The sequence below is a fragment of the Oncorhynchus clarkii genome, chromosome 4 (assembly GCF_045791955.1).
Source record: "Oncorhynchus clarkii lewisi isolate Uvic-CL-2024 chromosome 4, UVic_Ocla_1.0, whole genome shotgun sequence".
Lineage (NCBI taxonomy): Eukaryota > Metazoa > Chordata > Actinopteri > Salmoniformes > Salmonidae > Oncorhynchus > Oncorhynchus clarkii.
The window spans coordinates 65989567-66110010 of NC_092150.1; the positions used below are offsets into that span (position 1 = coordinate 65989567).

The 120444-nt window shown below is 42.3% G+C and overlaps 6 protein-coding genes across 15 annotated transcripts; 3 read left to right on the forward strand and 3 right to left on the reverse strand.

Annotated features, from left to right (window-relative positions):
- Positions 1–3260: 3260 nt before the first annotated feature.
- LOC139407120 (lymphokine-activated killer T-cell-originated protein kinase homolog) lies at positions 3261–12761 on the forward strand. 4 transcript variants are annotated; one of them, XM_071150521.1, is made up of 6 exons: positions 3261–3372; positions 3572–3762; positions 3909–4218; positions 4820–4949; positions 11868–12038; positions 12166–12761. In XM_071150521.1, exons 2-6 carry the CDS (start codon positions 3584–3586, stop codon positions 12396–12398), a joined length of 1023 nt encoding a protein of 340 aa, XP_071006622.1. In that variant the 5' UTR covers positions 3261–3372; positions 3572–3583; the 3' UTR covers positions 12399–12761. The 4 variants fall into 4 exon arrangements, with proteins under 4 accessions (XP_071006622.1, XP_071006621.1, XP_071006620.1 ...); XM_071150520.1 differs by having other exon boundaries at positions 12151–12476; XM_071150519.1 differs by lacking the exon at positions 3261–3372 and having other exon boundaries at positions 3560–3762.
- Positions 12762–17211, reverse strand: LOC139407118 (N-acetyltransferase ESCO2-like). Its single transcript, XM_071150517.1, has 11 exons — positions 17111–17211; positions 16520–16582; positions 15524–16415; positions 15335–15422; positions 15201–15240; positions 14876–15026; positions 14624–14755; positions 14334–14423; positions 14029–14172; positions 13428–13612; positions 12762–13253 (listed from the first exon to the last, which is right to left on the reverse strand). The coding sequence occupies exons 2-11, from the start codon at positions 16567–16569 to the stop codon at positions 13121–13123; spliced, it is 1905 nt and encodes a 634-aa protein (XP_071006618.1). The 5' UTR covers positions 16570–16582; positions 17111–17211; the 3' UTR covers positions 12762–13120.
- Positions 17212–17232: 21 nt separating this feature from the next.
- Positions 17233–22428, forward strand: LOC139407121 (coiled-coil domain containing 25). 2 transcript variants are annotated; one of them, XM_071150523.1, is made up of 8 exons: positions 17233–17461; positions 17848–17895; positions 18007–18046; positions 19786–19913; positions 20032–20135; positions 21259–21461; positions 21569–21614; positions 21765–22428. In XM_071150523.1, exons 1-8 carry the CDS (start codon positions 17437–17439, stop codon positions 21792–21794), a joined length of 624 nt encoding a protein of 207 aa, XP_071006624.1. In that variant the 5' UTR covers positions 17233–17436; the 3' UTR covers positions 21795–22428. The 2 variants fall into 2 exon arrangements, with proteins under 2 accessions (XP_071006624.1, XP_071006625.1); XM_071150524.1 differs by lacking the exon at positions 17848–17895 and having other exon boundaries at positions 17278–17461.
- A 31329-nt stretch (positions 22429–53757) lies between these two features.
- Positions 53758–65262, reverse strand: LOC139407786 (scavenger receptor class A member 3-like). Of its 2 annotated transcripts, XM_071151652.1 has the most exons (8): positions 64981–65262; positions 64756–64857; positions 59918–59953; positions 59629–59673; positions 58644–58763; positions 57001–57081; positions 55523–56566; positions 53758–55350 (listed from the first exon to the last, which is right to left on the reverse strand). In XM_071151652.1, exons 2-8 carry the CDS (start codon positions 64760–64762, stop codon positions 54914–54916), a joined length of 1770 nt encoding a protein of 589 aa, XP_071007753.1. In that variant the 5' UTR covers positions 64763–64857; positions 64981–65262; the 3' UTR covers positions 53758–54913. The 2 variants fall into 2 exon arrangements, with proteins under 2 accessions (XP_071007753.1, XP_071007754.1); XM_071151653.1 differs by lacking the exons at positions 64756–64857; positions 64981–65262 and adding an exon at positions 64270–64497.
- A 12713-nt stretch (positions 65263–77975) lies between these two features.
- LOC139407122 (clusterin-like) lies at positions 77976–94500 on the forward strand. Its single transcript, XM_071150525.1, has 9 exons — positions 77976–78213; positions 83240–83370; positions 83486–83634; positions 83793–83963; positions 84161–84608; positions 84692–84823; positions 93525–93751; positions 93837–94012; positions 94151–94500. Exons 2-9 carry the CDS (start codon positions 83283–83285, stop codon positions 94161–94163), a joined length of 1404 nt encoding a protein of 467 aa, XP_071006626.1. The 5' UTR covers positions 77976–78213; positions 83240–83282; the 3' UTR covers positions 94164–94500.
- Positions 94501–94678: 178 nt separating this feature from the next.
- On the reverse strand, positions 94679–117488 carry LOC139407123 (ralBP1-associated Eps domain-containing protein 1-like). Of its 5 annotated transcripts, none has more exons than XM_071150530.1 (19): positions 116780–117488; positions 115078–115201; positions 110116–110309; positions 109783–109939; positions 109406–109470; positions 107436–107601; positions 106899–106962; positions 106491–106645; positions 106231–106352; positions 105761–105841; positions 103986–104073; positions 103700–103798; positions 103471–103543; positions 103175–103373; positions 100010–100183; positions 99811–99897; positions 96519–96658; positions 96287–96392; positions 94679–96120 (listed from the first exon to the last, which is right to left on the reverse strand). In XM_071150530.1, the coding sequence occupies exons 1-19, from the start codon at positions 116930–116932 to the stop codon at positions 96052–96054; spliced, it is 2316 nt and encodes a 771-aa protein (XP_071006631.1). In that variant the 5' UTR covers positions 116933–117488; the 3' UTR covers positions 94679–96051. The 5 variants fall into 5 exon arrangements, with proteins under 5 accessions (XP_071006631.1, XP_071006630.1, XP_071006627.1 ...); XM_071150529.1 differs by having other exon boundaries at positions 109783–109945; positions 116780–117482; XM_071150526.1 differs by having other exon boundaries at positions 109337–109470; positions 109783–109945; positions 116780–117480.
- Positions 117489–120444: the final 2956 nt, after the last annotated feature.

Sequence of the window (120444 nt, forward strand, 5' to 3'; positions counted from 1 at the left end):
AGGGGTAGTGGGCTCAATAACTATACCTCTTCAGTCCATTTATAGAAAGAAACTACATTGTTCAGAGCAGTTTAGGGTCACGTCACAGAACTCAGCGAGAGAAAGAGCAGTTCCAGTAATCAGCACTGCTAGAAGTGTAAGCTTCCCCAGAGCCTTCCTGAACTCCCCCATGTGTCCATGTGTATTCTGGACAGGATAAGTTCTATAAGAAAGAGTCCTCCCTTGAGATTTGACAAAGGCTGTTTGCTATTGTAAACTAGAGAGAGTTATCAGTGGCTGTTGGCCTGGATTTCCTGAACAATCTTCCGTCTCCTGTGTCTGGGAGGAGGAATGATTGAATGTTCAGATGAAGATGCTGCTGAGAGCTGTGTTGGAACACACATTCTGTCAACATGTCCATATAGCTACAGAATGTATTAATATACAGTACCAGTCAAACGTTTGGACACACCTACTCATTCAAGGGTTTTACTTTATTTTTTACTATTTTCTACATTGTAGAATGATAAGACATCAAACTATGAAATAACACATGGAATCATGTAGTAACCAAAAAATATTTTAGATTCTTCAAAGTAGCCACCCTTTGCCTTGATGACAGCTTTGCACACTCTTGGCATTCTCTCAACCAGCTTCATGAGGAATGCTTTTCCAACAGTCTTGAAGGAGTTCCCACACATGTTGAGCACTTGTTGGCTGCTTTTCCTTCACTCTGCCGTCCAACTCATCCCAAACCATCTCAATTGGGTTGAGGTCGGGTGATTTTGGAGGTTCAAGTCATCTGATGCAGCACTCCATCTTGGTAAAATAGCCATTACACAGCCTGGAGGTGTGTTGGGTCATTGTCCTGTTGAAAAACAAATGATCATCCCACTAAGCGCAAACCAGATGGATGGCGTATCACTGCAGAATGCTGTGGCAGCCATGCTGGTTAAGTGTGCCTTGAGTTCTAAATAAATCACTGACAGTGTCACCAGCAAAGCACCATCACACCTCCTCCTCCATGCTTCACGGTGGGAATCACACATGCAGAGATTATCCAATCACCTACTCTGTGTTTCACAAAGACACAGCGGTTGGAACCGTAAATCTCAAATTTGGACTCATCAGACCAAAGGACAGATTTCCACCGGTCTAATGTCCATTGTTCGTGTTTCTTGGTCAATGCAAGTCTCTCTTCTTGTTGGTATCCTTTAGTAGTGGTTTCTTTGCAGCAATCTGACCATGAAGGCCTGATTCACGCAGTCTCTTCTGAACAGTTGATGTTGAGATGTGTCTGTTACTTGAACTGCAATTTCTGAGGCTGGTAACTCTAATGAACTTATCCTCTGCAGCAGAGGTAACTCTGGGTCTTCTTTTCCTGTGGTTGTCCTCATGAGAGCCAGTTTCATCATAGCGCTTGATGGTTTTTGCGACTGCACTTGAAGAAACTTTCAAAGTTCTTGAAATGTTCCGTAGTGACTGACCTTCATGTCTTAAAAGTAATGATGGACTGTTTTTTCTCTTTGCTTATTTGAGCAGTTCTTGTCATAATATGGACTTGGTCTTTTACCAAAAAGGGCTATCTTCTGTATACCACCCCTACCTTGTCACAACACAACTGATTGGCTCAGACGCATTAAGAAGGAAAGAAATTCCACAAATGAATTTTTGACAAGGCACACCTGTAAATTTAAAAGCATTCCAGGTGACTGGGAGTACCTCATGAAGCTGGTTGAGAGAATGCCATGAATGTGCAAGCTGTCATCACGGCAAACGGTGGCTATTTTGAAGAATCTCAAACATGTTTTGATTTGTTTAACACTTTTTTGTTTACTACATGATTCCATGTGTTATTTCATAGTTTTGATGTATTCACTGTTATTCTACAATGTAGACAATAGTACAAATAATGAAAAACCCTTGAATGAGTAGATGTGTCCAAACTTTTGACTGGTACTGTGTATACACTGGACATGATCCAAAATACTGTAAAGCTAAACAATAAGACGGTGGTCAAAATGCAGTTGATTATTCAAGTAAAATAATGGACAAATAAACCATGTCTACAGAACAATGTTTGACATTGAAAACATGCATGAAATGATTCAATTGTGGATTCCCCCGAATCTACCCAATTTGAGCAGAGCCAGGGACAGCTCCTTCTCCCCAACCAGAGCCCATGCTGAGGTTTGACCAAGGAACACACTCTACTTTTCTATAAAACCAACCACAACATGTAGCAAGCACAGAAAAATTTGCTCATTTCCCTCTGAGGTTTAGTTGAACATTTGTTTTCTAACCAAGGTACTGTGTTCTTCATATTATACTATGTTTCTGCTATATCAGGTTGAAGGAAAGAGAGGAAACTACATGTAGCCTGGCGGGTAGGAGTGTTGTGCCAGTAACAGAAAGGTTGCTGGATCGAATCCCTGAGCTGACAAGATAAAAATCTGTTGCTCTGAGCAAGGCAGTGAACCCACTGTTCCCTGGGCGCTGATGATGTAGATGCTGATTAAGGCACCACTCTGAAATGTAGAAGAGCCATTTCAATTGAATGCATTCAGTTGTACAATTGATTAGGTATGTCCCTATTGAAATCAGTTTTTACCAAGGATTAAACAGGATGCAGTACCGCCTGGAAGTGCAATATGGCTTGGGCATGGTCTGCCCATGGCTATGTGGAGAAATGTGGCGAGACACTATCAATGAGCCCCAACTGTGCTTGGGATGATTGTAGACACACATGCAGGCTGCAGCAGACATCTGCTCAAATGTGGCTGGATAAATAACAAATGAAACACGGAATTTGTTCCTGGATCTGCAGAATATCTGAAATGATGGATATCTGTAAACTACTGGAATCCAGGATTCGGGCCCAAAGATAAAAATGTAAGAAAAAGGAAGTTTCATTATAGTGCTTGATGGTTTTTGCGACTGCACTTGAAGAAACTTTCAAAGTTCTTGAAATGTTCCGTAGTGAAGGTGTTCTTAATGTTTTGTACACTCAGTATAGATGTGCCCACAGTCCACACACAACTTTCCTCTCTATTTAGCGCCTAAGTCTGCTCTCTGGTGGTGTAATCAATGTATTTTACATTACAAATATTTTCTACAAGCATAAACAGAGTTTTAATCAAACCAGAAACACCATTAGCTACATCAGTACTTTATATTATACACAAAACAATGTGTTAATGCCCCTGACCTGTATTTCAGATAGTTGGGAGGCTACATATTTTAGAAACGCTTTTTTCAATAATTTTGACAGATTGCAGTTTGTCCTTCTAGGGTGCCTGTATTTGACCTACGAAAACATTTTGGATTTTTAAACGTTGGGCGCCTATTCTACTGCATCTTTTGTGATCAAGACAATACAGGACAGAAACATTGGTAAGAATAATCACTGAATTTGTTCATAAACCTTTATCACATTATGCTGTAACGTTAGTTACGTAAAAATATAATATTCGCACTTGAGTAAATTGATCGCTAATTTTGGGTCCTTGCGATAGATTATGATTGTTATTGAAGTTAGCTAGCCAGCTTTGCTAGCATTGAGGTACTTTGACTCTGTCTTATGTGTTCACAGATCGGTGAAAGAATGGACTCTTCTATTGCCAGTGATGTGAATGCATTTAAGACGCCCTGCAAACCAGACAAGATTAAAAGCCCTCTATCTGATGGCGCACCCAGTCCTAGAACCCCTATAATCATCCCTGCCTCCCCTTTCATGAAGAAACTGGGATGTGGAACTGGGGTGAATGTTTATCTCATGAACAGGTTTGTTTTGTGGGATAACTCCATATGTTAAATACACATCATTGGTATATCTTTCCTATACATCTCTTTACAGTATATGCTGTCATTTAGCTTCTCAATATTACCTATGGAGTTGGTATGTCATGTTCCTATGTGCTCTTTTGCAGACTTGGTACATTTAACCAGTCTCCATGGGCTGTCAAAAAGATCAACAGCAAATGTGCCTCAAAACAGGTGGGTGTATTCCAGAGAAGACTCAGTGACGAGGCAAAGATCCTGAAAGGCCTGCACCACCCAAACATTGTTGGATTCCGTGCCTTCACCACTGCCAAGGATGGCTCCAAGTGCCTGGCCATGGAGTATGGTGGGGAGCAGTCCCTGAACGACCTGATAGAGAGGAGGAGAGAGGAGGGCCTGAAGGCTTTTCCAGCTGCCACCATTGACAAAGTGGCCTTACATGTGGCACGTGGCCTACAGGTAACATCCTGCTCATCTTTTGAATCTAGTTTTCACCTGGTATTGATCTGGAATGGGTTACAGGGGGAGGAATGGAGATATTGCTTGTAACATAAAGCAGTAATACCAGGAGTACTGTAAGGGTCGATATGGATTGGCTCTATTCTCATGCTTTGGGGCAGAGAGGTCATGTAAGCAAATGTAATTCAAGATTACTGTTATACATTTCCCCTCAATCAACGTGAATAATACGTGGTGATGAAGGGTATTTGAGTTTCTCCTCCATTAGTGTCATTACGTCAACAATTTCAGGTTTAGGATTTCAAATGTTCTGTAATCCCCTGAAGGGGTGTTGCTTTATGCAGCAGTTCTTAAACAGCACCATTACTGAGTATAGGAATCTTTGATTCATGGCCTAGCTATGACCAAATTAACTGAAAAACCACCATGAAACACCCCTCTTAAATGGAAATGATTTTCCTGTTTTCTCATTCACTGTCAGTTACCAGATGCTTCATGTTATTCCATATTTTAATGGGAATCAAACGCATATGGCTGTGTACAATTGGTATAGAAAATATATTAAGGAAATGCTTGAAATGTATATTTGTTTCACCTTCAGTACCTTCACAACGCGAAGAAGCTACTACATGGCGACATGAAGTCTTGCAATGTTGTCATCAAGGGAAACTTTGAGACTGTCAAAATCTGTGATGTGGGAGTCTCCTTGCAGTTGGATGAGAATATGAAAGGTAGATATCACCATCTGAGCTCAATACATACACTCAAACACTGGTAAAATAGGCAGGACTTGGTATTTTGGTCTGTTGCTGTTGTTAGACAACCTGTCTTTGTCTCTGTTTAGAAAGTGTGAACCTGAGAAATTAGCCGGATGTAGGACCTGAACAAAAGGCATTCCTAACCCTCTTTAGTTTAGGTCTTGGGGTGTAATGCCAAACATCTGTTGTTCTTGCAACATAGCTGTTGATGATTTTCACAGTGTTGCGCGCACTCATGTCCTGGGCCTAATGGGACACATGCCCAGTGGTTACATCATGCTCATGCTTTCTGGGAAACACAGCGTTTCTATTCATAGTAGGGATGCTGTAGGGAAGGGTATAGAGTAACAAACAATATGCAGGTGGTTTGCTATGTAAACAATATTTTATTCATCAAATTGTATTTGTCACATGCACCGAATACAACAGCTGCAGACCTTACCGTGAAATGTTTACTTACAAGCCCTTAACCAACAATGCAGTTCAAGAAATATAGTTAAGGAAATATTTACAAAATAATCTAAAGTTAAAAAAAATCAATCAAAAGTAAAACAATAAAATAACGAGACTATATACCGGGGGTACCTGTACAGAGTCAATGTGCAGGGGTACCGGTTAGTCGAGGTCATTAGTACATGTGCAGTAGGTAGGGGTAAAGTGACTATGCATAGATAATAAACTACGAGTAGCAGCCGTGTTAAAAGAAAGGAGAGGGGGTGTCAATGTAAATAGTCCGGGTGGCCATTTTATTAATTGTTCAGCAGTCTTAGGACTTTGGGGTAGCAAGCCTTTTGGACCTAGGCTTGCCATGCGGTAGCAGAGAGAACAGTCTGACTTGGGTGACTGGAGTCTGATTTTTTGGGGGGCCTTCCTCTGACACCACCTGGTATATACAGTGCATTCGGAGAGTATTCAGACTCCTTGACTTTTTCCACATTTTGTTACGTTACAGCCTTATTCTAAAATTAATTACTTTTCTTCCTCATCAATCGACATACAATACCCCATAATGACAACCAGAAAACAGGTTTTTAGAAATGTTTGCAAATGTATTAAACATAAACTGAAATGCCTTACTTACATAAGTATTCAGACCCTTTGCTATGAGTCTCGAAATTGAGCTCAGGTGCATCCTGTTTCCATTGATCGTCCTTGAGATCTTTCTACAACTTGATTGGAGTCCACCTGTGGTAAATTCAAATGATTGGACATAATTTGGAAAGGCACACAACTGTCTATACAAGGTCCCACAGTTGACAGTGCATGTCAGAGCAAAAACCAAGCCATGAGGTCGAAGGAATTGTCCTTAGACTGAGCAATCAGGAGGGGGCCTTGGTCAGGGAGGTGACAGAGAACCCGATGGTCACTCTGAAAGAGCTCCAGAGTTCCTCGGTGGAGACGGAAGAACCTCCCAGAAGGACAACCAGCTCTGCAGCACTCCACCAATCAAGCCTTTATGGTAGAGTGGCCAGACGGAAACTACTCCTCAGTAAAAGGCACATGACAGCCCACTTAGAGTTTGCCAAAAGGCACCTAAAGACTCTGACCATGAGAAACAAAATTATCTGGTCTGATGAAACCACAATTGAACTCTTTGGCCTGAATGCCAAGTCTCACATCTGGAGGAAACCTGGCACCATCCCTACGGTGAAGCGTGGTGGTGGCAGCATGCTGTGGTGATGTTTTTCAGCTGCAGGATCAAGGGAAAGATGAACGGAGCAAAGTACAGAGAGATCCTTGATGAAACCTGCTCCAGAGCGCTCAGGACCGAATGGGGCGAGGTTCACCTTCCAACAGGACAACGATCCTAAGCACACAGCAAAGACAACGCCGGAGTGGCTTCGGGACAAGTCTTTGAATGTCCTTGAGTGGCCCAGCCAGGGCCCGGACTTGAACCTGATCGAACATCTCTGGACAGACCAGAAAATAGCTGTGCAGCAATGCTCCCCATCCAACCTGGCAGAGTTTGAGAGGATCTGCAGAGAAGAATGGGAGAAACTCTTCAAATACTGGTGTGCCAAGCTTGTAGCATCATACCCAAGAAGACTCAAGGTTATAATTGCTGCCAAAGGTGCTTCAACAAAGTACTGAGTAAAGGGTCTGAATACATATGTAAATGTGATAGTTTAAAAAAAAATATATATATATATGAAAATATTTCTAAAATCCTGTTTTTGCTTTGTCATTATGGGGTATTTTGTGTAGATTGATGAGGGGAAAAAAACAATGTAATCTATTTTAGAATAAGGAAAGGGGGATACCTAGTCAGTTGTACAACTGAATGCCTTCAACTGAAATGTCTCCTGCATTTAACCAAACCGCGCTGAATCAGAGGCTATAATGTAACAAAATGTAGAAAAAGTAAAGGGTTCGGAATACTTTCTGAATCCGCTGTAGGTCCTGGATGGCAGGAAGCTTGGCCCCAGTGATGTACTGGGCCGTACGCACTACCCTCTGTAGTGCCTTAGTCAGATGCCGAGCAGTTGCTGTAACAGGCGGTGATGGAACAGGTCAGGATGCTCTCGATGATGCAGATGTAGAACTTTTTGAGAATCCGGGGACCCATGCCAAATCTTTTCAGTCTCCTGTGGGAGAAAAGGTGTTGTCATGCTCTCTTCTTGACTGTCTTGGTGTGTTCGTTTGTTGGTGATGTGGACACCAAGGAACGGGGGCGTGTTCGGCCCTCATTTTCCTGTAATCCACAATCAGCTCCTTTGTCTTGCTCACGTTGAGGGAGAGGTTGTTGTCCTGGCACCACAATGCCAGGTCTCTGACCTCCTCCCTATAGGCAGTCTCATATTTGTCTTTGATCAGGCCTACTACCGTTGTCTTCAGCAAAATTAATAATGGTGTTGTAGTCATGCTTGGCCACACAGTCGTGGGTGAACAGGGAATACTGGAGAGGACTAAGCGCGCACCCCTGAGGGGCCCCAGTGTTGAGGATCAGCGTAGCAGATGTGTTGTTGCCTACCCTTACCATCTGGGGGCGGCCTGTCAGGAAGTCCAAGATCCAGTTGCAGAGGGAGGTGTTTAGTCCCAGGGTCCTTAGCTTAGTGATAAGCTTTGTGGGCACCATCGTGTTGAACACTGAGCTGTAGTCCATGAACAGCATTCTCGGTGTTCCTCTTGTCCATGAGGTTGTCGAACCTCTCAAAGAAAAAGGCAGGACAATACAAGTCTATATATTATTGTATTTCAGAAATAGGCTGTAGGCCTATACATATGTCAAGACACAATAGTGAATCATTTGAACTGTCAAGTGAAATGCAATAAGAGTTTTGTTAACCTCAAACCAACTGCAGAAAAGCTTTGTTTGCATATCGATATTTGTATTTAGAGTAAAATCCTATCCTAAGAGCCTATCATGGTAACTTGAATGCTTCTTTTGGTAAATATTTTGAGCAATGTGTGTGTGTAATTAATTATAGTTATAGACATTAACATGGGTATGAACAAAAAGGGTCTAAAAAAGTTTACAATACCTCAATGTATTATATAATTGGGCTTTTAGGCACATCAATTCCTCATCCTCATCTCATTTCTCCTTCACCCAAATCCAGATAGGTGATGTTCAGAAAGAGCTGCAAAATCTGGACCCCTACAAATCAGCTGGGCTAGACAATCTGGACCCTCTCTTTTAGAGGTTGACCGATTATGATTTTTTTTAACACCGATACCGATTATTGGAGGACCAAAAAAGCCGATACCGATTAATCTGCCAATTTTTTTTGTTGTTGTTGTAATAATGACAATTACAACAATACTGAATGAACACTTATTTTAACTTAATATAATACCTCAATAAAATCAATTTAGCCTCAAATAAATAATGAAACGTTCAATTTGGTTTAAATAATGCAAAAACAAAGTGTTGGAGAAGAAAGTAAAAGTGCATTATGTGCCATGTAAAAAAGTTAACGTTTAAGTTCCTTGCTCAGAACATGAGAACATATGAAAGCTGGTGGTTCCTTTTAACATGAGTCTTCAATATTCCCAGGTAAGAAGTTTTAGGTTGTAGTTATTATAGGTATTATAGGACTATTTCCCTCTATACCATTTGTATTTCATTAACCTTTGACTATTGGATGTTTTTATAGGCACTTTAGTATTGCCAGTGTAACAGTATAGCTTCCGTCCCTCTGCTCGCTCCTCCCTGGGCTCGAACCAGGAACACAACGACAACAGCCAACCTCGTAGCAGCGTTACCCATGCAGAGCAAGGGGAACAACCACTCCAAGTCTCAGAGCGAGTGACGTTTGAAACGCTATTAGCGCGCACCCCGCTAACTAACTAGCCATTTAACATCGGTTACACCAGCCTCATCTCGGGAGTTGATAGGCTTGAAGTCATAAACTGCGCAATGCTTGACGCACAACGAAGAGCTGCTAGCAAAACGCACAAAAGTGCTGTTTGAATGAATGCTTACGAGCCTGCTGCTGCCTACCACCGCTCAGTCAGATACTTGAATGCTCAGTCAGATTATATGCAACGCAGGACACGCTAGATAAACTAGTAATATCATTAACCATGTGTAGTTAACTAGTGATTATGATTGATTGAGTTTTTTATAAGTTAAGTTTAATGCTAGCTAGCAACTTAACTTGGCTTACTGCATTCACGTAACAGGCAGTCTCCTTGTGGAGTGCAGCTAGAGGCAGGTGGTTATAGCGTTGGACTAGTTAACTGTAAGTTTGCAAGATTGTATCCCCGAGCTGACAAGGTGAAAATATGTCGTTCTGCCCCTGAACGAGGCAGTTAACCCACGGTTCCTAGGCCGTAATTGAAAATAAGAATGTGTTCTTAACTGACTTGCCTAGTTAAATAATGATTAAATAAAGGTGTAAAAAAAAACGGCCAAATCGGTGTCCAAAAATACCGACTTTGTTATGAAAACTTGAAATCGGCCCTAATTAATCGGTCGACCTCTACTCTCTTTCTAAAATGATCTGCCGAAATAGTTGCAACCCCTATTACTAGCCTGTTCAACCTCTCTTTTGTATCTCCGGATATTCTCAAAGATTGGAATGCTGCCACAGTCATCCCCCTCTTCAAAGGGGAGACACTCTAGACCCAAACTGCTACAGACCTATATCTATCCTACCCTGCCTTTCTAAGGTCTTCGAAAGCCAAGTCAACAAACAGATTACCGACCATTTCGAATCCCACCGTACCTTCTCCGCTATGCAATCTGGTTTGAGCTGGTCATGGGTGCACCTCAGCCACGCTCAAGGTCCTAAACTATATCATAACCGCCATCGATAAGAGACATTACTGTGCAGCTGTATTCATCGACCTGGCCAAGGCTTTCGACTCTGTTGATCACTACATTCTTATCAGCCTTGGTTTCTCAAATGATTACCTCGCCTGGTTCACCAACTACTTCTCTGATATAGTTCAGTATGTCAAATCGGAGGGCCTGTTGTCCGGACCTCTGGCAGTCTATGGGGGTGCCACAGGGTTCAATTCTCGGGCCGACTCTCTTCTCTGTATACATCAATGTCGCGCTTGCTGCTGGTGATTCTCTGATCTACCTCTACGCAGACGACACCATTCTGTATACCTCTGGCCCTTCTTTGGACACTGTTAACTAACCTCCAGACGAGCTTCAATGCCATACAACTCTCCTTCTGTGGCCTCCAACTGCTTTTAAATTAAATGCAAGTAAAACTAAATGCATGCTCTTCAACCGATCCCTGCCAGCACGTCCAGCATCACTACTCTGGACGGTTCTGACTTAGAATATGTGAACAACTACAAATACCTAGGTGTCTGGTTAGACTGTAAACTCTCCTTCCAGACTCACATCAAACATCTCCAATCCAAAGTTAAATCTAGAATTGGCTTCCTATTTCGCAACAAAGCATCCTTCACTCATGCTGCCAAACATACCCTCATAAAACTGACCATCCTACCAATCCTCGACTTCGGCAATGTCATTTACAAAATAGCCTCCAACACTTTACTCAACAAATTGGATGCAATCTATCACAGTGCCATCTGTTTTGTCACCAAAGCCCCATATACTACCCACCACTGCGACCTGTACGCTCTCGTTGGCTGGCCCTTGCTTCATACTCGTCGCCAAACCCACTGGCTTCAGGTCATCTACAAGTCTTTGCTAGGTAAAGCCCAGCCTTATCTCAGCTCACTGGTCACCATAGCAGCACCCACCCGTAGCACGCGCTCCAGCAGGTATATCTCACTGGTCACCCCCAAGCCAATTCCTCCTTTGGCCGCCTTTCCTTACAGTTCTCTGCTGCCAATGACTGGAACGAACTGCAAAAATCACTGAAGCTGGAGACTCATATCTCCCTCACTAGCTTTAAGCACCAGCTGTCAGATCACTGCACCTGTACATAGCCCATTCAACTACCTCATCCCCATACTGCATTTATTTATCTTGCTCCTTTGCACCCCAGTATCTCTACTTGCACATTCATCTTCTGCACATCTACCATTCCAGTGTTTTAATTGCTATATTGTAATTGCTTCGCCACCATGGCCTATTTATTGCCTTACCTCCCTCGCACACACTGTATATACTTTTTCTACTGTATTATTGACTGTATGTTTGTCTATTCCATGTGTAACTCTGTGTGTCAAACTGCTTTGCTTGATCATGGCCAGGTTGCAGTTGTAAATGAGAACTTGTTCTCAACTAGCCTACCTGGTTAAATAAATAATACATAAAAAATAATCTTTATTCTTAGCGTTTCTCAGATATGTTCCCAACTTTGATCTTTAAATTCTACTTTTGGATTTTCTGAGAACCACCAATACTCACAAATAAACTGTTGGTCAAATATACCAATGCCCAGTAAGCCTAAAAACCAATGCTTTAATCACTGTATGACATGTTTAAACCTCTTCCTGTTTCTGCTCCTCTCTCAGTGAGTAACCCCAAAGCAGAGTATGTTGGCACTGAGCCGTGGACGCCCAAGGAAGCTCTGGAGGGAGGAGTGATCACTGACAAGGCAGACATCTTTGCCTACGGACTGACCCTTTGGGAGATGATGACTCTGGCCATGCCTCACATGGAGATTTTGGACAGTGAGGAGGGGGGTAAGGAGAGTTCTATATGTCTAGAGCTCATATTTAAAAAGGCAATTTCACTTGTTTTGGATTTATGTAAGACTTCTGTTCCAAACAAGAATGGTTTAAAATAATTCTATAGACGTTATATTCTCAGATGATTCATTGGAGGACGGCTTTGATGAGGATGCCTACTATGAGAAGTTGGGCACCAGGCCAGTGCTGGACTCTGACAGTCTCGGGGGAGCCTACCAGAGAATGGTGGAGCTGTTCTGGCTCTGCACGGAGGAGAATCCACAGAAACGCCCCTCAGCTACCCAAATAGTTCAGGTTCTGGAGTCCAACATGCAGGTGGACAGCAAAAATAGTGAGGTCATTGTCATAGACTGACCAGTCCCATCAAGCCATACTGTCATGACTAGACCGGTGTCCAGAAACCTTGACTTTTGTAATATCATTGTATTATTCTGTCCTGTACTCTTCTCTATGCCTGTACTCCTTTTTCAGGTGAAACTTGTAAATAAAATGATTTACATTTCAGTATACTGCTATGAGAAGGAATTCAAAGAAGTAGGTTTTTCCTCCAGTTGTTTAAACTAGAGTTGACTAATACTTGAGCATTTTAGTAGTGTCCTGTGGGCATACATGGTTTGTGCTGCATAATCTAAAATGGAATGTGTAGTGTAGATTCATTATATGCTGTAAAGTGTCATGAATGTCAATCATGTGATTAAATAAATTGCTCAGATGCTCTGCCATACTCTTTATTTAGCTCCCACAGCATTTCTGTGAATAGCAGTGGCACAACTGTCATATTACAGACAAACTAGTGAAATGGGTGTATTTTGGGGAGAAAAAAAACCCATTTAGTGTTGATGGAGCATGATGTATTTTGTCAAGAAGTTGGGCTTTGAAGTGTGAAATTTTATTAAAACTATATAAGCTTTAGAAGAGAATATACTTGAGTTCAACACTAATGGAATTTGACTGCAACAGCCATAACTTGCATGTTCAACAAACCAACTCTGATTTAAATTAAACTCCTCAAAAAGGGGCAAACATTGATCAAACTCAAAGCATTAAAAAAAAAAAGTCTGAACTTGTGCTTTAAGTTAACCAATGAAATTGTAGACCATAAATGCAGGCTTCTCGCAGTACTTTGTGGCGAACAGTTTGCCATCTGGGGTGGGGTCAGAGAAGGCTATTTCCTCCTTGGTCAGGTGGCCCCCATACACGAAGGAGTTTCTGAAAATGACATACATTCAGATTAAAAAAAAAGCCATTCATACATCTTCCATTTAGCTATACGTCCCTGAAATTGGCCCTCAAACCAGTATTGGCCGATTTTAATTGTTGTACTTCTCGGTTTAACAAATCAAAAGTAAGTTTGCACTACCTAACCTGTAATAATTTCCTAACCTGACTGTGTCGAGCATGCGTGTGGCAATGCCTTTCCTCCGGGCCAGGCTGAACACCCAGATGCGGCTGACCCCACAGATGGCCTTTTCTGGCGTGGTAGAGCAGCACCAGGCTCTGTGGTGCTCCATGAAGTCCTCCCTGGTCATGTCCTTGGTCTGCACTGGCTGCTCCAGCACTCTGAAGCCCTGGAAACAAAGGGCAAGATAGACTAATCACTTAGTCACTCCGCTAAATACCCCTGTAAGATAGCGAGTGAATTGTTATCACCTCCAGCGTGCTACCTTTCTATCTCTGAAGGAGACCCTTGGTCCCTTACAAGCTCTGCAATGAGCCAGGTAATGACCACCCCTTTACTGTCCGCAAAAGCTAACGTCCGATTAATCGTATTTGACTGAGCGTATATTTGTTAATTTCTTGATCAAGCAGACAATCTTTCACGTGCACACCACACACAAAAAAAAGTACATTATCACAGGCCATTACATCATATTGTGGTAAAAAGACTCCTGATCCATTCCTGAAAAACCCACCATTTGTTTGGCGCGTTACACATCGGAGCAGAGTGCAAAAGTTTAGCAGCACAGGAGGAGAGAGAAGTTACCTGTCGTATGTGCTCGGCAATGAGGCATCCGACCACCATCCTGTCACTGTTCACATACAGGTAGGTTTTAGCCTGGCTGGGGCAGCGGAGGGACACTTGCTGGAAGCCCAACTCGTTGTCAGCAAGTCGCCTCACATCTTCTGCCTAATAAAAAATAAAAAATAAAGAAATCATTAAGCATGAGCAAGTGCGTTCACGATACCATTCACACCAAGTGCATAAGCTCACCCTATGGGCCTAAAGCAGTGCACTATGAAGGGAATAGGGTGCTGTTTCAGACCCAGGCACTGATATGATTGATAAACCTTTTTGACAGCGTATTTTGGATCATCAGGTAGAACCAGAATGATTTTTCCATCCCAGAACTCGGCTACCACCCGCTCTTTCTTCCAGCCCTGGGGACGAGAAGGAAACGCTGATTAAGCAACCGTCAGAAATCAAGAGAGTGGTCAGTTTCACTTTATTCGCTAAACCACGTCAACGGTTTTGGCTAAGCTTTTGTGGGGGGGAAAATTAAGGAGCCACTCTAAAAGCAACATGCTTAGGGCAACTTGTACGCGTCGATGAAAGGGAGGAAATGCATAGTCATACGTACCACAAACTTAATTCCGTCCAGAAAACTCTGGTGGAACTGTGTGTGCTGGAAGTTGTCTTCCAGGCTGTCTGCACTGTAGATCATGCCACAGGACCCACACACAGTGGCACCAAACTGCTTCTGGCCAGCATCCTGAGGTAAACACAGAACAGAACAAAGAGCATTAGCAAAGCTCACAGATGACAGTGTGAGAGGCAGTCAACGGTCATCATCAATGTTTCCATCCATCATCTTTCCAGAGGATTTACTTACGATGATGAGTTGATCATCAGCCTCAGCCTGTTTGTTAGTCTCCCTCTTCTTCCTGGCACTCCTCTCCTTGGCAGCAGAGGGAAGGGGGTGACTAAGGGTCGAGGGGGTGCTGCAGTTCACTGGAGAGTCCAGAGCTGCCTTCCTCTGGGGCCTAAAGGCAGAAAATAGAACGTGATAATGCATATATACATCGATACACATGTTGACAGTGTGTGGAGTTACTACTATTTGTCCATGTGCAAGACCGAAAATAATACCATCCCTGGAGGGCAGTAAACCATTCTAGCTATAAAAAAAAAGATTAAACGGAAGTGTTTTTGCCTACCTCGTTGATGCAGATCCAAAGATTGGATACACAGCATCGGCTGAGGATTCCATAAAGGGGAGAGAAACCATGAATTAAAATTAAGACATTAAGTAAAAACATGAATGCTAATTGACCAACGATAAACAACCAACCTTTGACTGGACTGATGATGCCGTTTAATGGGCTAATGTCACTGAGATCAAACACGGCATCAGAACCTGTATTTGTGATCAATTCCTCCTACAAACAGAAAGAACAATATCCTAAATGTAATACAGATACAATATGCTTACAGACAGTGAGACCTATGCTAAACACTAGTCAAGTGATATACAGCTCACCTGAGTGTTTATTTCTGGGGATGCTGGACGTGTGGGAGACGGAGATCGGCTTAACACAATCCTGACTTCCTTGTTCATGCCGTATTTCTCTGCTATAGCTCTGGGTGACTGGGCCTTGAGTGACTCTGGACTCTTTGGTACATCCTGCACACCGGGCAGAGACTCTGGCTCTTCCTGCAGTATCTTCACTACAACAGCATGTCGCTGTGGAAAGGGGGCTTGTTGTACTTTTTCTTGCTTTCCCTCTAAGGCAGGAGCCATGGCCTTCATTTTCTCAAATCTCAAAGCTGGCTTGGTAGATTTCGAGGCAGACTTTTTGTACATGGAGGAAGTTTTTTTTCCTGTGCTGAAAAAGGCAGCCCCAATGAAGATTTTAGGCTTAGGCTTTAAACCGCCAAAGTTCAAGGTGATGCCTTTTTTCAGCTCCACTTGCTCTGTGCTGGCGGGTGCTTTAGGCTTTGAGGAATTGATTAGGCTTGATTTGGAGTTTCCCGTTACGCCAGTCTTCATTCCGTGTACAGTGGCCACCTTTTTGGCCTTGGTACTTTTAATCTTCATCCTTTTCTTTACAGCAGCCGTCGGCATTCCATAAGGATCCACACTGGTCAGCCTTGGAGGTGATTTGGTCTCATTCAGCATCTTCCTCTCCAGGGGTGTCAGGTACAAAGGTTTGCGTTTACCATAGAAGGACCCTGTTACCACAGCAGCCTTGAACGGAGAGCCTCTCTTCAGAGCAATCTTTAGGGGAGATGGAGCTGGGGATCTCTGGGGAGAAGGGCAGTTCTCTTTCTCCTGGTGTTTTACGGACATCTTTAGTGGAGACTGGGGCAACCGAGATGACTTCCTTTTTAGGGGAGATTCTCCATCTGTAACAGGCCTTTTGGCTGAGTTACTAAAAATGTTGGAGAATTACAAGGATGTTAGGCCCTACTCAATGTTATATGCATGAATTATTGATTTAACACATGACTTACTAATAGACATCATGTCACTCACCTGTCAGAATCAACTGAAGAGTGCTTCCTCTTCCTTGTAGTATTGGGCATGTTTGTAACTTCACTGGAAGAATAAGTAAAAGTATTAATGTTAGCTAGCTAGGTCCCGCATTGGATAATCAATAGATAGATAAATTAACCACGCAGAATCAGCTAGCATATCTAGCAATAATAATAGATAATTGCAATACAAAACGTAATGGTGTATTATGTATAGACAGCGCAGCCGTTGCCAGCTGGCTAACGTTAGTTCAGTGTCTGAGTGAATAATTATTGGCGGGATGGATCTGACACAAATATTACACTGTGTGGCATATAGTTACAAAGTTAACGAAATGTTTGTGGGAATGTCCTTTGTATGATAAAACTTGACGGCGAATTTTCACTAAAAAGTTACTAATATAAAAACTAACTTTAGCTAAGTTGTTATTATTGTGGTTGAAATGATTATTGGCTTGTTAGCGAGCTAACTATTTTAGCTAGCAACGTTTTGGTGCAAACAAACAGCTGACAGGCAAGACAAAATGTAAAATGCCATCTAAAGAGTTAGCTAACTTTGACCAAATAAATTGTTTTTTTTTTAAATGCATACCAAATCCAAAGTGATCCAATACGTAGCAAAGTTCTGGAGTGTGGCTTGTTTTCCCCGCGGTTCCCGTGCAGACTGTTTTTGAACAGCGCGCCCAATGACCATATGAGCGCGTCCCACTTTGAAAAAAAAGTGGAGCAGCATGACCTAAGCGGAAATAGTTGGTTTGTGACCGCCGCCAACTTCCGGGTCAACTTTCCATGCGAAATTGACTGTCAGCACAGTTATCATCTCGTTATGAGGCACATTTAGTTATTTGGAAAGTGTGTAAAGTACTCCATTCCTATTTTGTTTCTAAAGTTTAAAACAGTTTCTTCGATTTATGCAAGATGGTGTTTTACTTCACAAGTGCCGGTGAGTAAGTGAGCTTTTCTTTAGCTGGCTATCCCGCCCATAGTTAGCACTGAACTAGCTAGCCTAGAGAATATTCTTGAATCATTTTGTTAGATAGCTACGTTTGATTTCTAGCTAGAAAGCTTTCTTGACAAATATAATCATGAGTTGTCATTCGTCATGGATGTTTGTTGACATATTCAGGTCAGCAGATGAAGCTAGGCATTTAATTAGGAATAATAATCATGTGGAGTGGATGATGGCAGAGTTATTGTCCTGTTCTGAGAATGGACAGGAATGTGTAGCTAGGCAAATAGTCATATTATTCGTGTTTTATTAGCCCCAAAGCCTTGTTGATATAGCTAACTAAAACTAACATTTGCTTTTTTAAATTTTTTATTGTACAGTTGTTACACCTCCCTACACTATCTACATGGGGAAAGACAAATATGAAAGTAGGTAGCTGGTCATTTTAAAGTGTTGTTTTCTAACAAACCATGATTCATGTTGTCAGCGGCATTAAAGATGCCTACTCAGCTAACTGTCTGCTTCTTTCTCACAATTAGATGAAGATCTCATCAAATATGGATGGCCTGAAGACATTTGGTGAGAAACTCATATATCTCTCTGCTTATAACTGAAACCATGAGCCTCTTATTGGGATTTGACCATTGAGTCTGAACATTTGTCTGATACATTACTCTATGCAGTGTTGAAAAATATCCACATGGTGGCACCTAGAGCTAAGCAAAGGTACAGTAGTCCTATATCAGCTAATAGGGCTGTGGTAGTATGTACAGTACCAGTGAAACGTTTGGACCCATCTACTCATTCTATTAAAATATATATATATATATATATTTTAAACTATTTTCTACATTGTAGAAGAATAGTGAAGACAAACTATGAAATAACACACATGGAATCATGTAGTAACCAAAAAAGTAGCCACCCTTTCCCTTGATGACTACTTTGGACACTCTTGGCATTCTCTCAACCAGCTTCACCTGGAATGCTTTTCCATCCAAAAGTCTTGAAGGAGTTCCCACATGCTGAGCACTTGTTGGCTGCTTTCCTTCACGCTGTGGTCCAACTCACCCCAAACCATCTCAATTGGGTTGAGGTTGGGTGATTGTGGAGGCCAGGTCATCTGATGCAGCACTCCAACACTCTCCTACTTGGTCAAATAGCCCTTACACAGCCTGGAGGTGTGTTGGGCCATTTTCCATTCTGCTCCAGAATGCTGTGGTAGCCATGCTGGTTAAGTGTGCCTTGAATTCTAAATAAATCATTGACAGTTTCACCAGCAAAGCACCACCTCCTCCTCCATGCTCCATGTGGAGATCTTCCGTTCATCTAGTCTGCTTCTCACAAAGACACGGCAGTTGGAACCAAAAATCTCAAATTTGGACTCATCAGACCAAAATACAAGTTTCCACAGGTCTAATGTCCATTGCTCGTTTCTTGGCTCAAGCAAGTCTCTTCTTATTATTGGTGTCCTTTAGTAGTGGTTTCTTGGCAGCAATTTGACCACGAAGGCCTGATTCACACAGTCCCCTCTGAACAGTTGATGTTGAGATGTGCTGTTACTTGAACTCTGTGAAGCATTTATTTGGGCTGCAATGACTGAGGCTGGTAACTCGAATGAACGTATCCTCTGCAGCAGAGGTAACTTTGGGTCTGCCTTTCCTGTGGCGGTCCTCATGAGGGCCAGTTTCATCATAGCACTTGATGGTTTTTGCAACTACACTTGAAGAAACTTTCAAAGTTCTTGAAATGTTCCGTATTGACTAACCTTCATGTCTTAAAGTAATGATGTACCGTCGTTTCTCTTTGCTTATTTGAGCAGTTCTTGCCATGATATGGACTTGGTCTTTTACCAAATAGGGCTATCTTCTGTATACCTCCCCTACCTTGTCACAACACAACTGATTGGCTCAGACGCATTAAGAAAGAATTAAATTCCACATATTAACTTTCAACAAGGCACACTTGTTAAGTCAAATGCATTCCAGATGACTACCTCATGAAGCTGGTTAAGAGAATGCCAAGAGTGTGCAAAGCTGTCATCAAGGCAAAGGGTGGCTACTTTGAAGAATTTCAAATTGAACAATTCTTTTGATTTGTTTCACACTTTTTTGGTTACTACATGATTCCATATGTGTTATTTCATAGTTTTGATGTCTTCACTATTATTCTACAATGTAGAAAAAAGTTTAAAAAATAAAGAAACTCTTGAATGAGTAGGTGTGTCCAAACTTTTGACTGGTACTGTATGGCATTGATTATTTTAGTATGTGTGCCTTAAGGCTGTTATAATAATTCTATCATAATTGTGTCCACAGGTTTCATGTGGATAAACTCTCCTCTGCCCATGTGTACCTGCGAATGCCTAAGGGACTGACAATAGAGGATATTCCCAAGGAAGTCTTGATTGACTGTGCACAGCTTGTGAAAAACAACAGCATCCAAGGTAATACATTGAGTTTCCTGGTGAGTTTGATACAAATAACAGAGTAGTTAATACAATATCACAAGCATTTCCAGGAAACTTGGTGATAGCCTTTTAACTCTTAATTACTCTTTAACAGGTTGTAAAATGAACAACATCAATGTTGTCTACACACCATGGGCTAACCTAAAGAAAACAGGAGACATGGATGTAGGCCAAATAGGTTTCCATCGACACAAGGAGGTCAGTGATCTTTCTGGCAAAATGAATCTGTGTTACTTTCAGATCTGTCACTTTTATATGTGTCTCATCTTGTATTGTTCATATGTTCTTTGTTTCTATAGGTTGTTATCAATAAAACGTCACAATAAGGTGCAGAGCGTTGGATTTGCCTGCTGGGTTGCAAGGAGACCCTCAGCTCTGCTAACACCATTGATAACTGCGTGTCGTTTTCAAGGGATTGTTAAATAAATGTGAACTATTTGGTTTTAATATCATCACCTCTTGAAGAGCATTGTCAGACCTACAAATGTCCAATTATTCCACATTTAGCTCTGTCATCAGAGTTATACAGCAAGTAACTGCATGATTTCATGATCAGTAAACATCAATTGATCATGTAATTTCAGATACCTGAGGGTAGACTCACGATATCTCTCAATGTTGTCCTCCATTAATTGGATTAAAGTGAACTATACCTGACAAGTATGTGTGGTTTAGGTTAATTTGTGTGCTCTGCCTGTCAAGCGGCAGGACACATACAAATTATTCTCTTCAACATTGTTTTAAAGAGGGTTAAATCACAATTGCTGCTGACAGACATGATTGGCTACATCGATTGATGGACCATGTCAAATTGGCTTGCTAGCTAATAACAGATCACGTCAATATGGCTAGTTAACAAGCTAACTTTCAGTGGTGATGACAGTAGTCCGACATAACTTTACCAGGACGAGGATTTGCCGATGTCAAGCTCTTTCCAAAATCCTAATCTCTGAAGCAAGCTAAATGACACATGCTGTCGCTAGCTACATGCCAAATGGATAGACTACCCTCGCATATCTAAAAAATATATTGTCAATTTATGTTTACTGATCATGAAAGGGATGCAGTTACATGCTTTATACGTCTAATTATAAAGCTAAATGTGGAATAATTGGACATGTGTAGTTCTGACTATGCTCTTCAAGAGGTGATGACATTAAAACCAAATGGTTATAACATTTATTTAACAATCCTTTGAAAACGGCATGTAGTTGTCAATGGTTTTAGCAGAGCAGCCAAATCCAACACTGCACCGTATTGTGAGGTTTTGGTCATTTCTATAAAACGATCATTTAGACCTGTTTTGTCAACTGTTTTGTAGGTGAAGGTCGTGGCAGTAGAGAAAAAGGTCAATGAGATAGTGAACAGGGTGGAGAAAACAAAGGACGAGCGATACCCTGATTTAGCAGCAGAGAAAGAGTCTCGAGACAGGGAGGAGAGAAACGAGAAGAAGGCCCAGATACAAGATCTGAAAAAGAAAGAGAAAGATGACATAAAAAAGAAAAGAGAGCTGGAGGAGCTCAAGTAAGTTATCTCCCTAGCTACATCATCTATGTTCGACTGGCATCCCAAAACACCACGTGTCACTTCTGTGAATGATATGAACTTACACTGTAATTGTTCCTAAACAGAAGTTATTCTTCGCTGATGACGAGTGACAATATGACAACAAATGAGGTGAGTTGATTAACAAAATCCGAACATCCGAGTTATAATCTGAGTTATCTGTTTCTTTCAGAAATAGACTGGCCTGTTAATCGTTTATATGACTGTTGTTGCAATACGACCATTCAGTATGTCAGAAATGGATAATGGAGTCTTTTTCAGGATGGAAATGATTCGGATGACTTCATGTAAAAAGAGAATCTGGGACATCGGAGAGACACCATCCCCTGAAATTTAACATTGTTGGATTGCACTGTTATACACACTGTTATACCGGACAGTGCTTTGACATTGTGTGTATAGATCGATAAACTTGCTACTGTATTTTTGGAACAGTACTCGTGCCAATTATGCACAATTTCAGGACCATAGTGAACTGCTTGTTTTCCCTACGCTTCTTGAATTTCAAAGGAAAAATTCAAACATCATTGGTATCTTGTACTTTTACATCCTCTGCTTGACTGACGAGGGTAACGGCAATTCCAGATTCCTCAGACAAGTGCTGTCAAGGATTTAGTCTTGGGACTGCTATTCCTTACACGCTCTATGATCTAATTCAGTATTGGTGCATGTTGACCTAATGATATGAATGAATATATGATCTCCTGACCAGTATGTCTAGCTATGGGTGAAATGAATATGTACTTTACATCTATTATAATTTACCTGGCCGATGGTGCAGACTTTGTCCTGTCCAGAGACTGGAGTCTAGTAAATGTGTCCCCATGAGGCCATGCAAAATAAGTTTTTATCTTGAATGTTTCTTTGTAATAGCCGAAAGAGCGCTGACGTTATTAATAAAATTCCCCTTGTTTATCCATGCAAAGTTCCGTTTTTGTTTTAAATTGAACTGCCCAGAAGGTAGAGTAATTGCTCAGGTCATTATTTCGAAAACATGTTGAAGTAGCTTTGCTAATGAAGAGTGAGACATTTGAATGGTTTGAGCTACTTGGTCCTTTATTAGTCATATGGGTACCAGTCTCTCCCCTACCTATTCCAAGTGCTTTTTGTCAGGGTAACGGATCAGGTTTCTCTTTCCTGGGTCATGATCAGAGCTAGGATTTAACATGCTGGATTTTCAGTATAAAGCACGACATCTCTTCATTTCTCAATGCTGTGTATGTATGAATGGAAAGCAGCTGTGGCTGACCTCTGGTCCACATCACACAGACTGAAACGCGTGGAGCAGGTTAAGGTATGAGGAGCGCGTCCAAATGAATTCTCCAAGAAGACTTACATTTCATTTCACATCTGCATAAACATTTTCTCTCCAAACAACTGAAAAGCAGAAGAAAAGGCCTTTGTTTCACTCTGCATGTGATTTGCTTCCCACTACATGAATACAAGTGGGTTATTCTCAGTGACAGGATGGCATACAGTTGAAGTCGGAAGTTTACATACACTTAGGCTGGAGTCATTAAAACTCGTTTTTCAACCACTCTACAAATTTCTTGTTAACAAACTATGGTTTTGGCAAGTCGGTTAGGACATCTACTTTGTGCATGACACAATTAATTTTTCCAACAATTGTTTACAGACAGATTATTTCACTTATAATTCACTGTATCACAATTCCAGTGGGTCAGAAGTTTACATACAATAAATTGACTGCCTTTAACAGCTTGGAATATTCCAGAAAATTATGTAATGGCTTTAGAAGCTTCTGATAGGCTAATTGACATCATTTCAAATCAAATCAAATCAAATTTTATTTGTCACATACACATGGTTAGCAGATGTTAATGCGAGTGTAGCGAAATGCTTGTGCTTCTAGTTCCGACAATGCAGTAATAACAAGTAATCTAACTAACAATTCCAAAACTACTGTCTTGTACACAGTGTAAGGGGATAAAGAATATGTACATAAGGATATATGAATGAGTGATGGTACAGAGCAGCATAGGCAAGATACAGTAGATGGTATCGGGTACAGTATGTACAAATGAGATGAGTATGTAAACAAAGTGGCATAGTATAGTATAAAGTGGCTAGTGATACATGTATTACATAAGGATACCGTCGATGATATAGAGTACAGTATATACGTATGCGTATGAGATGAATAATGTAGGGTAAGTAACATTTATATAAGGTAGCATTGTTTAAAGTGGCTAGTGATATATTTACATCATTTCCCATCAATTCCCATTATTAAAGTGGCTGGAGTTGAGTCAGTGTCAGTGTGTTGGCAGCAGCCACTCAGTGTTAGTGGTGGCTGTTTAACAGTCTGATGGCCTTGAGATAGAAGCTGTTTTTCAGTCTCTCGGTCCCAGCTTTGATGCACCTGTACTGACCTCGCCTTCTGGATGATAGCGGGGTGAACAGGCAGTGGCTCGGGTGGTTGATGTCCTTGATGATCTTTATGGCCTTCCTGTGACATCGGGTGGTGTAGGTGTCCTGGAGGGCAGGTAGTTTGCCCCCGGTGATGCGTTGTGCAGACCTCACTACCCTCTGGAGAACCTTACGGTTGAGGGCGGTGCAGTTGCCATACCAGGCGGTGATACAGCCCGCCAGGATGCTCTCGATTGTGCATCTGTAGAAGTTTGTGAGTGCTTTTGGTGACAAGCCGAATTTCTTCAGCCTCCTGAGGTTGAAGAGGCGCTGCTGCGCCTTCTTCACGATGCTGTCTGTGTGAGTGGACCAATTCAGTTTGTCTGTGATGTGTATGCCGAGGAACTTAAAACTTGCTACCCTCTCCACTACTGTTCCATCGATGTGGATAGGGGGGTGTTCCCTCTGCTGTTTCCTGAAGTCCACAATCATCTCCTTAGTTTTGTTGACGTTGAGTGTGAGGTTGTTTTCCTGACACCACACTCCGAGGGCCCTCACCTCCTCCCTGTAGGCCGTCTCATCGTTGTTGGTAATCAAGCCTACCACTGTTGTGTCGTCCGCAAACTTGATGATTGAGTTGGAGGCGTGCGTGGCCACGCAGTCATGGGTGAACAGGGAGTACAGGAGAGGGCTCAGAACGCAACCTTGTGGGGCCCCAGTGTTGAGGATCAGCGGGGAGGAGATGTTGTTGCCTACCCTCACCACCTGGGGGCGGCCCGTCAGGAAGTCCAGTACCCAGTTGCACAGGGCGGGGTCGAGACCCAGGGTCTCGAGCTTGATGACGAGCTTGGAGGGTACTATGGTGTTGAATGCCGAGCTGTAGTCGATGAACAGCATTCTCACATAGGTATTCCTCTTGTCCAGATGGGTTAGGGCAGTGTGCAGTGTGGTTGAGATTGCATCGTCTGTGGACCTATTTGGGCGGTAAGCAAATTGGAGTGGGTCTAGGGTGTCAGGTAGGGTGGAGGTGATATGGTCCTTGACTAGTCTCTCAAAGCACTTCATGATGACGGATGTGAGTGCTACGGGGCGGTAGTCATTTAGCTCAGTTACCTTAGCTTTCTTGGGAACAGGAACAATGGTGGCCCTCTTGAAGCATGTGGGAACAGCAGACTGGTATAGGGATTGATTGAATATGTCCGTAAACACACCGGCCAGCTGGTCTGCGCATGCTCTGAGGGCGCGGCTGGGGATGCCATCTGGGCCTGCAGCCTTGCGAGGGTTAACACGTTTAAATGTCTTACTCACCTCGGCTGCAGTGAAGGAGAGACCGCATGTTTTCGTTGCAGGCCGTGTCAGTGGCACTGTATTGTCCTCAAAGCGGGCAAAAAAGTTATTTAGTCTGCCTGGGAGCAAGACATCCTGGTCCGTGACTGGGCTGGGTTTCTTCCTGTAGTCCGTGATTGACTGTAGACCCTGCCACATGCCTCTTGTGTCTGAGCCGTTGAATTGAGATTCTACTTTGTCTCTGTACTGGCGCTTAGCTTGTTTGATAGCCTTGCGGAGGGAATAGCTGCACTGTTTGTATTCAGTCATGTTACCAGACACCTTGCCCTGATTAAAAGCAGTGGTTCGCGCTTTCAGTTTCACACGAATGCTGCCATCAATCCACGGTTTCTGGTTAGGGAATGTTTTAATCGTTGCTATGGGAACGACATCTTCAACGCACGTTCTAATGAACTCGCACACCGAATCAGCGTATTCGTCAATGTTGTTATCTGACGCAATACGAAACATCTCCCAGTCCACGTGATGGAAGCAGTCTTGGAGTGTGGAGTCAGCTTGGTCGGACCAGCGTTGGACAGACCTCAGCGTGGGAGCCTCTTGTTTTAGTTTCTGTCTGTAGGCAGGGATCAACAAAATGGAGTCGTGGTCAGCTTTTCCGAAAGGGGGGCGGGGCAGGGCCTTATATGCGTCGCGGAAGTTAGAGTAACAATGGTCCAAGGTCTTTCCTCCCCTGGTTGCGCAATCGATATGCTGATAAAATTTGGGGAGTCTTGTTTTCAGATTAGCCTTGTTAAAATCCCCAGCTACAATGAATGCAGCCTCCGGATAAATTGTTTCCAGTTTGCAGAGAGTTAAATAAAGTTCGTTCAGAGCCATCGATGTGTCTGCTTGGGGGGGGATATATACGGCTGTGATTATAATCGAAGAGAATTCTCTTGGTAGATAATGTGGTCTACATTTGATTGTGAGGAATTCTAAATCAGGTGAACAGAAGGATTTGAGTTCCTGTATGTTTCTTTCATCGCACCATGTCACGTTAGTCATAAGGCATACGCCCCCGCCCCTCTTTTTACCAGAAAGATGTTTTTTCCTGTCTGCGCGATGCGTGGAGAAACCTGTTGGCTGCACCGCTTCGGATTGCGTCTCTCCAGTAAGCCACGTTTCCGTGAAGCAAAGAACGTTACAGTCTCTGATGTCCCTCTGGAATGCTACCCTTGCTCGGATTTCATCAACCTTGTTGTCAAGAGACTGGACATTGGCAAGAAGAATGCTAGGGAGTGGTGCGCGCTGTGCCCGTCTCCGGAGTCTGACCAGAAGACCGCCTCGTTTCCCTCTCTTTCGGAGTCGTTTTTTTGGGTCGCTGCATGGAATCCACTCCGTTGTCCTGTTTGTAAGGCAGAACACAGGATCCGCGTCGCGAAAAACATATTCTTGGTCGTACTGATGGTGAGTTGATGCTGATCTTATATTCAGTAGTTCTTCTCGACTGTATGTAATGAAACCTAAGATGACCTGGGGTACTAATGTAAGAAATAACACGTAAAAAAACAAAAAACTGCATAGTTTCCTAGGAACGCGAAGCGAGGCGGCCATCTCTGTCGGCGCCGGAAGTACAGTCAATTGGAGGTATCTGTGGATGTATTTCAAGGCCTACCTTCAAACCCTGTGCCTCTTTGCTTGACATCATGGGAAAATCAAAAGAAATCAGCCAAGACCTCAGAAAAATAATTGTAGACCACAAGTCTGGTTCATCCATGGGAGCAATCTCCAAACGCCTGAAGGTACCACATTCATCTGTACAAACAATAGTACGCAAGTATAAACACCATGGGACCACGCAGCCATCATACCGCTCAGGAAGGAGACACGTTCTGTCTCCTAGAGATGAACATACTTTGGTGCGAAAAGTGCAAATCAATCTCAGAACAACAGAAAAGGACCTTGTGAAGATGCTGGAGGAAACAGGCACAAAAGTATCTATATCCAGAGTAAAACGAGTCCTATATCGACATAACCAGAAAGGCCGCTCAGCAAGGAAGAAACCACTGCTCCAAAACCGCCAATAAAAAGCCAGACTAAGGTTTGCAACTGCACATGGGGACGAAGATCATACTTTTTGGAGAAATGTCCTCTGGTCTGATGAAACAAAAATAGAATTGTTTGGCCATAATGATCATTGTTTTGTTTGGAGGAAAAAGGGGGAGGCTTGCAAGCCGAAGAACATCCCAACCGTGAAGCACGGGGGTGGCAGCATCATATTGTGGGGGTGCATTGCTGCAGGAGCGACTAGTGCACTTCACAGAATAGATGGCACCATGAGAAGGAAAATGATGTGGATACATTGAAGCAACATCTCAAGACATCAGTCAGGAAGTTAAAACTTGGTCGCAAATGGATCTTCCAAATGGACAATGACCCCAAGCATACTTCCAAAGTTCTGGCAAAATGGCTTATGGACAACAAAGTCAAGGTATTGGAGTGGCCATCACAAGCCCTGACATCAGTCCTATAGAACATTTGTTGGCAGAACTGAAAAAGCGTGTGCGAGCAAGGAAGCCTTCAAACCTGACTCAGTTACACCAGCTCTGTCAGGAGGAATGGGCCAAAATTCACCCAACTTATTGTGAGAAGCTTGTGGAAGGCTACCCGAAATGTTTTACCCAAGTTAACAATTTAAAGGCAATGCTACCAAATCTAATTGAATGTATGTAAACTTCTGACCCACTGGGAATGTGATGAAAGAAATAAAAGACGAAATTCATTGTTCTCACTAATATTATTCTGACATTTTCACATTCTTAAAATAAAGTGGTGATCCTAACTGACCTAAGACAGGGAATTTTTTACTCTGGTTAAATGTCAGGAATTGTGAAAAACTGAGTTTAAATGTATTTGGCTAAGGTGTGTGTTCATCAACTAACTGTGAATATGCATATTTGTCACATGCAAGTATAATTTCAATATTGGTAACACCTTCAATCCATTTTTTAATGAAAGTTATTTCATGGTTGAGGCATTTATTTAAAATATTTTCAAGACATGAACTGTTGGAGAAAGGCATGATATTGAAGTTATAGCTGACCTAACAGTTGGATGTGTGTTTAAATTGCTCTTATCACAACAGGCCTACATGGGAATCAAATCCAATTTTATTTGTCACATACACATGTTTAGCAGATGTTAATGCGAGTGTAGCGAAATGCTTGTGCTTCTAGTTCCGACCATGCAGTAATATCTAACAATTAATCTAACAATTTCACATAAAAAATATATGGATGAGCGATGGCCGAACGGCATAGGCAAGATGCGGTAGATGGTATAGAGTACAGTATATTCATATGAGATGTGTAATGTAGGGTATGTAAACATTAAATAAAGTGCCATTGTTTAAAGTGGCTAGTGATACATTTATTACATCCAATTATTAAGGTGGCTAGAGATTTCCTTTGAATCTGTCGTGTTTCAGTGCTGATTAGAAGTAGCCTGCATTGTATTGTTCTAAAGAGATGTACTTCTTGAGAGGTACCGCTGTGGCAGTTCAGTTGTTCCTTTGCAAGGGAGTCATTAAGAGTTCAGCCAGAATTTGTCATTCTTGTCTCGTTTTATTAGTCTTGTTGTATGAGTCAGTTCCAGAACTGAGAAGACGTCCCAGTTCTTTTTATAATGAGATCTACATAGATTTACAGCTATGAGTTCAGAGTCAAGAACTTATGCTACACCCATTGTAACAACATGTACTTTGTACTAAGTCTGAAAAATAGTTGCTGTTGCTTTATTTCACATTTTGAGATTCCATTTTCTTTAAGACCACTAGATGGCAGGTTATTGCTTTATTTCCGGAGGTTCACATTTACTAAATATCACACTAGAGTTGGTCACTCTGACATGGTAAATGGTATAATTTGTCATTCATTGATTGATTTGATCTATAATCAAACTTGATGTCGACTACAGATTTGTTTCTTTCGAAGTGTTTCTTCAATATGATCTCACAGAGACAAAGCTATATGCCTATGTTTTCAGCGTCACAATTTTTACACCTTTGTCTTGTTTTGCCATAAATTAATATGTACATTTTTTAAAATATATTTGTAACTTTAAAATGTTTTTTGGGGGGGGGGGACAAAAGCAGGAATTTTGGTGGCTAATTAGCTGGTGTCAGGAGCCTGTATATTGTGGAAAATAAAATGTTTTTTGGTGGGCTGTATGTAATTTGCAGCGGGAGGCAACGGTTACCCAAATCACACAAAATAATAGTTTGGCAGTGACATTCTAAAAGTAAAGCACTGAACCAGGACAAATACGGACAGGCCTCTACTAGGGATCATTTCCTGCTCTGTCACAATAGTTTAATTTCATATTTACAAGTGAATATCCTGCCAAAAAGCCCTATGTTTCCCATAACTTTGAACTCGGTGCTCAGTACCTTTGCTTCAGAAACCTGAAGGTAGCCCCGTTTAATCTCTTACAAAGCTTTTACAGCTCTGAATTGACTGTTTCTCCCACAGTAGATTTAAGAGGGTACATTTCAGAAGAGCTGGCCTACACAACATAGAGATGGCACACGCAGTAATGGAAGCCTGAGAAAGGAGTTATTCTGCAGAGGAGGGCGTCAGCCATGCTGGCAGGACGTAAGGTCCTGTGGAAAGAATGACCTCTTAATGCTGCCACCTCTGATGGTCCTCTTCTCTCCACGTGGAGAAGGCATGTTTATGTGTTTATTGGAAATATGCAATCATCTCCTCCAGTAGCCCATGACCCTGCCAGAGCTTCAGCTTCAGCTTCATTCCAGCCCAATTCTCACAGAACCCAAGCACAGTGCAGCAGTGGGGTGGAGAGTGGAAATGACTAGAGAGAGCGTGGGAGCAAATTGTTGTTAATTTGCTTCGGTGCAGTACACTATTGAGCCAGATGCTTATGTGCTTTATGGCTGAGATTTAGGGCTGGTGGTTTCCCGGACCCAGATTAACCGTGTTCATGGACAGAAATAGCATTTTCAATGGTGATTCTCTTATTCTGGGTCCAGGAAACCAGCCCATTCAGGGTGGCAGGTAGCCTAGTGGTTAAGAGTGTTGGGCCAGTAACCAAAAGATGGTTGGAATCCCAGAGACGGCTAGGTGGAAAAAATCTGTCGTTCTGCCCTTGAGCAAGGCAGTTACGACTAGGTATCTCCCTTTCCCTGCAGTACAACATGTATCAGACATGTATACTGCTTTACCACAGTGGGGTACCACCTAGTCTAACGATGGTGCCCCCAACTTGTGGCCCATTGTAACTCCTACTCTAAAAATGTCTGCTTTATGGATGTATTGTCATCTATAGCTAGACAGTCCTGTAATTTCCTGTTTAGAGAGAGAGGAGGAAAGTTTCCCTAACTGTGGCTTCTTTCAGCTATGCTTTACCTCTGTGCTGGTTATAATAACATCTGCCTGTGGCTGACAGAGGCAGGGGGACCACACACTCTGGAGGGCAGACTAAGATGTACTGCCGACCCTCCGACCAACAGACCCACCTGCTCTGCTGTGGTCCCCGTGTCCAGCCTGACCAGCTGAAGCCTCCAACAAAAGCAAACAAGGCCGTAAAATGCAGAGTCGGGGTGCTGTCTTTGGAAAGGCCTCCTTCTGATGTAAGGAAATATGGCTTGCACATGGGGTTGATAGAGAGCACTCCCCTACAACAACATGGACTGTGCTTCTCTTTTTAGATATATATATCATTTCTTTCTTTATTCAGATGAGACAAAATTAAACAAACAAGATACACACACAGACATGCAGTCTAACATCAACAAGACTATTTCCATTCCCACCCACCGCATCCCCTCCAGAGGTAGGCAGACCTACAATTAATAGTCCGTTCATAATCTGGCCTAAAGTATTTTATGAAACTGCCAATAGGTCTACTGAATGATGAAGGTGCATACATCAGCAACACAACGGGGGGGGAAAACAATATTTAAAAAAACAATGGATGGGAGATGTGCCTGGAATTTTTACAGGTCATTCTTTCAAAATAAATGTTAAGATGGGCATCAGATACATGTGGACCACCATCCTCTGCCCCAAGTAAATAAATAAATAATAATCACATATTCATTATTATACATTGGACAATATACACTACCGTTCAAAAGTTTGGAGTCACTTAGAAATGTCCTTGTTTTTTAAAGAAAAGCTCATTTTCTGTCCATTAAAATAACATAAAATTGATCAGAAATAGAGTGTAGACATGGCTAATGTTGTAAATGACTATTGTAGCTGGAAATGGCATATTTTTAATTGAATATCTACATAGGTGTACAGAGGCCCATTATCATCAACCATCACTCCTGTGTTCCAATGGCACGTTGTGTTAGCTAATCCAAGTGTATAATTTGAAAAGGCTAATTGATCATTAGAAAACTTTTAAAATTATGTTAGCACAGCTGAAAACTGTTGTTCTGATTAAAGAAGCAATAAAACTAGCCTTCTTTAGACTAGTTGAGTATCTGGAACATCAGCATTTGTGGGTTTGTTTACAGGCTCAAAATGTCCAGAAACAAAGAACTTCTTCTGAAACTCGTTGTATTTCTAAGTGACCCCAAACTTTTGAACGGTAGTGTATATACAATTAAGGGAGACAATTTCATTAATCGTCAGTCATAATCTGTTACGGTTACACATTGATGGGAGAATGTCATTAATGCTATAGAAATATTGTCATATCTAAGAACATGAATAATGAGTTACTAGCTCCACCTGCTGATCACTGCAGGAACGGAGCCCGTACTAGGTGATAGTCAGTGAGGGTCGATCCTGCTTCCAATGTCCCTTGTAGATCGCTTGGCAAGAGCACGGTGCTTGCAACACCATGGTTGTGGGTTCTTATACCTCCTGAAATCTGCTCCTGCATTCATCACAGTCATCAGCAACAGAGAATTGGGGTATGTGTATGCCTGACATCAATTTGTGCGCAATTAAAATGATAAATTAATGGAATGTTTTCCCTTGTGTGGTAGGTTGTGTGGGTTTTGACATTCTTATGTAGGTGTCATAACCAGCCATAAAATATCTACCATCCGTGGTAGGTTTTGTGGGTTTTGACACTCTTATGTAGGTGTCATAACCAGCCATAACATAATGCAATATATGTCACAACAGGTCTAAATATACAGTGTCTTGCAAAAGTATTCACCCCCCTTGACATTTTTCTTATTTTGTTGTCTTACAACCTGGAATTAAAATAGATTTTTTGGGGGGTTTGTATCATTTGATTTACACAACATGCCTACCACTTTGAAGATGCAAAATCGTTTTTCATGTGAAACAAACAAGAAATAAGACAAAAAAAACGGAAAACTTGAGAGTGCATAACTATTCACCCCCCAAAGTCATTACGTTGTTACCTTTTGCAGCAATTACAGCTGTAAGTCTCTTGGGGTATGTCTCTATAAGCCTGGCACATCTAGTCACTGGGATTTTTGTCCATTCTTCAAGGCAAAACTGCTCTAGCGCCTTCAAGTTGGATGGGTTCCCCTGGTGTACAGCGATCTTTAAGTCATACCACAGATTCTGAACTGGAATGAGGTCTGGGCTTTTACTAGGCCATTCCAAGACATTTAAATGTTTCTCCTTAAATCACTCAAGTGTTGCTTTAGCAGTATGCTTAGCGTCATTGTCCTGCTGGACGGTCCACCTCCGTCCCAGTCTCAAATCTCTGGAAGACTGAAACAGGTTTCCCTCAAGAATTTCCCTATATTTAACGCCATCCATCATTCCGTTAATTCTGACCAGTTTCCCAGTCCCTGAAAAACATCCCCACAACATGATGCTGCCACCACCATGCTTCACTGTGGTGATGGGGTTCTGAGAGGTGATGAGAGGTGTTAGGTTTGCGCCAGACATAGCATTTTCCTCGATGGCCAAAAATCTCCATTTTAGTCTCATCTGACCAGAGGACCTTCTTCCATAGAGTACCTTCTTCTTCTTCCAGTCTCCCATATGCCTTTTGGCAATCACTAAACGTTTTTGCTTATTTTTTTCTCTTAAGCAATGGCTTTTTTCTGGACACTCTTCTGTAAAGCCCAGCTCTGTGGAGTGTACGGCTCAAAGTGGTTCTATGGACAGATTCTCCAATCTCCGCTGTGGAGCTTTGCAGCTCCTTCAGGGTTATCTTTGGTCTCTTTGTTGCCTCTCTGATTAATGCCCTCCTTGCCATGAGTTTTGCTGGGCGGCCATCTCTTGACAGGTACTTTTATGGTGCCATATTCTTTCAATTTTTTAATAATGGATTTAAAGGTGCTCTGTGGGATGTTCAAAGTTTCTGATATTTTTTTACAACTCAACCCTGATCTGTACTTCTCCACAACTTTGTCCCTGATCTGTTTGGAGAGCTCCTTGGTCTTCATGGTGCTGCTTGCTTGGTGGTGCCCCTTGCTTAGTGGTGTTGCACACTATGGGGCCTATCAGAACAGGTATATATACTGAGATCATGTGACACATAGATTGCACACAGGTGGACTTTATTTAACTAATTATGTGACTTCTGAAGGTAATTGGTTGCACCAAATCTTATGTAGGGGCTTCATAGCAAAGGGGGTGAATACATGCAGTGGGGCAAAAAAGTATTTAGTCAGCCACCAATTGTGCAAGTTCTCCCACTTAAAAGATGAGAGAGGCCTGTAATTTTCATCATAGGTACACTTCAACTATGACAGACAAAATGAAAAAAAAAATCCAGAAAATCACATTGTAGGAATTTTAATGAATTTATTTGCAAATTATGGTGGAAAATAAGTATTTGGTCACCTACGAACGAGCAAGATTTCTGGCTCTCACAGACCTGTAACTTCTTCTTTAAGAGGCTCCTCTGTCCTCCACTCGTTACCTGTATTAATGGCACCTGTTTGAACTTGTTATCAGTATAAAAAACACAACCTGTCCACAACCTCAAACAGTCACACTCCAAACTCCACTATGGCCAATACCAAAGAGCTATCAAAGGACACCAGAAACAAAATTGTAGACCTGCACCAGGCTGGGAAGACTGAATCTGCAATAGGTAAGCAGCTTGGTTTGAAGAAATCAACTGTGGGAGCAATTATTAAGAAATGGAAGACATACAAGACCACTGATAATCTCCCTCGATCTGGGGCTCCACGCAAGATCTCACCCCGTGGGGTCAAAATGATCACAAGAACGGTGAGCAAAAATCCCAGAACCACTCGGGGGGACCTAGAGAATGACCTGCAGAGAGCTGGGACCAAAGTAACAAAGCCTATCATCAGTAACACACTACGCCGCCAGGGACTCAAATCCTGCAGTGCCAGACGTGTCCCCCTGCTTAAGCCAGTACATGTCCAGGCCCATCTGAAGTTTGCTAGAGAGCATTTGGATGATCCAGAAGAAGATTGGCGGAATGTCATATGGTCAGATGAAACCAAAATATAACTTTTTGCTAAAAACTCAACTCGTCGTGTTTGGAGGACAAAGAATGCTGAGTTGCATCCAAAGAACACCATACCTACTGTGAAGCATGGGGGTGGAAACATCATGCTTTGGGGCTGTTTTTCTGCAAAGGGACCAGGACGACTGATCCATGTAAAGGAAAGAATGAATGGGGCCATGTATCGTGAGATTTTGAGTGAAAACCTCCTTCCATCAGCAAGGGCATTGAAGATGAAACGTGGCTGGGTCTTTCAGCATGACAATGATCCCAAACACACCGCCCGGGCAACGAAGGAGTGGCTTTGTAAGAAGCATTTCAAGGACCTGGAGTGGCCTAGCCAGTCTCCAGATCTCAACCCCATAGAAAATCTTTGGAGGGAGTTGAAAGTCCGTGTTGCCCAGCAACAGCCTCAAAACATCACTGCTCTAGAGGAGATCTGCATGGAGGAATGGGCCAAAATACCAGCAACAATGTGTGAAAACATTGTGAAGACTTACAGAAAATGTTTGACCTCTGTCATTGCCAACAAAGGGTATATAACAAAGTATTGAGATAAACTTTTGTTATTGACCAAATACTTATTTTCCACCATAATTTGCAAACAAATTCATTAAAAATCCTACAATGTGATTTTCTGGATTTGTTTTTCTCATTTTGACTGTCATAGTTGAAGTGTACCCATGATGAAAATTACAGGCCTCTCTCATCTTTTTAAGTGGGAGAACTTGCACAATTGGTGGCTGACTAAATACTTTTTTTGCCCCACTGTATGCAGTTACCACTGTTCTGTTTTTCATTTTTTAGATTTCTTTTTAAACAAGCTAGTTTTTCAATTTCACTTCACCAATTTGGACTATTTTGTGTATGTACATTACATGAAATCCAAATAAAAATCCATTTAAATTACAGATTGTAATGCAACAAAATAGGAAAAACGCCAAGGGGATGAATACTTTTGCAAGGCACTGTATGTATCATGTCAGCTTCTATGACATATTATGACATAGTTATGACTGTGTTTTGACCGTGTTATGACGCTGGGTGTCAAGTAAAGTGTTACTGTTTTTTCAGTAGTTAACAACTTTTTTTGCCATGTAATGGGTGTAGCTAACTACTGAAACTACACGCTGCTTTTTTTGCCATGTAATGGGTGTAGCTAACTACTGAAACTAAACACTACTTTTTTTGCCATGTAATGGGTGTAGCTAACTACTGAAACTACACACTGCTTTTTTTGCCATGTAATGGGTGTAGCTAACTACTGAAACTAAACACTACTTTTTTTGCCATGTAATGGGTGTAGCTAACTACTGAAACTACACACTACTTTTTTTGCAAAAAGAAAAGATAATATGGGTAAAGTAGGCAAAACATTTAATTTATTGTTCGGCATCAGACCTGCTTAATGTTTAATAGGTTAAATGACACATTCTGTTAACATCTGACTCCAGAGTGATCTTCTTCTTGCAATTTGTAGTCCATGAAATTTCAGGTTTTACAAAGCAGTTTGGATGTAGTAAACAATTTTCTAAAAATAACTTTAGTTAAGTTGAGTTTAGATTTAGTGTAACGTAACTTCTTCCAGTGTGAAGTAATTGGTAGCATGGTAAACTATATTTGCAGAGTAGCTTGCCCGACACTGGGTATAGTACACAACTGGAGCTGTCATAATGTTTATACAATTCATCTTTCCACACATTGATAAATACATTTTATACATCTTTGGAAATAACTTTTCATAGAGTACTGTAAAGATCTCATGTTAGTCTCTACCATGTCTTTAGATAAGGGTGTGGCTAGAATAACCAAGTATTTAATACACTTACATGCTGACCAGACCGGACACGTCGCATGCGTGAGCATCGGAAAATACATTTAGAAATCCATGTTATTCAGCTATTGCACCCACACTGCTTGTGCGCGCCAATGGGAGCTGCAAGTCCAGCCTCTCCCATCTCCTCATTGTTTTATAGAAGCAGGTACCCACGTGCCATCCCCTCATTGGTTATGCCCACGTGGGTGATTGAAAGATGAAATGTTTTGCCGGTTGTTGTGGTAATACTATGAAAGTGTAGATGCCAATCACCATATAAGTTCAAAGATGAAAAAGCCTGGCAGGAGGAGAGATGACTAGAAACGATTCGGTTGGCCGTTTTATGTATGGATTAATTGTCGGTGTAGAGGACCTTGTGCATTTCAGGTAAAATAACAACTCAATGTTTATATCTTAGGACAAATTAGCTAGCAACAGCAAGCTAGCTAAATAGGACAAATTAGCTAGCAAGTGGAAGCTAACTAGTTAAATTGCCATACATGTTTAATGTTTTTCGACCTGTCCACAAATTAATGTCATTGGTTCAGAGTTTGTTTTGATATTTTAACCTGCGTGTCGTGATCGCGTTTGGTGCATTGGGACAAAATTAATTTATGCACGATAGCGCACGATGGCGCACGCACACAGCCAGTTTGGGTTCCGTGTTAGAGTAGAGTTTCCAAAACTTGGTCCTGGGGCCCCCCTGGGTGCAGGTTTTGTTTTTTGCCCTAGCACTACACAGGTGATTCAAATAATCTAAGTTTGATGATGACAGTGGCAATTTTAGCATGTAAATCTTGGTGGGGCAAACCATTTTTTTAATGCATGTCAGCAAAGCCACTACACAACACAACACTAAACAATACATTCATTGCACTATAACGGTGAAAAACAGTGCCCACAAACTGTTAGGGCCTACATAAAGCTGTCCCAACAGCAGAGCTTTCTTTTCAGCACCATGGAGTGAATTCTTACCACCACTACACCTGGCTATCAGAGCCTTGTCTGGCAGTCAAACAGTTCATTTAGCCTCATTTACTGCCTTTTTTAAAAACACAGTTGATATGGCTACTTGCTTATACAAATGTGGTTTCTACTGACAATTGAGATGTACAAACTATGGGATAAGGGAACAACGAGCAGATAAGAGGCAATCTGTAAGCTCGATTAAGCCATTAATGAGCTAGCTAGGATGCATGTAGTCAATATAACTATTTGTTCAGCACTTTGAAATGTACAGCTACAGAATTCAGAACATGGACGGTTCTTACAGTATTCTCCCTGTACACCAAGTCAGAACTGCAGGATAAATAAAGCCGGGGCATATAACCAGACAAGGAAAGCTCTTACAATATTCAATAATTACATTTCTCTAAAAGAGGCTACAGGCTACATGTGCACTACGAAGTCGGCTAAGTTCTGAGGGGGAAAGGGACCAAATTATTAGGGTGAGGCACATGTGCTACAGACAGCTTACTGCACTACACTTACTCGGCTTTATTAACTAAAAGATTATATATATATATATTTTTTTACATCGCTTGCAAACTGATATGTGACATGTATTAATGCCAAAATAACATGCAAAATTGGCAATGAAAACAAACAAATATATATACAGTACCAGTCAAAAGTTTGGACACACCTACTCATTCAAGGGTTTTTCTTATTTTTCTATTTTATACATTGTAGAATAATAGTGAAGACATCAAAATGAACTGTTTCACTGCCAGACGAGGCTCCGCTGATAGCCAGTTGTAGCGGTGGTATTCACTATATGGCGCTGAAAAGAAAGCTCTGCTGTTGGGACAGCTTTATGTAGGCCCTAACAGTTTGTGGGGTAAACTTTTTTTTTTTGGGGGGGGGGGGGGGGGGGGTAAACAATACATGAACTGCACGGTGACAAACGGTGCCCACAAAGATTTACATACTATTACCGTCACTGAACACCTATCAACTTTCCCCTCACTACAATGACTCTGCTCCCGGGGTCACATATCACCTTGGTGTCAGTGAAGTTAGGAGATTTATTGACCAGGATCACTAAACCTCTGCTCTTAGATGTGCCAGCACTTGAGTATATTTTACCAACCCATGATTATTTTTGGTTTATCTGCCTTATAGGACTTTAGATATGATAGGACTTTTTAAAATCTTAATTATGGGTTCACAGCTGAGCTTCTCATGAACCATATGACCAAATGACACCACATTTGGAATGTAGGCCCATGGTGCCTGTTTTTACTTAATTTGAGAAAAGCTAAGGGCTGAGTAAAAAAAATAAACTATTAAATATGTAACGCTAATGCTCAAAATCATCTGCAATCATCTTCTAATGAACCATACATCAGATCCAGATTTTGTACTTACATCAGTTTTTAATGGTTTTGAGATAAAAAAAAGACTGCATTCAAATATGGCTGTTAGCACATATGCTAATGCTAAAAATACTTAATATCTTCTCATGAACCATAAGTCAGATTGACTCCAGATTTGGTGTGTAGACACAACAAATTAGCCTCTAATTAATTCAAAGATAACCAACCTACAGCACTAGACTAAACTTCTCTTGCGTCATCCTTGTGGTATTGACAGATAAACATGGTAATGCTTTCACTTACTGCACATAAAGATAGTTCCTACATGATATTGCGTTTGACTTGTTATCCATACATTGCAAAACATTTTGCCTGCACAGCTGCTATCAAACATAACCCATTTCACAATTGAACACCCATGATTCTCTCAAAGGGTTACATCTCATTGTACTCTATCTAGGCATCAGGTTTCATAACTTTAGAGTCATCCCTGAAAGGGCCCAGAGTTCCCTGTGGATTTACCGTCAGCATATTTCACCCAGGCTGAGTCACCCAGACCCAGCAGGAGAACACAGACGTCCCTAATCTGTGCACCAGCAGGACGGGCCTCTGTCCAACCTGCTCAACTCACAGGACAACAACAAGGATTCCTCCAGCTCCTTTGACCCATCCAATAGGCTTTCCTGAGCCAAGAGTGAAATTATCCTCAGTAAAACACAATTATGGCACTGGAGACAAAGGCATTCATGTTTTCCATCCTCCTTCAATAAATACTTGGATCTGCCTGGCTTCTTACGAGACACTCTGTTAGTGTCATCTCTCAGACTTTGTCTGGAACGCATGTCAACGCATGGTTCGTGTCAACGCATGGTTCGTAAGTGGATGCATTCATTCACACATTTGCACATTTTGGGACAATAGTAATCGCTCTCCCACCGGGCCAGAATAATGAGATTTGATGCTGTGCAACAACCCACAGGATCCTGTCTGATTATGCATGAGTGCATATTGGAATAATGACTGTTTAGTTTGGACGGCAGGGGTGCTCATCTGGGTTAGGAGTGAGTCCCGGCCACAGGAATCCACAATAGATTCCAGCCATGTGATGCCCTTCTTCTGTCCAAGATCACTTGGCTCATCCACAATCTCCTGCCTTTCACCCTGACATCCTTTTGGCATGGCTGCTCTGCATCTGTGGATTGGTGTGGAGCCAGAGGGAATAGTTGGAAACAACCGGACTGTTTTACAAGTTATAAAACACTTTTTTTTTTGCACAACCGAATGCTCGTTTACCACATGGAGCATGTGAAATTGTGAAAATGAGGATAATGCCCTTGTAGTGTAAGAGCTGTTTGAAAAGACCACATGAAATTCCAGCCTGTTTTGGTGGGATGGAGTTTTTGCCTCCGGTAAATTAGTTAATTGACCAATAAGAAGGTGAGTTCCAAATCTCTCTGTCAATAGCGGATATTTTTTGGTTTTCCCCTCCCCACTTAGACCACTCCCAGACAGTCGTAGCAAAATTGTGGCTTGAGAAATTGCTCTTGGAAGAAGCATATTTTTCTTTATTTTAGACCATTTTGATTGAAAACAATCACAGTAAGGCACTTTACCCAGAACTAATTTGACATTAAGATAAAAATGCCTGCATTGGGCCTTTAAGTTAATGAGTTGGGACCCACATACTGCATACTAAAGATCATCTCCATGCCAAAGGAAAGCAAACTCTAAACTGGCTGTGTTTGCATGTTTTACTCAATGACATTATAAATAAATCACAATTAAGTGAAATGCCTGGGGACCCTAGACTCCAACAAAGTCACAGCTGCGCAGCTATCAATGTGGTGAAACCGTCTGTCATATTTAGAGGCGCTTCGTTATAATCGTTTCTCCCTGGAAACAATTATCTTTGTGGAAGAGAGCTTATTTATTTGTAACTATTATCTGTCATAACTTTTCTTGGTGGCCTGAAGTTGAAATACTTTTACACTAAATGGTCTAGGGATTTGTGTTCTGGCATCATTCTCGGGTTAATGTCATGGTTTTCACTCTTGATCCTCCCCCTATTTCCTCGCTATTACGGTGTTAAAAATGCTGCGCAAGGTACAGTATATACTGTAGTTATATTTCTGTGTTGTGCTTGTTAAATAACAACATATTTATTCATCTTCTTGTTGATGATGTAGTTATGATTTTATTTAATAGGAGAATTTAATTTTAGAAGAATTTAACACGTTAGATCTGGTAAAAGATAATACAAATGAAACAACATGCATTTTCTATTTTTTTTAAATGCAATAGAAAGGCCAAAATATAATTTGCGCTTTTAGGTGCAATTTAGTGTGTAAAGGTTCAAATTGATCTAGTGAAGCATTGCAATACAGTTGTATCAATTCGGCACATTAGGGCAGACTTGATACAAAATATTGTCCAGTACTGCAATATGTGTATCTTATCAAACAAAACTATGCTACATTTTATCTCTGGGACCCTCAGGATGACAAATCAGTAAGATTACTGATTGTAAGTACATGATTTACATTCAGAGGTGAATGTATCAAACCAGTTGCTGTGATACGTTTTTGTTGTTGTTGTTCACTCTCCTCAAACAATAGCATGGTCTTTTTTCACTGTAATAGCTACTGTAAATTGGACAGTGCCGTTAGATTAACAAGAATTGAAGCTTTCTGCCCATATAAGACATGTCTATGTCCTGGAAAGTTTGCTGTTACTAACAACTGTCATGCTAATCACATTAGCGCACGTTAGCTCAACCGTTCAGGTATAGGGACACCGATCCCATAGAGGTTAAAATGTTTTGCAACAACTTTACAAGTGGAGTCCTAAGTGCTTAGTCTAGAGCAGGCTGGTGAGGGGAGCAATAGGAGGACGGGCTCATTGTAAAGGCTGGATTGGAAACAATGGAATGGATTGGATTGGAATCAATGGAACACATGGAAACAAAATGTTTCACTCTGTTCCATTGATTCCATCCCAGGCCATTACAATGAGCCCGTCCTCCTATAACTCCTCCCACCAGCCTCCTCTGGCCCAGTCCTTCCCCCTTTGTCTCTGCTGACTGGCTCTTATGATAATATGGTGTTTCCACCATCCATAATAGTCCAGAGAAACAGGCAGCTGTCTTAACAACTCCTGACCCCCTTCCCGCTGCTGTGGCTCCATCTGGATGGCGTTAGCCTGCCTTGCCAGTCATGTCCTGGCCCTCCCCGAAGGCTCTAAACAGGCAACCGCAGATGATGAATTTAGCAGAAAATGCCCGGGAGGAGGGGGGAGAGGCCCATACCCCAAAGCTCCATCCCACACTTCCATTCTTCCTAAATTGCTGTGAGGAGGAGGCCTCACAGATTAGGGTTCCTATAGTTGTAGTGTGTACAGTAATGAAAATCTACCAACCAAATCTCGAGGATCAGGAATGGCACAAAGACAAGTAGATATCACAAAGCACTAACTGCTATTTAACATCAGATTACCACTTCCTCTGTGGTGGTGGTGTTATGTTCATCTCATTGTCTGATTCTTGTTACATAACCTGCAGAGGTTGTTTATATATTTGCTAACATCCCCCTTTGATTGAGTTGCCATATTGAATCAAGGTGCCACTGCTTCACTGTAAAACAGGGAGTTTTTACAGGGAGTGTCTCTGAAGCTGAGCTGGACTTTGTAAGGTTTGAAGGAAAGACATTGTTATTCTTAAAACAAGAAAATAATGAAAAAGCAATTTACAGTACTCCTCCCACGAACTCTGGTTGGTTTTGGTGGATTCAGAACCATTTTGAGAGCTGGGGGAAAATGTGAATCATTCTTTGTTTAACTTTAACTGTCCTCACATGATACTTTGATATTGTTTCGCAATATACCACATTGTTGGACAGTAATGCATATTATGGTTCCACATCTCACTCTCATTTTCCCCCCTTCTATTGTGGAATTCTGTGCATCCTTTGTGAATACATTTGTTATTGAAATGAAGGGAACTTGGAAACTATAGCATTTAAGAATGGGTAAGGTTAGAATGGTCCAAAGTCAATGTTTTGCAGCTGAATTGTGGAGTATGGTCATTAATATGACCTGACCAAGGGAAGACACTTCCAAGATGTCTCCCAGATTGCAGAGCACCTGTGAGCCATGTGGGTCCAGATCAAAGCAGAAAATTAGAGACCCCTAAGGATCACCTGTTTAGCTGAAAACATGTTTCTGCAAAATTACAATGAAAATAGGTTCATTCCGAGTTTCTGAGTTTCTTGTTAAGGATGAGTGGGTGCCTTAGTACACAGATCATAACAATGTACACTACCGTTCAAGAGTTTGGGGTCACTTAGAAATGTCCTTGTTTTTTAAAGAAAATGCATTTTTTTTGTCAATTAAAATACAATCAAACTGATCAGAAATACAGTGTAGACATTGTTCATTTTGGAAACGACTATTGTAGCTGGAAATGGCAGATTTTTTATGGAATATCTACATAGGCGTACAGAGGCCCATTATCAGCAACCATCCCTCCTGTGTTCTAATGGCATATTGTGTTAGCTAATCCAAGTTTATCATTTTAAAAGGCTAATTGATCATTAGAAAACCCTTTTCTAATTATGTTAGCACAGCTGAAAACTGTTGTTCTGATTAAAGAAGCAATAAAACTGGCCTTCTTTAGACTAGTTGAGTATTTGTATCATCAGCATTTGTGGGTTCGATTACAGGTTCAAAATGGCCAGAAACAAAGCTAACATAATTGCAAAAGTTTTCTAATAATCAATTAGCCTTTTAAAATGATAAACTTGGATTAGCTAACACAACGTGCCATTGGAAAGCAGGAGTGATGGTTGCTGATAATGGGCCTCTGTACGCAGGCCTATGAAGATATTCCATTAAAAAATCTGCAGGTTCCAGCTATAATAGTCATTTACAACATTAACAATGTCTACACTGTATATCTGATCAATTTGATGTTATTTTAATAAAAAACAAGGACATTTCTAAGAGACCCCAAACTTTTGAAGGGTAGTGTAAATTAAACAGTCTTTCAAAGCATGAAATTACAGGTCTATTCTCCTGCAGCTTACAAAAAGAAAAGAAAATGTGCTTATTTTTCATTAATTCAATCCAACATTTATTTTACAGAGCATTAATCTCCATTACATCCTAATTAATAATGTTTGACACATTGCTTATTAGAATTTACTTCATTAAAATGAGTGTTGAAATTGAAACGCTATATAAATCCCTGGTGCCAAATTGGAATATTGAAAAAATTTCCCAAAAATACACAGGGAGAAATAAAATTGTCAGCATACGTACAGTATAGCACTGCCAAAGACTAAATGGATCAGCCTTATTTGGCCTATAGACATCTCTCCAAACACATTGTTTTAATAACTAGGGACCTATATTGTTCTCTCTGTCATGGAAAGCAAATAAATAGATAATACTTGAATTTAGTTCTCCATTGATATATTTCATTACAGATTGAAATAACAAGACTGTAAAAGCAGATTAGAATCTCAGTGGACCTTCTGCGGCCATAGCTTTTTCTACAGCTTGGAGAAATAGTATTGGACACTGCAATCAGGGTCGACCGCCGTGAAATTTCTTGAGGGATTGTTTCCCTCTCCCATGAAGTTACTTCCAATAAGAACATCTAAACCATATATTATAGACTACAATAGTGGTCCCATTGCACTTACAAAAACTCACCATGCAATAGAATTATGTTCTCAACCTCTGTAATGTACAGACTTTCTAAAAGTGTTGACTCACTCACTATACACTACATAAAAAGGCAGGTGCAAGTGCAACCACTGTTTACATAGCTGAAGATACAATAATAATAATTTGGTCACCTTTAATGCAGGTCTCAGAACAGTCCATTTATACAGCTGCAACTGTAATGGGTTTCCATTGGTGTGGACAGATTCCAAGTTATGTAATGTCTCCTGATGTCTCTGTCACCTACCTCAATGGTCAGACTGGATATGACATTATGGAGGGAATCAATCCCTGGAGTCTCTATGACAAAATACCCGTGAAAACAATAACAGCAGCAGGTGTGAATTTTATGTACTGTAAGAGAGAGAGAAAAATACAAAGAGCGAGAGAGAGAGAGAAATAGAGAGAGAGATGAGAAGGCATGGACAGAGTACAAAAATAAGCTCCCCATGGACAATCAAGGGACACCTTTTGCTAACTGTTACAAAAATGGGAACTTAATCAACTTAATCTTCCACACAGACCATCCCCTGTCAGGGCACAGTGCTATATTAACACACTTATATTAACACAGTGCTATATTAACACACTTAAAGTTGGCAACACTCAAAATGTTCAATATTATCTTCAGCTCTGGCATATTCCCTAATGTTTGGAACTAAGGTCTAAACACCCCAATACACAAAAGTGGAGATAAATTTGACCCCAGTAATTACTTTGGAATCTGTGTTAACAGTTACCTCTGGAAAATCCTCTGCAGTGTCATAAACAGCAGACTCCAACATTTCCTTAGTGAAAACAATGTCCTGAGCAAATGTCAAATTGGCTTCTTACCAAAATACAGTATGACAGACCACATATACACCCTGCACACAGGACCACGGACATGAATTATATATTGACACCCTTGCCCTAGCACACACAAAGAATTACACATACCTCGGCATAAACTTCAGCACCGCAGGTAACTTCTATAAAGCTGTGAACGATCTGAGAGCCTTCTACGCCATCAAAAGAATATACAATTTCACATCCCAATTAGGATCTGGCTAAAAATACTCCAATCAGATTGTGAAATCTGGAGTCCTCTCACCAACCAAGAATTCAGAAAAAGGGGCAAACACCCAATTGATACTGCATGCAGAATTCTGCAAAAATATCCTCAGAGTACAACACAAAACCTCTGACACGCCTAGTATATAGGTCCTGGATGGCAGGAAGCTTGGCCCCAGTGATGTACTGGGCAGTTGCATACCAGGCGGTGATGAAACTGGTCAGGATGCTCTCGATGGTGCAGCTGTAGAACTTTTTAGGGATCTGGGGACCCATGCCAAATCTTTTCAGTCTCCTGAGTGGGAAAATATGTTGTCATGCCCTCTTCATGACCGTCTTGGTGTGTTTGGACAATGATAGTTTGTTGGTGATGTGGACACCAAGGAACTTGAAACTCTCGACCCGCTCCACTACAGCCCCGTCAATGTTAATTGGGGCATGTTTGGCCCCCCTTTTTCTGTAGTCCACGATCAGCTTCTTTGTCTTGCTCATGTTGAGGGAGAGGTTGTTGTTCTGGCACCACACTGCCAGGTCTCTGACTTCCTCCCTATAGGCTGTCTCATCGTTGTCGGTGATCAGGCTTACCACTGTTGTGTCGTCAGCAAACTTAATGATGGTGTTGGAGTCTGAGGGGCCCCTGTGTTGAGGATCAGTATTGCAGATGTGTTGTTGCTACCCTTACCACCTGGGGGTGGCCCGTCAGGAAGTCCAGGATCCAGTTGCATAGGGAGGTGTTTCGTATCAGCGTCCTTAGCTTAGTGATGAACTTTGTGGGCACTATGTAGTTGAACTCTGAGCTGTAGTCAATGAACAGCATTCTCACATAGGTGTTCCTTTTGTCCAGGTGGGAAAGGGCAGTGTGGGGTGTGATTGAGATTGCTTCATCTGTGGATCTGTTGGGGGGGTATGTGAATTGGAGAGGGTCTAGGGTTTCCGGGATGATGGTGTTGATGTGAGTCATGACCGGCCTTTCAAAGCACTTCATGGCTACCGACGAGAGTGCTACAGGGCGGTAGTCATTTAGGCAGATTACCTTCACTTTCTTGGGCACAGGGGCTATGGTGGTCTGCTTGAAACATGTAGGTATTACAGACCCGGCAAGGAGAGGTTGACAATATCAGTGAAGACACTTGCCAGTTGGTCCACGCATGCTCTGAGTACATGTCCTGGTAATCAGTCTGGCCCCGCGCCCTTGTGAATATTGACCTGTTGAAAGGTCTTACTCACATCGGCTACAGACAGCGTGATCACACCATTGTCCGGAAGAGCTGGTGCGCTCATGCATGCTTCAGTGTTGCTTGCCTTAAAGTGAGCATAAAAGGCATTTTGCTCGTCTGGTTGGCTTGTGTCACTGGTCAGCTCGCGGCTGGGTTTTCCTTTATAGTCCGTAATAGTTTGCAAGCCCTGCCACATCCAACAAGCGTCAGAACTGGTTTAGTAGGATTCAATCTTAGTTCTGTATTGACGCTTTGCATGTTTGATGGTTCGTCTAAGGGCATAGCGGGATTTCTTATAAATGTCTGGATTAGAGTCCCACTCCTTGAAAGCGGCAGCTCTAGCCATTAGCTCGCTGTGGTTGTTGCCTGTCATCCATGGCTTCTGGTTGGGATATGTACGCATGGACACTGTGAGGACGACGTCGTCAATGTACTTATTGATGAAGCCGGTGACTGAGGTGGTCTACTCCTCAATGCCATTGGATGAATCCAGGAACATATTCTAATCTGTGCTAGCAAAAAAGTCCTGTAGCATAGCATCTGCATCATCTGACCACATCCGTATTGAGTGAGTCACTGGTACTTCCTGCTTTAGTTTTTGCTTGTAAGCAGGAATCAGGAGGATAGAATGATGGTCAGATTTGCCAAATGGAGGGCGTAAGAGTTTTTATTTCTGTGGTTGCACATATGACATGCTAGTAGAAATGAGGTAAAATGGATTTAAGTTTGCCTGCGTTAAAGTCTCCAGCCATGAGGAGGCTGCTTCTGGATGAGAATTTTCTTGTTTGCTTATCATGAAATCAAATGAATATTTAAAGCACTTCTTACTTCAGCTGATATCTCAAAGTGCTGTACAGAAACCCAGCCTAAAACCAAAAAACGGCAAGCAATGCAGGTGTAGAAGCACGGTAGCTAGGAAAAACTCCCTAGAAAGGCCAGAACCTAGGAAGAACCTAGAGAGGAACCAGGCTATGAGGGGTGGCCAGTCCTCTTCTGGCTGTGCCAGGTGGAGATTATAACAGAACATGGCCAAGATGTTCAAAAGTTCATAGATGACCAGCAGGGTCAAATAATAATAATCACAGTGGTTGTCGAGGGTGCAACAGGTCAGCACCTCAGGAGTAAATGTCAGTTGGCTTTTCATAGTCGATCATGCAGAGTATCTTTACCGCTCCTGCTGTCTCTAGAGAGTTGAAAACAGCAGGTCTGGGACAGGTAGCACGTCCGGTGAACAGGTCAGGGTTCCATAGCCGCAGGCAGAACAGTTGAAACTGGAGCAGCAGCACGGCCAGGTGGACTTGAGACAGAAAGGAGTCATTAGGCCAGGTAGTCCTGAGGCATGGTCCTAGGGCTCAGGTCCTCTGAGAGAAAGAAAGAACGAAAGAGAGAAAGAAAGAGAGATTTAGAGAGAGCATAGCCTTATACAGCTCGTTGAGTGCCGTCTTAGTGCCAGCATTGATTTGTGGTGGTAAATAGACGGCTACGAATACTATAGATGAAAACTCTCTTGGTAGGTAGTGTGGTCTACAGCTTATCATGAGGTACTCTACCTCAGGCGAGTACTACCTTGAGAGTACTACCTTGAGACTTATATAATATTAGACATCGCGCATCCCCTCTTTCATTAATGAGGTGGAAACCAGTGGCGGTCAGTGCCGTTTTTCGTGAGCATGGCCTTTTTTCTATTACAGCATATTGCATGACTCTCATTCATATTCCATTTGCCAAGTTCAACGTAACAGCGATAGGTTTAGGCTACTACATGATACTCAAATTTTCCCTATACCCATCATGATGTTGCAACATCCTAGCCTATGAATGAAAGTTTACAACATAGGTGCACACAGGTCGAGAGACAAATTTGAGGTGACAGACAGTGACACATGGACAGACAGTGACATTCAATACTGCCTTGCATACTCTTGCCTGCATCTAGCTGACAGTTGCAAACAAGAGTTTCTATTGGACAAATTCAGGTATGTTTATCAACCGTTTTGTTCAATTTGCTTCCGTTTAAGAAACGTTTTTCAACAGAATCGGCGGGAATGAATACACCCCTGGTCACATGGAAACAGAGTTCACTCTCATAATAACAACTTTGTTCTCTTCCCTTCGCTTGTGGACTTCAATGCACAACACGTGTATTTGACTTAGCCAAAAAAACGTTTTCAAGCCAAACCATGTCATAACCGCTACACACAGCCTACATCGTTGTCCCCATATTAGCTAAAGTAACTTCATAGTCAGCATAGCTAATAGAACTAATGCATTAGTAAACCTGCTACAATCATGCAGTAACGTTACAGTGTTTAGTCAGTAAGCAGTTACACAAGCAGGCCCCGGTGACAATAAATGAATCAAACCAAAAGCTCACCTTGATTTGGAAGAGCTCCAGTGTTGTGTTGGATAGTCATAGCCAGCTAGCTAACATAGCATCCCTTTATTTGAGCCAGGTGTTTGAGTAACTAAACGAGCCAGCTGCATTTGCTAGCTAAGTAAGTGAAACTGAAAGTAACAAAGATAATGACGAAATCTCAAATCTCAACTTTCCAAGTGGTACTGTATATTGTATGGTCCTCCCGTACGATTTGGGAAGAATTGCAGTTTATTAGGCTACAGATTAATTAAGTTATGATGAACTTCACTGGGTGGTGAAAGTGCAAGTGGTGATTGATGGTCCTTTTCAATAAATATCGAGGGTCTGATTCTTAAGACATGATGATCGATACTTGGCTTCCTTTTGACAAATAAAAATAATATCGCCCTTTTGTCCATAATAATCTCATTATGTAGGATATCTTACCCACACTGTATCTACAAGCTGAGGGCTAGATCGCACATGCCAAAACCAGAGTGGGCACATTTGCAATACAACGCAATACATTGTTTTACAAAACCATCATTAGAGTCTAAAATGCAATGGAAACCCATTTAACTTGTATTCTTTATTGGGTACATGGGAATTTACCGCAAAAGCTGTTTTATTTGCACTACTTCATCAGGCACAGCCTTTTATCCGCAATAGTTCATTTTGATGGCAACACATCACTGGTGAGAAAATGCGCATATTGTTTGTATGCAGATTTGAGAATATTCACATGAAAATCTGCCTCCAATTGAATGGAAACCTGCTATTGTCTCTCAGGATCAATGGATGATTCACTTTTTAACCAATAAAATGTAAGTATATTTCAAATTTTGGTGTACTGCCCCTTTAATAAATGGCAGTCGTTATTTCCACATAAATATGACAAAATTCATACTTACTTACAAATTCGAAAAAACTAAATAATACCACAATCAAATGATTGTTTGTACTAATTGTACTAATTTTTTACTAATGTGGATTGTACTTTGGAAAATAAGTAAAAGACTGCAGTGATGAAATTTAGCTAAAATAACAGTGTTCTGGTAAAACCAAAATTCTGATAACATTATTTCAAAATCAAAAAATCTAATCAAATGTATTTGTCACATACACATGGTTAGCAGATGTTAATGCGAGTGTAGTGAAATGCTTGTGCTTCTAGTTCCGACAATGCACTAATAACCAACGAGTAATCTATCTAACAATTCCAAAACTACTACCTTATACACACAAGTGTAAAGGGATAAAGAAAATGTACACAAAGATATATGAATGAGTGAGGGTACAGAGCGGCATAGGCAAGATGCAGTAGATGGTATCGAGTACAGTATATACATATGAGATGAGTATGTAAACAAAGTGGCATAGTTTAAAGTGGCTAGTGATACATGTATTACATAAAGATGCAGTAGATGATATAGAGTACAGTATATACGTATACATATGAGATGAATAATGTAGGGTATGTAAACATTAGATTAAGTAGCATTGTTTAAAGTGGCTAGTGATATATTTTACATCAATTCCCATCAATTCCCATTATTAAAGTGGCTGGAGTTGAGTCAGTGTGTTGGCAGCAGCCACTCAATGTTAGTGGTGGCTGTTTAACAGTCTGATGGCCTTGAGATAGAAGCTGTTTTTCAGTCTCTCGGTCCCAGCTTTGATGCACCTGTACTGACCTCGCCTTCTGGATGATAGCGGGGTGAACAGGCAGTGGCTCGGGTGGTTGTTGTCCTTGATGATCTTTATGGCCTTCCTGTGACATCGGGTGGTGTAGGTGTCCTGGAGGGCAGGTAGTTTGCTCCCGGTGATGCGTTGTGCAGACCGCACTACCCTCTGGACAGCCTTACGGTTGTGGGCGGAGCAGTTGCCATACCAGGCGGTGATACAGCCCGACAGGATGCTCTCGATTGTGCATCTGTAGAAGTTTGTGAGTGCTTTAGGTGACAAGCCAAATTTCTTCAGCCTACTGAGGTTGAAGAGGCGCTGCTGCGCCTTCTTCACAATGCTGTCTGTGTGGGTGGACCAATTCAGTTTGTCTGTGATGTGTACGCCGAGGAACTTAACACTTACTACCCTGTCCACTACTGTCCCATCGATGTGGATAGGGGGGTGTTCCCTCTGCTGTTTCCTGAAGTCCACAATCATCTCCTTAGTTTTGTTGACGTTGAGTGTGAGATTATTTTCCTGACACCACACTCACCTCCTCCCTGTAGGCCGTCTCATCGTTGTTGGTAATCAAGCCTACCACTGTTGTGTCGTCCGCAAACTTGATGATTGAGTTGGAGGCGTGCGTGGCCACGCAGTCGTGGGTGAACAGGGAGTACAGGAGAGGGCTCAGAACGCACCCTTGTGGGGCCCCAGTGTTGAGGATCAGCGGGGTGGAGATGTTATTACCTACCCTCACCACCTGGGGGCGGCCCGTCAGGAAGTCCAGTACCCAGTTGCACAGGGCGGGGTCGAGACCCAGGGTCTCGAGTTTGATGACGAGTTTGGAGGGTACTATGGTGTTAAATGCTGAGCTGTAGTCGATGAACAGCATTCTCACATAGGTATTCCTCTTGTCCAGATGGGTTAGGGCAGTGTGCAGTGTGGTTGAGATTGCATATATACATGTCTAAGCATTAAAATCCAGCTCTTGTTTTAGTCAACAATCACCAGGCAGCTGACAGCTCAGACCAACACATGTCTGTGGTGCATCACAGGAGCTCCATGCTTACATTTATAGACAAACACTTTATGTAATCTTCCATCACTCATTCTAGTCCTTTTCCTCACAAACTTTTCATAGTGGACTTTTACTTTTGACTCCATGTGGGCTCAGAGTGTTTTGCATGGCTGGTGGTCGTATCCATGGAGCGTCATGTGTCTGTATGTCTGGGTTTGGAGAGGGAGTCCGGTCTAGTTGTCAGCCAGGCCAGCAGCATGACATGGTGTGTTGGTGGTGATGGCGGTGGTGGCGTGGACCTGCTGCAGGCTACAGGCCTGTCTGCCAGCTGTAGACACCCAGACCAGGGGCCTTTTTTTCACCATGCAGTTAGCACACACTGAAGGTAAAGGAGGGCAACAGCCATGAGCTCATAGAGAGGCCAAACAATCCCCACGCCTGTTTTCCCAGCCAACAGCGGCCACATAACGAGACCCAGACAACCAAACAAGTTTCACTCAGTCATTACTCATTAGTGAATGCAGTCGTGTATTTTGGTGAAAAATAAGGCAATAGATGATGATAATTGAGGTGACTTGAGTACAAAGGTGTAGAATCTTTTTTTCCATCATTTGAATCTGCGGGTTTAGAGTTATGTACATTCAATGGAGCAAAATAGCAGTTTTGTGCAAATCTTACAGTACAAGGGAAACTGAAACCAGGGATATTGGGCTCAAAAGACATGTTGACCACTGGCCACTAATCTTCCCTCGTATATTTTGGGGTATTCATGAGGGTGTATTCTTGAGGAACAGAGTGCATCTGGTGTTCAGTGGTATAGATGTGTCTTTGCTGTGAAATATGAGTGCGTCAGCAACAGACAGCATCTGTGACCCAAACAATGTGCCTGGCGCCAATACAATAGATATAATATGGAGCAGGTATTCTCTGCAGACTTCATCATTTACTGTGCTTCACATTAAAAAGGACCTACATTTTATGTCATTGAGAATACAGTACACTCAGAGTAACCATCTAATAAACAAGTGTCATTAAATGTTTTGAGTGTATGTTTGCTCAACGCGCAATGTGTTTAATTTACAGTAGCAGTTAGTTATTGCTGCAATAACAATGGAAAACGTCATTTTTTGCTATTGCAAAACTACAACGATAATACTGGCTCCACATTGACTGTCAATAACACTGTTTCTGCCTAAATGTGACATTTGTAATGATGCATCAGGCCAAAATATCTCCCTACACACTAGCTGTGAGTGATTTATGGTTGCACATGTGGTAATGGTTTTTTGAAAAGCTGCTGGAGGTCAGATGTCTTGCGGCGGCTTGCACACCAGATGTGAAGGAGAAGCTCAGGCTATTTTAACTGAGTATCTTTACACAGCCAGCCACTGAAATCAGACACACCTTCTCAAATTTCATCACTGCAGTCTTTTCCTTCTTTTGAAGAAATATTTGATAGTGTATCTTCAGTCTTAAAGCCATTTAATTTCACCATCTGTTTTCCTCTGTAATATTGCTTCGGTGAAAATATAAAGTGGTCGAATCCCTCCACACATTGCAAATCCATATGACCAAAAAAATATGGGATTTGAGTGGATTTTAGGGGACGTTTTTGTTAGAGTTCGTGTCCCTCAGATCTCACGAGACTGCATGATATCAGCACGTAATTTGAAGCCATAATATCCACAGCTAATATTCTATGTGGAATATAGCTTAAACATCTAAGGCATGCGTTGTATTAAAAAACAATTGAGTAACACAGGAAATTAAAGACTGTTTTAGTCACTAAATCCTTAGATACTTTATTGGAGGGAGAAAACTGCATGTTCTTAATTAATCAGCAAAACCACTCCTTTTTCCGTTCAGGGTTTTGGACTGAGTAGAACTCAGTGAGTAGAACTCTCCCGGCAGCTACATCCGAGCATTCTACCAGACACAAATGGGAGTTCAAAATAGATTTGAATATGTGAAGAATAGCAGAACTTGTGAATGTGGTATGTCGATACACTTTGGTGAAGTAGAATGGTAGCATTTATTGAACATCTATTCAAGCCAGTCAAATGTTTATAAGAATGACACAGGTTTACAAAAATACCCACTGGGCACAGACGTCAATTCAACGTCTATACATCGCTGATTCAACTAGTGTGTGCCCAGTACGTAGCGTCTGTCTCTCATCATTTCACCTTTTTTTTAACATGTTCTATTTACTGTTAAAATATACATATCATCACACAACTCTGATTATGTGCAGAGATTCATATGAATAGTCACAATGGAAACAAGAACACACAACAAACATGATGTATATTATATACACTTTAAAATCTGGAAACACTCTGAATGTAACATAGCAAAATATTGGTATAAAACCCCAAATATGTCTCGTAAAAATATATTTTTTCCAAAACCATACATTTGAAATATTTCAGGAAATGTTCAATTGCTGACTAAAACCCAATACTTCCAAAGTTGCGTACCCAAGCAGATTCCTTTGGTTCTTCAGCAATTTCATTCATCCCTTACCATTATGACCACGACCTGTTGAATCATCTCAACTTCAGTCAGTATTCAGGAGAACCTGCTCCGAAGCATAAAAGATGCAAAAGCAAACACATAAAAACAGACTGTAGTTTCTACACTTTATAAAACCAGTAAAGTGCAATCAAACAGAATTTCACGTGTCAATGTTCCAAAAATGTGTGCACAAAATAATCCTTATTTAAGTGTACCTTCATGTAACTGCATGGCAATGTAAACCTAGATCTTTATGAAGCCCCCATGAGGGTTTTGTGGTTCCTTCAAACACACATTCAGCTGTATGTGATACTGAAAACTTACAATGCATTTTTTTTTTAAACTTGTACTTTTGCAGTCTTTATGTTATCTTCAATTTTGCAGTCTCCTTCCTCTACATCCCTTCATACCTGAACATGCATTTAGGGCTATGTGTACTGTACAGTATATGCTCAAGAGCATGGGTTGTCCATTGAGTGTCCAATGAAAACAATGGACTAACATGAAGCGGAAAGCTTGAAAATTAGCTTTCCCATGCTCCATCCATCCATTCCAACCTCTTCAATTACACTCCACCCCTTTGTCAGGCTGCCAGTACATCCCTACAGTACATCTAATCCTGCCTTTGTAGTGATCAGACCTTATGGGCCCCTCAAGACACTGTGGCTGGATAAGCTGGTAGGCCTGGTGGGCCAGGGGTTCCGTGTGGACCAACAGGCCCAGGCTTTCCTCTTGGACCGGGTAGCCCGTGCACCCCTGGGAGCCCTGCTTGGCCCTGTATTCCCATTGGCCCTTTGGGGCCTGGCAGTCCATCCTTACCAACAGTACCTATATCTCCCTTCTCTCCTCTTTCTCCACGGGGGCCAGGCTGGCCCACAGAACCATTCGCCCCTTTGATTCCCACTCCGCCTCTGGCTCCTATTGGTCCTGGCTCCCCCTGAGCTCCCTCCGGCCCGATGAAGCCCTTCTCTCCCAGAGGGCCACGGTTCCCTGCTAGGCCTTTGTCTCCTTTGTTTCCTGTCAGGCCAACTGGACCTTTGGCCCCTCCTTCCCCTCTGTTGCCTTTTGGACCTGGTGGGCCAGGTGCACCTGTGAGGTGATAGCAGCAATATTAGCAAGTTTAAACAATAATAGAAGTGCATTTGGGGAAGAGAAGAGTCAGGTGAGCACTAATGAAACCAGCCAACAGCAACACAGCTAAATGAAGATCTCGTAAACAAAAGTGCCTTTGGCGAAAACATCAAGAACATCTCTGCTGTACCTTTCAGAATGGTGAAGTTCTGGATGACATGGGTGTGGTGAGTGTCCACTAGCTTCATCTCCTCCATGACCATGGACAGGTTCCTGACGTCCACGTCTAGACGGACGCTCAGCAGCATGTACTGCTGCCTCAGGGTGTCAGCCAGGTGCATCAGCAGTAGCACCGTTGTGTTCAGGTTGTGCAGGTCCTCCGTGTGGCCACCAAGCCGCATCTGGCACGAAGTGCTCTCAATGTTGATGTACTTGTACATGCTCTGCACGTGGCTCACTGTGGCATTGATGCTGGACGAGATGGTGTCAATCTCCATCTCGATGGAGTTCATGCGGGCATCCATGGTGATGAACCTCTCGCCCGTCCGGTTCTCATAGTACTTGGAGTGGTAGTGGAGGTCGTGCATGTTCTCCTCGTGCTCGTCCATGAAGGAGGTGACGTTGTCCAGCTGCATCTGCAGGTTCATCACCTGCAGGGTAAGGTCGTGCACTATCTCCGAGCTCATGCTGATCCTCTGGTGTGTGGCCGAGATTCCGCTCTGGATGCTCCTCACCATCTGAGTGGTGGTGCTAGAGTTAGACTTCAGACCGCTCAACACCCGGCTATAGTTCTGCCAGTCAGCGGTCATCTTCTGCAGGACCAGCGTCTCCTCATCGGTCTTCCTCTGCAGGGCGTCCATCCACAAGGAGCTGAGGGCCACCGTGGTGTTGACCTGATTCACCGTGGCCTTGAGGTCATACTGATCCTGAGACAGAGTCTTCATGCTCTCGTCCGTCTCGGTGATGACCGCCTTCCATCCAGCCACCTGGTGTACGTAACGCTCCAGGGACTGGTTGATGAGCCTGATGGACAGGGAGTAGTTCTGCATGTCTCGGGTCATCCTGCTGCTGGCTGACTTCAGGGTCTGCTGGGTCTGGGAGGCCTGATCCAGGACCTGCTCCTGACCCAGGATCATCTTCTGGAGGTCCTCAAACTCCCCCTTCAGCCTACTGATCTCCTCGCTGAAGTGGGCCACATTGAAGCAGTCCGAGCAGTTATTGGCAGTGCTAAGATCTGGGAAGGAACAGACAACAACATTATGGTGATCTGTTTATGTATCATTTAATCATGATCAGAGTTCCCATTTGTAAATTCTAGTCGACGACTGACGGATGCGGTGCTTCCATGAATGAGCCAAGGGAGGCAGTTGTCGTAGCCTCTGCAAATGATGTCTCTTCAGGGAGTTGACACCCCAGAAGAGGCAGGCCATAAAGCTTGAAGAGCGGATCCTCACTGGACCGGACTTCATACTCAGTCACCCATACAGTTACACTCAATGGGTGACCTATTTTAAACAGAGGGGTCCTCTTTCGACAAAATACATTTGGGAAATCTGCAGAAATGTTCAGTATGCTCTACTAGTCATTGTTTACTTCTTGACTTCTCTGTCAGCAGCCACATTGGGAGACTCTGCACATTTTGTCACGTGATTAATCATACTCTCTCACCTTGTATACTTTCCTGGACCTTGGTAATCTTCTTATGATAAAAGGATTCCTTTTCTGATAAGCTGTCGACCTTCCTAAATACTGAGGAGACAAAGATAATTATGTAAATTAGACTTTCAGAATAACGGGAATGGAGGTTCCTCTATAGACATTGAAACAAACATAACACATGTGTTGAGAAACTAGGACGCAAGTGAAGTTACACAGTGACTACAACACTTCTTTGACAATAGACATCAGTGAATGGAATTAAGATGCCGCCTTGAACCTTCTTGTACGATAACAACAAGACAGTTTCTTTCTATTACAAAGTACTGAACAAATAATGGTATTGGTTTGTTCAGCTGGTTACTTCCCAGTTGATTATTTTCCCCAGAAGAAGAACAGTGCTTAAAGCACACTTTTAAGGACTTATACTTGCATATCATTTCCTAATCCTTGACTTTGGGGATTAATAACTGGTTCACCATAGTGTGTTTGCGCTCACTAACGATGTCATTTATACATACCACCAGTTATGCTGCATTTGGTCTCAGGGATGTTGATTCTACACAGCCTCTCAAACATTCATTTACATTATCATGGTGTACTGGTGGACTTGAACTTCTGATATTGTTCTAATCATGTCCGCTAGCTACACAGAGGTTGGTTAGGTTCTAATGTGATGTTTTTCCCCCACCGGAATGCCTGTTATATAACACTAATTATTGGGGACTTTCAACAATGTAAAACAGATGTGCCGCATGATGTGGACATTATTATATTTATGAGTTCATGTTTAAGTTCTCGCTCGATGTTTGGGGAGTTTAAGCCAAACAACATTTCAGACATTTCATGACATAAGGTTTACAGTGCTTTGTTCTTATTTCGCCTCATTATTGCCGTGCTCTGCGTTGACATAAACTCAAGCAGACCCTGCCAATAAAATACAGTGCCACTGCAGTGTTGGAATCCCAACCCTCTGTATCTTGGAATTACTCAATGGCCCTCAGGGAGCTCTGAGCTGCTGTGAAAATGAGATTTATCTTTTTGAGTCGCAATAATATTTTTGCCGAAATGCAAGTAACATCTGCAAGCACTGAAAAAGTTGTCAGTCAGGTAAGACCTGGCAAATCGGTTTGAAGTCGTATGTTCACTCAATCCTTAAAGGGCCCTTATTTTTTTACAACAGAAACCCTGTAGGCTTGAAGCAGATCTCCCTCTCATCTGTTATTGTACAGTGTGGAGCACATTGTCAAGTCAAGCATGACAAAAGAGAACAGGTTCTGATTGGGGAGGAATGCCTGCTGATGAGAAGCTTGAGGTCTGTGCACACATAATACCTGCAGAAACACCAAGTCCCAGACTTCAATCTACTCATACAATAATCTGGATTTAATACGGCTTTATTAGCTTAGTTATTATATCTCATCAAACCCAACCAAAGTGGTGTAAAAAAAACTAACAGCTCAAAATCCCAGAGACACCAACAGAGAGAGGGGTCACAGCCAGGGTCAGACATTGAGCCTTGCTCAAGAGCACATTGACAGATTTTCCACCTCGTCGGTTCGGGGATTGACTTTTCAGTTACTGGCTCAACACTCTAACCGCTAGGCTACCTGCTGCCTGCTGCCAGATTTGGTATAATATCGTAGTCTACTCACCAAGTGATGCCAGCACTGCCACTGCTATGATGAGGAAGGCAAAGAAACTGTACAGCACTTTAACGGCCAGCTGCAGAGAACGTGTCTGCTGGCATTTCACACAGCCACCTCTGGTTCTTCCTGCAATCAGAAGCATGGGGCTTTCGTCTCTCTACCATAACATCAGGTGGTTAGAGAACAGAGAGGAGGGGAAATGCATGTCTTAACCCTGACACTGTGTGGACTTTGCATGACTAACTACCAGACTAGTGGCTGGCTTTGGTCAGCAGAGGCTGTTTGGAGTGAGCATGGTGGTCAGACGGGGGAAAGAGAAGGATTAAGGAGGGATATCTGAAACAGATGTACAATGCACGCACACAAACAAAACAGTGATGGCAGATGTATGCAGACACACGCAGGCCCTCACACACACAAACACTGTACACACACCGTAGCCCAATGTGGACACAGTGCGCCCTTGGTGGATATTCTGATGCTATTTTTCAAAGGGTTATTGTTTTGTTGGGTTCTTCGCCTGAGAGATTCGTGACCGACATATCAAAACAATATCAAAACAAAGGACACTTCATAGAGCCTGCTTGTCTATCCACATAACAAGCAAAATAAACAAAGGACACTTCATAGAGCCTGCTTGCCTATCCACATAACAAGCAAAATAAACAAAGGACACTTCATAGAACCTGCTTGCCTATCCACATAACAAGCAAAATTAACAAAGGACACTTCATAGAACCTGCTTGCCTATCCACATAACAAGCAAAATAAACAAAGGACACTTCATAGAGCCTGCTTGTCTATCCACATAACAAGCAAAATAAACAAAGGACACTTCATAGAGCCTGCTTGTCTATCCACATAACAAGCAAAATAAACAAAGGACACTTCATAGAGCCTGCTTGTCTATCCACATAACAAGCAAAATAAACAAAGGTGGACAGCAAGAAAGAAAGCCTGTGGGTTGTAGATTTGGAGCCATGTTCCTCACCTCTAAAGGAAGTCATCTCTTCCTCCTCCCCAGTAAGATCCTCCTCTGAAAGGCAGCAAAGAAAAACATGTGTCACTGTTATGGAAACATCTGATAGCACACAGAAGTTCAGCTCATGTCAGCATGCATTAACTTTTGACTTAAATCTGACTACTCCCACCATGCAAGCATGCAATACTAGGCCTAATAGATTTGCCAAAGCCAGGACAGCAACAAACAGATTTGTCACACCATTCTGTCCAAGAACCAGAGGATAATTTAGAAAACCAACATGCATGTTTGTCCTCACCTTTAAAGAGCTGGTTCTCGTATCCGCAATAGATTTCTGAAAAACAGACGGAAAGACTTGAAATGCGTGTTCACAGATGAAGGTCAAGAGTATGAAACTTGAAGGAACAACTCACACATTTTATTAAAGTGGTCATAAATCACAAAGTACGAGGTGAAATGCAATAAGCCCCCTCAGCCACTTCTACCATCCAAGACACAAAGCATTCAACTTGGAGCTCTCAATACGAATGTGAGGTCATACTTGGCTGACAACTTATAGAAACACAATTACGCAAATTGGAAACGGGATTGTTTTCCTAGTGTTTAATCTGTGTCTCTGACCAATATATCATTCACTTCTCTAAGTATGGTGGGCTGCAATGAAAATGTATGCGCTGTCAGATAAAGGGCCCCATTGCAGCCTAATATGAAACACTATAGTAAGGCTGATTGTGTGTGATGCTAGCTGGGCTGGCTGTGGTGTCACCCCCCTGGTTCCAGCTCAATGTGGTAGAGGGGCCAGGGGGACATGGTACACTGATGCTAAAGAGAAGCAGCTTCAAGCCAAGACCTGAATTTGGATTCAACTTGGGTTTAAATGGCTTATTGCTGGGCACAAATGAAAGGGAAAGGGGAATACCTAGTCAGTTGTAGAACTGAATGCATTCAACTGAAATGTGTCTTCCGCATTTAAACTCTGAAACAGAGAGGTACGTGGGCTGCCTTAAATCGACATCCATGTCTTTGGCGCCCGGGGAACAGTGGGTTAACTGCCTTGCTCAGGGGCAGACCGACAGATTTTTACCTTGTCAGCTCGGGGATTCGATCCAGCAACCTTTTGTTTACTGGCCCAACGCTCTAACCACTAAATTAACTAGCAATGCTTACCTAATTGAGCTATAACCTAAAATAAATGTGATTTAATCAAACCAAATCGACTATATTTTCCCCAATATGCTGAATACAACAGGTGTAGACATTACCGTGAAAAGCTTACTTTACTGTACCGTTGTGATGCGATAGAGATGTACACGGGCCTTTCAATTGATTAATGGCATATGCAATTTTAGGCTACAAACCTCAGTATTTCTTGTGAGGTAATCCTTCAGAATCTCCTCTGAGTTATGTCAACAATTCTCTTACTAAGGTACAACATCCACAAAAGTAAAGAACATCACTCAGTTGAGTCTCTGTTGTCTTTTCCTTCACCGTCTTTTCCCCTTTATATTACATTCAGGCAGCCCTGGTGTTTTCACCTCTGCTGGGCTGTGCTGTGCTTTTTGTGCACGTGGAGAGGAATACGGAACTCTGAGGTGAGGGTGTTTATGTGAAGTCAGCCTGTTGGAGCAGCTGAAGTCAGACTGCTGAAGGCCAAGGCTCTGACTGAAATGCTGAGATGTGCGGACCAGTGGAAGAGAGAGAGAGAGAGGGAGGAAGGGGGCTGGAATGGGCCCAGCTGCCCGCTGCAGCTCTTAGACTTTACATTATCCAGTCAGCCATACCGGTGGCTGTCAGCTAAACCCCGGGCCTGCCCTCCACTGCTCTCCTGGCTCTGTCAACGGAGGAAAGAAGTGGTCTGCCCTGCCTTCCCTGTATAAAACATGCCTCTTACGCCAATCAGGAACTTTATCAGCACCTCACATCAATCAGGGGCACTTCACCAGCATAATCACCAGACATGTTTTTAAGATAGAATCAGGCACTCAGGTGAGGGCTCTATTGGTCAGTGGTCTTTAGAATGTAAGATATTTAAATGTGGTGGGTGTTTGTAGTAGAGCCAGTGTTCCATTGCAAATATGAGCACAGGTGCATTTGAAGGAAACCGCTGAAAAAAACCTCTGCAAATTCTAAAGGACAAAACTAACATTTATATTTCATCAAACACTTCATGAATGGAATGTCCACTCCAAAAACCTTTCAATATTTAGATAACTTTGTAATCCAATAACGTATATGCCAGCAGAAAGGCGACATGTCTGTATGGTATGTCCAGCAGGTACTGTAGGTCCAGCAGATTTCCTTGGTTAGAGGGTGTGTCATTCTTGCATTGCTAAAGAGTCTAATGTGCCTGGTAAAAACATAAATGTTAATGCACTGAAAACAGAATAACCCCTACCTATCACTAGTTTTTATAATAGATAATTTGGAATGTGAATTTGATTATATGTTCTCTGTTTTAACAGTGTATAAGGCAGTGACCCTGTATCCCTCGGGCCACTATAGAACTTGCCAAAAATACCTCTCAGGTCTAATGCTATAGTCCTTGAACAGTCATAATGTGTTACAACATTTCATTACCTGAAAGTCATGAAAATAATCTTTGTTAGGTTTAAATATTCATCCAAATACTTCCGCCATGACTCGGCTAAAGCTACGGAGACGATTGCATTTCAACAGTTGACAAGCGTGTAAGTGGTGAGAAGAGATTGGTACTGATAAAGAATAAAGATGAAAAACATTGACAATGTTTCAGTTCTAGGGCATGAAAGAAGAGCTTTGACTCTCCGAAAGCAATACAGTTCATTTGTCTCTTGGTCCAGATGTCTTACAGTACACAGCCACATATGAAAACACACCTTGAGCACTGTTCAAACATCCCAGCAAGGACATTAGAGGTAGCAACTGCGTTACATAGTCATCTTTGGTGCCACTCTAAACATAGTTGATTATTTGTAACCACATCCATATGAATACCTACATAGGTATGAGGGTAAGTTTGACAAGTTGGCTAATTATCTAGCTATCACACATTAGGCTAAAGAGTCAAGTGATTTAATCATGTAACCTATTACATAGGAAAAGGACATCAATGGGCTGGAAGAAAGGTCCATACAGAACTGCAGATAGGGCAAGGACAATGTTGACTGCCAATAGTGGCCAAATGATGACACCCTAGGGAGAGAAACTGGAGTCAGTAAATAAAAAGGTTCTGTTCTGTTTCCACAATAGGACAGACACCTAGTAATTGGACCCATTTCTAATGATGGCACTGCTGTGTAATGCCCTGGACATGAAGCCTTCCCTTAGGAGACTAATCTAGGAGACAACTCTAGGAGACTACTCTGGGAGACTACTCTCACCTAACACCTACATCAACAACCCAGTGTTTCTACTCACAATGCATTTGTTTCAAGTATCAAATAATTGCCAATATCCGTGTACAACACACAGGGACCAAAGAGAATGTTAGTGGTCTCTCATTGGCAACATGAAGTCTAAGTCCTCCCACCCTCATTGTTATTGTGAACTTTGGGCCACACTGAGCAGGAACATGACACCAGTCAACTCCCTTCACGTCCACAAACCTCATGATTTGTCAATGCTTGTGGTTACCCTATTGTGTTCCTTCTTGATTTACACTTCGCAGTGGATTTTCAAATGTTACACTCAATCTCTCCCGATCAACCTAGAAAAGCTGAGGAATATGTAAACCACTGTTTGTATTTCACACGCATTCAAATGTGGAGCAGGGAAAATCTAGTTATGTTTGACTATTAAACTATAGTATAAGCTTTGGGTCAAGAGTGTTATGTTTTCTTGTCTTATAACAGAAGCAACTGGCAATCCATTCTCCAAACAAACAAATACCAAGTCTGACAACCAACTATACTGTACTGTTTGAAATGTCCACCTGATTGGTGTTGACTTACAGCTTTTAACATGGATACCTGAATCTCCAATTTGAAAACAGAGACACAAGAATTCACCAACACCAAAGAGCCCCAACTGCAACTGATAAAGACTAGTGTCTCCCCAAGCCCCTGTTGACAACCAACTGTTTTAGATGCACTTCAAAGGGAATGTGTAGTTGCTTTCAAAGCAATGAAATGCCTGGAATGTGTTGATTCAAATGGTCTTGCTCTGAAGGATCTCAAGCAGCCCTTCATGGTGGTGAGAGAGTCCAGACTTGAAATCAAATGATACATGCCCTCGTTTTCTCCATGAAAACGCTTTGGACATCTCGTGATAGAAATAGCCAGGCAGTACTAGCAATAGTAGCAAGGGTCTTGTTCTGCAATTTCACAAACTTCTCTCTTGCAATCCTAGCAGTTCTGTATAATTAGAACCTTTCAATTTCATCTGATAACTGTCACGTGCCAACGATTTATGATTTAATGCCTGCCGAAGGAATGCATTTGTCTTTCCAAAGAAGAGAGCTGTGTTGAGCAGTGTTATTCAAGTTTTTGTAAGGCAGTCTGTGTCTCCAGTCATAGTTCTCTCTACTGTACTCTATGTGCCAACCACACACCTGCTGCTTCCCCTACCGAGGTGCCTCTTTCCTGTTTCACATTAGGAATGTGTTAGTCTATATGTTTAGTAGCCCGGCTTCAATGGAGCACGCTACAAACAAGAGATGAGGAGACCACCTACCTGTGTGTTCCCCTGTAAATACCACAACACTCTATAACACCTTCCAAAGCTAAAGCCACATGTCGCTACTCAATTCCTCCTCCGAGAGGACCCCTTCAGAATTCGAAAGCCTCTTCAGAGTCTCTGAAGAGTCTTATATCATGCAACATTGACAAAAGTTGGTCTTTAAATGTTATCCTTTTAAAAGGGCTCATATAAGATCCTTAAAGGAAGCCCAAAAGCCAATGTGTGGCTTCTGGAAACAGCAAGCTTTTGAAATACAGAGCTTTCAAAGCAAAAGGGGTGGATGTCCCACATCCAAGATCAACAAACCAACGTTTTCTCTGGATGCTGTGAGGTACTGGTCTTAAAAGCGAGCTGTCTGCACATTTGTGTGCCACCGGTGCACTTTCACGTCTCCTACATAATATATTATATTCCTCCACAGTGAGCAGTAGTCTGAATTTGAATACAGCATCAACAAAGAGTCATCAACAGTCGTCTAACCTTTCATGGTGATTCTTCAAGGCAGCTCAGGTGACGATGTGAAGAACTTGTCCGGACAAAAGCCTCTGACTGTCCCAGCCCTCTTCTCTGCAGTACAGTCTCCTACAGCAGAAGTGACAGAAAAACAGTGTCTAATTTACAGTGTATACACTCATCCATAGGCAACAGGTCCCTCTTGTAAATGGTTCAGGGTGTCCAGAGCACTGAGCAGGAGACAGGACTTACTTATTAATTTACGACTGCTGTATATCCAGCCAGACTTTTCTCCCAACAACTACAGTAGGAATTCTTCAGGTAGCCCATGGGCTCTCTCTCGCTCACCAGCAACTTCTCACTTGAACTGCAGCTCACATACATAAAACAGTCTAGGTCTATTAGTGTGTGAAGAACAAATTCCTGGCTACATGCTGCAGTCAGTCTGCGAAAGGCTGCTGCTCCTCTCCCTCAGAGCCAGAGGAAACTTATACCTTGGACAATAACCATGTGCAGCTTGGGGAAACATGACTGGGCGAGAGGGAGAGAGGGAGAGGGAGGGAGGGAGGGAGGGAGAGAGGGAGAGAGGGAGAGAGGGGGGAGGGAGGGAGGGAGGGAGGGAGGGAGGGAGGGAGGGAGGGAGGGAGGGAGGGAGGGAGGGAGGGAGGGAGGGAGAGGGAGAGAGAGAGAGAGAGAGAGGGAGAGGGAGGGAGAGAGGGAGAGAGGGAGAGAGGGAGAGAGAGAGAGAGAGAGAGAGAGAGAGGGAGGGAGGGAGAGAAGGAGAAAGAGGGAGAGAGGGAGGGAGGGAGAGAGGGAGAGAGGGAGAGAGAGAGAGAGAGAGAGAGAGAGAGAGAGCGAGAGAGAGGAAGGGGACTAAGAGATGGAAAGAAGAGGGAGGGATGGAGGGTGCATATGTTGTAGAATGTCCGGTCTGCGGCTTGGGCTAATTGCTAACAAATGTTTGAACATGGATCAAATGGGCACCTTTACTATCTATGGCCTTCCTCCACTGTTCAAAAGGAAATACTTTCCTCCATGTCTGACATATCAGGGCTAATTCAATAGGCATACCTCAAGTCATTTCAGAAAACATGTAGTTAGATGGTTATAGACCACTTTAAAAGACAAACATCAGCTTAATTAACTTATAACACAATTTATCACAATCAATTTGCAACACGATCTCAGGGCAATTCGGATTATTCTGTTCATAAATCTGTGACAATTTTAGTATATACTACGTTATGTTAGGTTACATTATGAATGGAATATTGGTCGTACAATATCATATGAATTATAGGACGCATAGTATCATACGTCTATACATCTTGGAGGACGTATGGTATTATACATCTTTCTCTGAGACCAGGTTGCTTGTTGCACCATAACAACAAAGGAGAATTACGAGGATAATTTATGTTGGCGCTTAGGGGAACTAACAAAAAAGGTTAGGATAATTTAAGTAAAAGGTTAGGAGAACTCAAATGACAAAGGTTAGGAAAATTTATGTAGCAGGTTAGGTGAATTGGGTTATGTGTAGAATATGGGTTAGGGGAAGGGTTAGCTAAAATGCTATAGTTGTCCCCAACCTGACTTGAACACACAACTGGTAAATGGTAGAGTGTCGCGGATTATGCCCACATGTAGTTTCCTAATTAAAAAGAAAAATTAACAGTTGTACAGAAAGACTCATGTGAAGGCCAAATTACAGAAGAGGAACTTTTTTTTTTTTTACCCCTTTTTTCTCCCCAATTTCATGGTATCCAATTGTTGTAGTAGCTACTATCTTGTCTCATCGCTACAACTCCCGTACGGGCTCGGGAGAGACGAAGGTTGAATGTCATGCGTCCTCCGATACACAACCCAACCAGCCGCACTGCTTCTTAACACAGCGCACATCCAACCCGGAAGCCAGCCGCACCAATGTGTCGGAGGCTACACCGTGCACCTGGCAACCTTGGTTAGCGCGCACTGCACCCGGCCCGCCACAGGAGTCGCTGGTGCGCGATGAGACAAGGACATCCCTCCCTAACCCGGACGACGCTAGGCCAATTGTGCGTCGCCCCACGGACCTCCCGGTCGCGGCCGGTTACGACAGAGCCTGGGCTCGAACCCAGGGACTCTGATGGCACAGCTGGCGCTGCAGTACTGCGCCCTTAACCACTGCGCCACCTGGGAGGCCAAGGAGGAACTTATTGATGCAATTAAAGCATTTTAACCTAAATCTCCAGGGCTGAATGACATACCAGTGGAGGTATACCAAATCTTTTTTGATATACTCAGAGGACAGTTATTAGCATGTTTTAACCACTCCTATAAAAATGGTAGATGATCAGATACTCAACAAGAAGGTCTGATTTCATTATTATTGAAACAGGATCCAAGAGGAAAATGTAAAGATCCAGTCCATTTAATATAATTGTCACGCCATGACCTTAGTTATCTATGTTTTATGTATTATTTTGGTCAGGGTGTGACGAGGGTGGGTATGTGTGTTTTCGTCCTGTCTAGGGGTTTTGTATATCTATGGGGTTTTTGTATATCTAGGTAATATAGGTCTATGGTGGCCTGAATTGGTTCCCAATCAGAGGCAGCTGTTTATCGTTGTCTCTGATTGGGGATCCTATTTAGGTTGCCATTTTCCATTTTGGTTTTGTGTGTTATTGTCTATGTGTAGTTGCATGTCAGCACTCGGTCTATATAGCGGCACATTTGTTTTAGTGTTCTTTCTTTATTAAAAGAAGAATGTATTCATATCACACTGCGCCTTGGTCTCCTCTATACGACGAACGTGACACCCCCCCATGTTTAAGAATGGCCTTTTCCCCTTTATTCAGATTACAACCTCTCACTAGCGGTTATTTTAAAATCTCCAAAATATCGCTATTTTTAAAACAAGCCATAGAAAGTTGGTTGCGATTTCAGTTTAATCCACCAGAAAAGACAGAACAAATAATACAACAAATATTGCGGTTAAACTCAATTACACTAATTGATTAAAAAAATATATATTTTACAACAACAAAAAATTTAAAACGGTATGTTTGTAAATGATATCATAAATAGGACTGGGAATTGTGTCACACATGCAGCTAACAAAAGTATGTGCTCTCCCAAAATTACAACCAACTAATTACAGCATTACTGCAAAAATGGAAGAAGCAAGTGGAAGGGGGGAAAAAGGAACTTTTCTGTCAGCCCTGCATTATACACACACATGTACAGTGCATGACTAGTCTTCATATCCCTGCCACTGAAAAACGTCCCCACAGCATGATGCTGCCACCACCATGAGTCACCGCAGGGGTGGTGCAAGACGTGACTCTTGGCATTCAGGCCAAAGAGTTCAATCTTGGTTTATTCAGACCAGCGAATCTTGTTTCTCATGGTCTGTGAGTCCTTTAATTACCGTTAGACAAACTTCAAGCGGGAGTGGCTTCCGTCTGGCCACTTTACCATAAAGGCCTGATTGGTGGAGTGCTGCATAAATGGTTGTCCTTCTGGAAGGTTCACTCATCTCCATAGAGGAACTCTGGAGCTCTGTCAGAGTGACCATTGGGTTCTTGGTCAACTCCCTGACCAAGACCCTTCTCCCCCGATTGATCAGTTTGGCCGGGTGACCAGCTCTAGGAAAAGTTTTAGTGGTTCCAAACTTCTTCCATTTAAGAATGATGGAGGCCACTGTGTTCCTGGGGACCTTCAATGCTGCAGACATTTTTTGGTACCCTTCCCCAGATCTGTGCCTCGACACAATCCTGTCTCGGAGCTCTACGGACAATTCCTTTAACCTCATGGCTTGGTTTTTGCTCTGATATGCACTGTCAACTGTGGGACCTTATATAGACAGCTGTGTGCCTTTCCAAATCATGTCCAATCAATTGAATTTACCAAAAGTTGAAACCAATCAAGTTGTAGAAACATCTCAAGGATGATCAATGAAAACAGGGTGCACCTGAGCTAAATATTCGAGTCTCATCGCAAAGGGTCTGAATCTGCAAAAATATCTAAAATCCTGTTTTCGCTTAGTCATTATGGGGGTATTGTGTGTAGATTGATGAGTTAAATTGTTATTTTTCCTCAAGGATCCGTCCCTTTTATTCAATTTTCACCTAAAATGACATACCCAAATCTAACTGCCTGTAGCTCAGGCTCCGAAGCAAGGATATGCATATTCTTGGTATCATTTGAAAGGAAACACTTTGAAGTATATGGAAATGGGAAATGAATGTAGGAGAATATAACACAGATCTGGTAAAAGATAATAATTATTCCAGCCCATCTGCAATTTAGATGTTGGCCATTAGATGGCAGAAGAGTATGTGAAAAGTTTTAGACTGATCCAATGAACCATTAAAAAAAATTTTTTTACCCCATTTTCTCCCCAATTTCGTGGTATCCAATTGTTTTAGTAGCTACTATCTTGTCTCATCACTACAACTCCCGTAAGGGCTCGGGAGAGACGAAGGTGGAAAGTCATGCGTCCAAGCTGCACTGCTTCTTAACACAGTGCGCATCCAACCCGGAAGCCAGCCGCACCAATGTGTCGGAGGAAACACCGTGCACCTGGCACTGCGCCCGGCCCGCCACGCCACAGGAGTCGCTGGTGCACGATGAGACAAGGACATCCCTACCGGCCAACCCCTCCGGGCGACACTAGGCCAATTGTGAGTCGCCCCACAGACCTCCCGGTCGCGGCCGGTTACGACAGAGCCTGGGCACGAACCCAGAGTCTCTGATAGCACAGCTGGCGTTTCAGTACAGCGCCCTTAACCACTGCGCCAACCGGGAGGCTAACCGTTGCATTTCTGTTTAAAATGTTGTATCAAGACTACCCAAATGTGCCTAATTTGTTAATTAATTACTTTTCATGTTCAAAATTGTGCACTCTCCTCAAACAATAGCATGGTATTCTTTCACTGTAATAGCTACTGTAATATAGACAGTGCAGTTAGATGAACAATAATGTAAGCTTTCTGTCAATATCAGATATGTCTATGTCCTGGGAAATTGTTTCTTGTTATTCACAACCTCATGCTAATCGTATTAGCCTACGTTAGCTCAACCATCCCATGGAAGGGACACTGATCCCGAAGAAGTAGAATAAGGCTGTAAAGTAACAAAATATGTAAAAAGTAAAGGGTTCTGAATACTTTCCGAATAGACTGTATATGTATTTTATATATATGTATGTATGTCTGTATGCACAGTACTAGTCAAAAGTTTGGACACACCCACTCATTCATGTTTTTTTTCTTCATTTCTACTATTTACTGTATGATAGAATTGTAGTGAATACATCAAAACAACAAAAATAACACTTACGGAATTATTTAGTAACCAAAAAAGTGTAAACAAATCAAAATAAAAAAAAATTCACACCCTTGCCTTGATGACAGCTTTGCACACTCTTAGCATTATCTCAACCAGCTTCATGAGGTACTCACCTGGAATGCATTTAAATTAACAGGTGTGTCTAAAAGTTAATTTGTGGAATGTCTTTCCTACTTAATCCTTTTGAGCCAATCAGTTGTGTTGTGACAAGGTATGCTATACAGAAGACAGCCCTATTTGGTAAAAGACCAAGTCCATATTATGGCAAGAACAGCTCAAATAAGCAAAGAGAAACAACAGTCCATCAATACTTTAAGACATGGTCAGTCAATACGAAACATTTAAAAAATATTTAAAGTTTCTTCATGTGCAGTCGCAAAAAATCTCAAGCGCTATGATGAAGCTGGCTCTCATGAGGACTGCCACAGGAAAGGAAGACCCAGAGTTACCTCTGCTGCAGAGGATAAGTTCATTAGAGTTACCAGCCTCAGAAATTGTAGCTCAAATAAATGCTTCATAGAGTTCAAGTAACAGACACATCTCAACATCAACTGTTCAGAGGAGACTGCGTGAATGAGGCCTTCATGTTCGAATTGCTGCAAAGAAACCACAACTAAAGGGCACCAATAATAAGAAGAGACTTGTTTGGGCGAAGAAATACGAGCAATGGACATTAGACCGATGGAAATCCGTCCTTTGGTCTGATCAGTCCAAATTTGAGATTTTTGGTTCCAGCCGCCGTGTCTTTGTGAGACGCAGAGTAGGTGAAAGGATAATCTCTGCATGCGTGGTTCCCACCATGAAGCATGGAGGAGGAGGTGTGATGTTGTGGGGGTGTTTTCCTGGTGACACTGTCAGTTATTTATTTAGAATTCAAGTCACACTTAACCAGCATGGCTACCACAGCATTCTGCAGTGATATGCCATCCCATCTGGTTTGTGCTTATTGGGACTATCATTCGTTTTTCAACAGGACAATGACCCAACACACCTCCAGGCTGTGTAATGGCTATTTTACCAAGATGGAGTGCTGCATCAGATGACCTGGCCTCCACAATCACCCGACCTCAACCGAATTGAAATGGTTTGGGATGAGTTGGACCGCAGAGTGAAGGAAAAGCAGCCAATAAGTGCTCAGAATTTGTGGGAACTCCTTCAAGACTGTTGGAAAAACATTCCAGGTGAAGCTTGTTGAAAGGATGCCAAGAATGTGCAGAGCTGTCATCGAGGCAAAGGGTGGCTACTTTGAAGAATCTAAAATATGTTTTGATTTGTTTAACACTTTTTTGGTTACTACATGATTCCATGTGTTATTTCATAGTTTTGATGTTTTCACTATTATTCTACAATGTGGAAAATAGTAAAAATAAAGAAACACACTTGAGTAGGTTTGTCAAAAAATGTGACTGGTACTGTATATATATATATATACATACAGTACCAGTCATACAGTACCAATCCCCCCCAAAAAGTTGCATTTTAGCCAATTAGCAACCACTACGCATTTTAGCTAACTATGCGCCGTCTTGGAGGAAGTATAGTAATACACGTGTTTTTCTGAGACCAGGTTTCTTGTTGTGTTATAAGAACAGAGGACAATTATGGGGAGAATTTATGTTGGTGCAATTTTTGTCAAATACAATGTGTTTGCTCTGAGACCAGGCTGTCTAATTACCCTCTATTTGGCTGTGTTGATCATGCAATGCCAACTATGATATCAATTGCTCCCAACAATAATATCAAGATGCTATAATGTTAGCACACTGAAGAAAGGGCAGATGCTTCTCTGTGAACTATATGGGCGCTAGTCACATCAACAGTCACCAAGATATGGATGACAGAGGAAGTACATGGAGGATCTGGACAGGGTCACTGGCATAGAGAGGAGTAGGCAGGAGTCAGTCGCAGGTTTAGATCTACTGAGTTTATTTAAGCACCATAAATCAAAGTGGGACGAAACACAAACTCTGTTGTGCTCAAAATATATCTTCAGGAACAAAAAGGCACAGGGCAAACCCAAAGTTTAAAATATAAAGTACTCAGGAAATAGTAAGGGAAATTCCTCTCAGGAAAACAAGTAACATTTTCAATGACCGACAAAGACAAATGTCAGAGGGAGTATATATACAGTGATAGAGTGGGGATTGGAACCAGGTGTGTGTAATGATGACGAGACATGTCCAAGGTTGATGAGTGAAGGGTTTTGCCAGCAGTAGGTTCGGCAGCAGCTAGAATGCCGGCGATGCCGAATGCCTGGGCTAGACAGGAGGGGGAGCGAAGGCGAAGGCTGGTGTGACAGACAGGGCAGCTGGATCCTGGACTTCCTGACAGGCCACCCCCAGGTGGTAAGGGTAGGTAACAAGACATCTGCCACGCTGATCCTCAACACACAGCCCCTCAGGGGTACGTGCTCAGTCCCCTCCTGTACTCCCTGTTCACCCATGACTGCATAGCCAAGCATAACTCCAACACCATCATTAAGTTTGCCGACGACACAACAGTGGTAGGCGTGATCACCGACAACAATGAGACAGCCTATAGGGAGGAGGTCAGAGACCTGGCAGTGTGGTGCCAGGATAACAACCTCTCCCCCAATGTGATCAAGACAAAGGAGATGATCGTGAACTACAGGAAAAGGAGGGCCGAGCACGCCCCCATTCTCATCAACGGGGCTGTAGTGGACCAGGTTGAGAGCTTCAAGTTCCTTGGTGTCCACATCACCAATAAACTATCATTGTCCAAACACACCATGTAAGTCATGAAGAGGGCGCAACAACACCTATTCCACCTCAGGAGACTGAAAAGATTTGGCATGGGCCCTCAGATCCTCAAAAGGTTCTACAGCTGCACCATCGAGATGCATCCTGACTGACTGCATCACCGCCTGGAATGGCAACTGCTCGAACCTCCGACAGCAAGGCACTACAGAAGGTATTGCATACGTTCCAGCCCAGTACATCACTGGGGCCAAGGACCTCTGCCATCCAGGACCTCTATACCAGGTGGTATCAGAGGAAGGCCCAAAAAATTGCCAAAGACTCCAGCCACCCAAGTCATAGATTGTTCTCTCTGCTACCGCACGGCAAGCGGTCTACGTCCAAAAGGCTTGTTAACAGCTTCTACCCACAAGCCATAAGACTCCTGAACAGCTAATCAAATGGCTACCCGGCTACCTATGCATAGTCACTTTACCTCTACCTACATGTACATATTACCTCAATTACCTCAACTAATCTGTGCCCCCGCACATTCACTCAATACCGGTACCCCCTGTATATAGCCTCGCTACTGTTGTTTTATTATTACTCTTCAATTATGTTTTATTTTTTTCTATAATTTTTTTCCTATTTTTTTTCTGTTTTATTTTTTACTTCAGTTTATTTTAGTAAATACATTCTTAACACTTATTATTCTTAAAACTACATTGTAGTTAAGGGCTTGTAAGTAACCATTTCACTGTAAGGTCTCCACCTGTGGTATTCGGCGCATGTGACAAATACAATTGGGTTAGATTTGATTTTCTCTGACTTCTGAGTGAACCTTTTGCCTGGGTCCTTCTCTCCTTGTACTTCAAGGCCCACACAGAGTACATGATCCAGCTGCTCTAAGGTTCCAACAGAAACCTCTTAATTGCTTCGGTCCACTTTGGTCTATAATCGTCCTATCTTAGTGATTGTCTAAGTCTTATTACGCTCCACTGATGTTTTCTAATACTCAGCGAATGCACAAAATGTTGTGATCTTGGATGGGATCCTAATGGCCAGTAAATCAATGGATGGGTAAACTAGAATCCTTTGTTTGGAAAAGGTTCTGACAGCAGTTTGTTACTTAAGAAATGGGTTCCACTTCCAGCTTGACTTGATAAAGCTCCATCTTTAGAAAATGTAGTTGAAAGAGATCTCAGAAAGAGAGAGCGTGTGAGAGCGACAGAGACAAACATCTGTTTTTGCTTCAATCCATAATCACAAGGTAAGAAGTTGTCTCTACCCGCTGTGAAATGACCTTTTGTCTTAGAGATCTAACCATATGATGTAAGCTCCTATGCAGACAGCGTCTGTAATGTGAGCTGCACACATTTTGGTTTTTCATTTGTTTTAAATATTCCATTCTATTTTTCGGGGAAGATTTAGGCTTTCTGATAATTTAGCAATAATAAAAACATTGACTTTACCCCCCACACCCAGAATTGTTCTTGTTGCCTCAGGGCAACGCTGCGCCATAAAGGTAATAAAACACCGAGGAAAATGTGTTATTTTCAGAACATTTATTAAGTGAAACATAGTAGAAACAAGCACTATTTTTATAAGAAAATACAAATTGGGAATAAACTAGTATTTCACTGCCTCTCAAACCTATGGTTCATTTTTCCTCACTGTCACTGTCCTCAAGCTCACTTTCCTCACTAACAGAGGGTATGATCCTAACTGCTCCCAAAAATATGTATCCTTTATTTATCTAGGCAAGTCAGTTAAGAACACATTTTTATTTTCAATTACGGCCTAGGAACAGTGGGTTAACTGCCTTGTTCAGGGGAAGAACAACAGATTTGAATCTTGTCAACTCAGGGATTCGATCTTGCAACCTTTCGGTTACTAGTCCAACGCTCTAACCAATTAGTCTCTTTTCACTCATAGAATATCTCTGTGTCCATTGCCTGTGAATGTCAGTGGATATGTTGGAAAAACATTGACCAAGGCCATCATTTTACAGCAAATTATATGTCTTTCATTGAGCATGATTTTGGCCTGAAAAGTAACCTAACTGTACATCGTTGCCCTGAGGCACCAAAAAGAGAACTGCATTTTTTGAATATATCTAAAAGCAAAATATGTTCATAACCTATCAAATATGCTTCTTAAGATGTTCCTACACAAGTGCATATGCTTTTATTGTCACGTTCTTTATTTAAACATGCAGAGCAATCAAATGTGTCTTACCCTTTGCTCACACCATGTGGTCATGTCGCTCTGCGATTAACACATCACATTAACTTTGGCACCTCATTGGATTGTGTACAGACATGTCATCACATATTGTTTAAGCCATACTATACAATCTTTGATTGAGCTTCACAACAATGTTACTGGCGGCCATCCTGTAATAACCTAAATTCCAATCCAGTTTCATGACTTTATAAACAGGGGCCATTTTGTTTCAATCCATAGCAGTTTCATGTTGATATAATCTGTTATCAAATAAATAGCCTGGCCACTGATTAATGGGAAGTTCATGACTGCTTTGGTTTTTTAGTGATGCAGAGAGATGCCATCTTGGCTCTAGTTTAGAGGTCACTATTTTTAACACTTTCAGTGTTTACATCCATACAGATGTTGATGCCTGCATGTTTCTAATAGCAGCTGTGATTCAGCTGTTTGTAGAGAGATATTTTAATGACGTATAAAGGTCAAGAGCAATTACTGAAGTTATGTCATGTAAACTATGTAAATAGGACATTGACTTGCAGTTAAGTAATGTTATGCAGTAGTATTGTAGGCTACATCAAAAAAGCGGTAGCTGGTAATACAATATTGAGCTAAACTGAGGGCATGTGGTTCTAAAGATTGAGAGTGAATATCAAGTTAGGATGTTGAGTCTTCCATTAGCAGATTAGGAAGCCCCAACATAATTCAATTTGTGGAGTTGTGATTTGGGATAGACTGTAATGACTTCAAAGAGATTTTGATCTCGATGCCAAACTTCAGAGACAGTGAAAACAATTGTCCCATGCAGTCATAAGGGACTAGGCTACAACCCAGAATGGTTTAAATGACTTGGAAGATAAAACAGAACAATGATGAAACAATGAAAACACTGAGAACATTGCTTTACTGAAAGCACTGAAGATGCCATTTTTCACAATTTATTTTTGCATTTCAAACGTTTTGTATCTGGACTGCATCTATTTATCACACTGCAAAGATAATTGATCTACGTTTTGACACACCCAACATGTCCAGTCCTTCATTTATAGCAGCAGCTACTGAGAACGTACACATCTCAGCATTTCTTACGTCAGATCTACTGCCACCCAGTGGGCACTATGTGAAATTACTAGGAACCTTCTTCTTCTTCTTTACTGCAGGAGGATACATTATGAAGCTGAGAATCAACAGAAAATATAGATTACTGTCATTTTTCATTGTCCTAGAATATTTTTTTGCCTTACTGTACATATACCCTGATACTGATGGAAAGCATCCTTGCCAAAGGCACTTGTATCACACAGACACCAGCTATCATAATAATCTTACATCCACCAAATTTAAAGGCATTCCAAACCCACTGCTGTGGTCAGACACTGTATAACAAGGCATGAGCAATTAAAGTGATACAAATCAATAGCATGATTTGCAATCAGTGTTATTTTGGGAGTGACGCAATAGAACATTTCTCAGAGGGAACAGCTGTTGTCATTCCCAGCAGCAGTTTATCACTGTGGGAGAGAGAGTGTCTACTGCATGTCTCAAGAGATCCCTGTGTTCTGTGGGAAGTGATAGTCACACGTCTGCCTGTGACTGTGTCTCAGTCTGTGAATGACCTTCACTGGTCACATGCACTTGGAAGGAATGGAGGAGAGGAGGAGAAGGATGGAGGATGAAAGATGAGAGAAGGGAAGAATGGGAAGGGGAGAAGGGGATGGAAAGGGAGGAGGTAGGAGAGGCTGCAGGCCCAGGCACGTCTTGCTCTGCCCTGGTCTGGGCCTGCTGGAGAGTGGGAGAGAGGAGAAGTGGGGGAGAGAGGAGAAGTGAGGGGGAGAGAGGAGAGGGGGAGGAGAAGTGTCTGCCTGCCTAAACACAACAGCATCTCTCACAAGGGCCAGACACCATCGCAAATCAACCTTGAGCTCGCCTGGATGTGGATGACAAATCATGTCTGTGGACTTGAGCGTAGACACTAAACTTGGCTGAGTCCTTTTCTATTCTTCACAAAACCAAACATCAGGCCATGAGGACCGATGCCAAGGGCATTATTGAAGTTTGTTTATATATGATCTCATTTATATCCTTCAAACTGGTGTGTCAAGTGCGTACCCACATTCGAAATCAAAATTTGTCTTTGCATGAGAATAACACAAATAGGAGAGAATTAATATTAAACTGGACCAATTGAGGTCTTGTTGCCAGGACGCTCCAGCTGTAATGTCCTGCACAAATTAACTTTCACCTTTCCTCTTATTTGAAACCACAAATCAGCCCCTGAAGACTGCTGACACAGTGCCAAGGTATGAGTGTGTGCATACAGTAAATATCACCCGAGCAGACATTCAACATTAGGGCCCAGAACTTGTTATTCTCTGTGTGTTTTAGGTGGTGTAGCCAGGAATCTACTTTTTCCATTTCCTCCTTTTATATCGTTTCATTTCTGAATGAGCTTATGTAATGATCTTGCGTCACAGGAAAAAATAAAGTATACTCCTAACTGGAGACATCTGGCCACTGGCCTGGCTGTAGAGCTCAGCTTTGCAACAGGATGATGAGAGCATAAAGTAAGAGGTTTACATTTGCAGGGCTCATTAAAGAACCCTTTTATAACCTGTTGGATTCAGCAGCAACACATCATCAACATTCCCGTACCTGTGCTTGGTCATGATTTTGTGTGAAGCTGGAGCCTGGGACAGTTGTGTTTTGAGCCAAGTGTGGAGTTTATGGATATGTTTTGAATTTGAGCTACAAGGTGTTACAGTAAATGTTTGCATTTGTTAGGCTGATAACATTATCATTTGAATTTGACTCCTTTTGGATGATCCATGTGTGTGTGTGTGTGTGTGTGTGTGTGTGTAATGATGCGCAGATGCACTGAGTCATGGGGATGTGTGATAATATAAGGATCAATCATCTTGAAAGCCCCCTCCTCCATATGCCCAGACCATGTTCACTGACCCACAAAGATGACACAATCCTCCCTCTATTGACATTGTCTCCCAGGAGCCAGAGAGTAGCCAGAAGGAGCTTAGTGACACACGGTGCAACAGTGCCCACTCCTGGCTGCTCCACATTTCTGAGCTGTGACTGGGAATTATACAACTTCTGGAAAAGTCCAAAGCCACAGGGCGTGAATCAGTGTCAACATCACTGCTAGGTCCTGTATAAATACCTAGCGGAAGACAGCCTCACTGCACTTCATCCGCTCTGAAGAGGCAAGATCAACAGGGAGGTGAGTGATCCTCTTCTGCCTGGCAGTCCCGGCTGGCTGGGAGGAAAACGCATATTGTGTGTCTTCAGGGTATCAGCCCTGTGCACAGCTGCCTTCTGCGGCGCTAGACAAAACTGCAGTAGGAGTATCCTTGAAATGCTTGATTTGTCTTTAGAATTGTACCTGGGGCTGATGCTACTATTTTTTGCCATGTGGTTTATTGTGATAAATATGGTTTCTATTTGATTCTGCAGAAATTCTGCACAGTGATGTTACTGTTATTCTTCATTCTTACTCATGGGTGACCTCTGTTCAAAACTTCCGCTGCCTCTGCCTGTGAATGACCCAGATATGTACTGCGTATATCGCAACATTTTAAGGCTGCAAGCTTTATCCAATGCATTTGCTATAAAGACTCCACAATTGGATAATTAAATTCAACACCCTCAAAGGCACAAAGTCTCTCTGAGTTAGAGTGCTGTTATTGCGTTGATATTGTAGCTGCACAGGGCATGTTTGAGTGAGATGGACAAGCAGAGAGCAATTAAGTCTGGACGCTGCAGTTCTCAAGCCCCATTTTTTTCCCCTTGTAGGAGTATACTAGAATGTGCAAATCCCTTTTAATACAGAGCTCAGTCCATCTGCTGGATTGAGCAGAATTGTGGGTTCTACTTCTGGGTTCTATTTTTCCTGTGCTATTGGACCTTATTTATGAGTAGGACATTGTTTCCCTTGTATCCACCCAGACCTGTAAAATATGTAAGGCTAGTCCTGTGTCTGAAAATGTCAACATTATGACTGTATCTTGCCATTTCCCTTAATGGCAAGATATTTCCTCCAATGGTGACATTTCAATTGAATATCTGGCACCACAATTGGAAGGATGTGCAATGTTTTCCAAATCTAAACATTGGGCTTTATTTTTTTTCCAACAATTCAGTGTTTTCTGGGAAGTTGTACAGTGAGCGTGTTGAATACACAAGGGATTATAGGGCTGCCTGGAATAATCACAGAGATTAGTGGAGAAGAATTTGTGTTTGTTTCGGCTCCATTCCAACAGGGAGATCTATCAGATTAACGCCCACTAGGGCTGGATTCAATCTCTAGCGCCGAAGATCAGCGTTGTAGCGTGATTACATTTTATAGGCAATGTTTCTGTGTTTGAGGAGACTGCATTCACAGTAAACGCTGCATATGTCGACTCGATCGGAAATGACCTTTACATTTCAACCGCGCTACAACGCTGCTCTTCGGCGCTAAGGATTGAATCCAGCCCCTAATCTCTGCATTGTATCTATGTCACAGGGTTTATCTTGAGCCTAATGTCAATACTTTTATCAAATTAAACAAGTATACAATAGGATAAATGTCTATGCTGCAATGCAGTATAAACACACTTTATCGTTTGGAACAAATCAGCAAATGTCAGCATTAAAGAAAAAGGTTTCAAATGATGCTGTGTCACAGTACTGTCATCGTTATATGGGCAACATTACCCTCTAGTGGGTAATATCAACATCACAACAACACCAAGGTCAGACGTGGACTATACAGGTATTCCCAAACTGGGGTAATACAGGTATTCTCAAACTGGGGTAATACAGGTATTCTCAAACGCGCAATTACGTCGGCGGTACGCCAAATAAAAATGTGATTCACATCTATTTTTCACATTTTGAAACAGTCCATTTATATTTTCCAACGGGGCTACACATTTGGGTGTTTTTTCTCACCTGAGTAGCCTCGTTTCACTTCCAAAAATAAAATGAACCCATCTAGTGTTCAGCGAAATAACAACACAATGTCAAATACAGGTAGCCTAGTCAAATAATTAACATCCAATCACATTAACCGTTACTCTCTCACTAATGTATGTATGGGGTGGGCAAACTTTGCTCGAAAAAGGATAAATGGTTAAAGAAAAGTAAGGCCCACATTCATAGAGACACATACAGCTCTACTGGTAGTACTGCTACTGCCATCAGCACTCCACCTGCACCTGTCCACGACACAAGTCGATCTGCTTCCACAAGCACATTCATAGAGACACATACAGCTCTACTGGTAGTACTGCTACTGCCATCAGTACTCCACCTGCACCTGTCCACGACACAAGTTGATCTGCTTCCACAAGCACATTCATAGAGACACATACAGCTCTACTGGTAGTACTGCTAATGCCATCAGTATTCCACCTGCACCTGTCCACGACACAAGTTGATCTGCTTCCACAAGCACATTCATAGAGACACATACAGCTCTACTGGTAGTACTGCTACTGCCATCAGTATTCCACCTGCACCTGTCCACGACACAAGTTATTCTGCTTCCACAAGCACATTCATAGAGACACATACAGCTCTACTGGTAGTACTGCTACTGCCATCAGTACTCCACCTGCACCTGTCCACGACACAAGTTATTCTGCTTCCACAAGCACATTCATAGAGACACATACAGCTCTACTGGTAGTACTGCTACTGCCATCAGTACTCCACCTGCACCTGTCCACGACACAAGTTATTCTGCTTCCACAAGCACATTCATAGAGACACATACAGCTCTACTGGTAGTACTGCTACTGCCATCAGCACTCCACCTGCACCTGTCCACGACACAAGTTGATCTGCTTCCACAAGCACATTCATAGAGACACATACAGCTCTACTGGTAGTACTGCTACTGCCATCAGTACTCCACCTGCACCTGTCCACGACACAAGTTATTCTGCTTCCACAAGCACATTCATAGAGACACATACAGCTCTACTGGTAGTACTGCTACTGCCATCAGTACTCCACCTGCACCTGTCCACGACACAAGTTATTCTGCTTCCACAAGCACATTCATAGAGACACATACAGCTCTACTGGTAGTACTGCTACTGCCATCAGTACTCCACCTGCACCTGTCCACGACACAAGTTGATCTGCTTCCACAAGCACATTCATAGAGACACATACAGCTCTACTGGTAGTACTGCTACTGCCATCAGCACTCCACCTGCACCTGTCCACGACACAAGTTGATCTGCTTCCACAAGCACATTCATAGAGACACATACAGCTCTACTGGTAGTACTGCTACTGCCATCAGCACTCCACCTGCACCTGTCCACGACACAAGTTGATCTGCTTCCACAAGCACATTCATAGAGACACATACAGCTCTACTGGTAGTACTGCTACTGCCATCAGTACTCCACCTGCACCTGTCCACGACACAAGTTGATCTGCTTCCACAAGCACATTCATAGAGACACATACAGCTCTACTGGTAGTACTGCTACTGCCATCAGTACTCCACCTGCACCTGTCCACGACACAAGTTATTCTGCTTCCACAAGCACATTCATAGAGACACATACAGCTCTACTGGTAGTACTGCTACTGCCATCAGTACTCCACCTGCACCTGTCCACGACACAAGTTATTCTGCTTCCACAAGCACATCCATAGAGACACATACAGCTCTATTGGTAGTACTGCTACTGCCATCAGTACTCCACCTGCACCTGTCCACGACACAAGTTATTCTGCTTCCACAACCACATTCATAGAGACACATACAGCTCTACTGGTAGTACTGCTACTGCCATCAGTACTCCACCTGCACCTGTCCACGACACAAGTTATTCTGCTTCCACAAGCACATCCAATGCTTAGCATCAGTATTTCTACGTGTTGTTGCTAGCCCAGCTAGCATGGACACTGACAGTTGTGAATCTGATGCAGCTACTGCCCCCTTACCCGGGAAAGCACCGAACAACAGACAGGGACGTTGGACCATCGAAGAGCAAATGTGATGAGAACTACATTGATTTGGGGTTCACTTATATGTGCAAAAGTACTATCTCACAACTCGATGAAACCTTCACTCTTGCGTAGACATTTAGAAACAAAACATGCCAATTTGAAAAATAAGCCATGGGAGTTTTTTGAGCAAGAATTAAGACGACTTTCAAGTAGTAAGACATGTATAAAAGCATTTTCAGATACCATTAAAAAGGAGCTAGAAGTCGTATATGATGAGCTACCGAGTGGCTAGGACAGGCAAGCCCCATACTATTGTGGAGGACTTAATTCTCCCTGCTGCCGCGGATATGGCTGGGACAATGCTGGGGGGAAAGGCCCAAAAAACGATACAGACAATTCCTTTGTCAAACAACACTGTTTCACGACGCATCAGGGACACGGCAGGAGATGTTTTGAAACAATTACTACTTCGCATACAAGCCTGTGAATTCTATGCATTGCAGCTGGATGAGTCAACAGACATGGCGACCTGGCACAGCTCCTGTTATATGTCCGTTACGTTTATGGGAGGTCAATTAAGGAAGACATCCTCTTCTGCAAACCACTGGAAACCAGGACAATAGGAGAGGATATTTTTAAAGTACTGGACACCTTTGTGATATCAAATGGACTTTGGTGGTCAAGATGTGTTGGTATCTGTACTAATGGCGCAAAAGCCATGACAGGGAGACATGGTGGAGTGGTAACGATGTGCAAGCAGTTGCTCCCGACGACACTTGGGTACACTGCAGCATCCACTTAGAGGCTCTTGCTGCCAAGGGAATGCCTGACAACTTGAAAGGCGTTTTGGACACTACAGTGAAAATGGTTAACTTCGTTAAAGCAAGGCCCCTGAACTCTCGCGTATTTTCTGCACTATGCAATGATATGGGCAGCTTGTAACACTTTTACAACATACAAAAGTGGGCTGGTTATCAAGGGGCAAAGTATTGACACGTTTTTTTTTTAAATTGAGAGACGAGCTTAAAGTTTTCTTTACTGACCATAATTGACACTCATTCTTATGTTTAATAAATGTATCTTATAGCGTGTGTGTGGCAGGCTTACAATGTTGGCAAAAAAAAACATTTGAGAGTGCGCTGACCCTGGTGCTAGAGAGTGTTGAATGTTTGAAAGGGTATGGGACTATAAAAAGTTTGGGAACCACTGGACTATGAGGTCATTTTTCAGTGCTTTTCATAAGAGGCGTTATGATTACATCCGAAATACCCTAAGCCCCCTCTGTTTTTCAGGTGTGTACTGCATCAGTCGCTTGGTATCTAAGAAACAGTAAAGATGAGAGTCTTTGGGTCACTAGTGGGCCTTGCTTTGCTTCTGGTATCTACTGAGTGTCTGCTGCCTCCATCCAAGGAGGATCTAAGCCGTAAGCCATCATATAACTAAATATCTTCAAATTGTTCAGAATAGCCGTATACTGTATAATGCAGGATATTTTTAAGTCGCTGGGGAGATTTATTTTGAGCGATTGTTCTCTGCAGAGATTTCTCTCCTGGGGGTGAAGTACCTGGACAAGCAGATAGAGAATGCCATCAGTGGGGTGAAGGAGATGAAGACAGTGATGGAGAGGTCTGGAGATGATCACAATAAGTTCCTGAGTGCCCTGGAGAAAACTAAACAGCAAAAAGAGGTACAGTGCATTTGAGCAACACACATTACCATGAGCTTTCATCACTGTTTTGGACAAAAATAAGTTAAAGATCACACTACATTTTGTGTTCAATTCATCAGCTATAGTCACCCAGTTCTTTTTAGACCACTGACTCAGTTGCTGTGTTTGTTTCCCAGGATGCTCTGAAGGCAGCTCAGGAGATGGAGACTAAACTGAGTGAGGAGCAGGAGGTGTGTAACGGCACCATGCAGTCTCTGTGGGAGGAGTGCAAGCCCTGTCTGAAGAACACCTGCATCAAATACTACTCCAGGACCTGCAGCAGTGGCGCCGGACTGATTGGCAGACAGGTATCGCCTCAACTACACAGAACTATCATCAATCAATCTCCACATTGGTTTGCAATTGTAGTTCAAATATGTTGTGTAAGCTAGACTTACACAGAGACATGCACAACCACTGATCAATGTGTTTAAGCTATTATACAATCCTTCCAAATAAAATAGGTCACTGTTGTACTAGCTGCTTTCTCCTGTTTCCCTCTCAGCTGGAGGAGGTTCTGAACAGGACCTCTCCATTCTCCATCTGGATCAACGGGGAGAACATGGATGTTCTGGAGAGGGAGGACCAGGAGCAGAGCCAGAGGTTCCAGAACCTGGAGGAGCGCTACTCCGACGTGGCCGATGGGGTGGACAGTATCTTCATGGACAGCTTGAGGGTGTTTGACCACATGCGCTCCCTCAACCCTCCCATGTTCTCCAGCCCCTTCCACATGCCCAGTATATGGGGTCATAGGGAGAGGGCCAATGAGAGAGCAGAGATGGCAGAGACGGGCGAGGTGCGCTCCCGTATGGTCAGGTCCGCTTTGCAGCACCCAGACTTCCATGGGTTCCACAACATGTTCGCTCCTATGATGGACATGGCCCGGAATATCTTCGGCTCCATGGGGCCTGTCATGGACGCAGACGCTAACTTTGACATCAACCCCTCAGAGGGTATACCTCAGTCCTAATTAAACAACTGTTATTATACAATGTTAACGTTTACATAAATGATATTGGGCTTCTTTTTTCCACAGAGGGGAGTGTGAATGAGGATGTTATTGTGACAAAGCCTTCCGGTATGACCTGCAGAGAGATACGTCGCAATTCTGCTGGCTGCATTAAACTGCGAGGAGAGTGTGAAAAATGCGTAGCAATCCAGGATATTGGTAAAGCCCATCAGATTTTCTTTCTCTTTCTTACCACAAAGTCATGCCTTGGCTGAGTCAGGTATTTTTAAAATTGTTTTATTTAAGCTTTATTTAGCTAGGCAAGTCAGTTATGAACCAATTCTTATTTACAATGACGACCTAACAAAAGGCAAAAGGCCTCCTGCGAGGACTGGGATGGGATTAAAAAGAAAAATATAGGACAAAAAACACATCACGATAGAGACACCACAACACTACATAAAGAGAGACCTAAGACAACAACATAGCATGGCAGAAACACATGACAACACAGCATGGTAGCAGCACAAAACATGTGTTGTGACGTATTGATTTATGTGACGACTGCTGTTCATCTAATTATTAACTGTTTATAATTACGTCTTTCAATTAATCAGGTAATCATTAACTCAGTAGGGGCACCATGGGAAAAGTTCATTTTTTATTGAGTTTCCTTTTTCCCTAATTAACTATCAGAATATAGATTTTACAGCAGTCTCATCCTGAACGTCGCATAATTCGCTCAAACCCGAGTCTCACTAAATAATTCTGTACCACACCAATTGAGTTGATCATTTATTTACTAACATGCTAAAGATACACATACACAAACAAACAGTCTAGGCTATTGATTAAAACTTAGTACAATGAAAAATGTTCCAGTTTCACCTGTTACACAAAATGGGGATTTAGAAAGAGAGAGAAAGAGAGAGTGCACGAGAGAAAAGCACACTTGAATACATTTGTAAACTATGCTTAAGTTTAGCCCTTACACCTTGCCCTGAACTGCTGCTCTTATGGGTTAGAATATAATGATGTAATTACTTGTCGAAGGTCTCTTCTCTGATGGTGGCACTTATTTCGTTACCGGGTGTAAGTCTCTGATTGTCCACACGATGTCAGTGTCCTTTCTCTTAGTGGTCTGTTTTCTTGCCCTCGTTCTGAAAAGGGGTCTTCTCCGGACGACTAATTAGCCGTGTACAGTCGTGGCCAAAAGTTTTGAGAATGACACAAATATAAATTTTCACAAAGTCTGCTGCCTCAGTTTGTATGATGGCAATTTGCACATACTCCAGAATGGTATGAAGAGTGATCAGATGAATTGCAATTAATTGCAAAATCCCTATTTGCCATGCAAATGAACTGAATCCCCCCTAAACATTTCCACTGCATTTCAGCCCTGCCACAAAAGGACCAGCTGACATCATGTCAGTGATTCTCTCGTTAACGCAGGTGTGAGTGTTGACGAGGACAAGGCAGTCATGACACATGGTACAAACATTATTGGGCACAGACAACAGCACAAAGGCAAGAAGGTAGAGACAACAATACACATGTGAAGCATCCACAACTGTCAGTAAGAGTGTCCATGATTGAGTCTTTGAATGAAGAGATAAAGAGAGAAAACTGTCCAGTTTGAGTGTTTTTTTTGCAGCTCGTTCCAGTTGCGAACTGAAAAGAGGAGCGACCCAGGGATGTGTGTGGTTTGGGGACGTTCAACAGAATGTGACTGGCAGAACAGGTTTTTGTATGTGGAGGATGAGGGCTGCAGTAGGTATCTCAGATAGGGGGGAATGAGGCCTATAAATAAGCATCAACCAGTGGGTCTTGCTATGGGTATACAGAGATCACCAGTTTACGGAGGAGTATAACGTGCAGTGATGTGTCCTATAAGGAGCATTGGTGGCAAATCTGATGGCCGAATGGTAAAGGACATCTAGCCGCTCGAGAGCACCCTTACCTGCCAATCTATAAATTACGTCTTCGTAATCTAGCTTGGGTAGGATGGTCATCTAAATCAGGGTTAGTTTGGCAGCTGGAGTGAAAGAGGAATGATTACGATAGAGGAAATCAAGTCTAGATTTAACCTTATAGCCTGCAGCTTTGATATTTCCTGAGAGAAGGACAGTGTACTGTCTAGCCATACTCCCAAGTACTTGCATGAGGTGACTAACTCAAGCTCTAAACCCTCAGAGGTTGTAATCGTACCAGTGGAGAGAGAGGCATTCTTCTTACCAAACCACATTACCTTTGTTTTGGAGGTGTTCAGAACAAGGTTAAGGGCAGAGAAAGCTTGTTGGACACTAAGAAATCTTTGTTGTAGAGCATTTAACAAAAAATCCGGTGAGGGCCCAGCTGAGTATAAAACTGCATATATCATCTGTATCATCTGCATATCAATGGATGAGAGAGCTTACTGCCGAGCTATGTTGTTGATGTAAATTGAGAAGAGTGTGGGGCCTAGGATCGAGTCCTTGGTGACAGGCAGTGGCTGAGACAGCAGATGTTCTGACTTTATACACTGCACTCTTTGAGAGAGGTAGTTAGCAAACCAGGCCAAAGACCCCTCAGAGACACCAATACTCCTCCCACAAGTATGGAATGGTCTAGCATATCAAAAGCTTTGGACAAGTCAAAATAATAGCAACACAACATTGCTTAGAATCAAGGGCAATGGTGACATAATTTAGGACCTTTAAGGTGGCAGTGACACATCCATATCCTGGGCGGAAACCAGATTGCATATGAGAGAAAATACTATAGACATCAAGAAAGCCAGTCAGTTGATTATTGATAACTTTTTCCAACACTTCTGAACGCGGAACGAGGGAGAGCTCGGATGTTGTTTTTAAAAGTTTGTTGTTTTGAAAGTGTATTAGTAGCTAGCTAACTTTTTTAGTTTGGATTCTGCAACGTAGTTGTTGGGACAGCTAGTCTCTGTCCAGTGATCCTGCCGAACAAGGGCGGGTCTGAGGAGCTATTTGGCATAGCAGCTAGCCTATTCATACGAAATGGCGCCGACAGAGAGGGCTGCCATGCTTCTAGCTCTTAGGAAACTTCGCAGTATTCCGTTTTTTAAGTATTATTTCTTACATTATTAGCCCAGAAAATGTTTTGTGTTATTACATACAGCCGGGAAGAACTATTGGATATCAAAGTGGCGGTAACTTTCCAGCACCAGCAGCATTACGACCAGGAATACAGCTTTCCGAAGCGGGTCCTTTGTTTGCACCCCCCAGGGCAATTGAACTGATTCCAGAGGCCGACCCAAAACACCGCCGGCGGATGAGAGGTACTCGGAGTGGTATTCTAGTCCGACTTAGTAGGCATGCATACCACCCACTGCTTTGGAGTATATTCCTCGCTAATGTTCAGTCTCTGGATGATAATGTTGATGAGCTTAGGGCGAGGGTTTCTTTCCAGACAGACATCAGGTATTGTAACATACTCTGTTTCAAGGAAACATGGCTCTCTCGGGATATACTGTCTGTCGGTCCAGCCATTTGGGTTCTCAGTTCATCGCACAGACAGGAATAAATATCTCTCCGGGAAGAAGAAGGGCGGGGTTGTATGTTTCATGATTAACGACTCATGGTATGATTGTGATAACATACAGGAACTCAAGTCCTTTTGTTCCCCCGACCTAGAATGCCTCAATGAAATGCAGACCATATTATCTCCTAAGATAATTATTTTTGGTTATTGTCACAGCCCTGTATATCCCCCCTCAAGCCGATACCACGACGGCCCTCAAAGAACTTTACTGGACTTTATGCAAACTGGAAAAAACATATCCCGAGGCATTTTGTATATTTGTACATTTTGCATATTGTATCTGGGGATTTTAACAAAGCAAATTTTAGAAAAAGGCTGCCGAAGTTCTATCAACACATCGACTGTAGTACTCGCACTGCTAAAACACTCGACCACTGCTACTCCAACTTCCGGGATGACTACAAGGCCCTCCCCCGTCCTCCTTTTGGCAAATCTGACCACGACTCCAGTTTGCTCCAACCTTCTTAATGGCAGAAATTCAAACAGGAAATAGCCTTGCTAAGGACTATTCAATGCAGGTCAATCGGAATCCACGCTTCAAGATTGTTTTGATCACGCGGCCTGGGATATGTTCCGGGTAGCTTCAGAGATTAATATTAATGAATATACTGATATGGTGACTGAGTTTATCAGGAAGTGTATAGGAGATGTTGTACCCACTGTGACTATTAAAACCTACCCGAACTATAAACCGTGAATAGATGGCAGCATTTGATGGCAGCAAAACTGAAGAGCGAACCACCGCATTTAAACATGGCAAGGTGACTAGGAATATGGCAGAATACAAACAATGTAGCTATTCCCTCCACAAGGCAATCAAACAGGCAAAACGTAAGTATAGAGACAAAGTGGAGTCGCAATTCAACAGCTCAGACACGAGAGGTATGTGGCAGGGTCTACAGACAATAACGGACTACTAAAGGAAAACTAGCCATGTTGAGGACACCGACGTCTTGCTTCTGGCCAAGCTAACCACCTTCTTTGCCTGCTTTGAGAATAACACAGTGCCACTGACACGGCCCGCTACCAAAGACTGTGGGCTCTCCTTCTCCGTGGTAAGACATTTAAGAGTGTTAACCCTTGCAAGGCTGCCGGCCCAGACGGTATCCCTAGCCACGTCATCAGAGCATGTGCAGACCAGCTGGCTGGTGTGTTTACGGACATATTCAATCTCTCCCTATGCCAGTCTGCCGTCCCCACGTGCTTCAAGATGCCCACCATTGTTCCTGTGCCCAAGAAAGCAAAGGTAACTGAACTACATTACTATCACCCCGTAGCACTCACTTCTGTCATCATGAAGTGCTTTGAGACTAGTCAAGGATCATATCATGTCACCCTAGACCCACTTCAATTTGCTTACCACCCCAACAGATCCAGAGACGATGCAATCTCCATCGCACTGCACTCTGCCCTATCCCATCTGTACAAGAGGAATACCTATGTAAGAATGTTGTTCATTGACTATAGCTCAGCATTCAACACCATAGTACCCTCCAAGCACATCATTAAGCTCATGGCCCTGGGTCTGAACCCCGCCCTGTGCAACTAGGTCCTGGACTTCCTGATGGGCAACCCCCAGGTGGTGAAGGTAGGAAACAACACCTCCACTTCGCTGATCCTCAACACTGGGGCCCCACAAGGTTGCATGCTCAGCCCCCTCCTGTACTTCCTGTTCACCCATGACTGTGTGCCCAAGCACACCTACAACTCAATTATCAAGTTTGCAGACGACACAACAGTAGAAGGCTTGATCACCAACAATGACGTGACAGCCTACAGGGAGGAAATGAGGGCACTGAGAGTGTGATGCCAGGGAAATAAATTCTCATTCAAGGTCAACAAAACCAAGGAGATGAATCAGGAAACAGCAGAGGGAGCACCCCTCTATCCACATTGACGGTACCGCAGTAGAGAAGGTCCTCTGCGTACACATCACTGACAAACTGAAAGGGTCTACCCACACAGACTGTGTGGTGAAGAAGGTGCAACAGTGCCTCTTCAACCTCAGTGAGCTGAAGAAATTTGGCTTGGTACCTAAAACCCTCACAAACTTTTACAGATGCACAATTGAGAGCATCCTGTCGGGATGTATCACCGTCTGGAACAGTAACTGCACCGCCCGCAACCGCTGGGCTCTCCAGAGGGTGGTACAGTCTGCCCAACGCATCACCAGGGGCAAACTACCTGCCCTCCAGGACACCTACAGCACCCGATGTCACAGGAAGGCCAAAAAGATCATCAAGGACAACAACCACCCGAGCCACTGCCTGCTCACACCGCTATCATCCAGAAGGCGAGGTCAGTACAGGTTCATCAAAGCTGGGTCTGAGAGACTGAAAACAGAAAACAGCTCAAGGCCATCAGACTTTTAAATAGCCATCACTAGCACAGAGTCAGCTGCCTATATACATAGACTTGAAATCACATGCCACTTTAATAATGGAACACCAGTCACTTTAATAATGTTTACATGTTTTGCATTACTCATCTCATATGTACAGTGGAAGTTTGAAGTTTACATAAACTAGTTTTAATGACTCCAACCTAAGTGTTTCAAGCACTCCACACATTTATTGTTAACAAACTATACCTTTGCGTGACACAAGTAATTTTTCCAACAATTGTTTACAGACAGATTATTTCACTTATAACTTAGTGTATCGCAATTCCAGTGGGTCCACTGTGCTTTTATACAGCTTGGAAAATTGCAGAAAATTATGTCATGACTTTAGAAGCTACTGATAGGCTAATTGACATAATTTGAGTCAATTGGAGGTGTACCTGTGGATGTATTTCAAGGCCTACCTTCAAACTCAGTGCCTCTTTGCTTGACATCATGTGAAAATCAAAAGAAATCAGCCAAGACCTCAGAAAAATAATTGTAGACCTCCACAAGTCTGGTTCATCCTTGAGAACAATTTCCAAACGCCTGAAGGTACCACGTTCATCTGTACAAACAATAGTACGTAAGTATAAACACCATGAGACCACGCAGCCATCATACTGCTCAGGAAGGAGACGCATTCCGTCTCCTAGAGATGAACGTACTTTGGTGCGAAAAGTGCGAATCAATCCCAGAACAACAGCAAGGGACCTTGTGAAGATGCTGGAGGAAACAGGTACAGAAGTATCTATATCCACAGTAAAACGAGTCCTGTATCGACATAACCTGAAAAGCCACTCAGCTAGGAAGAAGCCACTGCTCCAAAACCGCCATAAAAAAGCCAGACTATGGTTTGCAACTGCACATGGGGACGAAGATTGTACTTTTTGGAGAAATGTCCTCTGGTGTGATGAAACAAAAATAGAACTGTTTGGCCATAATGACTATCGTTATGTTTGAAGGTAAAAGGGGGAGGCTTGCAAGCCGATAAACACCATCCCAACCGTGAAGCACGGGGGTGGGCAACATCATGTTGTGGGGGTGCTTTGCTGCAGGAGGGACTGGTGCACTTCACAAAACAGATGGCATCATGAGGAACAAAAATTATGTGGATATATTGAAGCAACATCAAGACATCAGTCAGGAAGTTAAAGCTTGGTCGCAAATGGGTCTTCCAAATGGACAATGACCCCAAGCATACTTCCAAAGTTGTGGCAAAATGGCTTAAGGACAACAAAGTCAAGGTATTGGATTGGCCATCACAAAGCAATAATCTCAATCCTATAGAAAATTTGTGGGCAGAACTGAAAAAACATGTGTGAGCAAGGAGGCCTACAAACCTGACTCATTTACACCAGCTCTGTCAGGAGGAATGGGCCAGAATTCACCTAACTTATTGTGGGAAGCTTGTGGAAGGCTACCTGAAACATTTCACCCAAGTTAAACAATTTAAAGACAATGCTACCAAATACTTATTTAGGGTATGTAAACTAATGACACACTGGGAATGTGATGAAAGAAATAAAAGCTGAAATAAATCATTCTCTCTACTATTATTCTGACATTTCACATTCTTGCAATAAAGAGGTGATCCTAACTGACCTAAAACAGGGAATTCTTACTCGGATTAAATGTCAGGAATTGTAAAAAACAGAGTTTAAATGTATTTCGCTAAGGTTTATGTAAACTTCCGACTTCAACTGCAGTTAAGCTGCAGCAGGCTCAGAACAGAGATGCATGTCTTGCTCTTCATTGTAATCAGAGTGCTGATATAAATACTATTCATGCCAGTCTCTCTTGGCTAAGAGTTGAGGAGAGACTGAATGCATCACTTATTTTTATAAGAAACATGAATGTTTTGAAAATCCCAAATTGTTTGCATAGTCAATTAACACACAGCTCTGACACACACACACTTACCCCACCAGATACGCGCCACCAGAGGTCTTTTCACAGTCCCCAAATCCAGAACAATTTCAAGAAAGTGTACAGTATTATATAGCATGGAACTCCATTCCATCTCGTATTGCTCAAATTAACAGCAAACCTGGTTTTAAAAATCAGATAAAGCAACACCTCACAACACAACGCCTTTCCCCTATTTGATCTAGATAGTTTGTGTGCAAGTATTGATGTGTAGGGTACGTGTGCCTATCTGTGAAGTTCTGTCCTTGCGCTGTTCTGTCTATTCATGTTCTGTATTATGTCATGTTTCATAACCCAGTAAGGGTAGCTGCTGCTTTTGCAACAGCTAATGAGGATCCTAATAAAATACCTAAAATACTTTTGATAAACAGGGAAAATTGAAATTGGCCTATAACAGTTAGGATCAGCTTGATCTCCGCCTTCAAATAAAGGACACACCGTGGCTGCCTTCCAAGCAACGGGAACCACCCCAAAGAGGAGAGACAGGTTAAAAATGTCAGAGATAAGCTTGGTGATGATAGAGGCTGGAACCTTAAAGCAGAAAGGATTTAAACCATCTGACTCAGATGTTTTTTTGTGGTCAAGTATAAGGAGCTCCTTTAGCACCTTAGACTCAGCGACAGCCTGCAAGGAGACACTTTGTAGCGGGGCAGGGTAAAAAGAGGAGCATCGGGGCTAGTCGCATTAGAAGTGGTGGGAGATGAGGAAATGTTGTACAGGCAATGAGGGATGGCCGAGTCAAATAGGAATCCTGACTTAATGAAGTGGTGATTAAAGAGCTCAGCCATGTGCTCCTTGTCAGTAACAACCAATTCAACATTAAGGGACACGGGCAGCTGTGAGTAGGGTTTATTCTTCAGGTCTTCAACAGTTTTCCAGAACTTCTTGGGGTTAGACCCAGAGAACTGCTCCTTAAGCTAACTTTGGCCTTCCGAATAGGTATAACAAGTTGCTAGTACATCACACCAAAAGTTGCTGATATGGAGCTAAAGGGACACCAGTGACTCTGTTGACTATAGAGTTGTGTATTACATGAAATGTGGTTCTCTCCTCCAGACTGTTCAGGGAAGAAGCCTCTGGCTGGTCCTCTGAAGAAGGACCTGGAGCAGGCCCTGGCCATGGCAGAGAAGTTCACTAAGGAGTACAGCAAGCAGCTGAGGAAGTTTGAGGAGCAGATGTCCAACACTTCCAGCCTGCTAGACCTTTTCAGCAAGCAGTTTGGCTGGGTGTCTGCCCTGGCCAACAACACCAACAACAAGGATGAAATCTTCAAGATCGAAACGGTGAGACGCCATAATCTGCAATGCGTTGTATCCTATTTCTTTGTAACATGGTCTTATGAAGACTTACGTCTTGAATTCCTCCAAGGTCATGTCCAAGGACACAGAGGACCCTGAGAAGCCAGGGGACACCAATGTGTCTGTCCAGTTGTTTGACAACCCTGCCATGACCTTCAGTGTGCCTGGAGACATCCCCTGGAATGACCCCAAGTTCTCTGAGGTGGTGGCACAGCAGGCCCTAGACCTCTACAAACAGACCACTGTGTGAGTGCTTCTGTGTCATTGGACCAATAATAATCTTACTAATCACACCAGGCTTTATAGCAAGTACATTTTAAAGTGAGATAGGAGACAAATGTCCTGAAGTGGGTTTAGATTTTTTAATGACCTTTTCCTTTCCAGAGTGGTGAAGTAGAAATCGGAGGACACCCCACCGTGCACCGCTACACAAAGCAGAATGTTCAGGATGACTTCACTGTCAACTAGAAAAAGTGAAACCTGTCATCATTGTTGATCATATTTTAAGTAATTGTATATTCCTGTGTAACTAGAGCTCGTCCTGCTGTAAGAACTGAATAAATAAACACACCAAGTCCTGTTGGCTTGAGGAGAAAGAATATAGTACTGCTGTTGCCCATGAGTAAAACCTGCTCACTGCGCTTCACTTCATGTTAATTGCTACTGTTCCTTTTGTAGTTCTGTGCTCTTCTGCACAGCAACATGCAATATAAATAAATGAGACCTGACAAAAACACCACCACTGTATCTCTGATTATTTACTTGCCTAAGTTCACATCAGCTGATAAAGGATCTTATCAGACTGGAATGCATCATTTTTTACTATCTAGCGTTCAAAATGTAGCAATACAAGGTATTCCTTGGGACGGCTTGAGTCAGTCACATCAACAATAACATTTGAACCAGAAAAAGGTGGTTAAAATATTGTCATTTTATTTTGTGTAAAAATCACACAGCTGCTAGTTCATTCTGCAGAGATACATCCATGCAGTTAAACATCATCCCACAGCCATAATAAGCAATTAAATAGAATATTTGCTGTTAGTCAGCAATTAATGCAAATGTACATATGAGATCAAAAGGTGTGTATCATATACAATATACAACATAACCCTTTTACAGTACATCAACCTGAACAGCAGGGAAAAGAAGGTTCACCTAGGTTCAATACAGGGAGAATAGAATAAAGTGGAAACCTGAACGCCAGGAGTAAGGCATTTGAGGACAGGTTGAGAAAAGAAACAGGAAGTTCCAGGAAAACAAAGACAGTTATACAATGTTTAGGTACCACCACAATGTCATACTAGGTAAGATATACAGGTAGAAATCAAGTGGTCTATTATTAAGCGCAGTCTTCATACTAGATAAGAACATGAACAACATGCAGGTAAAAATAAAAATGGTGTCAGAGGGGAAACAAAAAGAAAAACAGGGGGGGTGCAGTCTTTTCAGTCAGGTCTCACTTCCATAGTTGGTATCTCACAAGGACCTCTCTCACAGGCAGCGGCAGCATGAGCAACTACAGAGCCAGGAGCGAAAACTTAAAGGTGTCCCGTCATCTGGGGGTCGATCACTTCACAAGGTAATACAGCTTACTGTGTTAAGGATCAAATCGCAGAAGACTAGTGAAAAAAAACTAAAAGGAACACATATACACTTGCATTGTGCAGTTTGTAACCGTTGCCTGCCCACATACATCCACACACAGTAATAAACTGGAACATTAATAAATTCCTGTCACATGATCAGTCCAAGGTGCTCCAGGATAGAGCATCATCTCCCATAGACTCCTCCCCTCTCCTCACCCAATGCCCTCGCTGGTATGATTATTTGTCCTTGACAGGGCCCGGGCGGCCAGGCCCACTTACACTACAGACAGACCACAGTGTGCTCCTCTCATTCAGTGAACTGGACACTTGTCATCAAGGGGAAGAATGGGCAGGGAACTTGGCCTTCAGTACCCCATGACTCAAGTTCCAGTTCTATGCCTGCCTGCCTAGCCTCGGGGGCCTGTCCTGTTATAAGGGATTGACGTCTACAATAATCTTTATTTCTTTGATAAATAAAAGTGCCAATATTTGTAACGTTCCCATCCCAGCCGCTCTGGTAAGACTGTACTCTGTCTGATGAGGGCGACTCAGGGTGTGTTGTTGCAGTCAGTCAGCCGGTGACAGAGTCCGTTTCCCACAGTAGAGACAGCAGAACACAGAGGGAGTGGACATCGGGAGAATAACATGTGCATCTCTCCTATCTGCTCTCATGGACTTATCCTCCTCACAAACAGGTTACAAATGGGAAAATGGTCTAAGCTGTTCCAGTTGAACCTCCAAAGATATCCTCTCTTCTAGCAAGTCCTATGAATGAAAACCAACAAGATAAATCACCAAAAATTAGGAATGAAGTTCAACCTTTGTAAAGGCTTTGATTTTTTTTATGCCAAAATGTTCCAAATCAAGCCTCAGGTTCAGTTCACTAACAAATTGGTTAGTATGCATGTACTGTGTTTAAACACTCCCCTACCTTTAGCTGTTGCTGTAATTCACTGTTGAGCCTGGCCAAGACTGTGTTGGTCTCCTTGTTTCTTCTGATAGAGGCTTGAATTGCTTTTTTATCCTTCCCAACCGACCTGCAATTATTTATTTTTTTAAACTTAAATTTCTTCATTTCAATGCCAATTAAGTGATCAACGATATATAAATCAACAATGAAAGACCAGTCACTATTCAGATTCATATGGAGCCCCTGTTCCTACCTGGGAATGGACGGCTGTGCAGCTAAAACAGTGGCTATGACGTTAGACTTCAGGGGGAGGGCCTCTTCCTGGAGTTCATCCTCAGACTTCAGTCTCCGGCGGACAGGCTTAGGTGGGGGGGCCATGATGGACCCTTTGGCCTGACAGGGAAAAAAATAAAACACACTGTATAAATCTGAAAATAACCATTTGCAAGTACAAACAATAGTACGCAAGTATTAACACCATGGGACCACGCAGCCGTTATACCGCTCAGGAAGGAGACGTGTTCTGTCTCCTAGAGATTAATGTACTTTGGTCCGAAAAGTGCAAATCAATCCCAGAACAGCAACAAAGGACCTTGTGAAGATGCTGGAGGAAACAGGTACACAAGTATATCCACAGTAAAATGAGTCCTATAGGGGGAGGCTTGCAAGCCGAAGAACATCATCCCAACCGTGATGCACGGGGGTGACAGCATCATGTTGTGGGGGTGCTTTGCTGCAGGATGGACTGGTGTACTTCACAAAATAGATGGCATCATGAGGTAGGAAAGTTATGTGGATATATTGAAGCAACATCTCAAGACATCAGTCAGGTAGTTAAAGCTTCCAAATAATGCTACCAAATACTAATTGACTGTATGTAAACTAATGACCCACTGGGAATGTGATGAAAGAAAAAAACTTAAATAAAATCACTATTATTCTGACATTTCACCCTTAAAATAAAGTGGTGATCCTAACTGGCCTAAGACAGGGAATTTTTACTAGGATTAAATGTCAGGAATTGTGAAAAACTGAGTTTAAATGTATTTCGCTAAGGTGTATGTAAACTTCTGACTTATGTAAACTGTATATATCCACCCCCTTTGCTATGAAGCTCTTAAATAAGATCTGGTGCAACCAATTACCTTCAGAACTCAAATAAATAGTTAAATAAAGTCCACCTGTGTGCAATCCAAGTGTCATATGATCTCAGTATATATAAATATGAAGCCGTTCAAAAAGGCACAAGAGTCTGCAACACCACCAAGCAAGTCGCACTATGAAGACCATGGAGCTCTTATAACCCAACAGATCAGGGTTGGGTTATAAAAAATATCCGAAACATTGAACATCCCACGGAGCACCATTAAATCCATTAAAAAAAAAATGGAAATAATATGGCACCACAACAAATCTGCCAAGAGAGGGCTGCCCACCAAAGCTCACGGACCAAGCAAGGAGGGCATGAATCAGAGAGGCAACAAAGAGACCAAAGATAACCCTGAAGAAGCTGCAAAGCTCCACAGTAGAGATTGGAGTATCTCTCGTACACTCCACAGAACTGGGCTTTACGGAAGAGTGGCCAGAAAAAAGCCATTGCTTAATTAACCTCTCTGGGATATGTGGGACGCTAGCGTCCCACCTGGCCAAAAGCCAGTGAAAATGCAGAGCACCAAATTCAAATAAATTACTATAAAAATCAAACTTTCATGAAAACACACATGTAAGATATCAAATTAACGCTACACTTGTTGTGAATCCAGCCAACGTCAGATTTCAAAAAGGCTTTTTGGCGAAAGCAAACGATGCTATTATCTGAGGATAGCACCTCCCTAAACAAAGAGAGAAAAGCATATTTCAATCCTGCAGGCACGACACAAAACAGAAATAAAAATTTAATTCATGCCTTACCTTTGATGAGCTTCTTTTGTTGGCACTCCAATATGTTCCACAAATGGTCCTTTTGTTCGATTAATTCCGTCGATACATATCCAAAATGTCCATTTATTTGGCGAGTTTGATCCAGAAAAACACGGGTTACAACTATCTCAAAAGTTATCTGTAAACTTTGCCAAAACATTTCAAACTACTTTTGTAATACAACTTTAGCTATTTTTTTAACGTAAATAATCGATAAAATTGAAGACGGGATGATCTGTATTCAATACAGGAGGAAAACAAACTGTAGCTAGCTTTCTGGTCATGCGCCTCTATCTAACAGTACACTACAAGTGACCCTCGTTCTGAACAGGGCTACTTCTTCATTACACAAAGGAAAGACTTCAACCAATTTCTAAAGACTGGCGACATCCAGTGGAAGCGGTAGGAACTGCAAGACGGTCCCTTAGAAATCTGGATTCCCAATGAAACCCCATTGAAAAGAGTGACCTCAGAAAAAATCTGAATGGTTTGTCCTCGGGGTTTCGCCTGCGAAATAAGTTCTGTTATACTCACAGACATGATTCAAACAGTTTTAGAAACTTCTGAGTGTTTTATATCCAAATCTACTAATAATATGCATATCTTATCTTCTGGGGATGAGTAGCAGGCAGTTGAATTTGGGCATGCATTTCATCCGGACATGAAAATACTGTCCGGCGGTAAATAAGCAAACACGTTTGGTGTTCGCCAAAAGGCATGTGAGAGACTCCCCAAACATATGGAAAAAGGTACTCTGGTCAGATGACATAAAATTGAGCCTTTTGGCCATCAAGGAAAACACTGTCTGGAGCAAACCCAACACCTCTCATCACCCCGAGAACACCATTCCCACAGTGAAGCATGGTGGTGGCAGCATCATGCTGTGGGGATGTTTTTCCATCAGCAGAGACTGGGAAACTGGTCAGAATTGAAGGAAGGATGGATGGCGCTAAATACAGGGAAATTCTTGAGGGAAACCTTTTTTTTAATCTTACAGAGATTTAAGACTGGGACGGAGGTTCACCTTCCAGCAGGACAATGACCCCAAGCATACTGCTAAAGCAAAACTCGAGTGGTTTAAGGGGAAACCTTTAAATGTCTTAGAATGATCTAGTCAAAGCCCAGACCACAATCCAATTGAGAATCTGTGGTATAACTCAAAGATTGCTGTACACCAGCAGAACCCATCCAACTTGAAGGAGCTGGAGCAGTTTTGCCTTGAAGAATGGGAACAAATCCAAGTGTCTAGATGTGCCAAGCTTACAGAGACATACCCCAAGATACTTGCAGCTGTAATTGCTGCAAAAGGTGGCTCTACAAAGTATTGACTTTGGGAGGGGGTGAATAGTTATGCACGCTCAAGTTCTGTTTTTGTCTTAGTTCTTGTTTGTTTCACAAAAAATATTTTGCATCTTCAAAGTGGTAGGTATGTTGTGTAAATCAAATGATACAAACCCCCCCCCTAAAAAAATACATTTTAATTCCAGGTTGTAAGGCAACAAAATAGGAAAAATTCCAAAATTTTCACAAGCCACTGTACAGGTATCGAGTCAGTGTACTGAGGCACGAGGTAGTTGGGGTGATTGATTGAGGTGCATCATGGTCTAAATAAGTCAATTACTTACAGAGTTCACAGTAGCTGCAGCTCGCTCTTCCTGGTTGTCACTCTTCACAGTTCTCAAAGGCCCAGCACCTTCTGAAGACTTCTCTACCTGTGAACGGAGAACGAACAGTCTGTCTTATTATAACAGGAGTACAGATGATATAACCGGGTTAGGTTCACCAACTGCAAGGTGGTTCTGTATTTTACGGTGTTTGACTTACCGGCAGACTCTCTGGGTGCTTCTCCCCGTCATCGCTGGGCTCTTCTGAGGCAGCAAACGCCTGGAACTGACTGAAGTCAGCAAAGTTGGGCTGCTCCGGGATCTGCTGGGGCGAGGTAGTGGAATGAGCTGCCAGGCCCTCATCTGAGCGATGCCCACTGTGGGGACCTGAGGTCTGGGGAAAAACACAGGGTTCAGACTAAACACTGCATATTGAAAAATGGAACACAACCTTGAATAGGAGATTACTTAGTCAATGACTTAGGTGTGGATTGAAATTTACTGCATAGGTACCTGGAGAAAATTGGGGGAGGGTCATGTTTTTTCAATTTCAGTCAAGGGGAGTGTTGAGTCAAATTAATTAAAGTTAATTTGTGGAATTTCTTTCCTTCTTAGCATTTGAGCCAATCAGTTGTGTTGTGACAAGGTTGGGGTGGTATACAGAAGACAGCCCTATTTGGTAAAAGACCAAGTCCATATTATGTCAAGAACAGCTCAAATAAGAAAAGAGAAACAACAGTCCATCATTACTTTGAGACATGGTCAGTCAATACGGAAAATCAAGAACTTTGAACGTTTCTTCAAGCGCAGTCGCAAAAAACATCAAGCACTATGATGAAACTGTCTCTGATGAGGACCGACACAGGAAAGGAAGACCCAGAGTAATCATCAACTGTTCAGAGGAGACTGTGTGAATCAGACATTCATGGTTGAATTGCTGCAAAGAAACCACTACTAAAAGGACACTGATAATAAGAAGAAACTTGCTTGGGCCAAGAAAAACAAGCAATGGACATTAAACCTGTGGAAAATTGTCCTTTGGTCTGATGTCCAAATTTGACCTTTTTGGTTCCAACCACCATGTCTTTGTGAGACGCAGAGTAGGTTAACGGATGATCGCCGCATGTGTGGTTCCCACCGTGAAGGATGGAAGTGGTGCTTTGCTGGTGACAATGTCTGCGACTTATTTATAATTCAAGGCATACTTAACTAGCATGGCTACCACAGCATTCTGCAGCAATTCACCATCCGATCTGGTTTGCACTTAGTGGGGCTATCATTTGTTTTTTAACAAGACAATGACCAAAAACACACCTCCAGGCTGTGCAAGTGTTATTTGGCCAAGGAGGAGAGGCCAAATAATGACCAGGCCTCCACAATCACCCGACCTCAACCCAATTGAGAAGGTTTGGGATGAGTTGGACCACAGAGTGAAGGAAAAGCAGCCAACAAGTACTCAGCATATGTGGGAACTCCTTCAAGACTGTTGGAAAAGCATTCCTCGTGAAGCTGGTTAAGAGAATGCCAAGAGTGTGCAAAGCTGTCAAGGCAAACTGTGGCTACTTTGAATAATGAAATATATTTTGTTTAACACTTTTTTCATTACTACATGATTCCATATTTGTTATTTCATCGTGTTGAGGTCTTCACTGCAATGTAGAAAATAGTAAAAATAAAGAAAAACCCTTGAATGGTTAGATCTGTCCAAACTTTTGACTGGTACGGTGTGTGTGTGTGTGTGTGCGCGCGCGCGCGCCTGATGCCGCCCCTCATCGCTGATTCTCCGCCTGGCATGCAATATCAAGTGAGCCTACAGGCTATTTAGTGTAGTCTCAATCAAATTATCCATAGCTCATAGGCTACGAAGTGCATGGCCGGAGAAGCACAGATCAAAGTTATATTACAAAGATAGCTGCTGGGATGGTATAAATAAAACTAGGCTGCATTACACACGGCAATGGATATTCCAACCCTGAGCCCCGGGCTGCTCTGCTCTTGCTGATCAAAACCTTTTTTGTGTGCCGTCTCACCAATGCTGTGCAGGCCTACAGTGGCAGCAGTTCAGGAGGTGAGTCAAAAGCTTCTTCCAAACATTACTTCCGATTAGGCCTAGTCCAAATCATGTGCGTGGACTAGCCTATAACCTATGTTCAGAGTTATTGATTCGAGTAACATTGGGGTGCTGAAATTTGAAGCAGCAGCACAACCAATGGACAGTTGGCATCATTAATATAAAGTTTTAATTCGACTTTAGTAACAACAAGAGGACTTTGTGTTGGAGCCTATTTCTTCCTATTTAAGAAAGAGGTAGGCCCACCTGTTTGACAGATAAAGTTAGGCTATTAGGCTGCTATATCCATAGATTTGCCATAGGTCTACCTTTTATTAAAGAAAATGGCAAAAAGCACAGGCCTATACATTGTTATCTTAAGATTTAGAGGGGGAAAAAATGACAGATCCCATTATATAAAGTAAACTATAACAGTGCTTAGGTCCGTGACGCTTTATGATAGAAACAAGCGGTAAAATACCCGGGATATCATTTAGTTTCTACAGCAGAGACAAAAATGTACTTTGCTTGGGAGGTAATCAAATTCTGTCACTATCAATTGATTAAGCTATTCACTTTCTGTACAATAGAAGATATTTAAACCCAAGACAGCTTTTAGGGAAACACTTGTGACCATTCTCAGATTCCTAATGATTGTTTGCAGACATGAACAGTTTTGTTGCAGACAAAACACACTGATTTGGCATTGGAGAAATGTGACAAGATGAACACACATCTGTCCATTCTTAGCCTGTAATTTATGTGGTATTAAAAAATATTCTGCTAATATGTAACATTATGTAGAATTGCATGAAATGTTTCTATAAGGCCATTTTTCTCTCTGACCTGCAAATATGATAGCTTTTATAAAGGACACCTGTCCACAGTAGTCTCTGAACTCACAACCTTCTGGCCCGCAGCCCTGTGCCAAAAAAAATATAAAAAAATACTGCGTTGCCATGTAATGCTTACAGAAGAAAGAACAGTTTCTAAAACTGCATATCTAAGGCTTTGGTGTTTCCAAGAAGTGAGGCTAAACATGTTCTCTGCTATCCACTTCGTTTTAATTATTATTTTGGGTGTGTGTATATCACTTTTTTTCCAAGGGAAGGCTATCCATTTTAATTTCAGAGAGGTTCTCTTTTCTCCATGTAACCCTTATTATAAATAACGTTCACTCCCTTAGTAGTAGTAGTAGTAATAATAAGTGTGTGTAGAGTGAATAGAACATAAAGAAAGGAGATTTCAGCATTTAAATATGTACATTTCCTATTTAAGACTACACAGAGGCGGCAACATTTTGATAAGTCTTCAGGTCTGTGCTGATAGTTCTACCTGTGTGGGTAGTGGTCTAGGAGGCACGGCTGGAGGGTAGGCCACGACTCCAGCCGACTGTGGCCCGGTGGGGACAGCCGCAAAGCTTCTGTTCATGTCTAGAGAGGAGGAGCGGGAGTGGGAGGCGTGTGGTCTGGGGGGTGGCGGTGGGGGAGCAGTCACCACCTTCAGTCCTTCAGGAGACGTCCCAGAATGAGACCTACAACACAGCTGGTGAGCTTACCATTCAAAAACTCTTCAATTAACAAAGCATGTGTTTTGACATCGAATATCTCTAGATATTGAGACCAACTTACCTTTGTCTTGTTACAACACTTGTAATTGGGTCTTGATCTGAAGTATAGGAATCTGAACTGCTATAACCATCACCTTTAGGAGAGAAATATGAGTATTGTATCTTGAACCATGCCTCAAGGAAATGCAATATAATATGGTCACAGATCTATTATAGGAAATATGGCCTACCTAAAAATTGCAACTGTCCTAAATTCTTTATGATAATGGCACATCCCTTGAGACACTTACCAGAGTTAGCAGTTACAAACTTCATAGAGGTGGCAAGCTTGGTTTCTTCAGAGAGGTCAGGTGGTTTAGCCATCAGGGGACTCGTAGGATGTGTGTGGTCTTCAGGAATGAGAAAGACGGTGAATTCCCATAACAGTATTTAGAAAGAGGTACAGTGCATCCCTTCACTACTTCTCAGTAAAATTTTTGAGAGTTGCTAGTCTCTCCAGTCTCCACTGCTTTAGAAGACAGAGCTCGGTCTTCTGATATGTTTACGTGCTCTTATCATATGGGGAAAGTATCTTACCACTTCCGGTTCTCTTCAGCTCCATCTCTTGCATATGGATCTTGCTTGGGGTCATGCGGATGGGGACAGGGTGGACAATGGCTGTATCCTGTAAGGACAGAGGTGTCTGATGATCATAAGCCCATATACTGCCATTAGGATAGAAATATTTCATATAGTGTCAGAATAGTTTGTAAAAGGCTAGAAAAGGCTTCCATTCATGGCAATTATGCAGATTGAGAAAACTGAAGCTCTACAGTACCAGTCAAACGTTTGGACACATACTCAAAGGTTTTTCTTTATTTAAAAAAAAGTGTTAAACAAATAAAAATATATTTAACATTTGAGATTTTTCAAAGTAGCCACCTTTTGCCTTGACAGCTTTGCACACTTGGCACGCTCTCAACCAGATTCACCTGGAATGCTTTTCCAACAGTCTTGGAGTTCCCACATATGCTGAGCACTTGTTGGCTGCTTTTCCTTCACGCTGCGGTCCAACTCATTCCAAACCATCTCAATTGGGTTGAGGTCGGGTGATTGTGGAGGCCTGGTCATCTGATGCAGCACTCCATCACTCTTCATCTTGGTCAAATAGCCTATACACAGCCTGGAGGTGTCCTTTTGAAAAACAAATGATAGCCCCACTAAGCGCAAACCAGATGGGAAGGCGTATCGCTGCAGAATGCTGTGGTAGCCATGCTGGTTAAGTGTGACTTGAATTCTACATAAATCACAGACAAGCGTCACCAGCAAAGCACCCCCACACCATCTCCTCTATGCTTCATGACGGGAACCACACACACAGAGATCATTCGTTCACCTACTCTGCGTCTCAAAAAGACATGACAGATTTCCACCAGTCTAATGTCCATTGCTTGTGTTTCTTGGCCCAAACAAGTCTCTTCTTATTGGTGTTCTTTAGTGGTTTCCTTGCAGCAATTTGACCATGAAGGCCTGATTCATGCAGTCTCCTCTGAACAGTTGATGTTGAGATGCGTCTGTTACTTGAACTCTGAAGCATTTATTTGGGCTGCAATCTGAGGTGCAGTTAACTCTAAAGAACGTATCCTCTACAGCAGAGGTAACTCTGGGTCTTCCTTTCCTGTGGCAGTCCTCATGAGAGACAGTTTCATCATAGTACTTGATGAGTTTTTGCAACTTTACTTAAAAACTTTTAAAGTTCTTGAAATTGTATGGATTGACTGACCTTCATGTCTTAAAGTAACGGACTGTCATTTCTCTTTGCTTATTTGAGCTGTTATTGCCATAATATGGACTTAGCCCTATTTGGTAAAAGGCCACCTGTTTACCACCCCTACTTTGTCACAACACAATTGATTGGCTCAAATGCATTAAGAAGGAAAAAAAATCCACAAATTACTTTAAACAAGGCACACCTGTTAATTGAAATGCATTCCAGGTGACTACCTCATAAAGCTGGTTGAGAGAATGCAAAGCTGTCATTAAAGGCAAAGGGTGGCTACTTTGATTTGTTTACCACTTTTCTGGTTACATATGATTCCATGTGTTATTTCATAGTTTAGAGTAAAAAAAAAAGTGAAGACATTAAATATTGCTAACATTTAAAATATCCCAGGAACTTATAGGGCCCACAATGTAATTCTTTATTATAATATGGGACAACAAAAAAGCTAAGCAAGCAAAAATCACATGGGTACTGCTGTTATGGTAAATTCAGTAGCACTAAGTACATGCACTCAGAGCGAGATCTTAATTAGCCCTTGGGTTAATTTCATAATTTATACTGAAACAGGCAAACTAAGTGATGGACTTACAGGGTCAGCTGGCGCAATGTTAGAATCAAATTGGGTCAGAGTTTGTGAGCTGGAGGAGCGCTCACTAAAAGTCTCCCACTGCTAGAGAGACAAAGCAGAAACACATCAGCACACAGGATGATTCCCCACCCAGTTACAAACCCCACTGCATTTACCATCACTTATCCATTCATTATAGTGAGGAAGGGATGGATATTGACTGGAACCATGATAACTAGCTTAACAGAAATGGAGCAAACTGACTGATTGAGAATTGTAGCTTTCTGTAAGTATTAATCTGTGTTTCTTAAAAATGGATAAGAAAGATACTGAATTAGGAAATTACTGCGAGAGGACAGCTACTAAAACCGAGCAATGGAAAGATCCTTATCGATCACTTAATTGAGAAGTAATTTGCAAAATGCTGGAATGGCAAAAGTTCAACGATGACCTATTTTACAGTGACAACATGTGGTGGTTCGGTGTCCAACCTCATTGCCCTGGTTGAGATCAGGCCAGGTCTGGTTGAGTGAGGGCATGGAGGGGGACTTGTTGGGTGTCACCTCCACGGGGGATCCCGAGTAGCCCACGTCAGGGGCCTGGTCTGGAACCTCTGGAACATGGAACATTTATATCAGGATGACGATTCCATTTCTCTCTGTGTTTCATAAATCAACTGTCTTCAGCAGACAGTCCCAAGGCCAGGTTTGGACAGATTCTGATTATATAGCAGGAGAGCGCCAGCTTTTACCTGCTGAGTCATCCAAGTCAATAAGCTTTGGCATAAGACTCTCCGGCAGCTTTTCAGGAAGATCATAGCTGTTTTTCCGAGCAACAACCAGATGAAATGCAGCACAGAACTCATCCAGTGTCAACGCCCCGTCTTTATCGAAGTCTGACAGCTCCCTGTAATGCAAAAAATGTGAGTCAGCGAAAAAAAAAACTAAACACACTCGTGAATGGAAAACTGCTCGAATCCCTTGTGAATTCAATCACTGGACAAGAGGTATCCAAATTCAATAAATGAAGAGTTATTTATTCCATTCTTTGGTATTACTTCCTGGATTAAGAATAAAGCAGGTGGTTCATAATACAATTCCATCATTACATATGGGGAGCATCTCAACTAAAGCCAATAGCCCTCTTTCTAATAACTTACCAAATGTGGGACAGTTCAAGAATAGGTAGCTTTGATTTTGTGAAAAATTCTTTTGCGGCAGAACCTGAAATATAGACGAAGGGAAAAACTGTTTGTGCTGGGTCAATCACTGTAGCATAACAGCCAGTCCCTGTAACCTTTAAAGGGCCAATCCTTAATTGAAACAAAGTGGTTCCCTGCCTCTGTTTTGGTAAAAAGCTGAGGGATAGGCCTGGAGAAATGTAACCACTAAAATTGAATGGGCAGAGCTATGAATACAAGGACTGACCAGCCAATATATTAAAGATAGTTTTTAACATGTTGAGAGGCTATAAAATGTTTGTTTACATGTACAATGTTTACAACCATTGGTGTAAAACAAACATATTTTGGGTTCTGATGGAGTATGACAGTTAAACTAAGCTCATTAGGCATTTCTAATGTATATACCCTTTGATTCTTGAATAACATTAATTTATTAGTCCAAAAATGGATGAAGCAACTGCAGATTGAAGGTGAATGTGTAAAAGCTGGTTTCACACAAAGCTCACTACTCACCAGGAATGAAACCGTTGAGGTCTGGTTGGATGGTCTTGAACTGATTTATGTAATACTGTCTCTGCTCGTCTGTGATTTTCCAGGGGTCGTCATAACCACCACTGGACTGTCTTTGGGTTTCATTGGTTGTTGTCGCAGATGCAACCGTTCGTATCGAAGAGTTCTCCTAAAGCCAGTCATGTGAAACATTGAGAGAAAAGAACCGTTCCTGACTTATTGTAGTAGCAATAGCTACAGTGCATTCAGAAAGTATTCAGACCCCTTGACTTTTTCAACATGTTGTTACGTTACAGCTTTATTCTAAAAAGTATTAAATATTTTATCAAGCTACACACAAAACCCATAATGACAAAGCGAAAACAGGTTTACACATTTTTGCAAATGTATTAAAAAAAATTAAGTATTCAGACCCTTTGATATGAGACTCAAAATTGAGCTCAGGTGCATCCTGTTTGCATTGATCATTCTTGAGATGTTTCAACCGGTGGTAAATTCAGTTGATTGGACATGATTTGGAAAGGCACACACCTGTCTATATAAGGTCTCACAGTTGACAGTGCATGTCAAAGTAAAAACCAAGCCATTAGAGCTCGACAATTCCTTCAACCTAAGACAAGATTGTGTTGAGGTACAGATCTGGGGAAGGTTACCAAAACATTTCTGCAGCATTGAAGGTCCCCAAGAACACAGTGGCCTCCATCATTCTTAAATGGAAGACGTTTGGAACCACCATGACTCTTCCTAGAGCTGGCCATTCAGCCAAACTGAGCAATCGGTGGAGAAGGGCCTTGGTCGGGGAGGTGACCAAGAACCCGATGGTCACTCTGAAAGAGTTCCAGAGTTCCTCTGTGGAGATGGGAGAACCTCCCAGAAGGACAACCATCTCTGCATCACTCCACCAATCAGGCCTTTATCGTAGAGTGTGCAGATGGAAGCCACTCAGGAAAACGCACAACAGCCCGCTTGGAGTTTTCCAAAAGGCACCTAAAGGACTCTCAGATCATGAGAAACAAGAGTCTCTGGTCTGATGAAATCAAGATTGAACTCTTTGGCTTGAATGCCTAGGGTCTCGTCAGGAGGAAACCTGGCACCATCCCTACGGTGAAGCATGGTGATGGCAGCATCAAGCTGTGGGGATGTTTTTCAGCAGCAGTCTCTGGGAGACTAGTCAGCGTCGAGGGAAAGATGAACGGAGCAAAGTACAGAGAGGTCCTTGATGAAAACTTGCTACAGAGCGCTCAGGACCTCAGACTGGGGAGAAGGTTCACCGTCCAACAGGACAACGACCCTAAGCACACAGCCAAGTCAACGCAGGAATGGCTGCGGGACAAGTCTCTGAATATCTTTGAGTGGCCCAGCCAGAGCCTGGACTTGAACCTAATCAAACATCTCTGGAGAGACTTGAAAATAGCTGTGCAGCAATGCGCCCCATCCAACCTGACAGCTTGAGAGGATCTGCAGAAAAGAATGGGGAAACTCCCCAAATACAGGTGTACCAAGATTTTAGCATCATACCTAAGAAGATGACTGTAATAGCTGCCAAAGATGCTTCAACAAAGTACTGAGTAAAGGATCTGAATACTTATGTAAATGTGATAGTCTTTATTTTTATAAATGTGCAAACATTTATAAAAACTGTTTTCGTTTCATCATTATGGGGTAATATGTGTAGATTTAGGGGGAAAAACACAATTTTATACATTTTAGAATAAGGCTGTAATATAACAAAATGTAGAAAAAGTCAAAGGGTCTGAATACTTTCCGAATGCACCGTATGTAGTTTGAGGGGGAAACATTAGCCAATGAAATAGAGCATGTAGTGAAATAGGCCATCTCCATCTCTATGCCTTTAAGCCATTACAAGAAATATGACAGGTCCATGGAAGCATTTGCTGCACTACCTGGACCGGTGAGGAATGTATTGCTGGGAGTGTGCTGGAGGAGGGGGGATGAGCATCTTTCAAACTGACCCAGCTTTCCTGAACAGGGGGAGGAGAGTTGGCAGACCACATCCCATCACCTGACACCACAGGTCCTGTAGAGAGAGGAGAGTTACACAGCCTCAGGACAGGGCAATTAGATTACACAGAGCTCCTTCTCGCTGATGCTGTGAGCATACTCAAGCATTCAGTGAGTGGATTAAAGACACTTGTCATCAATATTCCTATTATCAATAATCATGTTGAACCTCACTTATCTAGCAAGCTATGTAATAGTTATATGACTGGCGAAAGCCAAAACGATGCATGACAACTGTGTACAGATATTAATACACATCTACAACTGAAACTGTAAACCTTGTCAGACTAACACTCAGAGGATACAGGTTGTTGTGTGGAGTGTGTACCTGCTTGTGGTTCTCTGAAAGGTGTCCAGACAGCACCTGCCACAACCACAGGTTGTCTCTCTACGTTCCCCCCGCTGGCCTGACGTTTGTGCTTTCTCCAGTGGGGCGAGGTGGGAGGGGACTGGTGCGGAGACACCACAGGGGACGTGGTGTCAGGCTGCAGCTTCAAAGAGTGGCAAATAACATCAGATTAAAACCTAAATGTCTATCAAAGTTTGAATTGTAATTCTGACAGATCAATCTGTCAAGAAACTAGATCATTCAAATAGTTGATCAAATATATTTCTCCACTAGAGATCTCTTAATAAGAGAAACGCTCAGAGGGGCAATGACCTGTGGTTCTACTGTGGGCACGCAGGGCTGGATGACCTCATGGGCAGACAACTTCTTGACCTGCCCTCGGCCTGGGGGTCGTGGGATTACGCCCTGGTAAGACCCCTGGTTCTCAGAGTCTGGGTACATGGCTGTGTGTCTGGCCTCCTGTTCATTCTTGGCCACAACAAAGCGAGGCAGAGGCAAGTCCTTGACTGTAGATGAGAAACTGTTAGATTATAGCACTGCCTCAAATCCCTTCTAGCTAGCTAGTTGTTTCAACTAGCAGGACTTAACTAGTCAGTTGTTGTCGTCTAGTATGGCCTATTACAACATGGCCTCCAAAAGTGTTGAAAATGATAACCACAACATTTGTTTGCAGCTGCATTATTAACCACATCTAGTTAAAGTGTTACCCAATTTACTTAAGTGATGTATCAAAAGGTGCTTTACAAAGCCTAATGTTCAGGTTTTCAAGAGGTACTTTGAGTCTTTTCCTCCAATAGCTCTGGCCCAGGTTCCTGTTTAGGCTGTGCAATTTCCTGTTGAATGTGTTCTCTATTCTTCGCTTGTACACTACATTACCAAAGGTATGTGGACACCTGCTCATCGAACATCTCATTCAAAAATCATGGTCATTAATATGGAGTTGGTCCCCCATTTGTTACTATAAGAGCTTCCACTCTTCTGGGTTGGCTTTCCACTAGATGTTAAAACATCGCTGCAGGGACTTGCTTCCATCAGCCACAAGATTATTTAGCGATGTTGGGCGATTAGGCCTGGATTCGCAGTCAGCGGTCCAATTCATTCCAAAGGTGTTCGATGGAGTTGAGGTCAGAGCTCTGTGCAGGCAGTCAAGTTCTTCCACACTGATCTCGCCAACCCATTTATGTCTGGACCTCAACTTCTGCACAGGGGCACAGCCATGCCTTCCCTAAACTGTTACCACAAAGTTAGAAGCACAGAATTGTCTAGAATGTCATTGTATGCTGTAGCTTTAAGATTTCCCCTTCACTGGAATTAAGGGGCCTAGCCCGAACCATGAATACAGCCCCAGACCATTATTCCTCCTCCATCAAACTTCCCAATTGGCATTATGCATTGGGGCAGGTAGCTTTCTCCCGGAATCCGCCAAACCCAGATTCGTACGTCGTACTGTAAGATGGTAAAGCGTGATTCAACACTCCAGTTTCCACTGCTCCAGAGTCCAAAGGCGGCAAGCTTTACACCACTCCAGCTGGCGTTTGGCATAGCACATTGTGATCTTAGGCTGGTGTGCGGCTGCTCTGCCAAGGAAACCCATTTCATGAAACTCCCGTCGAACAATTATTGTGCTGACGTTTTCAGAAGCAGTTTGGAACTCGATAATGAGTGTTGCAACCAAGGACAGGCAATTTTTACACGCTGCGGGCTTCAGCACTTGGCGGTCCCGTTCTGAGAGCTTGTGTGGCCTACCACTTCAAGGCTGAGCCGTTGTTGCTCCTAGACGTTTCCACTTCACAATAACACTTAGTTGACCGGGGCAGGTTTTTTTTTTTTATAAAAAGACTTGAAGAAAAGGTAGCATCCTATGATGGTGCCACATTGAAAGTCACTGAGCTCTTCAGTATGGCCATTCTACTGCCAATGTTTGTCTATGGAAATTGTATGGCTGTGTGCTCAATTTTATACACCTGTCAGCAACGAGTGTGACTGAAGCAGCCAAATCCACTGATTTGAAGAGGTGTCCACATGCTTTTGTATATACAGTACCAGTCAAACATCTAGACACACCTACTCATTCAAGGGTTTTTATTTGTACTATTTTCTACATTGTAGAATAGTGAAGACATCAAAACTATGAAATAACACATTTGGAATCATCTAGTAGCCAAAAAAAGTGATACATAAATCTAAATATATTTTATATTTGAGATTCTTCAAAGTAGCCACCCTTGCCGTGACAGCTTTGCACTCTTGGCATTCTCTCAACCAGCTTTAGGAAGGTAGTCACCTGGAATGCATTTCAATTAACAGGTGTGCCTTGTTAAAAGTTACATTTGTGGAATTTCAGTTGTGTTGTGACAAGGTAGGGTTGGTATACAGAAGATAGGGCTATTTGGTAAAAGATCAAGTCCATATTTTGGCAAGAACAGCTCAAATAAGCAAAGAGAAATGACAGGTCATCATTACTTTAAGACATGAAGGTAAGGGTAAGTAAATATGGAAAAGATAAAGAACTCGAAAAGTTTCTTCACGTGCAATCGCAAATGGCTCTCATGAGGACTGCCACAGGAAAATAAGTCCCAGAGTTACCTCTGCTGCAGAGGATAAGTTCATTAGAGTTACCAACCTCAGTTTCCCATCAAATGCTTCCCAGAGTGACAGACATCAACTGTTCAGAGAAGACTGCATCAACCAGGCCTTCATGGGTTGAATTGCTTCAAAGAAACCTCTACTAAAAGTACACCAATAACAAGAAGAAACTTGCTTAGGCCAAGAAACATGAGCAATGGACATTAGACCGGTGGAAATCTGCCGTGTCTTTGTGAGACGCAGAGTAGGTGAACGGATGATCTCCACATGTGTGGTTCCCACTGTGAAGCATGCGAGGCATGCGAGGTGGTGGTGTGATGGTACTTTGCTGGTGACAATGCCTGTGATTGGTTACCACAGCATTCTGCAGCGATACACCTTCCCATCTGGTTTGCGCTTAGTAGGACTATCATTTTGCTTTTCAACAGGACAATGACCTCAAACACCTCTGGGCTGTGTATAGGCTATTTGACCAAGAAGGAGTGATGGAGGGCTGCATCAGATGACCAGGCCTCCACAATCACCCGACCTCAACCCAATTGAGATGGTTTTGGATTAGTTGGACCGCAGAGTGAAGGAAAAGCAGCCAACAAGTGCTCAGCATATGTGGGAACTCCTTAAAGACCGTTGGAAAAGCATTCCAGGTGACTACCTCATGAAGCTGGTTGAGAGAATGCCAAGCTGTCAAGTTAAAAGGGTGGCTACTTTGAAGAATCTCAAATATATATTTTTTCTTGATTTGTTTCACTTTTTTGATTACTACATGATTCCATATGTGATATTTAATAGTTTGTGTTTTCACTATTATTCTACAATGTAGAAAATAGTACAAATAAAGAAACACCCTTGAATGAGTAAGTGTGTCCAAACTTTTGACTGGTACTTTATAGTAGTCTTCATTTCCTGCAAAATCACACTCCATCTCTGATCCATCCATATCTCTGCATCCTGCTACTTATTAAACGGACTCAGATATGAAACTTGGGTGATGTATCCTCTATGCTGACAGTATATGCATTTGAAAACAGCTCATCTCTAGGGAGCACACATGGCATTAGGAAAGTATTCAGACCCCTTCCCTTTTTCCAGGTTTTTAGACATTTTGGGAAATGTATAAAACACAGAAATACCTGATTGACATAAGTATTCAGACCCTTTGCTCTGGTGACTCAAAATTGAGCTCAGGTGCATCCTGTTTCCAATGAGCATCCTTGAAAAGTTCATAAATCTTGATTGGAGTCCACCCGCAGTAAAGTCAATTGATTGGACATGATTTGGAAAGGCACACACCTGTCTATATAAAAAAAGGTCTCACAGTTGACAGTGCATGTAAGAGCAAGCACCAAGCAAAGAGGTTAAAGGAATAAAGGTTAAAGGAATTGTCCGTAGACAGGATTATGTCGAGGCACAGACAAATTTCTGCAGCATTGAAGATCCACAAAAACACTGTGGCCTCTATCATACTTAAATGGAAAAAGTTTGGAACCATTAAGAATCTTCCTAGAGCAAGCCTTGGTCAGGGAGGTGACCAAGAACCCAATGGTCACTGACAGAGCTCTATAGGTCCTCTGTGGAGATTTGAGAACCTTCCATTAGGATAACCATCTCTGCAGGACTCTAGCAATCAGGCCTTTATGGTAGAGTGGCCAGACGGAAGCCACTCAGTAAAAGGCATGACAGCCCGCTAGGAGTTTGCCAAAAGGCACCTAAAGGACTCTCAGACCATGAGAAACAAGATTCTCTGGTCTGATGAAACCAAGATTGAACTCTTAGGCCTGAATTCCAAGTTTCACATCTTGGGTATACCTGGTACCAAGCATTGTAGTGGCAGCATCATGCTGTGGGATGTTTTTCCAGTGGCAGGGACTGGGAGACTAGTCAGGGTCGATGAACGGAGCAAAGTACAGAGAGGTCCTTGATGAAAACTTGCTACAGAGCGCTCAGGATCTCAGACTGGGGAGAAGGTTCACCTTCCAACAGGACAACGACCCTAAGCACACAGCCAAGACAACGCAGGAGTCGCTTCGGGACAAGTCTCTTAATGTCCTCGATTGGCACAGCCAGAGCCTGGACTTGAACCCGATCGAACATCTCTGGAGAGACCTTCAAATAGATGTGCAGCGACACTCCCCATCCAACCTGACAGAGCTTGAGAGCATCTGCAAAGAAGAATGGGAGAAACTCCCCAAATACAAGTGTGCCAAGCTTGTAAAATCATACCCAAGAAGACCCGTGGCTGTAATCATTGCCAAAGGTGCGTCAACAAAGTACTGACTAAAGGGTCTAAATAAATACATAAGTAAATGTAATCAGTTTTATTTATTTAAAAAAACTGTTTTTGCTTTGTCATTATGGTTGTGTGTAGATTGATGAGGGAAAACCACAATTGTATTTATTTTAGAATACGGCTGTAACATAACAAAATGTGTTAAAAGTCAAGGGGTCTAAATACTTTCCGAATGCACTGTAATCAGTTTTGTTTTGAAGTCAAATGTGCGCCATTGTGAAAAACACATGACTATGCTACTCTCCCTTCAATATAGGCAACTGAATTGAACTGAAACCGCACCAAAGGCAAACATAAAAAGATGTAAACATTGTCCAGTGTGCCCCCAGGTGCTAATACCCTCTCTCATACATTAGTGGTTAATTCCTAATAGATGGAGCATTCCAGACATGTTTACTAACCAGAATTGAGGCTCTCTACTCGGAGAGGCAGTCCGGACTGGGCTACAGCGATGAGTTTCAGTGCAATGTAAAACTGGCTCCTTCCAAAATGGCCCAGGCGAGTGGCTCCACAGAGCTCTGTGATCTGAGACAACAAATTTACATTTCAGTCTTTTTGAGGAGGGGGATTATTTAAGATACTCTTTGAAGAGGTAGGGTTTCAGGCACTTTCAGAATATGGGCAGGGACTCTGCTGTCCTAGCATCAGGGGGAAGCTGGTTCCATCCTTGGGATACAAGGACAGAGAAGAGCTTGGACTGGGTTGAGCAGGAGCTGCCGTCTCGTAAGGGTCAAGAGACCAGAGGTGGTTGGGATGTAGGGTTTGAGCATAGCCTGAAGGTAGGGAGGGGCAGTTCATCTTATTATCAACATACTGTAGAGTGATATAAACTCACTATTGTGTTCACGCATCACTGTTATGTGCCAAATAGTTGATCATGGGAGGGAATGTTGCAGTCTCTCACAGAGAAAGTTCCAAGGACATTGCTTCCTAACTAACACAGGAAGACAGATGTTGCTTTGTGTGCTCACTGAGCAATGTGACTTGTGTCGTCATAAAAGAAAATGGTCTGACATTTCTACAAGGATGCATCTGAATTAGATGTATACGGCAAGTTGAAGACCTATTCCCTGAGACTTTGCCATTGCGTTGGTAAGAAATATAACTACCAGCCAAGGCCTAGTGAGTCTGCATCATTTCAATGGGAAATAGGCCACAGACAGACCGAGGCAACATTTCACATCTCAGATTTATGGATCATGGATTAGGCCTATTCTTCAGTATAATGAACAACCAAAACAGAAACCTTTAGTCCTGTGTTTTTGCATTAGGGAGGAAATAAAAGCATACATCATGGCCCACAAAAGAGCACAGTAACTGTTGAAACAAAAGTCTGAGTCACACCCCTTCCTAGCACATGAATTCTATAGCCTACACCAGGACAAGTGGCCTAGGAATTAGACTGAGCAGGTCAATAAATGACACATTGAAAGAAAGACAGCCCAGCAAACCTTCAACCGCAACAGAAATGTTGGCGTCAGCCCACAAATTGATAACAGCACGAATATACAAAGAAATAGCTAAACATGACTGACTATGTTCAAGTAACACAGTCGTTGCTCCAATGCACATTCTACTGGCTTCACATCTTGGATTGGATTAATGTTAATCAGTCAAATGAGCACTATGACCTTCGAATAGTATCAAGGCGATTCAAATATGAGTATCTTATACTGTACATTTTGTATCCAGTCCAGCAAGCAACAAAGTATTAAATACACAAGAGAGGAAGTGGGCTGTCGACTTAAACTGGTTAGCTACAAAAACAAGTGGGGATAATTAAGCTAGTTTATGATTCAAATTGCAAGAATATCAAGCAGAAAGACAGATAGAAAAACATTGAAAATAAATAGCTGTGGTGTTGAGAGAACATGTGGCTATGTATAAAATGTAATGCTAGCAACTTAAGTATATTCTTGGTAGCATGCTTTGCTAGTTAGCCTGATGCAGGAAATACCTTTTTCAATTTGCTAACTGGCAAGTATAAGGTGTGTCTCGTCACGTTAACCACTGTCAACATGAACGCCACATACATGTCAACACACCTCTATCACATTTGACAGATTGATACGTTTAGCTGGCTAGTTAATTTAGGTAGCCCACCTGCAGGACAACCTCGCTGGGTAGCTGGGCCGCCCGGAAAAGGTCAAGAACTCTGCCATTGGAAGCCACTTTCTTTGTGTTGTCCGTATCGCAATAAACGAACAAATCAGAGTAATACTTCTGCTCTCCATCAGTTAATGTTAAACTTTCCATTATGGCATAAAAAGTACCCGTTTAGCGAACTAGCTGTTTCGTTATCCTTACTTGCCTGAACTGGACCCAAAAAGTGCGAAAGAGCGACGTTGCTGGTTAGCTTTGCTAAATAGCTTAGCGAAATGCTGGTTATGGCAAGAAGGGGTCTTGTATGTCCCCAGAAACTAGCCCAGTCGCAATATTACGTACCGAATGGTTAGAACAATTGACTATTTCGGGTAATTACTTTGCTATTTATCAATGGATAAAGATAGACTTTCTGGGCTCGCAACTAACGTTACAAGCTGTTAGCAGCTAGCTAACGTAGCTGGCTAGCCAGGTAGAAAACCAGCCTCAAGTCAGCAATAGTCAACTTCCGAGACTGGGTGTCGGTATTCAACGGTAAATGAAACGGAGTTCTTCCGGTTCTATTCCGTTGCCGTATGTTTCAATCAAGTCTGAATAATTCAAAATTATATTAGACGTGAAGTTTTAGGGTCTTCTGGCTCTTTTCTCCACCAGTCCTATGCCCCGTGATGTCATCGTACAGACGTTGTGAGTGAGCGGCGCCCGGATCACAAAAAAAATGCCATAGTTACTGTATATTTGTTTGTTTGTCACATCTGATGCACTAGTAGAATGCCATGGCTGTGATTGACCAGGCATAGGAGGTCCATTGCGGAAGGTGTTGCCTTTATAAACGGCTGTTGTTTCCCTCGTGTATGATGAGAGGGGACAACCAGAACCTGGCCTTACAGGAGACATTGATACAGGGACTTCACAGAAAGTATTCATACCCCTTGATTTATTCCACATTTTGTTGTGTTACAGCCTGAATTCAAAATGGATTCAAAATCTCTCACCCATCAACACACCACCATTATGACAAAGTGAAAACATATTTTTAGAAATGTTTGCAAGTGTATCGGAAATTAAATACAGACACTCCAAATTGAGCTCAGGTACATCCAATTTCCTTTGATCATCCTTGAGACTTTGATCAAATCAAATGTTATTTGTAACATGCACCGAATATAACAGGTGTAGTAGAACTTACAGTAAATTGCTTACTTACAAGCCCTTAACCAACAATGCAGTTTTAAGAAAAATAAGTATTAAGATAAACTGAAATGTAATTTTTTTTTTTTTAAAAGACCAAATAAAAATAACAAACAATTAAAGAGCAACAATAAAATAACAGACCCGAGGCTATATACAGGGGGTACAGGTGCAGAGGCAATGTGTGGGGGAAAAGGTTAGTCAAGGTCGATACAACTTGATTAGAGTCCACCTGTGGCCAATTCAATTGTTAGGACATGATTTAGAAAGAAACCCACCTGTCCCACAATGTCAGTGGGTTGAGAGGTCTTGGAACACTAATCGTAAAGAAGGTTGAGTTTGCTTCGTTTATTGCGTAAGTAATTCATTGTACAGGACAAACTAACCAAAAATCAAAGAAACTGGAAATCCTTGAGAAAGCGATTAAAAGGTTATTGGATCTCCAGGACTTCAGTCAGAAGTCCTGGCAAATCTAATAGGAGTGACTTACTATTGGAGGCATTAATGTTATTATGGTGAATTGAGGGACTGGGTGTACTGTAGTAGTGAGATTATGTTGGGTCCCAGCCCATTTGGGTGTGGAAGGGAATGGCCATTGGTTCTACAACTTTTAAATGGGCTTTAAAATGACGTGATCATTTTCCACTGGGTAGAGGTGAGGCCAAATATAACATCAGAGCCATTTTGATAGATGTGTGGTAGAAGAGATGGGACTCTGAGCCCAAGGTCTGGCATTTATATGCCCTCAAAAGAAAAGGTTGGTGGACCAAGATTCAAAGGTCAGATTAAGGAAGTGGTGTTTGCTTGATTGCACCTACATTGAACTTGTCATTACATCTGGTTGGTAAACATGTGTATGGTCGACGAAACGGTGGCTCATGTTATATTGTTGAAGAGAGGGAAAGATTTAAGTGTAGGGGGGTTGGAAGGGATTTGGGGGTGGGTCTGTTAGGACTCTTATTTTCTCAATGTACCAAGTTAGGTAGAAGGATTTAGAAATGTGGAGATAATGTTTTAAACTGTGATTGACACACAGTCCAGCACAGTAGGTGGTGGCATGCACCTTTAATTTTTGTTTGCAGACTGCCATTATATAATCGGATTTCGCAGCTGAAACATTGCAGGGAATACTGTCTGAAGATGCTCCCCCTTTCAGGCCCCAGAGCCTGTGTGGGAGCTGAGTACATTTGACCAAGTGAAGGAGTACATTTTTGTTTTGTGAGAATAATAGCGCTCTGTTCGAATACCCATATGGTATACTATTAGTTCATTTTAGTATACTGTTGTTGAATGGTGTCTTTTCAGTTGCGTGTACTAGCGCTTTGCCTGTATACTGTAAGTTGATGCTGTTGTTATGCAATCTCTTGTTAGCATAACAAATTACTAGCTAGACATGTTTGTAAATTCAATATGGAGTGCCAGAGTGCACTCAAAGCGTTCATAAATTCAGTGTGTTGTCAGATTGTCCGTTCATAAATTTGAAGTGCTTTAGCTGAGGAGTAGCGTTGATCCGCGAGAGTCAGAACGTTTGACTCGCAACGGCACTGTAAATAAGAATTTGTTCTTAACTGACTTGGCAATTTAAATAAAGGTAAAGTAAATTCAAGCACCCAAGCTAACTTGCTAGCTACTTCCAGACACATGAGAACCTCACTCGTGAATATTTTACTCACCCTAGCAGAGCTGGTTAGGCTGTTTTCATGTTATCCAGAGTGTTGGTGACTAACTATGCTGCTGGCAACAATTTAATTAGGCTTTTTTTGCTGAGGTTTACTGACAATTGCCACATTCAATGAGTGAGCATTCGTAAATTCATCAGTTATTCTGAGCGCTGGCACCGTCAGAGGAGAGTGCTCTGAAATCGGACTAGATGGCCAGAGTGAATTTACAAACACACCTGAACCACTATACCACTTAGCAAAGCTATGAATTACGTGAATAATCAAGTCAATAAATGTTGGGTAGATTGCATGAAGTAAATATATACTGGTAAGTTCGATGTATTAGTAGCCAACTAATGTTAGTAGGTAGCTAACATACCTGGTACATACTGCTGTAATGCTATGCGGTTTGTAAGGATAGCGTAGCTAACAAATTGTCTGCCAACACAATGTAACTTATTTGAAAAGTCATTACTTTATTACATTGCTCAACATTTTCTTAACATTTGTCATTAAGTTAAAGCAATAAATTTGAATCTGCTCTCATCAGACTTCTGTTGCATATTTTCCGCCATTTTCTTCAAATCTGAAAACGTTGTGAAGCCACGCCTATTTCTGAAGAATTCAAATCAAATTTTATTTGTCACATACACATGGTTAGCAGATGTTAATGCGAGTGTAGCGAAATACAAAAGCGCGGAAATGGTGTCCATTGCTTGTATACTTCGTATTTTGGCGACTAGTACGACATCCGGGAACTTTGTCATTCTAACTATATCCACATTCTGACCACTAAGCATACTACATACTCAA

What these genes read in the sequence shown, in the direction of transcription:
- LOC139407120 (XM_071150518.1), top strand. Translation starts at nt 3,560, where the DNA reads ATGTGTTCACAGATCGGTGAAAGAATGGACTCTTCTATTGCCAGTGAT. An exon ending in ATGTGGCACGTGGCCTACAG is followed by an intron (nt 4,219 to 4,819) that starts GTAACATCCTGC and finishes TTTCACCTTCAG; the next exon opens with TACCTTCACAACGCGAAGAA. An exon ending in GTTGGATGAGAATATGAAAG is followed by an intron (nt 4,950 to 11,867) that starts GTAGATATCACC and finishes CTCCTCTCTCAG; the next exon opens with TGAGTAACCCCAAAGCAGAG.
- LOC139407121 (XM_071150523.1), top strand. Translation starts at nt 17,437, where the DNA reads ATGGTGTTTTACTTCACAAGTGCCG. An exon ending in GTTTTACTTCACAAGTGCCG is followed by an intron (nt 17,462 to 17,847) that starts GTGAGTAAGTGA and finishes TTTATTGTACAG; the next exon opens with TTGTTACACCTCCCTACACT. An exon ending in GAAAAACAACAGCATCCAAG is followed by an intron (nt 19,914 to 20,031) that starts GTAATACATTGA and finishes ACTCTTTAACAG; the next exon opens with GTTGTAAAATGAACAACATC.
- LOC139407118 (XM_071150517.1), bottom strand. Translation starts at nt 16,569, where the DNA reads ATGCCCAATACTACAAGGAAGAGGAAGCACTCTTCAGTTGATTCTGAC. An exon ending in CTGATGATCAACTCATCATC is followed by an intron (nt 14,756 to 14,875) that starts GTAAGTAAATCC and finishes TGTTTACCTCAG; the next exon opens with GATGCTGGCCAGAAGCAGTT. An exon ending in CAAAATACGCTGTCAAAAAG is followed by an intron (nt 14,173 to 14,333) that starts GTTTATCAATCA and finishes ATTTTTTATTAG; the next exon opens with GCAGAAGATGTGAGGCGACT.
- LOC139407786 (XM_071151652.1), bottom strand. An exon ending in GGCAGTGCTGGCATCACTTG is followed by an intron (nt 57,082 to 58,643) that starts GTGAGTAGACTA and finishes TTGTCTCCTCAG; the next exon opens with TATTTAGGAAGGTCGACAGC. An exon ending in GGTCCAGGAAAGTATACAAG is followed by an intron (nt 56,567 to 57,000) that starts GTGAGAGAGTAT and finishes GTTCCTTCCCAG; the next exon opens with ATCTTAGCACTGCCAATAAC.
- LOC139407123 (XM_071150526.1), bottom strand. Translation starts at nt 116,932, where the DNA reads ATGGAAAGTTTAACATTAACTGATGGAGAGCAGAAGTATTACTCTGAT. An exon ending in ACATTGCGCCAGCTGACCCT is followed by an intron (nt 104,074 to 105,760) that starts GTAAGTCCATCA and finishes CTGTCCTTACAG; the next exon opens with GATACAGCCATTGTCCACCC. An exon ending in AATTACAGCAACAGCTAAAG is followed by an intron (nt 96,121 to 96,286) that starts GTAGGGGAGTGT and finishes TTTCATTCATAG; the next exon opens with GACTTGCTAGAAGAGAGGAT.
- LOC139407122 (XM_071150525.1), top strand. Translation starts at nt 83,283, where the DNA reads ATGAGAGTCTTTGGGTCACTAGTGGGCCTTGCTTTGCTTCTGGTATCT. An exon ending in ATCCAAGGAGGATCTAAGCC is followed by an intron (nt 83,371 to 83,485) that starts GTAAGCCATCAT and finishes TGTTCTCTGCAG; the next exon opens with AGATTTCTCTCCTGGGGGTG. An exon ending in AAACTAAACAGCAAAAAGAG is followed by an intron (nt 83,635 to 83,792) that starts GTACAGTGCATT and finishes TTTGTTTCCCAG; the next exon opens with GATGCTCTGAAGGCAGCTCA.